This window comes from Pogoniulus pusillus, chromosome 15 (assembly GCF_015220805.1).
Source record: "Pogoniulus pusillus isolate bPogPus1 chromosome 15, bPogPus1.pri, whole genome shotgun sequence".
Taxonomy (NCBI): domain Eukaryota; kingdom Metazoa; phylum Chordata; class Aves; order Piciformes; family Lybiidae; genus Pogoniulus; species Pogoniulus pusillus.
This window is the reverse complement of record NC_087278.1, coordinates 25491611-25613506: the sequence shown is the minus strand read 5'-3', so window position 1 is coordinate 25613506 and position 121896 is coordinate 25491611. Positions and strand designations below refer to the sequence as shown.

At 49.3% G+C, this 121896-nt stretch overlaps 6 protein-coding genes across 8 annotated transcripts; 2 read left to right on the top strand and 4 right to left on the bottom strand.

The window, feature by feature from the left end:
* Window positions 1–7378: 7378 nt before the first annotated feature.
* LOC135182146 (C-type lectin domain family 2 member L-like) lies at window positions 7379–16598 on the bottom strand. The gene is made up of 5 exons (XM_064156012.1): window positions 16187–16598; window positions 14858–14941; window positions 13763–13947; window positions 11035–11135; window positions 7379–9488 (listed from the first exon to the last, which is right to left on the bottom strand). The coding sequence occupies exons 1-5, from the start codon at window positions 16596–16598 to the stop codon at window positions 9374–9376; spliced, it is 897 nt and encodes a 298-aa protein (XP_064012082.1). The 3' UTR covers window positions 7379–9373.
* A 6767-nt stretch (window positions 16599–23365) lies between these two features.
* LOC135181599 (C-type lectin domain family 5 member A-like) lies at window positions 23366–39880 on the bottom strand. Its single transcript, XM_064154838.1, has 7 exons — window positions 39779–39880; window positions 37362–37430; window positions 31813–31902; window positions 28780–28845; window positions 26674–26816; window positions 25857–25966; window positions 23366–23938 (listed from the first exon to the last, which is right to left on the bottom strand). The coding sequence occupies exons 1-7, from the start codon at window positions 39855–39857 to the stop codon at window positions 23794–23796; spliced, it is 702 nt and encodes a 233-aa protein (XP_064010908.1). The 5' UTR covers window positions 39858–39880; the 3' UTR covers window positions 23366–23793.
* A 10499-nt stretch (window positions 39881–50379) lies between these two features.
* On the top strand, window positions 50380–71402 carry YBX3 (Y-box binding protein 3). The gene is made up of 9 exons (XM_064155919.1): window positions 50380–50693; window positions 55337–55400; window positions 57070–57103; window positions 62521–62610; window positions 63247–63369; window positions 65802–65893; window positions 69307–69478; window positions 70058–70158; window positions 70809–71402. Exons 1-8 carry the CDS (start codon window positions 50453–50455, stop codon window positions 70121–70123), a joined length of 882 nt encoding a protein of 293 aa, XP_064011989.1. The 5' UTR covers window positions 50380–50452; the 3' UTR covers window positions 70124–70158; window positions 70809–71402.
* A 2407-nt stretch (window positions 71403–73809) lies between these two features.
* Window positions 73810–75731, bottom strand: SYCE3 (synaptonemal complex central element protein 3). 3 transcript variants are annotated; one of them, XM_064154835.1, is made up of 3 exons: window positions 75386–75731; window positions 74751–74882; window positions 73810–74300 (listed from the first exon to the last, which is right to left on the bottom strand). In XM_064154835.1, exons 2-3 carry the CDS (start codon window positions 74857–74859, stop codon window positions 74179–74181), a joined length of 231 nt encoding a protein of 76 aa, XP_064010905.1. In that variant the 5' UTR covers window positions 74860–74882; window positions 75386–75731; the 3' UTR covers window positions 73810–74178. The 3 variants fall into 3 exon arrangements, with proteins under 3 accessions (XP_064010905.1, XP_064010907.1, XP_064010906.1); XM_064154837.1 differs by having other exon boundaries at window positions 74751–74859; XM_064154836.1 differs by having other exon boundaries at window positions 74751–74859; window positions 75356–75386.
* Window positions 75732–80341: 4610 nt separating this feature from the next.
* STYK1 (serine/threonine/tyrosine kinase 1) lies at window positions 80342–97440 on the top strand. Its single transcript, XM_064154834.1, has 10 exons — window positions 80342–80674; window positions 89899–90003; window positions 90581–90724; window positions 92474–92722; window positions 93399–93580; window positions 94010–94093; window positions 94394–94602; window positions 95686–95726; window positions 96000–96096; window positions 96862–97440. The coding sequence occupies exons 2-10, from the start codon at window positions 89937–89939 to the stop codon at window positions 97064–97066; spliced, it is 1278 nt and encodes a 425-aa protein (XP_064010904.1). The 5' UTR covers window positions 80342–80674; window positions 89899–89936; the 3' UTR covers window positions 97067–97440.
* Window positions 97441–100847: 3407 nt separating this feature from the next.
* On the bottom strand, window positions 100848–114453 carry GABARAPL1 (GABA type A receptor associated protein like 1). The gene is made up of 4 exons (XM_064155918.1): window positions 114297–114453; window positions 108065–108143; window positions 106404–106522; window positions 100848–103528 (listed from the first exon to the last, which is right to left on the bottom strand). Exons 1-4 carry the CDS (start codon window positions 114384–114386, stop codon window positions 103463–103465), a joined length of 354 nt encoding a protein of 117 aa, XP_064011988.1. The 5' UTR covers window positions 114387–114453; the 3' UTR covers window positions 100848–103462.
* Between the last annotated feature and the right edge of the window lie 7443 nt (window positions 114454–121896).

Genomic DNA, 121896 nt, shown 5'->3' with positions numbered 1-121896 from the left:
TGATCTGTGAGGATGAGCCCAGTGCACATGAACTGTGATGTGCAGACAAGATGCCATCTGCGGACACTGGAGAGCACATTGGTGCCTGATGCTGTCATACATGCTCTAGGCCCAGGGAAGTGTGGCTGGAAGCTGTCCAGCAGAAAAGGACCTCAGAGTTGTCACTGACAGTCAGCAGAAGATGGGGCAGCAGTGTGCCCAGGTGGCAAAGAAAGCCAGTGGCATTCTGCCTTGGATCAGCCACGGTGTGACCAGCAAAGAGAGGGAGGGGATTGTCCCCTTGTGCTCAGCATTGGGGAGGCCACACCTCGAGAACTGAGCTCAGTTTTGGGCACCTCAATACAAGAAAGGCATCGAGGGGCTGGAGGGGATGCAAAGAAGAGCAACTAAGCTGGTGAAGGGCCCAGAGAATGAGGCTGATGAAGCTGAGGGAACTGGGACTGGTTAGTGTGAGGAAGAGGAGGCTGAAGGGAGACCTCATTGCCCTCTACAACTACTTGAAGAGAACAATAGAGAGGTAGGTGCTGGCCTCTTCTCACAGGTAATGAGTGACAGAACAAGAGGGAGCAGGCTTAAGCTGCACCAAGGGAGGTTTAGGCTGGACACTAGGACATGTGTGGTCAAGCACTGGAACAGGCTGCCCAGGGAGGTGGTGGAGTCACCATCCCTGGAGGTGTTTAAAGGTCTTTAGATGTGGCACTCAGCAGTATGGTTTAGTGGTGAACTTGGTAAAGCAGGGTCGATGGTTGGATCTGATGATCTCCAGGGTCTTTTCCAACCTGAATGATTCTATGCTTCTACATCTCTTTTATTTATTTCTGTCTAGAATGAGCAAAGCAATCCTCTTCTCCACAGACACGGTGCACTGAGTTAGGAGGACTTTATTGTTTGATTAACATGACAATAGCAGTCTTCCAGATGAGACTTTAGCTGCTGATGCTGCATTATGCTGGGTAAATCTGCATCGTGGTTTAATTGAGAGGAAATCAGCTCCACAGGTTCACTTTTTAACCTGCAGCCCCCAAGTCCTTTTGAGGAACCACCATGCTTTGCCTCTGATGCACAACAGACCACATTATGTGCTTGCTGTCTCTTTCCACCAAAGATCTCTCTGCCTTTTCAGCTCTCACTTACACCACCCACAGCCTTCCTCACATCTCTGCCCGTGCAGAATGACGTGTTACCCAGCACTGTCAGTGACTGAGGGGTGTCAGTTTGAAGGTGTTACTGTGCTGCTCATAAGCACTTTGTTCCACAGCCAGCTAAGTCTGTGCCAAAGCTGTGATGCTTTACACCAAGAGCTCTCAGCTCCTCACCGTGAGTTGCTAGAACCTAAACCACAGCCCACCATAAAGGCACTAAACATCTACTGCAGGCATGAGACAACTGCAGCTGCCTTTAATTATGTGTAGCACGGGAAAGAAGAGCCAAAGGCTCTGCATTTCACAGTATCACAGTATCACCAAGGTTGGAAGAGACCTCACAGATCATCAAGTCCAACCCTTTACCACAGAGCTCAAGGCCAGACCATGGCACCAAGTGCCACGTCCAATCCTGCCTTGAACAGCTCCAGGGACGGCGACTCCACCATCTCCCCGGGCAGCCCATTCCAGTGCCCAATGACTCTCTCAGGGAAGAACTTTCTCCTCACCTCAAGCCTAAATTTCCCCTGGCACAGCCTGAGGCTGTGTCCTCTTGTTCTGGTGCTGGCCACCTGAGAGAAGAGAGCAACCTCCTCCTGGCCACAACCACCCCTCAGGTAGTTGTAGACAGCAATAAGGTCACCCCTGAGCCTCCTCTTCTCCAGGCTAACCAATCCCAGCTCCCTCAGCCTCTCCTCGTAGGGCTGTGCTCAAGGCCTCTCATCATCAACCAGGTTAGAAGAGAGCTCCAAGATCATCCAGTCCAACTTATCTCCCAGTCCTACCCAATCAACTAGACCATAGCACCAAGTGCCTCATCCAGTCTTTTCTTGAACACCTCCATGCTGGATTTGTTTCTCTCTCTCATTACTAATGAGTGTTTCAATGCCAGTCTGTACATCTTTATATTAGAACAGGTTTTGTCCAAGCAGGTCCCTTCCAACCCAAAATAACCTGTGATTCTATGACCCTATGATACTGTGATTTTACTAAAAAGGATGCTAATTGCACCTCTTAAGATTCAGATTCCAAAAGAGTTCATTACAAATACCATGTCCATAGTTTCTACAAAATTTCCCTCAAGAAGGTAAAATTTCTTAATTTTGGACTCTATCCATACATGACAGACACTGATGTGTTCAGTTTTGGGCTCCCCAGTTGAAGAGGGACAGGGATCTGCTGGAAAGAGTCCAGTGGAGGGCTAGGAGGATGATGAGGGGACAGGAGGGCATGGCTGATGAGGAGAGGCTGAGAGACTTGGGACTTTTTAGTCTGGAAAAGAGAGGACTTAGAGGGGATTTGATAAATGTTTATAAATATCTGAGGGCTGGCCGGGGTGGGGGGGGGTGGGGCTCTGCTCACTGCTCCCTGAGATAGGACAAGGAGCAATGGGTGTAAGTTGCAGCAAAAGAGGTTCTGCCTCAACACAAGGGGGAACTTCTTTACTGTGAGAGTCACAGAGCACTGGAACAGGCTCCCCAGAGAGGCTGTAGAGTCTCCTTCTCTGGAGACTTTCAAGGTCTGTCTGGATGTGTTCCTCTGTGATCTGTGCTAGATTGTGTGGCCCTGCTCTGGCAGGGGGGTTGGACTCGATGATCTCCTTGGGTCTCTTCCAACAACTAACATCCTGTGATCCTGTGAAAAAATCAGAGCAATGTCATTGTGTAACTCAAGGAAATATTCAGGTAAATTAGTTCATTAAGAAAAGCTAAGACCCAACATTGGAGGTGAATAATTCTCAGCCCTTATAAGTTCTACCAAATATATTTGCTCCTAATGCAAATATTTGGAACCCTTTGCAAAGGTGAACTGCACAAAACTGCACATTTCCCTCCACAGTTCCCTTACTGTGTGTGTTTCACTACAGACAGTTCTGCATTCCCACAGTACTGTGGAAATTTAATTAGAATTAAGTGCTTTTGCTAAAATGCTGACACATTTTTAACAGTGAAAATGTGTTAAAAGTGTTGGAAAGTTAAATGCTTTCCTTTTCTTTTTTGTTTTGGGGGGGTGTGTGTGGAGTGTAGAATGTCATGTCTGCTGTGAGGACAGGCTGAGGCACCTGGCATTGTTCAGCCTAGAAAAGACTCTGGGAGAGCCCTAGAACTGCCTTCCACGACCTGAAGGGATCCTACAGAAAGGCTGGAGAGAGACTTTTCATGAGGGTATCCAGCAACAGGACAAGGGGGAATGGTTTGAAGCTGAGGGAGAGGATATTTAGACTGGATGTTTGGAAGAAGTTCTCCAGTACTAGGGTGGTGAGATTCTGAAACAGATTTCCCAAGGAGGTTGTGGCTGCCTCCTCCCTGGGGGTGTTCAAGGACAGGTTGAATGAGGCCTTGAGCAGCAAAGTCTGTTTGAGAGGTGTCCCTGTCCATGATGAGGAGGCTGGAGTAGGTGGTCGCTGAGGTCACTTCCAACCTGAGTTGTTCCATGATTCCATGGCTGTTCCATGTCATTCACAGAGTTACAGAATGTTAGGAGCTGGAAGAAACCTCAAAAGCTCATTGAGTCCAACCCCCCTGCCAGAGCACAATCTCCTGCACCAGATCACACAGCAACATGTCCAGGAGGGTTTTGAATATCTCCAGAGAGGGAGACTCCACAACCCCCCTGGACAGCCTGTTCCAGTGTTCTGTCACCCTCACAGTGAAAAACTTGCTCCTCGTGTTTACATGGAACTTCCTATGCCTCGACTCCCACCCACTGCCCCTTGTCCTGTCACTGGGCATCACCCAGCAGAGCCTGGCTCCAGCCTCCTGGCACTCACCCTTCATATCTTTATAAACATTCATGAGGTCACCTCTCAGTCTCCTCCTCTCCAAGCTAAAGAGCCTCAGCTGCCTCAGTCTCTCTTCGTAAGAAAGATGTTCCATTCCCTTAAGACCACACCTTGAGTGCTGTGTTCAGTTCTGGGCCCCCCAGTTTAGGAGGGACATTGAGATGCTTGAGCATGTCCAGAGAAGGGCGACGAGGCTGGGGAGAGGCCTTGAGCACAGCCCTACGAGGAGAGGCTGAGGGAGCTGGGATTGGTTAGCCTGGAGAAGAGGAGGCTCAGGGCAGACCTTATTGCTGTCTACAACTACCTGAGGGGTGGTTGTGGCCAGGAGGAGGTTGCTCTCTTCTCTCAGGTGGCCAGCACCAGAACAAGAGGACACAGCCTCAGGCTGCACCAGGGGAGATTTAGGCTGGAGGTGAGGAGAAAGTTCTTCCCTGAGAGAGTCATTGGACACTGGAATGGGCTGCCCGGGGAGGTGGTGGAGTCGCCGTCCCTGGAGCTGTTCAAGGCAGGACTGGACGTGGCACTTGGTGCCATGGTCTGGCCTTGAGCTCTGTGGTAAAGGGTTGGACTTGATGATCTGTGAGGTCTCTTCCAACCCTGATGATACTGGGATACTGTGACACTGTGACACTGTGATCTTTGTGGCTCTGCGCCGGAACTTCTCAAGCAGCTCTGTTAAGGAGGGGTTTGAATCTGGGTTAGGAGTGAATTGTAATGAAGCCAATATAAAAATCATTAAATCGTTTATTAAATATACAAAGACAATTTCCCCAAACTCCTTTACAACTGAGACAGATTCTATGGTGCAGTTGGTAAAACTACGTTTGCAGAATGTACCTGCACAGTCAGATTAAATGATCGAGGAAAGGTTTTTAGCAAGTGTTTCTAACTGGAGAGCCTTGCAGCACAAACTGCTGCTGAAAGGGTAAGCATGCCATAAATAACAGGCATAAGCTTGTGTTCATGCAAATAAGGCTTCAGTAGAGTTGCAGGAACCAAGCAATGTAGAGGCCTGGGTGCGGGGGAGGCTCTGCTCTGCCCTAACGCACAGCCTTTGCCTTCAGTTGTCTCTTTTCATATCCTATTCTATTACATATTCATTGCTAATTCTAAGATAAGGTTGGGCTTTCCTTACCAGATTTAGGAATGGGAGGTGTCTCTTCCACGCATGTCTCTTTTTGTCCAGTGGTCCCTCTGGTGGTCTTCAGGGATGAAGTAAGGGGACTGCCTCAAGTGTCCTCTCCGTGAGCTCCAAATTAGTCCTCTGTTTGCTCATGCCAAAGGCTGTCTCTTCCACCTGCCTCCCTCCTCCACCAACCTTTCTAGCTTCTAACTACTTATTGCTGTTATCTTAAGCCAAGTGCATGCTTCTGTGATGGCTGTGCAGGGAGGAGTGCAGCTCCATCCAAACCCCCCTCCCTCCCTGGCTGTGGCCCCTTGCCATGGACTGATGGGATCGAACATGTATTTCTCACAGTGATAAACTTTCACAAACTTGAGTAAAGAGAGTTAGGGTACTCACTGGTTAAGAGTCTCAATATTTGCCATCCAAAAGCTCAAACGGGGCAAACGCAGCCGCCGCCAGGTGGGGCACTTGCATGCGGTGGTGGTGCGATGGGGCTGCGCTGCTTGTTCAGTCCCCATCGAGAAGGCCCACGGACACGGATGGAGGCTGCCGTGGCTCTCGGGAAGCCATGGGGTGGTCAGCAGGCACCTGAGCAAAGCGGGGTGCGGGTGTGCGGGCCGGAGCAGCCCGGCTGAGCGCTGTGTGGTGAGGAGGCGGCCGCGGGCGGGAGCGGTGCGCTGGCGCGGCGGGGCCGCAGGTCCTGCTCCACGACCCCTTGCGAGGTCGCTGCTACGGCGGCACCTATACTCGGGCTCGGGGAGCTCAGGCGGGCAGCTGTATCCCAGCCCAAGCGCCTCGGCTCCATCAGGCAGGGTCAGGCTGCCGGCCGTAGGCAAGTCCCCAGCTACGTGCCATGCAAAGTGTGGTGGCAGAGGGAGGCAGCACAGCAAGCGGGCAGCGAACAAAACAAAGCAGCAGCGGCAAGCAAGCAGACTGCTAGGGCTCAAAGCGTTTTGACAAGCACCTCTGACCAACAGCGGCAGATAAAACCACCTCTGGAACCAATCCTGAGTTACCTCTCCAAAAAAGGAGGACGCACAGGCCTAGGATCCTGACCTGTGTTTATCACTCTGAGAAATACACATTTGATCCGTTTAATTTGTGTCAAGAGGGCACAGCCAGGGAGGGAGGGGGGTTTGGATGGAGCTGCACTCCTCCCTGCACAGCCATCACAGAAGCATGCACTTGGCTTAAGATAACAGCAATAAGTAGTTAGAAGCTAGAAAGGTTGGTGGAGGAGGGAGGCAGGTGGAAGAGACAGCCTTTGGCATGAGCAAACAGAGGACTAGTTTGGAGTTCACAGAGAGGACACTTGAGGCAGTCCCCTTACTTCATCCCTGAAGACCACCAGAGGGACCACTGGACAAAAAGAGACATGCGTGGAAGAGACACCTCCCATTCCTAAATCTGGTAAGGAAAGCCCAACCTTGTCTTAGAATTAGCAATGAATATGTAATAGAATAGGATATAAAAAGAGACAACTGAAGGCAAAGGCTGTGCATTAGGGCAGAGCAGAGCCTCCCCCGCACCCAGGCCTCTACATTGCTTGGTTCCTGCGACTCTACTGAAGCCTTATTTTGCATGAACACAAGCTTATGCCTGTTATTTATGGCATCACAAACAAAGCAAGCTGCAAAACAAGGCCAAATATGGGGCCTGTGATAGACTGAGAGGCGCCAGAGCTTTTGTCTGCTTTCCTGCTTCTTCCATCCAGGAGGAAGAAGCAGGAGGGGGGGGCCAAGGTGGGCATTCATGCAGGTGTTTTGGGCATGCAATGGATATGTGCTCTAGGCATAATTTGGACCTTCCACCACACCCTCTTGAACTGGGAGGCCCAACACTGCACACAGTACTCCAGGTGTGGCCTCACCAGGGCAGGGTAGAGGGGCAGGAGAATCTCTCTCCTAACATTACTTGCTGTCTACAACTACCTGAGGGGTGGCTGTGGCCAGGAGGAGGTTGCTCTCTTCTCTCAGGTGGCCAGCACCAGAACAAGAGGACACAGCCTCAGGCTGTGCCAGGGGAGATTTAGGCTGGAGGTGAGGAGAAAGTTCTTCCCTGAGAGAGTCATTGGACACTGGAATGGGCTGCCCGGGGAGGTGGTGGAGTCGCCGTCCCTGGAGCTGTTCAAGGCAAGATTGGACGTGGCACTTGGTGCCATGGTCTGGCCTTGAGCTCTGTGCTAAAGGGTTGGACTTGATGATCTGTGAGGTCTCTTCCAATCCTGATGATACTGTGATTATGACTTAAAGGTCACCTTGCATTCAAAACCTGGAAATGATGCCTAGGCTGACAAATACTTTTAATATTAGCACAGAAAGCAGAGGCTCTGATAAAATATTTATTTGGTATCTCTTCAGAACTATTGCACAGAGCACATCCTTCAGGGCTAGTTAAATTAAAAGCACTGCAGAATAATACACCCACCCCCCCTAACTAGTCACATATAAATAACACACAGGTCGTTAGGTTATTCCTTCTGTAGAGTCCTGTTGCTGTGCCTAGAAAGAATACAAGTGACTAAAAAATGTGCAGTTGGATAAAATTAGTGATCACCTTAAATGAACAAGCTGTTACCAACATCCATGCCACATGGTCCTGGTTACAGTGAAGTCCTCTTGTCACAAGAAATGCAGACTGAGGCAACCTCAGCAAGTGTGCAGATGATACCAAGCTGAGTGATGTGCTTAGTAAGACTGAAGGATAGGATGGTGCCAGTCAGAGGGACCGGGACAGGCTGCAGAGGCAGGCTAAGGAGAATCTCATGAGCTTCAATCAGACAAAGTGCAAGGTCCTGCACCTAGGTTTGGGCAATCCTAGGTATCAATCCAGGCTGGGAGATGATGAGATTGAGAGCAGCCCTGCAGAAAAGTACTTGGGGGTTGCTGCTGGGTGAGAAGCTGGGCATGAGCCAGCAATAGGCACATGGAGTCCAGAAGGCCAATGGCAGCCTGGGCTGCATCAAAAGCAGCATGGCCAGAGATGGAGAGAGCTGATTCTGCCTCTCTGCTCTGCTCTGGGGAGACCTCACCTGCAGTGCTGTGTCCAGCTCTGGAACCCTCAACACAGTACATGGACCCAATGGAGCAGGTCCAGAGGAAGATGATGAGGGGACTGGAGCAGCTCTGCTCTGAGGACAGGCTGAGGGAGCTGGGGTTGCTCTGCCTGCAGGAGAGAAGGCTCCAGGCAGACCTAATAGCAGCCTGCCAGGACCTGAAGGGGGCTATAAGGCGGCTGCAGAGGGACTGTTTGCAAAGGCCTGCAGGGATAGGATGAGGGACAATGGTTTGAAATGAGAGAAGAGCAGATTTAGATTGGATGTTAGAACAAGTTCTGCACCGTGAGGGTGCTGCAACACTGCAACAGGTGGCCCAGGGAGGTTGTTGAGACTCCATCCCTGGAGATATTCAAGATGAGTCTGGAGAAGGCTGTGAGCAAGCTGATCTAGTGGAGGACATCCCTGCTGACTGCAGTGGTGGTGGACTGGATGACCTTTGGAGGTCCCTTCCAGCCCAAACCACTCTACGATTCTATGAAAATAATAAAGGTATAAACAAGAGGGTGAATAAGAGTAGGCAGCAATGAAATTCGCCTGAAAACACAGTGAAGGCAAAAAACATTACAAATAGGCCAAAAAATTCCAACAAATCAGCAGCAGTCCAATCTGCCTGTCAAACACGGTGCAGTTGTACAGCCTCTACCCTCCTCTGAAACCACAGTGCGCTCTAGTGGCTACCTTCACAGAAGCACACAGACATTAAGGTCGGAAAAGACCTCTAAGAACAAGTCCAAACCTCTGCCCAACACCACCATGCCCACTGAACCATGTCCCCAAGTGCCTTTGAAAGGAGAGAGTGAGATCTGCAATGATCTTCTCAACACCAGTGCTCATTTCTGCCTCACCTCCTATCTGACAGGCACTGGCAGACTTTTAGGCAGACGCAGCTCACAGCCCATCTCTGCACAGGGCTTGGCTAAGGGAAAGCAGAACTAATGCCTCCAAGGGAAAGAAAGAGCAGCTGTTTAGTGTCCTACAAGAGAAGAAATTATGGAAGAAATACTGATGTCAGAAGAAGGAAGCACAGGCTGAGCAGTATCTAGGAAAATGGGGCAAGGCAATGACTTACCCAAGATGCTAAAGCAAGCTCTTTAAATGGCACCTTTGAGAAATGGAGGCTGCCTCCATGGGTGGAGAATTCTGGCTACCAGAAAAGTCATCCACCTCCAGGCAGGAGCTGAGACATGTTCCCATGTCCCAGAGTATAGACATGGCCTGTCTATCAGAGTGCTAAGTGTCCAGGGTAGTGGTTTTGTTCACCTCTATCATGCTAAGCTGACATTGAAGCTACAGACCCACTTCCTAGTTAAGTAACAGCCAGAGGCCGAGACTCCTTTTGACTCAAGATAGGCACAGTTCCCAGAGCCTTTTACTTCAATCCTGTAAGAGAGAATGAAAGACAAAATTACTTTGACACTCACAACCAATTAATGCAGCAGGGAACTCTGGAGATCTCAGGTTCTGTTTGTACAAGGCTTCATTTACCACAGGCATTGCAGGACAAGAGCTTGTGCTTTGAAGAGAACATCACCAAAACTGCCTGGTTTTAATGGCCTCCAGAATACAAAATCCAGCACCAGCAGTACTCCTGTCTCTTGACTAGTGGCTGCTCAACGTGAAATACCCTTAGCGTGCAGACTGGAATTCAGGTTTGCCCTTCTCAAGAATGCTGTGCTATCAAGACTGTCTCCACTCTTGATTTCCACATCCTTCTAAGCAGCTAAAAGGTTCTATCAGAAGCTGTGAAACATGCCTCTCTCATTTCCCTCTTCCTCAGAAATGATCACAGCACTATGTCTTAAGGAGGTGGTGGAAAACATGAAGTGAACCTCATTTTCCACACTATAGGGGTCCCTACATAAGAGGAAAGGGTCTCCTTTGCCAACTGCATTTTCAAAGTGTTGGAGTGTTCTGTTGAATGGTCCAACCAAAGCTGTATCATCTCCAGAAAAGGCACTGGACAGATCCCCTTCAGTATTAATAGGACTCCACTAGCAACTGAGCTTAGCAAGGTGTTCATCCTTTTGAAGGAAGGAGGAGTTTAAAGCAAGCAAAGAAGTCTGAGACCGAGAAGAACTTCATCCCTAAAAATGAGAGCATCAGTGGAGGTTTGTATCACAGGCAGAGGATAAGCAAGGGAAGGACTGCAAACTTAAACCTCAGATGACTACATGCTGTTCACATCTTACCTTAAGTGTCTAAGATCTCTACTGGATCAAGCCCTCATGTCTTGGGATGAAGTGAATATAGTCACACACCACTAGTAAAGTCATACACTTAAGAACGTTTACATTTCAGTTCATTTCAGACTTGTGAAATCTCAATCCTTATTACTGGCACTGGTAATTTTGCCAACTGCTGCCAGCAGCTGCCCCAGGACAAGAAGCAGGAGTCTCTGAGATGACAGGATAGCCATCAGGAGGAGGAACAAACTGCCCTACACTGATTCATGATATAGCAATCTTCCATTGCCTTGGTACCTTGGGGGGGTCTCTTGGTCTAGCTTTCACTGCAGCATGCTGCCTGCTACCGTGAGCTCATGTCTCCTGAAACTGGCATCACAGAACGCTAGGGTTTGGAAGGGACCTCCAAGGATGCAGTCCAACCCCCTCTGCCAGAGCAGGATCACCTAAAGCAGATCACACAGTTCAACTGATATTCAAAACCCGCCTGGACGCATTCCTGTGTGATCTGGTATAGGTGATCCTGCTCTGGCTGGGGGGTTGGACTGGGTGAGCTTTCAAGATCCTTTCAAACCTCTGACATTCTATGATTCTATGAACTGTGATATCTTCTGTATTCCATGCTCAACATCTTCAACATCTTTACAGATGTTTCTTTCAAGCCACTGTCTACATCTGTACTAGTTATCCTTCCTCACTTGTCCATAATCTAGTTACACCAGCAAAAACCAACATTAACTTACAGTTTGTTGTCTAAAGCGTTTCCATTTACCCAAAAGAACTCTTTATTTCTTTTATAAAGTCCAATCCATGGGTCTTCCTTTGTTATCTTCACCATAAAACTCTGTAGGAATAGAATCATAGAATCAACCAGGTTGGAAGAGACCTCCAAGATCATCCAGTCCAACCTGTCCCCCAGCCCTGTCCAGTCAACTAGACCATGGCATTAAGTGCCTCAGCCAGGCTTTTCTTGAACACCTCCAGGGACAGTGACTCCACCACCTCCCTGGGCAGCCCATTCCAATGGCAAATCACTCTCTCTGTGAAGAACTTCCTCCTAATAAAACCAGTATGAGAAGAGTCTTGCATGTCCACTCCAGTTACAAAAACACCAAGTTTTGCTCTGTGATGGTTTGGGCTCTTACCCGCCCCCCCCCCACACTTTTGAATTTGCCCCAGCTAACTCAGACGGCCTCTGGGAATATAAATGAAGCTATTTATTTAAAAGCAGCAAATATACAAGCAGCTATTTACAATATATACAGTTATATGCAGAAATATACAAAGGATAAACATTACAGAAGCACAACTCCCCTCCCAGAAACCTGAGTCCCCAGGAGGGGCTCTCAAACCACCCCAACACCTCCCCCGGCCCTCTCAACCTTACCCCAGTTCTCAGGAAGAAAAGAGGTGCAGCCAAGAGGTTAGGGAGCAAGGTTAGTGGGAGCAAGGTTAATGAGATGTGACCAGGTCTGAAGGCAAAGGCAGAATGAAAGACAAAATGGAGAATGTTTTACTTCTTCTTCCCAGAGTTCTCAGTGTGACTGTGAGAGAAGTTGACATCAATTGTTTTCATTTCACTGCCTGTTATCTAGTTCTTTTATCAAAACATTCCAGCTTGCTTCAAACTAGCACATGCTCAAGGGCTAGAAAGCAAAGTAAAAATAGTTTTGGGTTGGAATGAACTTTTAAAGGTCATCTACCCAACTGGCCTGCAGTGACCAGGGACATCTTTAACTTGCCTTTCTCTCAGAATATGAAAACTCAAATCTATGGAGTATTGCAGTGTCTGGATCTCATGTAACCCACAGCAATCAAACTTTGCACTCAGAGATTAAACATCAAATGGGTTAATTCTGAGGCAGGATCCCTACAGCACACAGATGCTGGTGTGACACAGTGCCAGCTTTGAGAACACAAGGATATGAGTGAATACTCCAAACTGCTATAGAACTGCAATGCCTCATTTCGCTGCCTCTCCACAAGAAAGCCTTCAAAGAACAAGGAGCACCTTTGCAGCTAACACATTTCTCTGTGGCTGATGTCTTCATCATTTATTGAGTTTTTATGATCAGATAGGAAGAGTTTGCAGAAGGCATTTTAGAGATCATTTAAGGAAAGTCCTTGCCTTAGTGTGTGCAACAAAACTGCCATCTGCACCCAGTATGCCCCTTATACTGGTGCCTGTGACAAGAGTGGGCTGACTTTAGAGAGGCTGGTTTAAAGTATTATGGTCTGCTATCAAGATTTGTAACAGATATGGGAGAATGTGTTCTTCTGATTCTTCATGCTGGGTGGAATCTTTCCTTATATTGTAGTAATGCAGAGAAGGATACCCCAGGCTGTGGTTAGGATAACTATCTCCTAGATCCAGAAGTCAAGACTAACACATCCACCAACTTGGCTGCCATTAGCCTACCTTGCTGAAAGAATAACTGCCTACTTGATAAGGGGCTTTAAATTAAGAGGTTGGAGCTTTGCTCTTTGCAACTGCATATGACAACTTCCAGCTTCCTTTATTTTCAGTGTGCATGTAAGGGGCTTGGCTTCTGGGCCATACCTGTGCTGTATAATTTACAGTGTGCTTCTCTGATTAATTCACACTAATAAGCCAAAATCCTTGTGGTGGTGGTCAGCATCACTCCCTGCCGGTAAGGCGGTGAGACTTGGGTGGAAAGCAAACACATCTTTGAGCTGTTGTGTGGAAAATGCTGTGTCTTTAGGCAGAGATCACAAAAGATCAGATTACTCTTTCTCATGTTCTTGAAATGAGGCTTTTTGGTGATAAAGGTCCTGTGTATTCCTACAAGAGCTTCTGTAAGGATACCCACATACAGTGGGAAGATATAATCTGTCATGAACTGTGGAGAAAATGAAACTGGGAAGGTCTTTATGACCTCCAACTCCCATAAATCCCAGAGATTTAAGTGTTGTGACCTGGTCATTTTTTGTGTTACATGTTCCTAGTTTGTTTCCCAAAAGCATCACTGAAAACAGACTTGCAGAAACAGATGCGATCAGGACAGACTCAGCGATCTTTCCAGTAAGGGTGATGAGACACTGGAACAGGTTGTGAATGCTCCCTCCACAGAGTGTACAAGGCTTGGTTGGATGGGGCCTTGAGTGTCCTGGTCTAGTGGAAAGTATTCCTGCCCATGGCAGGGGGTTGGAATTAGCTGGTCTTCAAAGTCTCTTCCAACCCAAACCACTCTATGCATCTATGAGTCAATCAGTGAGATGCAGCAATGCTGATTAGCTGCCTTCCATGTGAGCAGCAGCTTCATGCAGACAAGCCTGGGGTCTCCTGTAAAACATCAGCTGTTAAAACTGATGCTTAGTGCAGGAGAGCAGGCATGCAGCTTTCTGCAGGCTGGGACTTGCCACAGGCATTGCATCAGCTTTCAAACCATTCAGCTTAGGAAACAGGAGGAACACAGTGGTGAAACTAGGACCTTCATTTTTTCCCCTTACCAGTTCCTCCTGATTTCCAATCACCAGGAGGGAAGCGTTGTGCAAAGAGCAGAGGCTCTGACTGGAGTTCCAGCTGGCTTCACTCTCTGAGAGGTAGTAACATTTCCTCTGGAAATACAGCCAGCCTGATGGACAGAGTTCCAGGGAAGGACAGACAGGAAAAGCTTTGGCCGAAGAACGGTTTACTGCAAAAAGACAAAAACCAATCTACCTCTTGATTCCAAGTGGAAAAGGTTTCTGGGGCTTTTCAGCTTGCTTTCTGACTGTCTCATCTAAAATCACCAAAGTCTAACCACAGCGTTATGAATTCTCCCTGGCAGAAGTAATTATTGTAAATTCATTATATACTCTGGCTTCTGCATCCTTGTGGCTGCTGAGATAATTTGAAAGTGATGACTTGGGGCAGGTTGGTAAAAGTAGCAGAGAACAGCAACAGGGAACTGCTTGAAAGAGTCTAGTGCAGAGCCACAAGGATGCTGGAGGGAGTGGAATATCTCCCTGCTGAAGAAAGGCCTCATGAGGGAATTGGGACTCTAGCTGGGAACAGAGCAGCCTGAGGGGTGACCTCATTCGTGTTTATCAAGATGTGCAGGGCAGTGTCAGGAGGACAGAGCCAGGCTCTGCTCAGGGATGTGCAATGACAGGACAAGGGGCAATGGCTGCAAGTTGGGGCAGAGGAGGTTCCATGTGAACATAAGGAGAAACTTTTTCACTGTGAGGATGGCAGAGCCATTGGACAGGCTATCCAGAGAGGCTGTGGAGTCTCCTTCTCTGGAGACATTCCAAACCTACCTGAATGCATTTCTGTGTGACCTACTCTAGATGCTCTGGCAGGGGAGTTGAACTGGATGATATTTGGAAGTCCCTTCCAACCTCTAACACTCACCCTTCACGTCTCTATAAACATGAATGAGGTCACCCACCCAGTCTCCTCCAAGCTAGAGACCTTGCTCTCTCAGACACCTGTTTAATTTTGACATAAGGTTAAGTTCTGAATAAACCTTTTGAGGTTTGGAGGGACTTCTGACAACCTAAAACTCTGCTGATTTCTAAGGCTATTTATATTTTGGTTTAAAATGATTTTTACATCCTTACCAAACTGAATATACAAAGTCAGAACGACAGCAGCAGTAAGGACTCCAGCCACACCTCGCCATAACCAGACATTTGAGAGCAGACCTGCAAAAAGAAACATCAGCAATTAAACTAAACCAAAACAACCAACCAAAACACAACCAGCTGACAGGGGAGCAAAGCCCAGGATCCACGAAGCTGTTCCAAGAAAAGTTCCTCTCTGTGGAGAGCAGGCTGGGGACAGAGATGAAGACTAGGAAGTGTGGGACCTGCAGCTTGCCTCGTTACAAAGCTACTTAGCCAGTAACAACTCTGAATTACTATGAATTTTAATGACATCATCCAGGACTAATACTGAGGTAGTTCCCAACATTCCAAAGTGACTGAAAATAGAAGAAAATGAGCGTGGAACAAATGAGGGTGGGCAAGAAGTTTCAGGCTGATGCAATGCCTTAGCATGGATAAAAGAAATGGGAGAAGTTATCAGTTCTGGAGCCCGAAACGTCTAAGGAATATCCAGCCTTATCCCGCAGTGACAGCTTTACAGAGGCTCATTTTATTCCCATCTCCTTGCCAGGATCCAGAAGTAAGCTGAGTTTGGAGGTGCCGTGTTTTGTGTCCAACTTCGCAGGCAGTACAGAGGACCAGATACCCTGAAAGGCTGCCAAGGGAACGTCCCAAGGCACTGGTGGTCACTACTGCCGTCTCGGGCACTCTCAGCTCCTGGGGGAGCAGAGCACGCAGTGGGGGTACCTAGCCAAGCTCCACGCACCATGCCCGGCACCTCCTGGCACTTCTCTGCTGAGTCTCCTTCTCTGGAGACTCAAGGCCTGTCTGGGTGTGTTCCTCTGTGATCTGTGCTAGATTGCGTGGTCCTGCTCTGGCAGGGGCTTGGACTCGATGATCTCCTTGGATCCCTCCCAACCTCCAATATCCTGCGACCCTGTGATCCTGCGGTCCTGCAGCACGGAGCCGGGCGCCGGGCGCCGTCCGCCTCCCCATCGCAGCGCAGGGCTGGCCGGCCCGGCCGGCGATCCCGCACGGCGGGACTGCTGCCCGCTCCTCCCCGGGCGGCTACCCGCAGGCGTGCTCCAGCCCTGGGATGGTCTGCAGCAGCCCGGCGGCTCCAGAGTCGCCTCAGGACAGCAGCCGCCTCTCCCGGCGCCACGGCTCCGCTGCCGGGCCGGGCTGCCCGGGGCTGGGGGCTACACGGCCCAGGACCTCCCGCGCAGCTCCTGCTCTCACCCCTGCCGCCGGCGGCGTCTCCCGGCTCCGCGCCCGACCGCGGCCGCGGGAGTGCCCGCGGCGTGTCCCCCCTTCACCCTGGCCGCTCCCGCTTTGTCCCATCACCTTTGCGAGATGCTGTCCCCCTCTCCGGGAAGCCGCCGCGTCCCATGGGTGCGGAGCCGCTGCCCAGCCGGGCGGGGAAATCACGAGGCCGGAACCGATGGAGAACCGTGCCGCGGGACGGGGGTGGGGAGCCACCTGCGCCGGGATCCGCTGCCTGCGCCGGGATCCGCTGCCTGCGCCGGGATCCGCTGCCCACGCCGCGCGGCGAGGGGCCGGGGCCAGCCGAGTGATCGTCCCCCTGAGTGTGCTTGGTGCCAAGCGTCAGCTTTGCTAGGAGAAAGGGCATTTGGAAGCGAAGGTGTAGCAGAAGTTGCAGCACTGCTGGTAAGAGAGGGCCGTAGGTGTCTGGTGGACCAGCGCTCAGTACTGACATTCCATCTGCTGTCTCGGCTCGTCCTGGCTGTGTCCTCATGTTCATAGAGGCTCCCTTCCACCCAGTGTGCGCACTACAGGGCTGGCAAGGACTTCTGCATCCGTCTGTACCCCTGGAGACAGTCTTTATAAAGAGAAGGCATGAGGGTGCAGGGTTACACCTTAGGCTCTGATTGCAGGTCCCACTCACTTTGATCGTTAAGGATTTTGAGCAGAAATCAGTTGCTGAAAATCATAGAATAGGTGGGGTTGGAAGGACCTCCGAAAGGTCATCCTGGCAGTCAGCAGGGACACCCTCCACTGGATCAGCTTGTGCTGCAGGGCTGGGGCCTCGACTCCTTCCCTGGGCAACCTGTTGCAGTGTTGCAGCACCCTCATGGTGCCAAACTTGTTCCTAACATCCAATCTAAATCTGCTCTTCTCTCATTTGAAACCTTTGTTCCTCATCCTGTCCCTGCAGGCCTTTGCAAACAGTCCCTCTGCAGTCTCCTTGTAGGTACTGGAAGGCTGCTACTAGACATCCCTGGACAACCTTCTCTTCTCCAGGCTGAGCAACCCCAGCTCCCTCAGCCTATCCTCATAGCAGAGGTGCCTCAGCTCCCCAGCCATTTTTGTGGTCCTCCTCTGGATCATCAGGTCCATGTCCTTCCCGTGCTGAGGAATGGACACAGTGATCCAGGTGAGATCTCACCAGAATAAGGTGGCAGAATCATCTCTCTACAGAACTTGATGGTCTGACCACAATGATCAGTAGCTACACTTCCTGTAAATGTTCTCTTCAGGGACAGTGCAGAATCTCTTTACAGGGATTTCATAGTTGACCACAGAGCAAACATCTCCTTTAACACATTGAGAAGTCACTCACCACTTGTGCTAGTTTGAAGCAAGATGGAATGTTTTGGTAAAAGAACTAGATAACAGGCAGTGAAATGACAAACAATTGTGTCTCTTCGCTCACAGTCACACTGAGAACTCTGGGAAGAAGAAGTAAAACATTCTCCATTTTGTCTTTCATTCTGCCTTTGCCTTCAGACCTGGTCACATCTCATTAACCTTGCTCCCACTAACCTTGCTCCCTAACCTCTTGGCTGCACCTCTCTTCTTTCTGAGAACTGGGGTAAGGTTGAGAGGGCAAGGGGAGGTGTTGGGGTGTTTTGAGAGCCCCTCTTGGGGACTCAGGTTTCTGGGAGGGGAGTTGTGCTTCTGTATTGTTTATCCTTTGTATATTTCTGTATATAACTGTATATATTGTAAATAGCTGCTTGTATATTTGCTGCTTTTAAATAAATAGCTTCATTTATATTCCCAGAGGCCGTCTGAGTTAGCTGGGGCAATTCCAAAAGTGTAGGGGGGTGGGTAAGAGCCCAAACCATCACACCACTGGAAGCCTTCTCAGACACAAAGCAGAAAACATTCTAAAACAATCCAGCTGTAGATGTTGCCAGTTGAGTTTGGTGTCCTCATGGTCCCTGTACAGCCATCAGGAGTTTCCCCCCAACATGTCTGCAGGCTGTGTGTCTGCACCAGGAAGCTCTTGGAGGCCAGAGCTGAAATGAGACCTCTGTACCTTCTACTGATAGGACCACTCTCTTCTAAAGACAAGAAGAAAGAAGTGTGAGCAGCAATCACTTTTGAAGTGGTCAGTCACCCTGGCATGGGCTCGGCAGAGCTACTTGATGCAGTTTCCTGTTCAGCATCTTGTGCAGTTCTCTGGTGTCTGCACTTGGTGGAGCTGCTCAAAAAGGTTTCCTGATCTGTATTAGGTTAACATCTGTAGAACTGAAGGTACTGACCTCTCTTGTGGACCGAAGCAAGGGAAGGATGTTGTGCGAGAAGCTCAGTAAGAGATCTACACAGGGTAACAGATGCACAGAGAGGTCAGACCATTTCACTGTATGACAAGTGTGGGCCAAAAAGGAAAACAGTGCCATTCATTTGCATGGGCAGTGTCTTGTTGGTATCAATTCAGGCTGAAGGGTGATGACAGTGAGAGCAGCCCTGCAGAAAAAGACTTGGGACTTCTGGTGGATGAGAAGCTGGACATGAGCCAGCAATGGGCACCTGCAGCCCAGAAGGCAAATGGCAGCCTGGCCTGTATCAAAAGAAATGTGGCTAGCAGGTTGAGAGAGGTGGTTCTGTCCCTCTGCTCTGCTCTGATCATAGAATCATAGAATCAACCAGGTTGGAAGAGACCTCCAAGATCATCCAGTCCAACCTAGCACCCAGCCCTATCCAGTCAACTAGACCATGGCACTAAGTGCCTCATCCAGGCTTTTCTTGAAGACCTCCAGGGACGGTGAAACCCCCAGGGACGGTGATGAGACCTTGCCTGGGGTACTGTGTGCAGCTTTGGGGCTGCCAACACAGGAGAGAAATGGACCTACTGGAATGGTCCAGAGAGCCACAAAGATAATCAGAGAACTCAGAACCTCTCCTATGAACACAGGCTGAAAGAATTGGGGCTGTTCAGCCTGGAGAAGAGAACACTATGGGGAGACCTTAGAGCTACATTTGAGTATCTGAAGGGGTCCTACAGGAAGGCTGGAGAGGAACTTTTAGTAAGGGTGTCCAGAGACGGGACAAGGGGGAATGGTTTTAAGGTGAGGGAGAAAGAGTTTGGCTGGATCTTAGGAAGAAGTTCTTGAGTAGGAAAGTAGTAAGTCTCTGGAATAGGCTGCCCAAGGAGGCTGTAGATGCCTCTTCCCTGAGGGTCTTCAAGGACAGGTTGGATGAGGCCTTGAGCAGCCAAGTCTGGTTGAGAGGTGGCCCTGACCGTGGTGAGGAGGTTGGAGTGGATGATCTCTGAACTCCCTTCCAACATGAGGCATTCTAGGATTCTAGGAAATAGTCAGTCTGCATGGCACTGCCTGACCTGCCTGACTGTGGGCAACACTGCACTTGTGTTGCATGAGAATGGCTGATGAGGTAGGGAAAAGTGATGCTGGTAGGTTGGAAACCCACCCAGGCATAGGTACAAAACTAGAATACCTGTTTGTTTCATGCTGAGGTCATAGGCAAGGTTCTGTATGATAAATACAACAGCAAGGTGCCTCTGCCAGGAAGAGCTTGCAGTCCTAACAGGATAGGTCTGCTTGAGGTCAAGGTAATAAATCAGTGTTACCCACATCTTACAGGGGAGAATCACTGTGCAGAGGGCTACAGCCCTCATATCTCCATCGGAGATCTGTAGGCAGAAGGAAGAAAAGAGAAGACTCAGCCTTGTGTCATCCTTCCTGTCATGAGATGAAGTTCAACAAACAGATGTCTGAATGAAAAGCAAACTGTAGGACAAGTTGCTGAAAGCAGATTCATTACTGCAGGACTGCTGTGTCACAGGCTGCAAGTACTTGGAAGGCTTTTTTCCTTTCAGTATTAAAATACAGGTGTGTGTGATACTTAAAATTTTTGGCTTGGCATGCTAAAGAAACACTTCAATTGTTTTTATTTCTTGCCCTTAACTAAATCCTTGTCCTTATTTCTTCTGAGTATCCTAAAACAATCCAAGAGATCCTGTCAGACAGTGTGTGTGAAATGTAACTAAAGGATCACAAACTCCTTCCATCTCTTTCTCACCTGCTGACCTAGACCCAAAGAGAATGCAATGGAAAGCAAACCACAGCAGAACATGGATGGCTTTGTTAAGTGTGCCACTTCTCATAGGCATAAGAATAGGAGCACAAATATTGGCTGGGCAAGGAGTGGCTCAAGAGCAGCCTTGAGGAGAAGGACTTGGGAGTGTCAGTTGATGAAAAACTTGCCATGAGCCAACACTGGTCACTGGCAGCCCAGAAGGCAGCTGTGTGCTGGGCTGCATCCAAAGCAGGGAGAGCAGCAGCACAGGGAGGGGATTCTGACCCTCTGCTCTGCTGAGACCCCACCTGCAGCACTGCCCCCAGTTCTGGTGCCCCCAGCATAAGAGGGACATGGAGCTGATGAAATGGGTCCAATCTAAATCTCTCATTTCAAACCATTGTCCCTCATCCTATCACTGCAGGCCTTTGCAAACAGTTCTTCTGCAGCCTTCTTATAGCTTCTTTCAGGTACTGGAATGCTGCTCCAAAGTCAACCTGGACCCTTTTCTTCTGCAGGCTGAACAAGCCCAACTCTCCCACCCTGTTCCTGTAGCAGGGGTTCTTTAGCTCCCTGGCCCTCCTCCATACCTCCTTTGTCAGGTCCATGTCCTTCCTGCATTGAGGGCTCCAGAGCTGGATGCTAGAAGCTAGAATGGTCCTTCTCTTAACAAAGCTATAGATGAGAGAGCAAACTGGCCTCTTGAGAGCAAGCCAGGATCAACAGGCACTTCTACACACAATTGTGGTGCTTACTTTTATAGACAGCACAAAGAGTTTAATTCTCAGCTCAATATTTCTGTCATTTCTAATACTGGGACTAAGAAACCCCACGTTTTTTATCAGGTTAAAAGTGCAAATACAGCCATTGCACTAGAACTTTGCAGCACTTCCACCAACAGAGGTTAGAGGTTTGCTAAGGAAATTGCCCTCTGCCCTGAATACAGCCTCTCTGCCCCAGTTTGTTCATCCTACGTAGAGACTCAACACAGTGCAGTAACTTCCTCTCCAAAGATTTGTTATGTACTCAATAGGCTCAAGTTACCAGGTTAAGAAAGAGAAAGAAAAAGCTAAATTAAATTAAAAAAACCAAATAACAAACAAAAAAACCCAAACAAATCAACCAACCAAAAAGCCCAAACCTAAAACTCTGTCTTACTGACACTTGTATTTGCTTTACTGGAAATGATCCTTCTCTCCTGCCATGATCACAGTCTCACAGTATCACAGTATCACACACAGTATCATCAGGGTTGGAAGAGACCTCACAGATCATCAAGTCCAACCCTTTAGCACAGAGCTCAAGGCCAGACCATGGCACCAAGTGCCACGTCCAGTCCTGCCTTGAACAGCTCCAGGGACGGCGACTCCACCACCTCCCCGGGCAGCCCATTCCAGTGTCCAATGACTCTCTCAGTGAAGAACTTTCTCCTCACCTCCAGCCTAAATCTCCCCTGGCACAGCCTGAGGCTGTGTCCTCTTGTTCTGGTGCTGGCCACCTGAGAGAAGAGAGCAACCTCCTCCTGGCCACAACCTCCCCTCAGGTAGTTGTAGACAGCAATAAGGTCTGCCCTGAGCCTCCTCTTCTCCAGGCTAACCAATCCCAGCTCCCTCAGCCTCTCCTCGTAGGGCTGTGCTCAAGGCCTCTCCCCAGCCTCGTCGCCCTTCTCTGGACACACTCAAGCATCTCAATGTCCCTCCTAAACTGGGGGGCCCAGAACTGGACACAGGACTCAAGGTGTGGTCTAACCAGTGCAGAGTACAGGGGCAGAATGACCTCCCTGCTCCTGCTGGCCACACCTCATCTTGTAGCTGATCCAGCAGAAGAGTAAACATTGACTTTTTCTTCTTTTCAGAATGCCAGGTCCTTCATTTGGGATGTTTGTTAGCTCTGTTTGTTGGTACTTTCATGAGGAGATCAGGAGTACTGGAGTACTGCGTCCAGTTCTGGTGCCCCCCAGCATAAGAGGGACATGGAGCTGCTGCAGTGAGTCCAGAGGAGGCCACCAAGATGATCAGAGGGCTGGAGAACCTCCCCTGTGGGGACAGGCTGAGAGAGTTGGGACTGTTCAGCCTGGAGAAGAGAAGGCTCTGGGGAGACTTTAGAGCAACCTTCCAGTACCTGAAGGGGGCTACAGGAGAGCTGAGGAGGGACTTTTGACAAAGGCTTGTAGTGACAGGATGAGAGGGAATGGATTGAAGCTTGAAGAGGGCAGATTGAGACTGGAAATCAGGAAGAAATCGTTTCCAGTGAGGGTGGTGAGACACTGGCACAGGTTGCCCAGGGAGGTTATGGATGCCCCCTCTCTGGAAGTGTTCAAGGCCAGGTTGGATGAGGCCTTGAGCAACCTGTTCTAGTGGGAGGTGTCCCTGCTTATGGCAAGGAGGTTGGAACAGGATGATTTTTAAGGCCCCTTCCAACCTAAACCATTTTGTGAATCTGTGAATCATCTGGTTAACTAAAAGCAAACTACAAGGGGAGAACTTCAGGGATCATTGAGTCCAACCCAACTGCAAAGCAGGGCCACTTTGGGCAGGTCACACAAGGACATATCCAGGTGGGTTTTGAAGATCTCTAGAGGTGACTTCACAACCTCTCTGAGCAGCCTGTTCCAATGCTCCATCACCCTCATAGTAAAACTATTTTCTCCTGATGGAATATCCTGTGGTTGAGTTTGCATCCATTGCCCCTAGTCCTATCATTGTGTGTCCCTGAAAATTCACTACAGACCACGTTTTGCTTGAAACCCACTGGAATTTCTATGAAGGTCTCTGAAATTCTATGGAGGAGCCTCCTGGTGGTGTCCCTTAGTCCCGGGTTCTTCCTGGTAATGGTCACCAGGCTAGGCTCTGTGAAGCTGACACTGTAAGCCTGACCTAGTCAAATGAGTCAGCCTCTTGCTGAAATGCATCAGGAGTCAAAATCAGCCTCACCATTTTCTGCAGGCACCAACCACAGAAGTTCTGACAGGTTAGGTCTCTATGGGTCTGGGATTCCCTGTCCTTGACATCAGGGTGAGACCCTGACTAGGTTAGGTCTCTATGGGTCTGGGATTCCCTGTCCTTGACATCAGGGTGAGACCCTGACTAGGTTAGGTCTCTATGGGTCTGGGATTCCCTGTCCTTGACATCAGGGTGAGACCCTGACTACGGCAGTGTGAAACGTTTTACCTATTTCCTTGTGGTGGTCCTGCCAGAGGATAACAAAAGAATCCTGAACTGTAAACTTGAGGTTTATTTTCAGACAGAGATGACAAAACCAGAAGAAGACAACTCTGTGAGCAAAGAAAGCCCAGAAGCAGGGGTAAGGAAGCCACTTTCAAGCAAACTTCCTCATTAGAGATTTCCTTGTGCAGTTTTGTTGCTGAGTCCTGACTTTCTGCAGCTCTCTGGGTATGATGGACCTGTGCAGTTCCACAGTGGCCCCAGGGCAGCTTCCCCTTTTCTGTCAGGCAGACTCCTGATGTATGAAGATGAAGTCTTCTTCAGAGCAGATCCACTCAGCCTCAGATACCCATCCTGGGAACCAATGTGCTAGGTTCGGCAAGGCGTCTCAGGGAGCCTGTAAGAGTCCCTTTGACTAGATATTCAGACAGCTAAAGATAAATAAGGCAAATCCCATCTCCAGGAAGCAGCAGATGACATTCCTGCTTGGACCTCTTGCTTTCAGCTCTGCCTCTGCCTTTCTGAAGTACCTGCAGCTTTTTCACACATGTTCTGTGTGCTTGAGGCTCCTGTGCAGGCTGCACTTTCGACTTTGCCGCTTCTGATGACAGCACAGAAGTAGTCAGGCTCTTTTTTTATTTCAAACCTGAGCAGGGAGAGAAGGTCAGATTTAGTTGCATTGCTGACCCAGCTGGATGCAGTGGTTGGTATCACTTCCAGGATGGCAGCTGGTCTTTACAGAATCACAGACGATTAGGGGTTGGAAGGGACCTTGAAAGATCATCCAGTCCAACCCCCCTGCCCGAGCAGCATCACCTAGGGCAGGTCACACAGGAATACATCCAGAGAAGGAGACTCCACAACCCCCCTGGGCAGCCTGCTCAAGTGTTCTGTCACCCTCACAGTGAAAAAAGTCTCTCATGTTTACATGGAACTTCCTATGCTTCAACCTGCACCCATTGCCCCTCGTCCTGCCTTCGAGCATCAGCAAGCAGAGCCTGGCTCCATGCTCTTGGCACTCGTCCTTTACATCTTTATAAACATTCATAAGGTCACCCCTCAATCTCCTCTTCTCCAAGCTAGGGAGCCCCAGCTGCCCCAGTCTCTCCTCATGAGGAAGAGGTTCCACTCCCTTAATCATTTTCATGTCTCTGCACTGGGCTCTCTTAAGCAATTCCCTGTCCCTGAACTGAGGGGCCCAGGTCTTGCTGTTAAGATGTATTATTGTCAGTGTAATTAAGAGCTACCTTGTTGGAGTCTCCCTCTCATTCCTTCATTTTCTTCCCTAGACATAAACAAAAGCATCTGGACCAGGCTTTTCCACCCAGAGATATTTCTCTGCTTTGGCAGCCTTCATCCAATGGTGCTGACATCACACTTTTCTCTTGACCCTGCCTAATAGATCCTTTCTTTCTCCACTCAACACCATCTACTTTGATTCCTCCTGCCCTACCAGAACTACAGGTGTGTCATTTCTTGCCCTGCTGATCACAGAACATGTCTGGTTGGAAGAGACTTCTAAGATCATCCAGTTCAACCTTTGACCCAACACTGAACAGTCAACACTAAACCACGTCCCTAAGCACCAGGTCCACACACTGCTTGAATGCCTCCAGGGGTGGTGACTCCAGCACTGCCCTGGGCAGACCATTCCAATGTTTGAGAACCCTTTCAGTGAAGAAATATTTCCTAACATCCAGCCTGAACCTCCCCTAGTGCAGCTTGGAACCATTTCCTCTGGTCCTGTTGCTTGACACCAAGGAGAAGAGGCTGCCCCCTCCTCACTCCAGCCTCCCTTCAGGCAGCTGTCGAGAGCAGTGAAGTCTCCTCTCAGCCTCCTCTGCTCCAGACTGAACAACCTCAGCTCCCTCAGATGCTCCTCACAGGCCATGTGCTCCAGGCCCTTCACCAGCCTCGTTGCCTTCTCTGGACACACTCCAGCCTCTCAATGTCCTTTCTGTGGTGAAGGGCCCAGAACTGAACACAGCACTCGAGGTGTGGCCTCACCAGTGCTGAGCACAGGGGGTGACCCCTTCCCTGTCCCTGCTGCCCACCTTGTTTCTAATACAAGCCAGGATGCCCTTGGCCTTCTTGGCCACCTGGGCACTGCTGACTCATGTCAACTGGCAACCAATACCCCCAGGTCCCTTTCCAAGTTGTAGCTTTCCACCCACGCATCCCCAGGTCTGTAGCTTGCCATGGGGTTGATGTCACCCAAGTGACAACCTGGCACTTGGCCTTGTAGAATTTTGTACAGTGAGCCTTGGCCCATTGGTCTCACCTGTCCAGATCCCACTGTAGAGCTTCCCTGCCCTCTAGCAGATGGAGACAACCACCCAGCTTGATGTCATCTGCAAACTCACTGAGGTGTCTTCTACAAACATACTGAGGTGATAATGCCTGCGTTTTCACGTCACTTACAGCCTCCCTTAGACTTGTCAACCAGATTGCTGCAAATTGCAGCCCCTGCTCTTGCTTGTACTCCCTGTTGTTGGCTCTGAGTTGGGTTTTCTTGGCACTGTTGCCAGGTGTTGCAACACAGCAACTCGCTGGAATACGCTTACATGTCTTTGCTGTGTTCCACACCGTTAATCCACTTCCACTTCTTCTCACTCTCAGAGTATCTGAGACCAAGAAGGTAGTAACAACATTTTGACCGTGAAGAAAGGTAATCCTGGAGCAGAAACAAGCAATGATAATGCATTAAAATTACATTCTCTTCATTAGAGGCACACAGAAATCTTAGTCTTAAACAGCCAACGCAGAAAGTAGAGTCTGTGTCCAGCCAGATCAACTCTTCCCACGGCTTCAGAGGCTGAATTTTTCCCTTTTTCCTTAATCTCATCTCCCTTCCTGGGGCTTCATTGGAACAGACTAAACAGAATAATACATTTTTGCTCCCATTAAAGCCGTACATTGTAGTTAGCCAGGTGTGACTTGATACCTGGAGATGCTTATAAGCATCTGTGTGACTTGCATGGTCTTGGTTTGTGTGTTAAATCTCTGTAAAACATATGTCATCTGGGCAGAGAGTTTGCTCCATCCTTAGAGACATTCAGGCTTGACAGGGCTCTGGGCAACCTGATCTAATGGAGGCTGTCCCTGCTCACTGCATGTGGCTTGGACTAGATGATGTTTGGAGGTGCCTTTTGAGCAAAACCATTCTATGGTTCTTCCCATGGGAGCATGCTTGGGGTGAGAACCTTCCAGATACAATACTTCAAGCACCAAGATGCATGAAGGTGTTTGCTGCCATATAGAGGTGCTTGGTGTATGTGACTAGCAGCAGGCTACATACTCCCAAAGACACCTGACATGAGAGGACCACATCAGCCCTTTGGAACACAGGTCAAGCAACCCCAGAATGGATTTAGATCTCACCAGTTCTTCCTTGTTGTCAATGACCACCAGTTCTGCACCCTTTTTAGTGCACTCCTCACGGGAGACATTCCAGCCAGCTGATCCATTTGTTTTAGAAAAGAAGTAGCATTTTCCCCCATTTCTTTCCCAGTTTTTGGGGCAGGCTACAGAAAGCAAGAACAGATATGGAAAAATCCCTGTCCATCCTAATAAGAGGATCCCATTACAAAAGAAAAGTGGGAGAGTAAGTTACAGCCAGAGAAGTACCTCTCTAGTCCTGCTTATCAATTTCATCAGACCACTGTTGATCCCTGCCAGTATCTGTGTCTGCAGTCACAAGGCATGGGAAAGTGAATTAGAATCACAGCTAACATCATCCAGGCTTTTAAATCTTTGCTCAGACCATAAAGAGAAATGGTCAGGGCAAAAAGCAGAGTTCAGTGCTCAGATCTCTTATTTGCCTGCTGCAAAATGCAGCAATAGTGATGCCACTTTAAAGAACAAAAGAACTTCTCTCTCCATTGCCAGGCGAGGTAGTAGGAGGAGCAGGGAATGGCACTTGGAAAGGGTGATGTGATTCAGGGAGACAGGGACTTGTTTTGTTGGTTATCCAGCAGTTACAGCAAAAGGGAATTGCTCTTAGTTAAGATGCTAAGAAAGGAGCAGTATTTGAGAAGCAGCACACACACACATCCATCACACTCACTACAGCACTGTCACATCAAAGGCATTGTTACAGTCGTGTCTGTGCACCTGGGCATGGGCTCCTCTGCACTGCCACAGGAGAACAGACAGTTTTGCCCACTGAGCAGCAAGGCAGGTGCTGACCAAGCACTGCTTTTGAAGGTCAAAATGCAAAACATCTCTGATCTGGAGAGTTCATCCCACATGATAAGGTTGTTTATTCATACATTCATAGAATGGTTTAGGTTGGGAGGGACCTTAAAGATCATCCCGTTCCAACCTCCCTGCCATGGGCAGGGACACCTCCCACTAGAACAAGTGGCTCAAGATCCCATCCAGCCTGGCCCTGAACACCTCCGGGGAGGGGACATCTACAGCCTCCCTGGGCAACCTGTGCCAGTGTCTCACTGGAACTGAAAAGAATTTCTCACCCTCACTGAACAGAATTTCTTCCTGATTTCCAGTCTCAATCTGCCCTCCTTAACCTTCAATCCATTCCACCTCATCCTATCACTACAAGCCCTTGCCAAAAATCTCTTCTTAGATTTCTTGTAGCAAATTTCAGGTGCTGGAAGGCTGCCCTGAGCTCTCCCTGGAGCCTTCTCTTCTCCAGGCTGAACAGCCACAACTCTCAGCCTGCCCTCACAGGGGAGGTTCTCCAGCCCTCTAAACCATCTTGGTGGCCTCCTTTGGAGCTGCTCAAACAGCTCCATGTCCCTCTTATGCTGGGGCACCAGAACTGGAGACAGTGCTGCAGGTGGGGTCTCAGCAGAGCAGAGCACAGGACAGAATCTCTTCACTTGTCCAGAGAGGTGTGATGGTTTGGGTGTTTCCTGCCCTCCCACATGTTAGAAATCACCCAGACTAGCCTCAGCCAGCTCTGGAAATATGAATGAAGCTTATCTTTACAGCTGGCACAAGATACAAGCAGATATTTACAGTATATACAGTTATAGACAGAAATAGACAAGGTAAAAGGGAATACAGAAACACAACAGCCCTCCCAGAAACCTGAGTCCCCAGGAGGGACTCTCAACCACCCCTACACCTTCCCCCTGCCCCTCTCAACCTTACCCCAGTCCCAAGGAAGAACAGAGGTTTGGCCAGAGGTTAAGAAGCAAAGTGGGTTAGCCCCAGATGGAGGGTGAGGTTAGAGAGATGCAGCTCAGGCAGCAGCCCCAGCGAGAGTGATGCCAGTAGTGGTTATCTATGTTTTTATTTCTTGGTCCTGTACTTCTCAGCAAGCCTGTGAGTGAAGCAGACATCACCATTGTTTTCCTTTCACAGTCTGTGATCCAGTTCTTCCCACCAAAACATTCCAGCCTGCTTCACACTAGCACAAGAGGTCAGATTTCTCTGTTTTTCTGCTGAGCAAGCTGCAGACATACACACACACTGCTAAAGAGGCTTCGAAACACTCTTGGTTAACTGTGGATTACCTACCTAGTGTTTCTTCATAGGTGGTAGGGAGTGTTCTGATGTCAGGTGAGCTGCTTGCAGTTGGATGGTCTGGAAACAAGAATAGAATTTCTGCTGATCATTTTGCAATGCACTGTTGGATTCATAGAATCATAGAATCATAGAATCAACCAGGTTGGAAGAGACCTCCAAGATCATCCAGGCCAACCTAGCACCCAGCCCTATCCAATCAACCAGACCATGGCACTAAGTGCCTCATCCAGGCTTTTCTTGAAGACCCCCAGGGACGGTGCCTCCACCACCTCTCTGGGCAGCCCATTCCAATGCCAATCACTCTCTCTGACAACAACTTCCTCCTAACATCCAGCCTAGACCTACCCTGGCACAACTTGAGACTGTGTCCCCTTGTTCTATTGCTGGTTACCTGGGAGAAGAGGCCACCCCCCACCTGGCTACAATGCCCCTTCAGGTAGTTGTAGACAGTAATAAGATCACCTCTGAGCCTCCTCTTCTCCAGGCTAAACACCCCCAGCTCCCTCAGCCTCTCCTCACAGGGTTTGTGTTCCAGGCCCCTCACCAGCTTTGTTGCCCTTCTCTGGACATGTTCCAGCACCTCAACATCTTTCTTGAATTGAGGAGCCCAGAACTGGACACAGCACTCAAGGTGTGGCCTGACCAGTGCTGAGTACAGGGGAAGAATACCCTCCCTTGTCCTACTGGCCACACTGGACCTCAGTCTCCTGGCTGAGTAGCCCCAACTCTCATACTGTCTTTATAAAAGAAGTTCTCCAGCCCCCTGATCATCTTTGTGACCTTCCTCTGGACTTGCTTCAGCAGCTCCATCTCTCTCCTATGCTGGAGTTGACAGCTGGACACAGTATTCCAGGTGAGGTCCCATCTGGACTTGTTCCAGCTGGCTTTATGTAGCAATAAGGAAGTCTTTCTATTCTCCTATCTCCTCTGCTTAGGAAGCCTCCAGCTTTAGAGACATAAGTGCCCATGCTGTGAGTAAGTATTATGAGTTCAACTGCCCAGGAGTTACTAAATTGTCTACAAGAAAGGTTGAAGAGGCATTTTTGAAGTTAGTTGCAGGTGGACAATTAATAACAACACTGAAGAAATATTAAACAGAAAATTGCATTGGAAAAGTTCTTACATCTGAAACCAAAACTGGCAAATTCTTTGTACAAAGGCAGAGGTGAGTAAAAGCATTGAATTAAAGGAAGTTCTAAGAAGTATGCATGAGAATGGCATAGAGCTTGGAAGAACAGGCTGGAGAAGAGAAGGCTCCAGGGAGACCTTAGAGCAACATTTCAATATCACAGTATCACAGTATCTGAAGAGGAGAGACCATTTAGATGGACTTGGAGTGATAGGATAAGGGGAAAAGGTTTGAAACTGGAGCAGGGGAGATGTAGGCTGGATATCAGGAGGAAGTTCTTCACAAAGTGGTGAATTACTGAAACAGGCTGCCCAGGGAGGTGGTTGAGGCCCCATCTGTGGAGACATTCCAAGATCAGACTTGACATGGCCCTGGGCAGCCCAATTTAGTTGGAAATGTCCCTGCTGTGGGCAGGAAGGTTGGACAAGATGACATTTGAGGGTCCCTTCCAACTCAATGCAATCTGTGTCTGTGAGTCTGCAAACTGACATTTCTCCAGAGTTCATACTAGGAGCATGACAGAAGGTCTCTAGGGAGCAGCCTTCCAGTACCTGAAGAGGGCCTGCAAGAAAGCTGGAGAGGGAGTTTTTACAAAGGGCCTCTGGTGATAGGACGAGGGGCAATGGCTTGAAGGTTCCCAGCATCTGAAGAGAACTAAGACCTCTGTGCTGTTGTCTTTCTATACAGCCTTAGCTCTCATAAGTAACATTCTAATTTACACCTCACAAAGTCTGAATGCCTTTTTCTGTTGTTTTTTACTGAGATGACGATGAGTTGGCATCTTTGGATGCCAAATAATTGCCAAACTACACTTTCACAAGTTGCTGAGGTGTTAATTGTAAGACTCCTTAGGCTTCAGAAACACATTGCCCAGGGTAACAAAGTCCTGCTGATCTACATTTCATTCCTGATGGCAAGCAAGAATCACAGAATGTTGGGGGTTGGAAGGGACCTTCAAAGATCATCCAGTTCAACCTCCCTGCCAGAGCAGCATCACCTAGGGCAGGTCACACAGGAGCACATCCAAGCAGGTTTGGAATGTCTCCAGAGAAGGAGACTCTGCAACCTTTATGGGCAGCCTGATCCAGGGCTCTGACACCCTCACAGTGAAAAAATGTGGGAATGCAAAGTGAAGAAGGATAATATCAGGCAGATGCTGACCTTGGTTCCCCCCAGCTGCTGGCTGACTTATCTCAGAAGGGACAGATAACGGACACCTCGTTAATGAGGAGAACAAGGCATGGTTTATGCTGATGGAGTGGGCTGTCCTTGGCTAATTATGCTAATGTGTAGGTGTGTGCTTTATGCCCTGAGGGTATTTATTGAGAGCCAAAATGATCAATAAACATCTCTGGCATAATTCACATTCAATCATCTGGAGTCCATGTGGCATTGCCTTGATCACATTGATCTGTGGGGCCCTGACCACCTTCCTGCAGCAAGCTAAACAGATTTCTGCAACAAAAAAACTTCTCCTTATGTTCCCATGGAGCCTCCTCTGCTCCAGCTTGCACCCATTGCCCCTTGTCCTGTCATTGGACATCCCTGAGCAGAGCCTGGCTCTGTCCTCCCGAGATAGCAACTGCAGTACTGATAGTCATTGTCTAATCTTGCCTGGTTGCTTCCCAGCATTGGTGTAACACATTCTTTATTGCTTGGACTTTGCCAGTTCTTTAGTTGGGTTTTGGTTCTATTTTGGTTTGGAATTCTAAACTTTCAGCCCATATTTGACTCTTTTATGGATCTCCTCATACAGGCACAGTTGGCTAAAAACTACTGTCCCCTGCCTTCAGACCAGCCCTCTTTTGCTCCTTGTTTCGAGTGTCCTGTGTTGAAGGTCAGGCAGTGAGTTAAGATCTCCAGCCACTTGCAGTTACACTTCTAGCAGGACTTACAGGTGAGCATCAGACACAGCACTACGACCAGCAGGAGGAGTGTCACAGCAACCGCTCCAGCCACCCGCGTTCTGGAGCAACATCTTTTACCTGCAGATAGACAGAACAAAACTTAGGGCAGCCACTGGGAAAGGAACCCTTCATCTCCATTCAAAGATACCCTTTTCAAGCTGCCACTAAGACAGCTCTTCCAAATTATACAAAGCCCTCTGGTGCTTGTTCTTTGTGTGATAGATAAGCCATGGATGTATCTTTCTCCATCACAGGTACTCAGCTTGAACCCTTCTGCTGCTGCCTAGAATACTTTGTCCAGTTCTGCTGCACTAGATATTGAAGCTAAGTGCTCACTGTGCTGGTGAAACCCAATCAACCTATTGGTTAAAGGTCCTGCCATGGCTTACATTCCTCAGCAAAGCAATTTTTACAGAGGAGCTGAACTGTCTCCTCTTTCTGTTTTAACTTTGGTTTAGATACTTTTGTTCAGCATTTATTGCCTCCAGTTCTGGTGCCCCCAGCATATGAGGGCCATGGAGCTGCCAGAGCGGGTGCAGAGGAGGCCACCAAGATGATCAGAGGGCTGGAGAACCTCCCTTATGGGGACAGGCTGAGAGAGTTGGGGCTGTTCAGTCTGGAGAAGAGAAGGCTCCTGGGAGACCTTAGAGCAACCTTCCAGTACTTGAAGGGGGCCTACAAGAAAGCCTGAAAGAAACTTTTGACAAGGGCTTGTGGTGACAGGATGAGAGGGAATAGACTGAAGCTTGAGGAGAGCAGATTTAGACTGGAGATTAGTAAGAGATTCTTTCTAGTGAGGGTGGTGAGACACTGGCACAGGTTGCCCAGGGAGGCTGTGGATGCCCCCTCCCTGAAGGTGTTCAAGGCCAGGCTGGATGAGGGCTTGAGTGACCTGTTTTAGTGGGAGATGTCCCTGCCCATGGCAGGGGGTTGGAACTGGATGATTTTCAAGATTCCTTCCAAGCTGAACCATGCCACAAATCTATGAATTTACTTGAGGGGGATCCCTGCAATACTCATTAGTCTGCCAGCTCAGTGGATACTGTCAGGTGCTCTAGAGGGCCAAGAGAGGACTAATAATATGTTCAGTGGCCAACTGGGATCATGAGACAGAATTAAAAGGCAAAGGACAGCTTCTCATCTCTTCCTCCTGATATTTGCTGGAGTATTTACTTAGCCCTTCTGCTGTCTTTGAACTGTGTGGGCTGTGTGACTACTAGGAACTGAAAACCAAAGTGAGGCTTTTGCTGCTATTGCTCCTGCAGTTTCAAGATAAATAAGGGTTCATGTTCATCCTTACTGCAGGCACTATCTGCTCTGTTCTGTCTCCTGACCTCATTTTCACACCTACTTGTGCGTTTCTGCTTGAACTATCAAGATGCTAAGAAGCTGTCATGCATAGTACAATAGGAAACCAAGCTGAGTTTAAAGCAGCTCTTGAAAGGAGGAGGAGGTGCTCATGTGGCACTCAGGAAGAACTCTGTGTGGTCATCATTTCTGCCTGAGGAGGTTTGGTCAGGAAATGGTTGTACCCTGAAGCACATTGATTGCACAAACCAACAACTATGTTTGGTAGATGCAAACTATCTGCTGATACTCTGGGCCATGTGGTTACCCAAAAGACTGAGCGGGTGGAGAGAAGCTTTAGTGGCAAAATGGAAGCTCATCAAATGCAGGTTGGTGGCCAGCAATGCAAGGGTGGCAATTACAAGGACTGGTTCTACTACTCTGTGCAGAACTGGAGTGGGGAAGTGAAAACACAGCATTGTAACACCTGGCTGAAAAGATGGAGTAAGGACCCAGATTTCTGATTCTTCAGGAATCTGGTACAGAGTGTCCAAATCTTCTGGAGGAATAGATTTCATCTTAACTGCAAGGGAGTTGAGCTGCTGGATATGACATCCAGAAGGTTTTAAGTCACTTCTAAAATTGCTAAGAGCAAGCTGTCAGGGGCTGGAGGTTGCAAAATGAGGAAGAAGAAGCTGCTGTGGACTGAAGAGCAGTTTAGGGTGGTGTCACTTCAAAAGCACACTGTGCTTGGGAAAAGGAAAGGCAAGAGTGTCAGAAGAGTCAAGCAGAAATGCAGAGCTGACTGTCATTTAAATCAAGTGTTATTGTTTATTTGATTCACTTCTTCTGTTTATTGATTCCTTGTATGTATTAGCATTTCTCAAGTAGTTTCAAAGATACCAACCATGGGCTTGGTAATATGACTTTTCCTGAATCCCCAAAGTAGCAAAGAAATCTCTAAATCTGACTGTCCTTTAGTCACCAGTCAGTATTTAGTAAACCAAGTGTTTGTTAACACTGTCACTGGTGTTAGATTTGTATTTCTTCAGTTTGCAGAAGGGTGGCAAATTAACTCCTTCAGCTACACACTGGAAGATAGCTGAACTTGATTTCTAACAAGGTTAGCATGTGTGTGTTAAGTAAATGGTATCTAATCCCAAGAAAGTATTGTCAATGGCCACTTACACTCTCAATGGCTAGGTGCATTTCCCCTCAGATTGAAACCAGCTTCAGATTTATTCATCAATATCTTCATGCACTCATCCCTAGAATTAGGTATACTGGAATACTGCTCTGTGTGGCAAGGCTTCCTAGAAGTTTGCCCATGATTTAGGAATACAAGACACTTTGCAAGCTGGTGAGAAGACTGATTAGTGCTCTGGGAAAAGGATGTATGCTTGAAGAAAAAGCCTCTGTCACAAGCTCTATTTATACTGGTACCATTTCACCCAACTAGAACATCCAGTGGCAGGGAAGTCCGCAGAGAGCTGGTATCTGGACAGCTGTCTCTAAGCAATGTAAAAGCTGATATCTCTGGATGCTTCTGTCTAGTCAGATGCTGATGTTGCACCTTTTAATGAGTCTGACAAAGGACTCTCCAGTTCTTCATAGGTGGGAAATGTGTAAAAAAAAACCAAAAAATTAGCCTGCAGAAGAGGAGGCTCAGGGGTGAGCTTATTGCTGTCTACAACTACCTGAAGGGAGGCTGTAGCCAGGTGGGGGGTGGCCTCTTCTCCCAGGTAACCAGCAACAGAACAAGGGGACACAGTCTCAAGTTGTGCCAGGGTAGGTCTAGGCTGGATGTTAGGAGGAAGTTCTTCACCGAGAGAGTGATTGGCATTGGAATGGGCTGCCCAGGGAGGTGGTGGAGGCACCGTCCCTGGGGGTCTTCAAGAAAAGACTGGATGAGGCACTTAGTGCCATGGTCTGGTTGATTGGATAGGGCTGGGTGCTAGGTTGGACTGGATGATCTTGGAGGTCTCTTCCAACCTGGTTGATTCTATGATTCTATTCTATGAAGCAAACAAAAGCTGTGGCACACCTGCTTCTACACAGATACTAGGAGGCTGAAAGGTAAGATGGGAAGGTCTGGAATGGCCTGTCCTAGTCTGAAATACTCAAATGCCACGTACCAGAAATGGGTGGCTTCTGCCATTTGAGATACCCTCAGCTATCAGGTAGCTGCACAGACCTGGAAAGTTTACACAGAGCTGACCAGAATCTGTCTTCTTCCAGATTTGCATTCTAAAGCCAGGCCAAATGTCCCAGAGCTTCCCAGGTGGGGACCTGTGGTTAGGTAACTGAATAGCATCTGAATCTGTGGGACATGATAGCAGGAAGTGGTAAAAAGGAAGAGAATCACCATGGTCCTAGAGTGCATGAGGGAAGAATAGAATCATAGAATCATAGAATCAACCAGGTTGGAAGAGACCTCCAAGATCATCCACTCAAACCTAGCACCCAGCCCTAGCCAGTCAACCAGACCATGGCACTAAGTGCCTCAGCCAGTCCTTTCTTGAACACTTCCAGGGACAGTGCCTCCACCATCTCCCTGGGCAGCCCATTCCAATGCCAATCACTCTCTCTGACAACAACTTCCTCCTAACATCCAGCCTAGACCTCCCCTGGCACAACTTGAGACTGTGTCCCCTTGTTCTGTTGCTGGTTGCCTGGCAGAAGAGACCAACCCCCACCTGGCTACAGCCTCCCTTCAGGTAGCTGCAGACAGCAATGAGGTCACCCCTGAGCCTCCTCTTCTGCAGGCTAAACACCCCCAGCTCACTCAGTCTCTCCTCATAGGGTTTGTGTTCCAGGCCTCTCAGCATCTTTGTCACCCTTCTCTGGACACATTCCAGCACCTCAACATCTCTCTTGAATTGAGGGGCCCAGAACTGGACACAGCACTCAAGGTGTGGCCTGACCAGTGCTGAGTACAGGGACAGAATAACCTCCCTTGTCCTGCTGGCCACACTGTTCCTGATGCAGGCCAGGATGCCATTGGCTCTCTTGGCCACCTGGGCACACTGCTGGCTCATCTTCAGCTAGTATCTACCAGTGCCCCCAGGTCCCTTTCTTCCTGGCTGCTCTCAGCCACTCTGTCCCCAGCCTGTAGCACTGCTTGGGGTTGGTTGGAAGGGACCTCCAAAGGTCATCTAGTCCATCTTTCTTGTAGGCAGCCTTCAGGTACTGGAAGGCTGCTCTAAGCTCACCCTGGAGCCTCCTCTTCTCCAAGCTGAGCAGCCCCAGCCTGTCCTCATAGGGGAGGTTCTGCAGCCCTCTGATCATCTTGGTGACCCCCTCTGGACCCACTCCAGCAGCTCCATGGTCCTCTCACACTGGGGGCAACAGAACTGGGCACAGTGCTGCAGGTGAGGTCTCAGCAGAGCAGAGGGGCAGAATCCCCTGCCTCAGTTATCACAGTATCACAGTATCACCAAGGTTGGAAGAGACCTCACAGATCATCAAGTCCAACCCTTTACCACAGAGCTCAAGGCCAGACCATGGCACCAAGTGCCACGTCCAATCCTGCCTTGAACAGCTCCAGGGACGGCGACTCCACCACCTCCCCGGGCAGCCCATTCCAGTGTCCAATGACTCTCTCAGTGAAGAACTTTCTCCTCACCTCCAGCCTAAATCTCCCCTGGCACAGCCTGAGGCTGTGTCCTCTTGTTCTGGTGCTGGCCACCTGAGAGAAGAGAGCAACCTCCTCCTGGCCACAACCTCCCCTCAGGTAGTTGCAGACAGCAATAAGGTCTGCCCTGAGCCTCCTCTTCTCCAGGCTAACCAATCCCAGCTCCCTCAGCCTCTCCTCGTAGGGCTGTGCTCAAGGCCTCTCCCCAGCCTCGTTGCCCTTCTCTGGACACGCTCAAGCATCTCAATGTCCCTCCTAAACTGGGGGGCCCAGAACTGAACACAGCACTCAAGGTGTGGTCTGACCAGTGCAGAGTACAGGGGCAGAATGACCTCCCTGCTCCTGCTGACCACACCATTCCTGATGCAGGCCAGGATGCCACTGGCTCTCTTGGCCACCTGGGCACACTGCTGGCTCATCTTCAGGCGGGTATCAATCAGCACCCCCAGGTCCCTCTCTGTCTGGCTGCTCTCCAGTTATGCTCTGCTCTGGATCTGTAAAGCAGACAGCTCTTCCCGTCTCCCAGGTGGCTTCGTGTCACTGCATGCTGGGCAAATAAGGAGCCTCCTTCTCTCCTCTAACTGTTTCAATTGACATCAATTTAGTAAAAACTCACCAGTTGATGTGTAGCTAGCATCAGCATTTGTGTCTAGGGACTGCACCTTCACTTCTGCATATGTACAATCTAAAAACAACAAAAATAACAGAAACCAGAAAATTCTGAGGGGAAAAAAAAAACTTAAATGGAACAAAAAATATTACAGTAGTGAGACATGCTAAGCACCACAGGAACTGATGTGGAGAAAAATGTCCAGGGTTGTCTGATTGTTTTATTCAATGCACATCTTTCTGGAAGTGGTGAGAATGGCTACAACATCCTAAACCCACAGAATCATTCAGGTTGGAAAAGACCCTGGAGATCATCAGATCCAACCATCGACCCTGCTTTACCAAGTTCACCACTAAACCATACCGCTGAGTGCCACATCTAAAGACCTTTAAACTCCTCCAGGGATGGTGACTCCACCTCCTTGGGCAGCCTGTTCCAGTGCTTGACCACACATGTCCTAGTGTCCAGCCTAAACCTCCCCTGGTGCAGCTTAAGGCTGCTCCCTCTTGTTCTGTCACTCATTACCTGTGAGAAGAGGCCAGCACCTACCTCTCTATTGTTCTCTTCAAGTAGTTGTAGAGGGCAATGAGGTCTCCCTTCAGCCTCCTCTTCCTCACACTAACCAGTCCCAGTTCCCTCAGCTTCATCAGCCTCATTCTCTGGGCCCTTCACCAGCTTAGTTGCTCTTCTTTGCACCCCCTCCAGCCCCTCGATGTCTTTCTTGTATTGAGGTGCCCAAAACTGAGCTCAGTTCTCGAGGTGTGGCCTCCCCAATGCTGAGTACAGGGGGACAATCCCCTCCCTCTCTTTGCTGGTCACACCATGGCTGATCCAAGGCAGAATGCCACTGGCTTGCTTTGCCACCTGGGCACACTGCTGCCTCATCTTCAGCATATTCATTGAAGCAAACCTGAAAAGTGCAGATCATGCTGAATTTGAAAGGGTGATGAGGGAACTATAAGATGGGGAGCAAAGTGGAAACTGATTTCAGCAGCCAATCAAGAGAAACAAGTACAGAAGTAAGCACGTGGGAAAGGAAGGAAGGGCAGTGACACGTGAAAAGGGGGTGGACAGTAAGAAATCTGATGTTGCAATTCCATGAAATGTTGAAAGCCATCCTAGCTTACAGGGCTGAGCCACTGAGTTTCTCTCATTAGAGACAGAGTGAATGTCTTCTCTGAGTTTGAAATGCATTCCTCTGCCTTAGGGAATTGATTTCATTGTTTTGTGAACACTGCATTTGGATCCACTCTCTGTGAGAGAATAGCAGACTGGAGGAGATGCTCTTGGGGGAGGCAATGCTGGAGGTCTTCTCTCTAAAATCCTTGTAGTTCCTGGGAAATTGTGATGGTTTGGGTGTTCCTCAGTGGCTCTCTTCAAACTAGCACAGAAATACTGTGCATAACTGAAGGGAGCACATGGGGAAAAGAGCTGATAGAGATTTGCCAGAAAGCAGAGAGGCATCAAAGTGCTGTGGCACCTGCAGACAAGCTGTAATTAGGAGCACATGGATTAAATGATAACCCAACTTGAATTTTTAATCAAGTGGCATATTTTGTGGGTGCCTGAACATTTAGCTGTGATGTAACCTGTTGAAAGACACGATAGAAACACTGGATTTGGGGCATTAGATGCTGCAGCCATCTCCAAAGAGGTGCTAAGGGATCTCACTTCATGCAAAAGATAAGTACGGGATAGCAAGGAGCAGAATCTGTTGTTTCTGTCAAAGAGGCACTAAGGTTAAAAAGGAAAAGAAAAGAAAATCAAAAGGAAAAAAATGAAGTTAAAAAAGAAAAACAGAGAGAAAGAAAAAGAGAAAATGAAATGCTGAGATAAAGTGTTTGAAGGCTGTTCTTGCAGGATGTAATTTTATGCAGATGTAGCAAAGCAGTGCAAAAGTTTATGCACCAATTCTTAGGTTGGGCTGTTGCAATGGCATGCAGCACTCGTGGACTAAATCTGGCCATGAAACAATTCATGCTTGATTTATTAAAGTGCTTTGTACAGACAGAACCAGGAGGAAAAACCCTGAAGTTTCACCTGCTATGGTCAGCAAGCAAGAACAAGCTACAGGAGACTGCTCTGAACACCAGAAACAGGAGATGCTCAGTGCTGCTGTGTGAGAACACTCCTGCTCCAGGATCAGTTGACACTCAGCTGTGGAATCATCTCCTGCATTGCTGGAAACTACTTTTAATATCAGACAAGAAGCTCTTCCTTGCAAGGTTCCTTGCACCTTAACAAACGAAAAGCAGACCTTAAGCAATCCCCTTCTTTGTGGTAAAAAATCAATGCATCACTCCTGGACCTTCCCCTTTCCTTTGTCTGTGTTGTGGCTTTGGTGCTCCACGACACTCTTTCAAAATAGGTAGGAAGAAGGCTGAAGAGTACAAAGAAAGCTGAGTGCAGCCAGATTGACCTACCTGGGGTGTCAGTGGTCTGCTGCCTGGGGCTGGTTGGTTGGGTCAAGTTCAAGTCAGCGTAAATGACGTTTTCTGGCATTTTTGCTCTCCCTTCTTTTTTCTGCTCCCTGTTGCTTTCAAGTAGTGCTGCACATGACTCAGAGCTCTTTCCTCTCTCTCGTGTGGAAGCTTTCAGTGAGAAGGGAAGTGTACTTCTCACTGATCTGATAGCACCATGTTATCAGTAGGGTGGTGGCCTCGCTGTCATCTCCTGTGTTGGTAAGGCGTCCCGGCAGTAGCACTGCACCCTGCCAGCCCTTCACTTTGTGTTTTGGAAAAACAAACTTTCTGACGTGAAATTGGCAGCAGAAGGAAAGTCCAGAGAGTGAAAAGTTAGTCCCAGCAAGCAGAGCTCTCAGGATGAACTCTCAGCAGATCTCCATGGGCAACCTTGCAGAGTCCAGAAGGCAGTGCTCTCAGAAGCGGACGTTAAAGGCATGATGAGGTAGTTTGAGCCTAGCTGGAATGTTTTGGTGAGCAGGATTAGATCACAGGCTGTGAAAGACGAACAGTGCTGATGTCTACCTCACTCATAGGCTTGCTGAGAGGTATAAGAACAAGAATCCAAACATAGATAAGGCACTTCTCCTTGGGGCCTTGACTGAGCTGCATTCCTCTCTCACCTCTCTGCCATCTCTCTGATTAATCCACTTTGCTTCCTAACCCCCTGGCCAAACCTCCATCCTTCCTTGGGACTGGGGTAAGGTTGAGAGGGGTGGGAGAAGGTGTAAGGGTGGTTGGGAGCCCCTCCTGGGGACTCAGGTTTCTGGGAGGGCTGCTGTGTTTCTGTATTACCTTTTACCTTGTCTATCTCTGTCTATAACTGTATCTACTGTTATAGCTGTAAATAACAAGCTTCATTCAATTTCCAGAGCTGGCTGAGTCCAGTCTGGGTGATTTCCAAAGTGTGGGGGGGTGGGGAACACCCAAACCAATACACATAAGACTGCCTTGGTGAGACCACATCTGGGACACTGTGTCCAGCTCTGGGCCCCTCAGTTCAAGAAGGACAGCAACAGGGAAATGCTCGAAAGAGTCCAGCACAGAGCCACAAAGATGCTGAAGGCAGGGGAACATCTCCCTGCTGAGGACAGGCTGAGGGAGCTGGGAGCAGAGCAGCCTGAGGGGTGACCTCAGTCATGTTTATCAAGCTGTGCAGGGCAGTGTCAGGAGGACAGAGCCAGGCTCTGCTCAGGGATGCCCAATGACAAAGGGCAGTGGCTGCAAGCTGGAGCAGAGCAGCTTCCACGGGAAAATAAGGAGAAAGTTTGTGAGAGTGGCAGAGCCCTGGAGCAGGCTGCCCAAGAGAGGTTGTCTCCTTCTCTGGAGTCTCCTCTCTGGAGACACTGCAAACCCCCTGCCTGTGTTCCTGTGTGACCCACTGTAGGTGGTGCTGCTGTGGCACAGGGGCTTGGGCACGATGAAAAGTTCTACCTGCTGTAACTTGTTTAGATTTTGAAGAGCTCTGAATTAATCTTTCACTTGTCAGAGCCATTTCAGCTTCTTTCCAATGCAAACTGCAGATTTCAGTATCTCTGTCTGACTTTTTAATGTGTTTTGATGGCACTAATGATATCAATTATGTGGTCTAGGTAGTATATAATCATGGTTGTCTTTATGTTCACATATTCATAGATTTATAGAATGGTTTAGGTTGGAAGGGACCTTAAAGGTCATCTAGTTCCAGTCTCCTGCCATGGGCAGGGACACCTCCCACTAGGACAAGCTGCTCAAGGCCTCATCCAGCCTGGCCACGAACACCTCCAGGCAGGAGGCTTCCACAGCCTCCCTGGGCAACCTGTGCCAGTGTCTCACCACCCTCACTGGAAACAATTTCTTCCTAACCTCCAGTTTCAATCTGCCCTCCTCAAGCTTCAATCCATTCCCTCTCATCCTGTCACTGATAAGCCCTTGTCAAAAGTCCCTTCCTGGCTTTCTTGTATCCCCCTTCAGGTACTGGAAGGCTGCTTTAAGATTTCCCCTGAGCCATCTATTCTCCAGGCTGAACAGCCCCATCTCCCTCACCTTGTCCCCATATGGAAGGTTCTCCAGCCCTATGATTATCTTAGTGACCTCATCTGGACCTTCTCCAGCAGTTCCATGTCCCTCTTACGCTGGGGGCACCAGAACTGGAGGCAGTGCTGCAGGTGGGGGCTCAGCAGAGCAGAGCAGAGAGGCAGAATCCCCTCCCTGTGCTGCTGCTCTCCCTGCTTTGGATGCAGCCCAGCACACAGCTGCCTTCTGGGCTGCAGTGACCACTGCTGGCTCCTGGTGAGTTTCTCACCAGCTGACACCCCCAAGTCCATCTTTTCAAGGTTGCTCTTGAGTCACTCCTTGCCCATCTTGTATTTATGTTTGGGATTGCCCCAACCCAGGTGCAGGACCTTGCACCTGGCCTTGTTGAACTTGATGAAGCTGGCTTGGGCTCACCTCTCCAGCCTGTCCAAGTCCCTCTGGATGGATGCCTTCCCACCACCATCTCAACTGGACCACACAGCTTGGCGTCATCCGCAAACTTCCAGTGGGTGCCTGAATTTCACTGGGTTCAGAGCTCGGTGAGTGTAGAGCTCTGCCATGTACAGAATTATGGTCTGTGCCACAGCTGCAGCAAAGTGCAGCCCGTGGGGTGCTGCAGGTGATGGCAGTCGTGGGAGGGAAGATGGGAGGGAAGTAATGAGCTTGGGGATGGAGCTTAAGGCACTGTGAATGGACACCTCCTGATGACAACGCGTGCAAAGCCAGGGCCCAGGACTCCCTGCAGACCTGCTCTCTCGTGTTTCCTACCTCTCAGTGTGGCAGATGTGAGTCGTGCCCCTTAACACACAGGTGGGAAGTGCTCAGTTGTGGCAGGGTGGCATCAGGACCAGCGTGGCACACAATGCCAGGCACTTGATTCAGCTCACACAATGCAGGACTATGCAGCATTCTGCTGCACAAGGTTTTGCTTTGTATCAAAGCCCACAGTCAGGGCTTTGGACACTGCACTCGCTCAAGGTCCCAGGATGGCTTTTTCTTTGCCATTTTCAGTTTGCTAATTCCAATGCTGACCAGACATTACTGTGGACAAATGGCATCTCAGTTACTTCAGCTGGCTATCTGCATGCCAGATGGCTGCAGCCTTCTCTTGCTCCATGAGCTGTTGTGCTGCTGTTGTGCTGCTGCTGGCTATTACCCACCAGTTACTGGACCTTCAGTGAAGGAGAGCTGACTTTCACAGCATCACAGAATGGTAGAGGATGGAAGGGTCCTCCAAAGATCATCCAGTCCAAACATCCCTGCTAGAGTAGGACCATCTAGAGTCAATCACACAGGAACACATGCATGCAGGTTCAGAATTCCTCAAGATGGAGACTTTTTAACCTCTCCAGGCAGCCTGTTCCAATGCTCTGACACCCTCAGAGGGAAGATTTTTTCCCTTTATGTTTACATAGAACTTCCTGAGTCCCAGTTTGTGTCCATTGTCCCTCTGGACACCACTGAAAAGGGTCCAGCTCCATCCCCTTGACACACATCCTTTAGATTTTGATCAGCATGAATAAGATTCCCCCCTCAGTCTCCTCCACTAGCTTTTGTGTGATCCCACCTATGAATGAGGCATTGTCCTTGCAACTTGTGATGGTTTGGGTGTTCCCCCCTGCCCCCCCTTTGGAAATCACCCAGCCTAGACTCAGCCAGCTCTGGAAATTGTATGAAGCTTATATTTACAGCTTAGCACAAGATACAAGCAGATAGTTACAGTACATACAGTTATAGACAGAAATAGACAAGGTAAAAGGCAATACAGAAACACAACAGCCCTCCCAGAAACCTGAGTCCCCAGCAGGGGCTCCCAACTGCCCTTCCACCTTCCCCCTGCCCCTCTCAACCTTACCCCAGTCCCAAGGAAGAATGGAGGTTCGGCCAGGGGGTTAGGAAGCAAAGTGGATTAATCAGAGAGACAGCAGAGAAGCTAGAGAGAAATGCAGCTCAGGCAATGCTCCAAGGAGAAGTGTCTTATCTATGTTTGGATTCTTGTTCTTGTATCTCTCAGCAAGCCTATGAGTGAGGTAGGCATCGTTCTGTTTTCCTTTTCACAGCCTGTGATCTAGTTCTTTTCACCAAAACATTCTAGCTAGCTTCAAACTAGCACACACTTCTTTAGGGAATATTATTTGTGGTGTTCAGTTGTGAAACTGAATCTACTGCACAGGTCCATGGAGTTTCCTGTGTGTCCAGAGAACCTCAGGAGAAATGCACGAGGCATAAGAATGAAATGTCCCTCCAAGAATCAGCTGCCAGCAGTCCATGGCCCTAGGTTAGTGGAAGTCTTTGCACTGAACTGAGAACTCAGCTGCTCCTTCTCAACTACAGGCTGAAGCTTTGTTATTCCCCATCTTTTAGTGCCATCTACAGGCTCTGACTGAGTGGACTCAGTGTTGGACCTTGAGTAACTAAGGATGACAACTGTTGATAAGCCTATTACTGCTGCTGGCCTTGGAAGGTTGGTCTGCCTCGCACTTCTTTGCCTCTCCCTTAGCTTTTCAGCACAGATGTATCAGATTAGTTTACTGGGAGAAAAAAAAAGGGGGGGGGGGGGTGGGCTTTGGGGCTTAAAAGGGAGGTGGAGTAGCTTTCTGCATATGATGATGCTTCTCAAGCTGGGAGTAAGAAAAAAGCATTCCCTGGTGTAGAGCAGGGGAATAGAATCTACTGTAATAGGAACTGGCTTGGGTTTCATGGCCTCAGACAATGCCATATGCATCGTGTTGCATCATGCTGCATCAAAAGCAGCGTGGCCAGCTGATGGAGAGAGGTGATTCTGCCACTTTAGTCTGTTCTGGTGAGACTTCACCTGCAGTGCTGCACCTTGCTCTGGAGCCCTCAACACAGGAAGGACATGGACCTGATGGAGCTGGTCCAGAGGAGGGCAGGGAGGTAGTGCACCTCTGCTATGCAAACAGGCTGAGGGAGTTGGGGTTGTTCAGCCTGGAGAAAAGGTGGCTCCAGGCAGACTAATAGCAGCCTTCTATTACTTTAAGGGTGCAAGAAGGCTGCAGAGGGACTGTTTGCAAAGGCCTGCAGTGACAGGAAGAGGGACAATGGTTTGAAATGAGAGAGGAGCAGATTTAGATTGGATGTTAGGAACATGCAGTGTTCTGCACCATGAGGGTGCTGGAACACTGCAACAGGTTGCCCAGGAAGGGAGCTGAGGCCTCATCCCTGGAGTGTTCAAGGTTAGGCTGGACAAGGCTGTGAGCAAGCTGATCTAGGGGAGGATGTCCCTGCTGACTGCAGGGGGGTTGGCATGGATGATGTTTGGAGGTGCCTTCCAACCCAAACCATTCTCTGAAAGCCACTGTCTCCTTGGACAGCAGCATCCTGCAGCATGCCTCTCTCTGTGTGTGCTCAGGTACTGGCTGATTTCATTGCTTTAGGAAGCTGGCTAAAGGTAATGTTCTAACTCTTTCAGTAGTGTCAGATGGACATTAAGCAGGCAGAAATCATTCAAAAAAGGCTTTGATTATTGTTGTTGATAAAGGGAGGCAAGACTAGATGGGGTTTTACTATGACTGGCCCTTGAGGAATTTCTTCTCTTGTCTTACATGGAGCCACCAGAGAAGCACATCTGAATGGACTGTCAATTCTGGTGTCAGAATAGAATGGGAAAGCAAGCTCCTAATCCTTCCTCATCCATCTTGGTGCAACACAACCTCCCAGGAGAACAGCCTTGCTGCCTTGGGTTGCCAGTTCACTGGGAGCTGTTGTTGGTTCAACAGTACTTAGCTTTTGGTGCAACACAGAGAAGAACCACAGCCTCCTTTAAAGGCATCAATCAGACCTGTGCTAGTTTGAAGCAGGGTAGAATGTTTTGGTGACAAGAACTGGATCATAGGCTGTGAAAGGAAAACAATGGTGATGTCTGCTCCCCTCAGAGTCTTGCTTAGGAAGAAACAAAACCACTAGATAAGACTCTTGCCATTTTGTCGCACTCTGCCTCGGGCTGCTGGCTGAGCTGCATCTCTCTGACACACCTGCCACTCACCTTTGCTTCTTAACCTCTTGGCTGAACCTCTATTCTTCTTTAGGACTGGGGTAAGGTTGAGAGGGGCAGGGGGAAGGTGCAGGGGTGGTTGAGAGCCCCTGCTGGGGACTCAGGTTTCTGGGAGGGCTGTTGTGTTTCTGTATTCCCTTTTACCTTGTCTATTTCTGCATGTAACTGTATATATATATTGTAAATATCTGCTTGTATCTTGTGCTAGCTGTAAATAAATAGCTTCATTCATATTCCCAGAGCCAGCTGAGACTAGTCTGGGTGATTTCTAAAGTGGGGGGGGCAGGAAACACCCAAACCATCACAAGACCTTAAGACACTTTTTGCTTCACGGAGGTGGGTTCCTCTCTGCAGTCTACTCTTCAGAGTTCTGGTTTGCTTTGATGCATTTGTGATGGTTTGGGCTCTTATCCACCCCCCTCACACTTTGTATTTGCCCCAGCTAACTCAGAGGGACCCTGGGAATATAGATGAAGCAATTTATTTACAGCTAGCAGAATTTACAAGCAGCTATTTACAATCTATACAGTTATATACAATTATATACAGAAATATACAAAGGATAAACAATACAGAAGCACAACTCCCCTCCCAGAAACCTGAGTCCCCAGGAGGGGCTCTCAAACCACCCCAACACCTCCCCTGGCCCTCTCAACCTTACCCCAGTTCTCAGGAAGAAGAGAGGTGCAGCCAAGAGGTTAGGGAGCAGGGTTAGTAGGAGCAGGGTTAATGAGATGTGACCAGGTCTGAAGGCAAAGGCAGAAGAAGAGACAAAATGGAGAAAAAGTCTTTCTTCTTCCCAGAGCTCTCAGCGAGACTGTGAGAGAAGTTGACATCAATTGTTTTCATTTCACTGCCTGTTATCTAGTTCTTTTACCAAAACATTCCAGCTTGCTTCTAACTAGCACAGCATCTTGCAGCCACCAGTGTGCTCAGGTAGCCAAGAATGCCAACAGCATCCTGCCCTGGACCAGCAATAGTGTGACCAGGGCAGGGACTGTCACCCTGTACTCAGCACTTGGGAGGCCATGACTCATGAGATCCTCCTCAGCCCACCTCTCCAGCCTGTCCTGCTTCCTCTGGATGGCAGCCATCCCATCCTTCAGTCTTATCAACCACACCACTCTTGGGTCAGTGTATCCTGTTACAAACAGGTGAATGCAGCCATCTTCCATGCCATCCACTGTGAAAAGCCTTCAGCAATCCTGGCTTTCCTTCATGTTTCTCAGTAGAGCCTGAGGCCCCTAAGGAGCTACTTTATAAGTAGCAAACTTTATTCATATCCATAAATCATCACAAATGTTCTACCTACCTACTCTAAAATTCTTACTGCATACTCTTGCCAATCCCCATCACTCAGAATTCACTGGGATTGATTTAAAATCGTTACATTTTCAGAACAATGATGAATTTTAGCTCTTCCAATCTATCATTTGACACCTAAGCCTTAAAAGGTGCATTTCAAGATCTTTTCTACAGCCAGCAGGGAGTAAGCAGGTTCTGCACAAAGAAACAAAAGCACAGATTTCATGCAGATTTCCCCACAGATGTAGGGACCCTCAGTAAGTTTCCAGGTGACACTGAGCTGGAAGGGAGTGTTGATCTGCTGGAGGGTAGAAGGGCTCTGCACAGGGACCTAGCCAGGCTGGATCTATGGGCTGAGACCCCTATGATGTTTAAAAAGATGAAGTGCTGGGTCCTGCACTTTGGTCACAACCCCAAGTGATGCTACAGGCTTGGGGCAGAGTGGCTGGAATGCACCCTGGTAGAAAAGGATCTGGGGGTGCTGGTGGACAGCTGAACATGAGCCAGCAGTGTGCCCAGGTGGCCAAGAAGGCCAACAGCATCCTGGCTTGGATCAGAACCAGTGTGCCCAGCAGGAGTAGGGCAGTGATGGTGCCCCTGCACTCATCCCTGGTGAGGCCACAGCTTGAGTGCTGGGTTCAGTTCTGGGTGCTGCAGGATAGGAAAGACATTGAGGGGCTGGAGGGTGTCCAGAGATGAGCAACAAGGCTGATGAGTGGTTTGGAAGGCATCATACAAGGAGTAACTGAGGGAGCTGGGGTTGTTCAGTCTGGAGAAGGCTGACAGGAGACCTTATTGCTCTCTACAGCTACCTGAAAGGAGGGTGGAGTGAGGCTGGTGTTGGTCTCTTCTCCCAAGTAACCAGAGACAGGATGAGAGAAAATGGGTTTGAGTTGTGCCAGGGGAGGTTTAGATTGGACATTAGGAGAAAGTTCTTTACTGAGAGAGTGGTGAGGGCTTGGAACAGGCTGCCCAGGGAGGTGGTGGAGTCACCATCCCTGGAGGTGTTCAAGAAGCTGTGGATGTGGTGCTTCAGGATACACTTTAGCAGTCATGGTAGTTAGGTTATGGTTGGATTTGAAAGGTCTTTTCCAACCTTAATGATTCTGTGAAATGCATGTGTGTTCAAGGCACCTACCCAGAATCAGCAGGGACTTGAAAACAGGAGCATTAATCTCCTTCAGCCTCTGTTCCACATCACCAGGATGGAGAGGATAATCCCAGTGGTTCTCACGTGATGCTGGATGAAACAGTTATTGATGCTTGTGATCCATGAGTACCTAACAGTAAAGGCCTCTCAGAATCCAAAAGAAAGAAGGGAATGTATAATTCTGTACCTATGCATTAAGTAATAGTCTGAGCTGCCCATTGAGTAAGGAAGACAAAAGGACTATCAAAAAGCAGCTGATTGGGGGGGGGGGGGGAAGGCAGTTTATTGTGGGAAGAGGAATATGTGGTCACCTAGTTAAGAAATACACAGTTATGCCTACACTTTAAGGGGGCTGAACTCCAAGCTTACAAGGAACCCCCATTCTTGGTATTTCTTAACTTCTGTTTGCTGAACTGCATCTTTACTGATGTTTGCCAGCTGGGTTCAGTTCTGTTCCAAAAGTCAAACAGCAACAAACTCCATGCTTTTATCCTACATAAGCCACTCTGACTAACACAGGTGAGAAGCAAGTCTGGTTCTCCATGGCTTCAGCTCAGACACCTTCTACCTGGGGAGCTGCAGCAGGCAAAGCACACAACCCAGAGGAATACAAACCACCCATTGCTAGGCCTTCTTAGCCACTGTTTTCTCTTGGCTTTTGCTCAGAATATTCCGTCCCTTTCTGGCAGGTGTCTTCACCTCAGATATTTCAGTCCCTGGTCTAGCATTCAGCAGAGCACCATACTCCCCAGCCAGCCTCTGCTTCCTGCCTTTCACAGAATCATAGAATCAACCAGGTTGGAAGAGACCTCCAAGATCATCCAGTCCAACCTAGCACCCAGCCCTAGCCAGTCAACTAGACCATGGCACTAAGTGCCTCAGCCAGTCTCTTCTTAAACACCTCCAGGGACAGTGACTCCACCACCTCCCTGGGCAGCCCATTCCAATGCCAATCACTCTCTCTGCCAACAACTTCCTCCTGACATCCAGCCTAGATCTCCCCTGGCACAACTTGAGACTGTGTCCCCTTGTTCTGTTGCTGGTTGCCTGGCAGAAGAGACCAACCCCACCTGGCTACAGCCTCCCTTCAGGTAGTTGTAGAGAGCAATGAGGTCTGCCCTGAGCCTCCTCTTCTGCAGGCTGCACACCCCCAGCTCCCTCAGCATCTCCTCATAGGGTTTGTGTTCCAGGCCCCTCACCAGCTTTGTTGCCCTTCTCTGGACACATTCCAGCACCTCAACAGCTCTCTTGAATTGAGAGGCCCAGAACTGGACACAGCACTCAAGGTGTGGCCTGACCAGTGCCCACTTGGGCAGCAGGAGGCACATGAAGAGCACTGAGGGGATGGACTCCTCTCTCCAGACGCCTTTGACTGGTGCCACAGTGCCCGAGGCACTGCAATTGCAAGGGTGATGAACTGGGCTGCCCCAAGCTGCTCCGTAGGAGTGGCAGACTCTGCAGGAGGGACAGAGGGGACTCAAGCAGCAGGCAAGAGGTGCAGCACGCTTAGCACACCACCTCCGGATGGTTTCTCTTCTTTTTCAGTTCTTTACTTGGTGAAATTTGCTTGTTAGTCGTTCTGAGGGGTGCGTTGTGTTCTGGAGATGCTCACAACCCGCCTGGACGCGTTCCGTGTGGTCTGGTGTGGGTGCTCCTGCTCTGGCACGGCGCTGGCACAGGATGATCTTTCGAGGTCCCCTCCAGCCCGAGTCTGTGATTCCCAGCAAAGAGGAACTGCAAAACACAGACCTCTGTCAGCTAATCACAGCGACTTCTTAAACCAGTTCCTAAAGCAAGTTAGCAAGAGGGAACACGAAGCATTTCTCCTTGTTTCGCTGTGAGGAGCGAGCATCTTTTGCTGGACTATTGGAACACGTACGAGCTCCAAGCTGAAACACAGCTCGGCCAAGTCATGAACAACTTCAGCCCCGGGTTAAAGCAGCATTTGCCCACCTGCGCCGCCAGCCGAGCCGCTACGCACGCCCCGGCTCGGCGCGGCCCCTTTAAACGCTGCCGAGGCGGCGCCAGTGCCGCCGCCGGCCCCCGCTGACTGCGTTAAAAACTTCGGCGGGGCCATTTTGGGGGCAGTAAGACCCAGCGCGGGCCCGCGGGACACCGGCGCCGCGCACTCACGTCCCTGCCAGGCACCATGAGCGAGGCGGCGGAGACCAGCACCCCCGGCTCGGCGCCCACCGCCGCCACCGCCTCCCCGGCCGGAGCCCCTGCGTCGCCGTCTCCCGCCGGCCCGGACGCCAAGCCCAAGAGCCCTGTCAGCGCCGCCGCGCCGAGCGCGGCTGTTGGTGAGGCGGCCCCTGCCGCCGCCGCTGCCGCCTCCGCAACCACCCCGACAGCCACAACCGCCGCGGCCGAAACGGAGAAGAAAGTGCTGGGTGAGTGCTGGGCTGCGCTCCTAACTTCCCAGGCACCTGCGGAGGGGAAGCGGTGGGGGTCGGGACGGGACGGGACAGCGCAGAGCCGCCGCCCAGGGCGCAGCCCGGCTCCCCGCCCCGCGGCTGTCACTCACGCTGCGGTTCGGGGGGGCTCTGCCGCCGCTCTTTCCGCCTTCTCCGGCGGCTGCGAAAGCCAACGTGGAGTTGAGCAGGAGCACCTGTGGTGGTGCAGCAGCCTCGTTCTCTGCCCCGCCTGCCCCAGGGGTCTTCTCCAGGGGCCGGCCGGGAATCGTGCGGGGCGTGCAGCCGTGTTGCTGTGCTTCCCGGCACCTGCCGGGGCGGCCCCTCTTGGACAGGGGCTGCTGCTGAAGCCGGTGCCGGCCCCCCTCTCTTTAGCTTAAGGCCTCTGCTTAGCTTCTCTGTCTATAAAGAATACCGCTTTAATAATACTTCTGTGTTCAGGGCTTTGGGGCTCTTTCGCTGTTTTTCGTTTTGACAGAACAAGCAGAGTGCCCAGCTGCCACGGCTGAGCCCAGAGCCAGTGCATAGCTGGGCTTGCTTCGGTTTGAGGGGGGCATCGTTATCATTAAATAGCATCAACCTGTTGAAAACGGCAAGGGAAATAGAGAGCTGCTGCTTATAGCTTTAAGAGGGTATTAAAGGCAAAGTTGAGGCTGGCTACTACTGCGAGCTCCAGGACTTCCCTAAGGAAAGGCAGTGTCCTCCCTTCTGAAGAGAGGGTGCTGAAAGCAGATAGAGGAGCCAGCTATGGGATGTCTGCAGCTGAGATAGGAAGGAGTCCAGCAGAGCAGAGATCGGAGGGGCAGTTGGTGGGGGGATGTTTTTCCCCGTGTTCTGTTATCAGATTTGGCAGTAATCGGTCAAGGCATGCTCACATCTGTTGCTGTGCCTGCTGCTTCTTCCCTTCACATGGCTTGTTTCATTCTTGGTCATGTTTTTATCTTGTCACCTATTGCTGGTTGGCTTTTTTTGGAAGGGAGACAAGGTGGGGAAGAAGTGAAGACACAAGTGGCTTTTCTGGTCTAGGAGGAGAGAGAAAAGTGCTGTGGTGACAGCTTTGCACTCTGGTAAGGCTTTTAGCAGGAGTTGTAAGGAAAATGATCGCTGATAATGTGAACTGGAAAGGGACTTATGTTCAAATCCACCTCAGATGTCTCTGTTAATGGCTCTGGTGGGGCACTTGGACTCAGTCTTTTGAGGTCACTTCCAACCCCTAACACTGAGTCTGTGATGTTGTCATTATGTTTGGTTCAGTGTCATCTTGGATCCTATTAGAAGCAAGGTCTGATGCTTGTTCAGGGCATCTCCATGTCTGACTCTTAGGAATAAAGATAAAGTTTAGTCAGCTTTTTCTTCTCTTTTGGTTACAGGCAGCTTGGACTTTTCACGTTAAAACTAACAAAGGCTGTGCCTTCGTGGGCAGGGGTGGCTGTTGTTTGTTTATTCTAATAGCATTGGTGTATTGTAGAAATACAGAAAGCTTTCACTTGCTGATGGGATCTACATCATGTCAACTGCCTCTTCTGACTGGTTGGTAGAACTGATTACAGTTTGCTCTGGACTTGTCCTCCTTGCCTGATCTCCCAGCGCAGACTTAGCAGTGTCTCTAGCATGGCCACGTGGATGTTTGGAATCACGTTAATGTGTTGCAGGTTCTTCACCCACCTAAGGGAGGCTGCAAGACTTGGTGTGGGCACTGCTGTTTGAGGGAATCCATGGGAGACTCGGCCCTGGCCTCTGGCAGCTTATGCAAAAGGAACAAAGGGGGATGGGGAAGGAATCTCAATGCTTAACAATATCCAAAAGGCAAGTGTCAGGAGGATGAGGCCAAACTCTTCTCAGTGCTGTCTGGGTACAGGGCAAGTGGCAGTGGGCACTAACTGGAACACAGCAGGCTTCCTATAAACATGAAGGGGGGGAAAAAAATCTCCTTTTGAAGGTAGCAGTGCACTGCAACAGGCTGCCCAGAGAGATTGTGGAGTCTTCATCTCCAGAAGCATTTTAAACACATCTGAGTGTATTCCTGTGATTTGACTCTAGGTGATCCTGTTTTAGCAGGGGGGGTTGAACTAGGTGATCTTCAGAGATCCCATCCAGTCCCTGTCACAGGGCTCTGAAGCTCTGTGTGTGTGAACATCCACTTAGAGCAGCCAGCTGGCCAGAGTGAATTTTAACTACCTCCTTTTACCAGCTTTCTGACTTCTCCGTGGGGTTTTTGTCAGGCTTCCTGGACTTCTCACCCTCTTCCTATACTGAAGCAGGCTGACAGCTTCAATAGTTATTTTACAGGGGAAGGAAAGGATGTTGGTGGGAATCAGTGGTATTAGCCTTGTCTTAAAGTAGGCTAAAACCTGCATGTGCCATTGGCCACTGCTTCTGTATTTACCTCCTCCTTCCTCTCCTGACTTGTCTCAGTACAGTGAGGTGCCTTTGCAGGTGTAGCAGGAACCATCTGCACCGAGTGATGTCTGCATGCAAGTGAGTTAAAAAAAGAGCTACATATGTTGATGCTAAAGCCTCCTTACTGAATCAGTGCTTGACAGTGAAACTTGAGGGGTTTACCTCTCAACAAAACAGCTTGGGAATGAATGCTGTTCTAAATAGAGCCCTTTGCTCTAGCCACTGTCTCAGGCTTAAGATGGTTTTGGTTCTTCTGAATAGGAACATTTTCTGATGGAAGAGGATTCAAGGAGACCAAAACCTCCCCTTCTAAAAGTGCAGTGACATAAGGCCTGTTACTGCTTTCTAGAAAATCATTTCAATTGGAGAAGACTTCCATGGCTGTTGTTTAGCACTGGATTCTGAGTTAGAGAGTGATGTCCCTCAGCACATTCTACCTCTCTTGAACACCTCTGGGCATGAGGATTCAGCCACCTCCCTGGGCAGCATGTTCAAAGTCTCAAGAACCCCAGTGGAGCAGTGTCTTCTAATATCATATCTAAACTTTCCCTGGTGTAGCTTGAGGTCATTTCCTCTCATTGTATCAATTTTTACTACAGAAAAGAGATTGACTCTCACCTTGCTCCAGCCTCCTTTCAGGGAGTTGTAGAGAGCCAGAAGGTCTCCCCTCAGCCTCCTTTTCTCCAGGCTAAACAACCCAAATCCCCTCAGCTGCTCTGCTCCAGACCTTTCACCAGCTGTTTTGCCCTTCTCTGGACCCCACTCCAGCCCTTCAATGTCTTTCTTGCAGCGAGGGCCCACAAACTGAACCCAGTCCTCAAGGTGTGGCCTCCCCAGTGCTCAGTCCAGGGGGACACTTGCTTCCCTGATCCTGCTGGTGACACTATTCCTAATACAGACCAGGATGCTGTTGGTTTTCTTGGCCCCCTCAGCATGGTGCTGGCTCAGCTCCAGACAGCTGTTGATGAAGAACAGCAGCAGAAATGCAGTGGACTCCTGTCAACAAACATTCCTACTTCGGCTTTGTGTTCACAGGAGGAGTCAGAATTGCTCTGTTAGGGGCTGTGGAAGGATGGCAAGGCTTTGTGGCACCAAAGTTCTATGTAGCTCTGTCCTGATGGATGTATAGTGGAAAATGCAGGTGTAGAGCAGACAAAGGTTATGATTTGCAGTGTTGTCTCTTTGCCTCTAGCAGACCAGCTTGGACTTTTGAACTTGAGATTGTCTCTTGAATATTTCCCTTTTAACTGCATCTTGGGTTCCTCCAACCTCTCAAATGTGTAAGGCAGTAGGTGACAGATGCTTTTAACATCTGCAGTGGAGCCTGCTTAGGTATTTGTGTTCATGCTATGTAATAAGTAAAATCTGGAAGTCTAGAGCTCAAAATTCTCCTGTCCCTACTGGTTTGAAAAGTACAAATCTGTGGCAGCCACCACCCAGTTGCTGAGAGGGGAGGAGAGGCTGAGCTGCCTCCATTGCTGTTGAGTGGCTCCCACACGTTTCTGTGAGTTGGAGGAACAGGTTTCACCAGATCCTGTAAGACACTGCAGTATATCTTGTGAGTGAGATGCCATTGTGAGGTTGAGACAGGAGCTTGTCTTCATCTCAGAAGCCTTGAAATAGGAAGTTGGTCAGTTTAGAGAGCTGCTGTGATCTACCAATTAGAGGAAGGAACTGAAAACCCAAACATTGTTAGGTTAGGGTTATGTTGAAAGAGCTTGTCCCAAATAAGAGTTTGCTGCCTTTCCACTTGAGAGTTGTGTGGTGCTTGGTACTGGTCCTCCTGGCCACTTCTGCCTTCAGAAGAAAGGAAGGGTAAGTCTGAGTGGAAGTGGGGACTTTGAAGCAGGTGGTGTTGTTTTTCAGCTGTGTTTCATGTCAAACTGTGAAGCTAAAGAGACGTTGTGGAAGGCAGTGGGATTTTCAGCTTCACTACCTGTTTCTGGGCTGAGAAAGAGAAGGGATGGATGGGCACACTTGAAAATGAAGTTGGACTTCGTTTTACATGCTGCATAGGAAACTCTCGGCTGAAGAACAGCAATGAAGCACTGCTTCCTGCAACTGCATTAGTGTAAGCTAAAGTTGGAGATGAAGGTACACACCAAGTGTTAAGGGAACAGAATAGGTCTGTTTGACTTCATATGCAGGTATAAAAGTGGCTTTGTTACCTTCTTGTACTTCCCTGTGTTTTAGAGTAACTCCTTGAACTTTTTTGTTTCCAGCCACTAAAGTTCTTGGCACAGTCAAGTGGTTCAATGTCAGAAATGGATATGGCTTTATCAACAGGTATGTTTAAACTACAGTGCTCATGTTTATACTGCACTAAGACTCATGGTACAGCTAATATGCCATGTGTTAGTAACTACAACAGAGCCCATGGACCTGACTACAAGTTCATGAAGTTGATAGCCAGATTTGGCCAGGCATTCAACAGACTGTCATCTTGGGGGACTGCTTCCCTTCCCCACACACACCTTCTGTATCTGGAGAGAAAAAAGAGGTCAAGCTTGTTGCAAAAGTGGTCTTTTACTTGTTACTCAGACTTACTCATTCTGTGCCTTTACTGAGCTGCATGTTCTCTCATGGCTGCCTGGCTTTTTTTCAAAGGTGTGAGTAAGTTTGGGGTAGGAAGGGAAGTACTTTTGCTTAAAAATTTGAAGTCTTAACTGATTGGTCAAAATACCTCCCCTATATCTATAGAGAGATGTTGTGGTATCATCTAACTGAGAGTATCCCGGGCCTGGGTTCATAGGAATTCTCTTTTTCTTTCTTTTCTGAATACAAATCTGAGTGGTATTGACACACATAGCTGTAAGATATATTGATCACACTCCAGCCTTAACTGCACAAGACCAAGTTGCTGGAGGAAACTGGCTTTTGAGGCTGAAATAAGTCATGGGCTCAAAGGGCTCAGATGTTTTTGTGTGCTTTATGAAACATGAAGCTTTTGCATGGTGTGAATGCTTGTCTTAAGAAGCTGTTTTGTGCTATTAGTCCTTGATACACAGCAGGTAGATTTGGGTAAGTGGAGCAGTGTAGAAAGGGACAGAGCCCCTGCTGCATGGATCTGAAGCTAATTCTGGTCCAGTTTTAATCCCACTCTCTGGAGGCTGTCCAGTGATGTGTAAGATTAGAAGAAAAAACAGAATTAGGAAGTACTCCAATGTTTCAGAGCAGACCATGTGAGAGCCTTCAGATCTGGTGTAACAACCTGTTAGCCTTCTGCCTGATCTGAGGTATTGCTTCAGTCTAGCCCCAAACCTTTTGTTTTCTGCCTTACCTTCACAAACTGACCCAACTCCTCCCTCTGCAGAGAAGGAACTGAGTGAACAGATAGCAGAGGGTGGGCTCTTTCTGGTCTGTGAGAACACAGAATCAAGGTCTTGGAGCTGTCTTCACAGTTTCATGTGGAAGCCTTAACTGTCTGGTCCAATCCAGACAAGCTCGTGTTTATGTCCAGATTCCTGCTCCAGTGGACTCTCCTAGCACATCCTGTGCATGGTTGCTTTGAGTTTCACTGAAAGGAGAGCTCTGTTAACAGCTGTGGCTGGTCCTGTTGATAGTCTTGCTTGACCTCTGGAATAACAGCTCAGGTTGCAGCCCCTGTGGAAGTTGTATTTGGTGGGGTTTTTTTGGGGGGGGGGGGGGGGAGGTGCAATAGTGAAAGGCAAGCAATCTAGTCATTAACTGTTCAGTGTCAAAACAAAATACTGTGTCTACCAGACGATTAGAGAGAACCTTCACTTCCCTATCCCCTCACCCTTCTGAAGGCTGAGGAGTCCTGTCTGCTGTCAGGCATATCATCCTAGGGATTGAGGGCAGGCTTGGTAGCCTAAACTTGCACAGAATGATTGGAATCCAGGCTGGGGGAAGGAGGGCTTCTCTCGTGAAGTCAGACCTTTCTATTTAAGTCTCTTAGCCTCAACTCTTCTGACTTCTCACTTTCTTTTCGCAGAAATGATACCAAAGAAGATGTGTTTGTCCATCAGGTAAGACAGCGTGCGGCGCTCAGCACGGTCACTGCTGTGACAGGGCTCTAAGGCAGCTCTGAAACAGCCACCTGGCCTTGGCTTGGCTTCTCAGAATATTGCCTGCAAGTCCCTTGAATAGGCATGGGTGCTGGATTTTTCAGGCAGGAATCTTAAGATGTTTTCCTGATCTCTGGACTTGAGACTGAAGGAGTAGGTATTGGAACCTTTCATGGTTTCTTCTGTCTACTCTCTTACTACAGATTTATCTCTCTTGTGGTGTTTTGGTTTGATTGTTCTTCCCTTCAGGATGTGACCCCTGGTTTGTAAATATTTTGCTACTTTTCTGTATTTCCTCAGGCTTATTGTCTTCTGTTTCTTTCTCTCCTCTGCATTTGAATGTCTGTTCTGTCTGCCCTCCCTGGTATTAGAGAGAAAGTGATCTAGCCTGGCTCTTGACCAGCCTGGATTGCCATCAGCTGTTGCTGCATGAGACAGCTGCTCCTAGGAAGAAAAGGAGGGAAGCTGTGTGCCCAAGCACAGAGGTTACCCCAGCAGCTTGTCACTGGTTAACTTTTCCCCTGAGCTGTCAGTCTGTTCTAAGTTTATGCTGCAACTTTCAGGTCACAGGCAACTAGTGAGAAGACAGAGGATGCTGTCTCTATGCAGATGTAAATTGATTAGTTGGCCTAGGCCCAGTTTTGCACCATTTGAGACTTCTTTTAACCAGGAAAATTAAATCCTGCCCATGGAGCTTGTCCCATATGAAATGTCTGCATGCCCATGTATTTAAAAGTTGCACTTCAAGCCATGCTTTTAATCAGGAGCTTGGTTTGTGGAGTGAGTGGCAGCATTTCCATCAAATGTGACCAGGAAACTTGGAGTTGGTCACAGGGGACAAGGATTTGTCTGGAGTTGTTAAACATAAAATTGTAGAATTGCTTTGGCTGGAAAAGACACTTAAGATCAATTCCAACCATTTCCAAACTCTACCAAGTCTGGTGTTGAGCCTTGTCCCTCAGCACCACATTTCTGCCTCTTAAACACCTCCAGGAACAGGGATTTGACAACATCCCTCAGGCACTTATTCCAATGTTTGACAACTCCAGTGGAGCAGTTTGTTTCTAATACCAAATCTAAACTTCCTCTGGTGTAACTTGAGGCCATTTTCTTTCATCCTGTTACTTGCTACCAGGAAGAGACTGACTCCCACCTTGCTCCAACCTCCTGCCAGGGAGACCTTTCTAGCTCTCCAGACTCCTTTTCTCCAGGCTAAACCACCCCAGTCCCCTTCAGCTGCTTCTCACCAGACCCACTTTCCACACTCTTCATCTTTGTTGGCTTTCTGGCCCCACTCCAGCCCCTCAGTGTCTTTTTTGCAATGAGGGCCCCCAAACTGAACCCAGTCCTCAGGGTGTGGCTGAGCCCAGAGGGATGCTTGCTTCCCTGGTCCTGCTGGTCAGCACAGTTAGTTCCTGTGGCTTCATGACTCAATAGTGAAACTAGGATAACTGCTTTACTGGGTCAAGGTGTACAGACCCATTACCTGAAAAATGAGTCATTCTAATACCTGTAGTGAGTGAAGATGATGTTGGGAAGGGTATGCAGCATACATTCCCTCTTCAGCTGGTGGACTTGGAGCAAGAGCTCTCAGTACTGATTTCTGAGGGTTACTCCCCTTCCTTAGTGACAGTGTGCTGTTTGCATGCTGATAGAGATGCTGCATCTGCAGCCCAACTGGGAGTGTGTCCAGGGAAGGATGGGAAGAGTTGTAGGAAGAGAAACATGCACTGGGCAGGCAACTCTGTAAAACTACCTAGAAGACAAATGTAGTCTCCTTGAGTTTTGTGATAAGATATCCTAGGAAATGGTTGTTGTGCTCCCAGTGACAAAGCTGACATGGATCAGTGTTGTTCTGTGTGGGAAAGCTGCACGTAGAGCCAAACAGTGAAGGCCATCAGCAAGCCAGTGTTAGTTATCAGTGCTATTTTGCCTTCACTTGCAGACAAGATGAGTCATCTAAATGCAAACTGTGTGTGGGAATTTATTGCCCATCTCCTGTGTTTGAAATCCTCTGAGTGAGCACACAGCACAAGTGGCTTGTTGCTTTGGAAATAACAGACATGCAAGGCTGCATCTGATTCACCTTTCTGGTGGGGTGTGGATGGCAGAGTAGATGCTTCCAGTTCTGGCCTGGGCTGGCTGCAATTTGGTGTTCCTCAGCTCTTCCATCTCAAGCTGTTCCTGTAGGCGAATGTGCTGGCTACCAGCGTCTGAGGCTTTCTGGCTGGAGCTCCCGATGGGGCCACCCTGCGAGGGAGGGAAATCCATGGCGTAAGCAAAAACCTCGCTGCAAGCTTCCCTGTCTGATTAGTGCCAGTTCTGCCCCTCCTCCCTCCCTGCCTCCCGGGGAGGGGCTGGATTACATGCCTAATCCCTTCAGAATAAGGGTGACCTAGTTGAATAGATCCAACCTCCTCCCTGCCTGCCCTGCACACATCCGTAGTGGGGAGGGAGCAGGCTGGTCTCATGATTGGAGTGGGGGTTAATGCTGGGTGTTTGGCTGTTGGGTGCTATTTATAAACCTGTCACAGATTAAAATGCTTTTCTCTTTAGGCCATGCATGGTTTGCTTTGAATTCCTTGTCTTGTGGGGGCTTCAAGCCCTTCTTCACTTGCTTTGCCTTGTGTGTGTTCTTGTCTGGCTAGGTGCTGCAAGGTGCTGGCTGGGGCCGCTGTTAGTTGGAGCTGGTGTGAAAAATAACTGATTGGTTGTGGAGGGTGCCTGTGGGGGGAGGAGGGTCCTGCAAGCTAGCACCATTCAGAGTGGTGCTAGGCAGAGAAGCCCGGTTTAATTGGGTGGGTTTTGTATCAAGGAGCAGTGAGGAGCTGTCAGTCCCTTCTGCACAGGTCTTTCCGTTCTCACTGCATTGTACTTGCCACTCAGCTTGGTCCACCTGCACCATTAACTGGCACAGTGACTTTTGGCACTTGCTGTGACCATGCTGGATGTGCAGATGATGTGGTGATAGGACATGGGAAGAACTCTTCCAAACAAAACACTGAGCTAGCTTTGAGGAGTCTTACAGGTGTGTGGTCATTAGTTCTCCCTTGGGAAGGGAGAGACGTTGTCTAAACTAGGTGCTGTCTGTGAACACAGAATACTTGCTTTTGAATCAAAGGAGCTGGAGTCTGCAGGATGCTGGTGAAGAGTATCAGGGAGAAGAGTGCTCTCTTGCCTCTGGATATAGAGAGTAAAAGTCTGTTCTTCAAGACAAGAGCTTAGGCTTGTTAGAGGCTTACTTCAGCAGTGTTTCCCTGCAGCTGAAGCAGTAAGCAGTAAAGCCATACTTTGAATTCTAGGAGTTGTGCTGGGTTGCCTGTACAAAACAAGTCCTAGCCCACATGCAGCAGCCTCTATCTCCTGTTGGCAGGTTAGTCAGCTGCAGATCTGAGTTTAGGCTTCTGTCTAAAATTGGAAAAGAACAAATGGAATCCTGTTGAATTTATCTTCCATTACCCATCTTGAGGATGTCTGAAGAGCCTTATTACTCCCAAGTCCACCCTCTACTGAAAAGAAGTCTGGTAGGCCCTTCTGTTGGAGGTTAGGATGGCCACTAGACAAGACAGATGCTCTTTAACTCTTCTCCCTTCCTAAAGGGAATAAGGGGGAGAGATTTATGGTTTGGGAAACAAAACTAAACAAGCTTTTTAATTTTCATAAATGTCACTGTTATTGTGAGCAGGCACTGGGCAAGTCCCAGGCTGGACTCAGTGGCAGGTGGGAACAGGATTTGAATTGAAGGCAGAATGGAGAGTCCCCCTTCAACACCAATCATTGAGGAAGAAATCTTAACCTTTGTGATCCTTTAGATTTAGACTGTGAGTGATGTACATGGAGTGGAAAACCTTGTTAGCCAATTTTGGGTTGCTTGCCCTGTCTGCTTCTCCACATGGGTGCTACCTCTTACAGCTGAGGTGCTGTAGATCTAGCAGCAACTTTGGTTTCTGTGGGAGCAAGTATAAGCAAGAGCCTTTCTATATGCAAACCCTTAGTAGTTACTACAAACATCAAACTTCATTGCTTCTAGAAGCAGATGTTGTCTGCAGAAATTAGCTGCTGCCTTCAGAAAGTGCAGTTACTTTGAGCTGAAAACAAACCTGCTGAACAGAATTAGTTGTACTCTAGCTCAAAGCAGGCCACTTGGAAGGAGTTTGAAATGCAGCTTTTTGGCACCTGTCATGTGCAGAGCACAAGGTCTCAGAGTTTGAGTCAGTTGTTTTGGTAGTGAAAGAATTTAACTTCATGGCAGATTAAAGGTTTATGATTGGTGTATAGCACCTATGGAGAAGCTGCCACTTCTAGCAGAGTTTGAGGAACAGGGCAGTCACAGAAAGGGAGCACAGCTGCCTCAGCTCACCGTGGGAGTCTTTGCTTACTAAAGTAATTCCCAAAAGAATTCACTTGAGCAGCTCATTTTCTGCTCCTATCAAAAAACCAACAACCCTCCTGGGTTTTGGTAGCAATACTATGTGTGCTTCAGCATTCTTCTCTGAGCTGTGCAGAGACACTGCAGGGTAAGGAGAGGTGTGGCTAGGTGGAATGCTGGAAGGCTGTTGTGGCCTGGTGCTTGGAACACTTGTACTCAGCAGCACTCAGAACACTTTTCCTGAACTGGTCAAGCTCAGCTTCAGACTGCTCAGAACTCTTACACTAGTGGGAGATATTTTGGGAGCTGTTCATAGATTCATTGAAATGTTCAGGTTGGAAGGGATCTTAAGGAGCATCCAGTTCCAACCCCCTGCTGTGGGCAGGGACACCTCCCACTAGCACAGGTTGCTCAAGGCCTTCTATAGCATGGTCTTGAACACCTTCAGGCAGGGGGCATCCACAACCTCCCTGGGCAACATGTTCCAGTGTTTTACCACCCTCACTGCAAAGAATTTCTTCCTCATCTCCAGTCTTAATCTGCCCTCCTCCAAGTTTCAATCTATTGACTCTTGTTCTGTCACTCCAAGCCCTTGTCAGAAGTCTCTTCCTGGCTTTCTAGTAGCCCATTTTGTGTACTGGAAGGTTGCTCTGTCTCCCCAGAGCCTTCTCTTCTCCAGGCTGAACAGCCCCAATTCTCCCTCACTCTCTCCACATAGGGGAGGTTCTCCAGCCCTCTGATCACCTTGGTGGCCTTCTGTGGGTATGCTCCAGCAGCTCCATGTCCCTCTTAGGCTGGGAGCACCAGAACTGGAGGTAGTGCTGCGGGTGGCGTCTCAGCAGAGGGGCAGAATTTGCTCCCTGTGCTGCTGGTCACATTTGATGTCACATCTGTGATTCCTTGGTGAATAGTTGGGATGGCAGCAGCAGCAGATGTCCTTCCCTGCTCTGCAGGGCCCCCAGTGTGTAAGACCACGCTACAGCAATGGCTTTCTTTTCTTTCCTTAAAGACGGCGATCAAGAAAAACAACCCCCGCAAATACCTGCGCAGTGTTGGTGATGGAGAGACTGTAGAGTTTGATGTGGTCGAGGGAGAGAAGGTGAGAGACAGTGGAGACTGATCAGTGTGATCCCAGAGTATAAATATCACTGGTGGGGAGTACCCAAACTGTAGCTGAAACTGCTGGGTTTGTCCAACGTGGTATTCCCTGTGGTGGGTGGTACTTGCACAGCTTTGCTGTGGGAGGTCTGTTTTTTAAAGGCTTCATTAAGAAGTAATTTTATATCTGGACCAAAACTCTAACTACATCTTGGAGCTTCTTAGCAGCTGGAAATTTCACTGAAGCTTGTAACGTGCTCAGTAATCATGAACTGAGTCATATACTGCCCTGAAGAACTTGGCTCGAAGTTTAGTAGCTTAATAACTATGAGAACCTTAATTTCTTTGTGCTTCTGCTTTTTCCCAAGCATTTTTTATTTGAGCTTTTCTTGATGCTGTTTGCAGGGGTTTTGTCTTTTTACTTACTACTTTTTCCTCTGAAATCAGCCTGACTGCCAGTGTCTGAATTTTATGATCAGCATTCTCGGTTATGGAGTTGAGAGGCACAAACATGAGAGAACCTCTGTAGCTTGGAACTAATGCAGAAAAGCCCTGCTCTGTTCTGTTGGTAGCCTCTCCCTGTAGCTAGTTGTTCTCTTCTTGCACTGCTCTGACTAACTTCTTTTGAACTTTTCAGGGTGCAGAAGCAGCTAACGTCACTGGTCCAGATGGAGTCCCTGTAGAAGGCAGCCGCTACGCTGCAGACCGGCGCCGCTATCGACGTGGCTATTTCGGCCGACGCCGTGCACCACCTCGAAGTGTAAGTTCAGTTTCTTCAGTGGTGGTCATCCTGCCTCCTCAGCAACCTTCTGATCCTTCTCCTGAACAGTTCAGCAGGACCTTAAAGTGACCTGGCAATGCTTAATTAACTTGGAAGTCTTCAGTATTCTGGATTCCTCCAACGTCTGTCATTGCTGTTGATACTGGGTTTTTCCATGACAGGGTGTCCTGTAGGCCTGCCCTTGGTAGTGTTTCTAGACTGTGGTAAAAGCATCTCTTTAGGTGTTGAAAGGGTTTGTTTGAAGAGTAAACACTCGAGTGAGACATCTAAGTGGTTCACCATATCCTTTACCTGAAGCAGAGGGAAGTCTTAGTAGAATAACCATAACTTTGGAAGGTTTCTTGGAAAATGGATTTTATTGGGAAGTTCATTACTTTCAGTGTCTCAGGACTAGTTTGATTAGGTGCTGCAGACCAGGCTGGGTGAGGCCTTGAGCACCCTGGTCTAGTGGAAGATGTTGCTGCCCATGGCAGAGGGGATGGAACTAGATGATCTTCAAGGCTGATTTAAACCTGTGCCTTTCTATGACTCTCTGAACCTTCATGTATTGTCCTTTCATAGGCCTCTGTCTACAGTGGCTCAGTGTAAAGGAAAACTATGATACCCAAACATTTTCTTTAAATTAGCTACCTACCACTGTACATAACACCTGAAAGCCTCCTAAGCACCCTACCTGCAGGGTTTTGCAGAGGGAGAGGTATCACAGAATAGCAAGGGTTGGAAAGTACCTCTGGAGACCTAGTCCAGTCCCACGGCTAGAGCAGGTTCTCCTCAATAGGTGCACAGGAATGCAATATTCAGGTGGGTTTTGAGTCACCAGAGAAGGTGACTCTACAATCTCTGGGCAGCCTGGTCCAGTGCTACAGCACCCTCAAAGTAAAAAAAAAAAACCCAATCCTTAGGTTTGTGTGCAGCCTCCTGTGTTCTAGATTTTGCTTGTTGCCCCTTGTCCTGTCACTGGACATCACTAAAAAGAGTTCAGCCTCATGTTCTTGACCTTCACCCTTCAGAGACTGATCAAGCATTAAGATGATCCTCTGTCTGCTCTTCCCCAGGCTAGACTGGTGAAATTGCCTCTCTTGACTTGCTGAGCACTCCTCTGTTGATGCAGCCTAGGGTATGGTTGGCCTTCTGGGCTGTGAGTGTATTGTTGGGTCATGCTCAGCTTCTCATCCACCAGTTCTCCCAAATCCTTCTCTGCTGGCCTGCTTTCAAGCCCTTCATCCTCCTGTACTGATACCAGGCATAGCTCCAACTCAGGTGCAGGACCCTGCACTGGGCCTTGCTGAGCCTCATGAAGTTCACACAAGGCCTCCTTCTCAAGCTTGTCTCTGCTTTTCTGGATGATATCCTTCTCTCTGGCATGTTGACAACAACATTCAGATTGGTGTCATCTGTCATCTTGCTGTGGGGGTGCCTCACTCCCAGGGTCTGTATCATTGAAGAAGATATTAAATAGCACTGATCCCATATGGACCCCCCAAGGGATGTCACTTGTCACCTTTCTCCATGTGGACATCAAGCCATTGACCACTACCCTTTGGATGTGACTATCCAGCCAATTCCTTAACCACCAAACAGTCCACTCATTGAATCCAGGTCTCCAGTTCAGAAGGACATTGTGGGAGATTGTGTCCAAGGCCTTGCAGAGTTCCAGATAGATGACATCTGTTATGCTTCCCCTGTTCTCTGTAATCACTTCACTGTAGAAAGCCACCAGCTTGGTCAGGTAGGACTTGCCCTTGGAGCTCTACTGGCTGTCTCAAATCCTATCCCTCTTCTCCATGTGTTCCAGTAGAGCTTCCAGGAGAATCTGTTCCAGGCACAGAGGTGAGGTTGACAGGTTGGTAATTTCCAGGGTCCTTGTTTTTTACTGTCTTTAAAAATGGGTGCAATGTTTCCCTTCTTCCAGTCTCCAGGGACCTCACCTGACTGCCAGACAAATATCAGAGTGGCTTTGACTACATCAGCTAATTCCCTCAGGACTCTGGGATGCATCTCATCAGGTCCCATAGACTTGTGCATGTTAAAATTCCTCAGATGGTGACAAACCTCATCTTTGCTTACAGTGAGAGGAATTTTGTCTCTGTGGATCCCATCTTGTGATCCATTCCATGCAGGATGTGTGAGGAGAGAGGGTGTCAGTGGAAACAGCCCAAAATGTAGTTGTGGTCTTCAACCTTCTCAGGCATCACCAGGTAGCTTCATAGTCTGTTAGTCAGAGGAACGAAGGCAGCATTCTGGCTTTTGTTCTCTTCCTGTCATCTTTGCCCAATTAGTCTGCTGCTGACCTGATGTGCTGCTGTCCCTTGAGCAACGCAGTAGATTTGAGTTTGTTTGGATCATTGGGCTTTATAGTTCTTATACTGCCTGTGACATCTTTAACTCTGGCTGTGGTCTTTTGGTTGCAGGGTGTTGAAGGAGACATGAAGGATGGAGTCACAGAAGGAGGACAGCTTCAACAAGTCCATAGGAATCCCATGTACCGTCCCCGCTACCGCAGGTTTGTGCTGTTTCCTTTGCTCCTTGTCACATTGGGATGCTGTTCTCACCCCCAAATGTGTTGAGGACACAGTCTGAAGCTGTGCCAGGGCAGGCTTATGCTAGATGTTAGGAAGTTCTTTGCAGAAAGAGTGATTGGCGTTGGAATGGGCTGCCCAGGGAGGTGGTGGAGTCATTGTCCCTGGAAGTCTCTAAAAAGAGACTGGATGTGTCACTTAGTGCCATGGTTTAGTTGATTAGATGGTGTTGAGTGATAGGTTGGACTTGATGATCTTGAGGGCCTTTTCTAACCTGATTAATTCTGTAATCTGTGCAGGCTTCACAGAGTAGGAAGCTGTGCTCCCTACTATTAGTGCCTATGCAATGGTAGAGACATGGAGAACCACACATTACAAGGAGAAAGATGAGCCACAGGAGTAAGGAACCAATTGCAGAACTTCTTTAGCATGCTGATGTTTAGAGGCAGGAATAAATCAAAGGGTAAAAGTTTGCATCCTCTTGCCACTTGAGCAACACATTGAAGTGAGTTGCAGGGTCCATGTCTTCCCAGCTTCCCTCCTTTGTTTTCCTCAACAAGTAATGAATCCAAATCCCACTCAATCTGGAACATCTGTGGGGATAGACCGTGCTTTAGAACTCTTCTTGCGGCCTGCAGACTGGAGTTTGTGGTTCAGCACTGCACTAGTGTGCTCAACCAGCTCAGTCCTGTATGTGTTACAGAGGAGGCCACCAAGATGATCAGAGGGCTGGAGAACCTCCCCTATGGGGACAGGCTGAGAGGTGGAGCTGTTCAGCCTGGAGAAGAGAAGCCTCTGGGAAGACTTTAAAGGGGCCTTCATCAGGATGCAGTCCAGCATCCATCTCTCCCATGTTCTGCAGTGGTGCACTGCTGAATCATGCTGAGGATGCTGACATCAGCTGTCTGCATACAGCAGATTGCTGGACACGGCAGTAAAAGCCTGCATGAGTGTGGGGGAGACTAAGCAGACAGACAGAAGACAACACAGTTGTCCTGTTCCTAAACAAGCAAAATCTATCTGGCTCAAGAAACCTCTAGCAAGAATACCAGTTGGAAGCTGGGAGGCAATTTGGGAAGTAGGTTTCCTTGTCCTTATTTTTGCCTAATCAAAAACTGGGATAAATGGACACTTGAAGACTCATCAGCCCATTCTTAAAGATGTGAGACTCCACTTGCAGCAGCAGTGCCTCCAGTTCTGGTGCCCCCAGCATAAGAGGGACATGGAGCTGCTGGAGAGATTTCAGAGGAATCCACTAAGATCAGGGCTGGAGAACCTCCTCTGTAGGGACAGGCTGAGAATTGGGGCTCTTCAGCCTGGAGAAGAGAAAGCTACAGGAAGAGCTTAGAGCAGCCTTCCAGTACCTGAACAGGGTCTACAAGAAAGCTGGGAAGGGACTTTTAACAAGAGCTTGGAGTGACCGCATGAGAGGGAATGGACTGAAGCTTGATGAGGGCAGATTGACTGGAGATTAGGAAGAAATTATTTGCAGTGAGGGTGGTGAGACACTGGAACAGGTTGGCCAGGGAGGTTGTGGATGCCCCCTGCCTGGAGGTATTTGAGGCCATGCTGGATGAGGCCTTGAGCAACCTGTTCTGGTGGTCCCATGGCAGGGACGTTGTAACTGCATGGTCTGTAAGGTCCTTTCCAACCTAAACATTTCTATGATCTGTGTGTTCCAGTAGGATATGTGGAGTAAGTCACCAAGTCATCTGTGTTCATACCTTAAACTGGCCTGTTCAGGATTGTTGTCTCAATTTTCCAGCGTCCAGTCTGTGTGCTGAGGAGAAAATTCTGTATGTGAGGAATTTGGTGCACTTAGAGGGAACGTTAAATAAAAGTGAGGAAACACCTCCAAAGGTGTGACAGTCAGTGGCTGTTTCCTACAGATATCTAAGTAGGAAAAGCTCAGCCTGATTCTTGACTTTTTGTGGCCCTATTTTACCTTGGAGGGACAAGTTAAAGAAAACCCTGAGTTCCCTTACTGTTGCTCTTCATAAAGCATTGTGGTACTGTGCCCCCATGACATCCTGCTCTCAGCTGAGCAGATGTGGGTTTGATGGGTGGACTGCTTGGTGCATGTGGGATCTGTTGGATGGTTGCACCCAGAGTAGTAGGTCAGTGGCTCAGTGGCCTAGATGAAGATCAGTGAGGAGTTCTGTCAGGCTGTGCTCCCATTCAGCCAGACCCCGACAGGATGGAGAGCTGTGTGGGGAGAAATTGACTGAAGGCCGACAAGGGTAGAGTCTGACATCTGAGAAAACAACTCCGCAGACCAGCAGAGGTTGTGGACTGACCTGTTGGAGTGCAGCTCTGGGAAAGGGGACCTAGGCATCCTGATGGATGGAAGGATGCCCATGAGTCAGCAATGCACCCTGGTGGATAAAAAGGCCAAGGGCATCCTGACGTGGATGAAAAGTGGTGTGGTGAGCAGGTCACCTACTCTACCCTGGTGAGGCCACATCTGCAATATTGTGTCCAGTTCTGGGCCCCTCAGATTAAGAAGAATATCAGGGAACTACTGGAAAAAAGCTAGAGCAGGGCCACAAAGATAGAATGGAACATCTCCCTGTGAGGAAAGGCTGAGGGAGCTGGGACTTTTTACCTTGGAGCAGAGGAGCCTGACCTCAGTCATGTTTATCAAGATGTGCAGGGCAGTGTCAGGAGGACAGAGCCAGGCTCTGCTCAGGGATGTCCAATGACAGGACAAGGGACAATGGGTGCAAGCTGGAGCAGAGGAAGTTCCACAGGAATAGAAGAAGAAACTTTTTTCACTGTGAGGGTGCCAGAGCTCTGGAGCAGGCTGCCCAGAGAGGTTGTGGAGTCTCCTCCTCTGGAGACACTCCTAACCTTGAATATCTTCAGGGATGAGACCTTAACCACCTCCTCAGACAACTCGTTCCAGCATTGTAATAACCTCATGGTGCAGAACTTGTTCCCAACATCCAGTCTAAGTCTGCTCTCATTTCAGTCCATTTTTCCTTGTCCTGTTAACTGCAGGTCTTTGCAAACAGTCCCTCTGCTGCCTTCTTGTAGCCTCTTTCAGGTACAGGCAGGTCTGCTTAGAGCCTTCTCTCCTCCACGATGAACAACCCCAGCTCTCTAAGCCTGTTCTCCTAGCAGAGGTGCTCCAGCCCCCTGATCGTCTTCATGGCCTTCCTCTCCATCAGGTTCAGGTCCATGTCCTTTCTGTGTTGAGGGCTCCAGAGCTGGACACAGCACTGCAGGTGAGGTGCCCCCAGAGCAGAGAGGCAGAATCCCCTATTTCCATCTCTGATGCTGATTTTATTGCAGCCCAGGCTGCCATTGGCAGCAGATGCTCATTGCTGGCTTATGTGCTGCATGAACCTTCTTCAAGCTTCTCTCCAACTTACCACCAGTTTCCCCTCCTGTTCAGGGGGCCCCCACGTCCTCGGCCTGTCCCAGTGCCTGGAGAGGCTGAAAACAAGGAGAACCATCACGAGGCCAGCGCCATGAGCCAGCAGCCACCTCGCCGTGGGTACCGGCGCCCTTACAACTACCGCCACCGCCCTCGTCCACCCAGCACTTCAGCTCAGGATGGGAAAGAGGTAAGCAGGCCTCTGGCAAAGCCGTGTGGAGACCAGATCTGGGTAGGGTGGCCACTGAAGACTGCATTTTCTGTGGGAGTTTGAACAAATAATTGTTGGTGTGCTGGAGGAATGGCTAAGTCCAAAGTGCTAATGGTTAGAGGTAGTCGGTTTCATTGCCTGTTCCTTGCGACCTTCTTTGAGTGTGGATGGGCAGTGGGACAGGGACTGCATCTGCACTGTTCAGTGGGGTTAGGCTAACAATTGTGTTTGAAGTGGGGACCAGTTTTGGTTTCCAGCTTCCTCGGATCTTACTTGTGAGTGAGATGCTCTAGAGAAGACTAACCAGGTGGGTTCAGGGAGCTGTGTGTAAACACAAGCTTGAGCTTGATGAGGCAAGGCTTCTTCATCCTGTATCTGCTTGAGATGGTCCCCTGACAGAACCTGCTGGGCAGGTCTTAAACTCCTGGAGTTTGGTGTTTTCTCACAACACATCTTCCTTAGTTATTTTAACACCTGAGTTATGCTGGCCCCACCACTGGGCAGAGGAAGGGTCTGGAGCTCAGCCTTTAACTATAATGAAGGTTTCTTGTGTCTCAGACAAAGGTGACTGAAACACCTGCAGAAAATCCTGCTCCGGCAACTGAGCAGAGTGGTGCTGAGTAATGCCCAGCTCCTCAGGCACCTTTACCATCCCTCAGGTAAGGAACAGATACTTCCTGTTCTCCAGATGAATCACAGAGTGGTGGGGGCTGGAAGGGACCTCCTGAGATCAAGTCCAATCACCCTGCCAGAGCAAGATCTCCCAGAGTAAATCACACAGGGACAAGTCCAGGCAGGTTTGGAATGCTTCCAGGGATGGAGATTCTGCAACCTCTCTGGGCTGTCCGCTTCAGCACCCTGCCACCCTCAAAGGGGAGGATTTCCTTTTATGTTTAGAAACTCCTGTGTTCCAGTTTGTGTGCACTACCCCTTGTCCTGTCACTGGACACCGCTCTGCCACATGCCCTTATGTGTGGCTAAGTATTTGTGGTGGCACCAGGGAGTGCCCTATGGGCAAACCGAGGGGAGTCTGCTGCTTTCCTCTTCTTTCTCTTTGCCTCTGCACCTGTCACAAAGTAAATTTTGCTTTAGAAATCTGAATTTTGAGGAAGATTTCTCTGGTCTCTCCAGCAACAGCATCTGTTAAACTTTGCTGTGCTGTTCTCAGCTTGTGCACACACTAACCCTGTCATGCTTATCCTGGCCTTAAGGTAACTTCTCCAGCTCACATCTCACCTCTTCTTGGCAAAAAAAAATGAAACTCACAATAGTTTTTTAACCTTTTTTTCTTAATTTGGCTCTTCAACAGGTGTCCTAAAACACAACTCAAAAGTAACACCAAAGAAATACAGAAGCAATAAATTGTCAGCAGTGATGAAAGCAAAGGGTTTTTTTTTCTTCTTTTTGGAACATGGAAACTTAAAAATGAAAAACTGACCAGCAGCTGAGATCCAGGGAACGCCTGCAGGAGAGGAGATGCATGGAGAGGGGAAAAAGAGAGCGAGGTTCAGAAAGAGCAACCTCCCTTGTGTCAACAGCAACTCTGGGGGGGCTTGGGTTTGGTTGTTTTGGTTTTTTTTTTAGAATTTCACTTTTTTTCACTAGTATTGAATTTTTTCAATTTCTTTTTTTTTCTTTTTGGTATCAAACTGAAAAGGGAAAACAAACCCAACCAAAGAACTGAAAATGAAATCAAATGCTCTTTTTTTTTTTCTTAATTATTGGATGCTGGTGCTAAACCTCCCAGGTGTGATGAGTTTTGGGGTTGTTTTTTTTGTGCCAGTCCTGTCCACTGCAGGACAGAGGGAGGAGAAACTTCTGCTTTCCTTGGTAAGATCTCTTTGAAAGTGTGCAGCATGGGTGACGTTCCTCACAAATAAAAGTGATTTCAACCACCCAAAAAGATCTGCTTTAGTATTGGGGGGAGGGGGTTAAAACAATTCATAGTTTTAATCTTGCTGCTTGAGCATTTCAGTATGAAAACTGCCTCTTCAGTATGCATATTGCAGTAGCTTGTCTAAACCAGTGCTGGTTGGATGGTACCTGTGTGCATGGCTAGGTTAGGTGGGTCTGCTATGAAACAGCTTCTGCAAACAAGTTCTACAACACAGCTGTCACCTGCACTGTGTCCTCTGCTCTTCTGGCTCACATGGCCTTAATGGTAGGTGGTGGTTTTCTGTTTTGTTGTTTGTGTGGGTTAGGAACCAACCACAGTTTGTTTTGGTTTTTTTCCTGTTACCATATTAACAGCCAGGTGAAGATGAGCCAGTGTGTGAGCAGCAGGACCGAGGCAGGGATTGCACCCCTGTACTCAGCAGCATTGCTGAGGCCGTGCCTTGAGCACTGGGTTCAATTTTGGAGACCTCACTACAAGAAGGACTTTGAGGGGCTGCAGGTGGTCAAGAGAAGGGCAACGAAGCTGGAGAAGGGTCTGGAGAACAGGACTGATAAGCAGCAGCTGGGGAACTGGGGTCATGTAGTCTGGAGAACAGGCAGCTGAGGAATGACCTTACTGCTCTCTACAACTAGAGTGCAATGTTGGTCTCTTCTCCCTAGTAATAAGTGGTAGGAGGAGAGGTAATGACCTCAAGTTGTCCAGGGGAGATTTTGGTTGGATTTTAGATGAAACTTCTTCAGCAAAAGGGTTCTCAGACTGGAACAGGCTCCCCAAGGAGGTATCTTTATCCCTAGAGGTGCTTAAGAGGCAGAACTGAAGTACTGAGGGACATGGTTTAGCACCAGCTTTGGCAGAGTTAGAGAACGGTTGGACTCGGTGATCTTAACGGCTTTTCCAACCAAAAACGGCAGAGATGGGGGCCGGTGGGGGGTTTTGAGATGTCCCAGCTCGAAGCTGCATGAGCACTAGATGGGGCTCTCGCCTCCTTTTTCTATTTACGTGACAGGAAACAAAAAGGATTTTGTGTTACAAGCCTGGAGCATTCAGCTGGGCTGCGGACGTGCTGGATGGTGAGATGGGTGAAGCAAAGCTCTCCATCCCCACAAACTTACTTTTAGTGTAAAAAATTTTAAAGGAAAAAACCACAACAGTGGGAAAGGCACACTCCAGTTTTGCTGTATGGTCTTCCCAAGGACTACACACTTGGCTACCTCAGCTCTGGCTGTCATCACAGGAGGAAGAATCTCCTGAGGTGCAAGGAGCCTCCTCAGCCAGCCAGGTTCCCCAGACAGAGTTCTGTTTTCCCAGCCCTCTGGTCTCCCTTCCCAGCATATTTTCCTAATCCTTACCACTGTTAAACACTCATGGAATTGTTCTGGGTCTTCTTAGCTGGGAGCAGAGCAGCTTGAGGAGTGACCATGTCTATCAAGATGTGAAGGCCACTGTCAGGAGGATGGAGCCAGGCTCTGCTCGGAGATGTCTGATGACAGGACAAGGGCTGAGTGGAAGCTGGAGCAGAGGAGGTTCCACAGGAACAGAAGGAGAAACTTTCTCACTGTGAGGGTGCCAGAGCCCTGGAACAGGCTCTCCAGAGAGGTTGTGGAGTCTCCTCTGGAGACATTCTAAACCCAGCTGCCTCTGTTCCTGTGTGACCTACTCTAAGTGATCCTGCTCTGATCAGGGTGGGTTGGACTGGATGATCTTTGGAGATCACTTCTAGCCTCTAGCATTGTATGATAATTTTCACCTTGGTGGGATAAACATTCTGCTGTGAATTGAGACCAGCTGGTTTGAAGTAAGATGTAGCCTGAAAAACAGAAAACTTTTGACAGGTATGATTAAAATCATTAAATGTATCTCTAGAGATCACAGAATCAACCAGGTTGGAAGAGACCTCTGAGATCATCCAGTCCAACCTATTCTCCAGCCCTATCCAGTCAACTAGACCATGATACTAAGTGTCCCTTACTAGCTACATGGTGCTTGTTCAGTCTTTTCACTAGAAAGCAACAGGGGAAGATCCTTCTCAGAACTTGCACTGACTTCCACCTCACCTGAAGCACTCAGTGATGCTCTTAATCCACATCTTGACTACAAAAGTGGGGGGGGGCTTCAATATTGTGCAGTAGAAGCATACAGAGGATAAAAGTAGGTTTGCTAGGTTAATCTGAGTTCTACAGCTACCCCACAGCCTACAGCACAGGTAAACAGCTCTTCAAAGAGCCATGCTGCCCTGACAGTGTGTGAGAAGAACAATCTGGGAAAAGCAGGCCAAAGGAACTGTTACAAAGCCAAGTAAACAAAATGAAACAACTCTAGCTGAGCTACCTCAGTAATACAGTTCTGTAACTGAACACCTACAGTGGCAATCTCATGTCAAATTAACTTGGAGTTGCACTTGGTTTTCATTTGGGAAAACAGGGTCGTTCTTTGGTTTTCCTTGGAAGGCAGGTGCTGGTGCAACTCTCCACTACCTCCCCCTTGCTCCCTCCTTCTCTTTCTTCAAGTGTCAGAGAACTCCATGTCTATTGACAGTGAAGTGAGTGTGATTTTCCAGAAGGCATGTAAACTCTGCATGCACAGAGACCACAATAAACAGAACCACGTGTCTAATATCATTAGTAATACTCCCAGAGATGTACCCACATCATTACTTCTTAGCGAGATGAAACTCCCACAGGTGAACCAAACAAAAAGACTGGAGTGGTTTTCCCAAGGGATGTAAGTATCCAATTTATTCCTCCTTTTGCTCTTCTCCTTTAGCTTAATTTAGCACCTCTTCCTATTTCTTCTCCATCTCTTCCTTGCAACTCAGGAAGGCATCTTCCAAACACCTCATGGAGCTGGCCAGGTCTGGGTTGGTACGTATGACCACCATCTCATACGCCATCCAGGTTGCCTGCACTACAAAACCCAGTGAATAATTTAGCCAACATTTCTGCCTTAGAAGAAACTCACTCAGTAAAGGACAGGAATCATTAGTTCAGAACTTATGTCAGAGAAGGTTTGCTGTAAACTAAGGTGGAAACTGCCCACAGTAACATAATAATGTAAAAGACTGCTCAGTATTCTCTGTAAAGGATTCAAATCACCTGAGCCTGGAAGTATGCTGATGTGTAAACTACAAAAGCAAGATAAACACAACCTAAAGAAGTACAGTAAAAAAGGTCATCAAACAGAAAGGTTCCACAGGCTGTTTAAAATATAAATGAAACAACACATCCTCTCTTTGGAGCAGTCAGGAGGCTTGTGTTAGGTGAGGAAGAGTAAGACCAAGGTGGTTGCAGCATAGATCTGTGGAAGTTTACAGCAACTCTAGGAGCCAAATCTATTGTGACTAAAAAAGGGAAGTACCTGTTAGGTTTTCCATTTCCTCCAGAAGTTGTTCTAAGTCCCTGTTCAGATCCTCCATGATCTTTACCATGTTATCATAGTTTCCTTCCTGAAGTTCTGACTCAGCCATCTACAAGGAAACCAGGATTCTTCCTTGGAAGAGAGTTAATCACAGCTGGGATAAATTAGCATTGCAATAAATGCCAACCCCCCCCACACACACACACACTCCCTGCCAACCCCAGCATTTGCATAAACATGCAATTTACATGTGAACTCGTTAAGAGTATCACCTTGCAGCTCCTGGTCATCATCACCTGAGGGGATGCTGCAATTTCAATTTCAATCCATTTTGAAATAGGTTTAAGCAAAAGGAATTACACTCCCAAATGGTGTGTTTGTGTCAAGTAGAGATCACAGCTTATTAGGGGTTGGAAGGGACCCAAGGAGATTGAGTCCAACCCCCCTGCCAGAGCAGGACAGTACTATCGAACACAGATCACAGAGGAACACATCCAGACAGGCCTTGAAAGGCTCCAGAGAAGGAGACTCCACAACCACAGCTCCTGTTTGTTACTACTGTGCGAGATTTTTGCGCAGTAGTAAGAAGGATGAGTGTCAAACACCTCACTAGATAATGCTGCTGTCCTGCTCACTTTTCTCCCAGATGCTGCGGCCTGGGGCAGGTCCTGTGTGAGCTCTAAAGGACCCACTCGCGTCTGGTGTTTCCCACTTGCCACAGCTGGCTGACGACCTGCGCTGGAGTTCTGTCACCGGCTCCGTAGCTTAATGCTATGCCTTAGGAACTTTGGCTTAAGCTGCAGGCAGTTACATCTGCTCGGGGCAACAAGAGAGATCTGGAGGCCAAACTGATGCAACGAGCGAAATTCAGGCCCCCAATACCGACTGGCCCTGCCGGGAGCCCAGGGCCCGCCTGCGCGGGAGGCCGCTTGAGGAGCCGCTCGCTGGGTATGGAACCACCCCCGGCCCGCTGCCTGCCGAGGGCAGGGCTCTCTCCACGCTCCCGCCGCTCCCTCCCGACGGCAGGGCTCTCTTCACGCCCCCGCCCGCCGCGGGCAGCGCTCTCTTCACGCTCCCTCCCGACAGCAGCGCTCTCTCCACGCTCCGGCCCGCTCCCTCCCGACGGCAGGGCTCTCTCCACGCTCCGGCCCGCTCCCTCCCGACGGCAGGGCTCTCTCCACGCTCCCTCCCGCTCCCTCCCGACGGCAGGGCTCTCTCCACGCTCCCTCCCGCTCCCTCCCGACGGCAGGGCTCTCTCCACGCTCCCTCCCGCTCCCTCCCGACGGCAGGGCTCTCTCCACGCTCCCTCCCGCTCCCTCCCGACGGCAGGGCTCTCTCCACGCTCCCGCCCGCTCCCTCCCGACGGCAGGGCTCTCTTCACGCCCCTGCCCGCTCCCTCCCGACGGCAGGGCTCTCTCCACGCTCCTGCCCGCTCTCTCCCGACGGCAGGGCTCTCTTCACGCCCCTGCCCGCTCCCTCCCGACGGCAGGGCTCTCTTCACACTCCCGCCCGCTCCCTCCCGACGGCAGGGCTCTCTTCACGCTCCCGCCCGCTCCCTCCCGACGGCAGGGCTCTCTTCACGCCCCTGCCCGCTCCCTCCCGACGGCAGGGCTCTCTTCACACTCCCGCCCGCTCCCTCCCGACGGCAGGGCTCTCTTCACGCTCCGGGCCCGCTCCCTCCCGACGGCAGGGCTCTCTCCACACTCCCGCCCGCTCCCTCCCGACGGCAGGGCTCTCTTCACGCTCCGGGCCCGCTCCCTCCCGACGGCAGGGCTCTCTTCACGTTCCCGCCCGCTGCCACCCGACGGCAGGGCTCTCTTCACGCTCCCGCCCGCTCCCTCCCGACAGCAGGGTCCCCTTCACGTTCCCGCCCGCTGCCTGCCGAGGGCGAAGCCCCTTGCCCGGTGCCGCCCAGCAGGGCTGTGTCCGACGGCCCACGCCCACTCCCGGGTCTCCACAGCCCCGCTCGCTTCCCGCCTGCCGGGCCCGGGGCAGTGCCGCGGGCGGCCCCGGGACGCGGCCCAAGGCTACCGTGCGGGGCTCTGGGTCCTGACTTGCCCGCTCCGCCCGCAGGGGCAGCGCCTGGGGTTAATCCTGTGTTTCGCGAAGACCAGCGCTCGGGTGCGGAGTTAGGCGGCCGAATGAGCGGAGGAGGCACCGGCTGGCCCCCAGCACGGCCCTGCGGCTCAGGGTCCTTGCTGCGCCACGGCTCCCTGCTGCCGAGGCACCGGCAGTCGGCCCTGGGCCGCAGCCAGCCGGGCCGCAGCCAGCCGGGCCGCCGGTCCTCGGGCTGGGGGCAGGCCGGGCCTGGTGGGCAGTAGCTGCTCCTCTGCCTTCTCCGGAGCCTGAGCAACAGGAGGTAACTCCTTCCCCTGCCTGTGTCCCCTGCTGGGATGTTTGGCGAGAGTTTGCTGCTAGTGGGAATTACCTGCTGGTAATAACAGTGAGGATCGGGTCCTTTCTCTGACCTGCTCACACGCCAGTAGCATCAATATCCAAACAGTGGATCGATATCCAAGCGTTAAAAGGTTTGTGCTGTCTCTTTTCCTCCTTTCTCAACCACACAGAGTCTTGTTTGCAAGTGCTTGAGTGCGTTAGTATTTTCATAGAATCACAGAATCATTTCGGTCGGGGAAGGCTTTTAAGGTCTTTACCAAGGCTGATGCTAAACCATGTCCCTCAGCACCACATCTTTGCCACTTTTAAATAGCTTCAGGCATGGGGATTCAACCTGCCACCCCGGGGGGGGCATTGCTGTGGCTGAGAACCCTTCCAGTGAAGATGGGGAGCCACTTCCAAACAAACAAACTGAAGTAGTTACTCACCCATGACTGCTGTGGAATTTAGCACAGAGCATCATGTTGCTTACTGGTCAGACCACACCTCGAGTACTGTGTTCAGTTCTGGGCCCCCCAGTTTAGGAGGGACATTGAGATGCTTGAGCGTGTCCAGAGAAGGGCGACGAGGCTGGGGAGAGGCCTTGAGCACAGCCCTACGAGGAGAGGCTGAGGGAGCTGGGATTGGTTAGCCTGGAGAAGAGGAGGCTCAGGGGTGACCTTATTGCTGTCTACAACTACCTGAGGGGTGGTTGTGGCCAGGAGGAGGTTGCTCTCTTCTCTCAGGTGGCCAGCACCAGAACGAGAGGGCACAGCCTCAGGCTGTGCCAGGGGAGATTTAGGCTGGAGGTGAGGAGAAAGTTCTTCCCTGAGAGAGTCATTGGACACTGGAATGGGCTGCCCGGGGAGGTGGTGGAGTCGCCGTCCCTGGAGCTGTTCAAGGCAGGATTGGACGTGGCACTTGGTGCCATGGTCTGGCCTTGAGCTCTGTGGTAAAGGGTTGGACTTGATGATCGATGATCTGTGAGGTCTCTTCCAACCTTGATGATACTGTGAGTTGAACAAAATCCTTCAAGGCATAGGAAATTAAAAGTTCTCTTTAGCTTATTAAATCCTTGACCCCACAGGAGGTGGGTGAAGTGCTAAGGGAAGTGCTGATTAATGTTGTTAGAGTCTTTCATTTCCCTAGACACTTGCACCACCGGCCCTGAGGTGTAGAAATAAGCTGATGGCTTGAGGTGGCACCACCATTTCTTAGGTAACGCCAACTGCTAAATTCTGTGCCTCTAAGCTGTCTCCTGGATGCTGCCTCCCTGCTGTCCCCGTGTGCATATGTGGCTAGGAGGTGGATCTTTGCTTTGGTGGTGTTGCTTCATTGCTCTGTAATGAAACCTGGGCAGCAAATGCCCTCTGTTTGTGGATGGAATGCCAATAGCTTAGTGGCCACCTTGCTGCTGCGTGATAATAAATGTGCCACTGCCAGTGACACTGGCAGGCAGGAGCATGTCTTGTTTCAACGTGTCTTGGTTCATTTTTGCGTTACTCTCTGCTGTAAGTAGGACACAGCTAAGTGTTAGAGGGTAAACTGCAGGTGTACAGGTCTTTGGCAGCAACATGGACAGTGGGATTGAGGCACTGTCAGCAAGTTTGTGGGTGACACCAAGCTGTGTGTCCCAGTTGGCATGCTGGAGGGAACAGATCCATAGGAGGGGGACTTGAACAGGCTGAGGACTTGGGCCCAAGCCAACCTCTTGAAGTTCAACAAGGCCAAGTGCAAGGTCCTGCACTTGGGTCAGGGCAATCAGAAGCACAAAGCAGGGCTGGGTGAGGAGTGAGTTGAGAGCAATATGAAGGAGAGGAGGCTTGGAGCACTGGAGCAGGCTGCCCAGAATGGTCACGGAGTCTTCTTCTCTGGACACTTTTACAACACACCTGAAAACATTCCTGTGCAGCCTGCTCTGGATGAATTTGCTCTGGCAGGGAGATTGGACTGGATAGATCTCCAGAGGTCCCTTCCAACCCCTAACAGTCTGTGTCCTGTCTCTCCTGGCTTTCTCAGGGGATGAAAGTCCACATCAGAGAGCGGTTTCACCAGTGCTATTCCACTCACTTCTGCCAGTCTCTGTGGAGAGATCATGCAGCGGAGGAAACCACTCCTGGCTTTCACCATTTTGAATACCCACACAGAAAATGCTACCTGAAAGAGTAATCCCAGAGAGAAGTTTAGGGTATAGATGCTGAGGTGCAGTCTTTCTTATAGAGAAATTAACTGCTGTGTTTCGGTATCTAGAGCCGTTGCCCCCACTGCAACTAACATTTTCTCACAGCAACATAATCTGTGCAGCACCAAAGCGTTCACTGGAGTGAGTAAGCTTCACTCACAGAGTTGGTAGAGGTCAGATCATCTTCCACATCTTCCCCATGTCACTTGCCCTGACTTGTTGACTGTGAAATGAACTTTGTCTCTCAAGGATAGGTCTGGTGTTGGCTTCCTCTTGTAACACAAGTGCCTCGCACCCACATGAAGTAGGTGCGTAAATAACCTTGTGTGACTCAGTTAACCAGGAGCCAGGAATCTGAAACTCTGTAACACAAGATTTTGCTGTGAGAGAGGAGGGCAGGCCAACAGCTGGGACTCACATAGGTGGCTTGGCTGTGAAGGAAGGCTCCAGAACTGAAAAGCTGGGAACCAAAGTGCCATGAAGATTATGCCGTGCAGCCTCCGAGGGTACCAGCAGTCACAATGGTGACCCCAGAGCCATTGTAGGGGGAACTGGTCAGAGAGCAACTTCAAGAACATTACCCAGACGGGTTGGGGAGCTCAGGGTGGATTTTGAAGGGGTTTTGTATGTGAAGGTCACTGGCCTGGCTTTGTGAGAGCTCCAAGCTGGGCTTGTGGTAGGAAAGGGCAGGGGAGAATTGATGGCAGGGCTGGGAAATGCTGGCAGAGTGCAAGGACAGCCCAAGCAGGAGGGGTACAAGTAAGCAAAGTGGAAGGTGAAAACAGCCTCTGCTGCTGCCTGTTGGTTTTATTAATCTTTTCCCTCTCTCTTCATTTCAGATCATGTTGGTGACAGGAAACTTACATAACCTCTAGGCTCTTGCAAGTTCGATACAGATTTTCTGCACCAAGAACTCGTTTTATCTGAGCATGACCCTGTAATCTGAAGTGTATGATCTCTGTTAGCCTATCCCTCTCCATCTGTGTTTGTCTGCCTTTCAAATTCCACTGCAGGTCCCCGCCCGAGGACTCTTTGCTCTTGCCTTGTCTCTGTCATCAGCAGGTGAGCAGCTGGTGTGTGGAAGCCAGGCGGACCCGTTTTACGAGTGTGTGCTGACCTGTCAGCTCACGTGTTGGGACCTGCACTCAAGTGATTGCCCGGAGGAGACAGCAGAGAAGACCTTGGGGAGTAAAGAATTGAAACCGGGCAGGTCCGGGGTTGGAAAATCAGCGAGGAGGAACTTAAGCATAAAAACTACAACCACACAAGACCTTATCAGAAGTGCCCTCAGACAAACTGGGAACCCGCAGCAGCAGGCAAGCTTCAGGAACAACTACCGCAGGGCAAGAGAAGTGGTGCAGCTCAGGTAAGTGAGCGAAAGCACTGCTGAAAGATTACCCTGTGAATATTCATTTTGTCAAAGACTTTATTAACACAAATGTGCCCCAAACTAGGATACTGCTGTGCTGTAAAGCCTGTGTGCCTGTGTGTGTACAGAGAAACGTCTGTGCCTGTGTTTGCTGTTTGCACTGAAGTTAGTGGTAGCCATAAATTTCCATGCTCGTAATGGGGAGAGGAAGGAGGGGGTTGAGAAGGGAAAAAAAAAGATGACCCCGGTGTGCAGATTGATTTAAATGAAATCACTTCTAGGCACATTTTAAACAGGAGGAAAAAACAAAAGGACCAAGTTTCTTATAAAGTTAGTCTCTGAAACAACGTGGGGGATGAGGTGCATATGTGTGCAAATACCTTCTCTGGGTGGTTAGGTAATACATGCCTAGGGCTGGATTCAGAACTAATTAGCATCTGGCTTCCATCACTGGTGCTTGATTTTAAGAAGGCTAACTGTGAAATGAAGTGGTGCAGCTGATTTTTGTCTGCATGGGTCTGTTTGCATGTGTCACTCTGTGTCTGTGTGTGCACATGAGCTGCTGGTTAAATTATAAACAAAATCTATGTGAAAATCAACAACAAACATCCAAAAGATTTGAAATTGTGACCCTACGGTTGTGTATAGAGCTTCAGAATCACACAGAACGTTAGAGGTTGGAAGGGACCTCCAAAGGTCATCCAGTCCAAGCCCCCTGCCAGAGCATCGCCTAGGGTAAGGGCAAGTCACACAGGAGTGCATCCAGGTGGGTTTGGAATGTCTCCAGAGAAGGAGACTCCCCAGTCTCTCTGGGCAGCCTGCTCCAGGGCTCTGAACTGACACCCTCACAGTGAAAAATGTTCCCATGGGTAGCTCCTCTGCTCCAGCTTGCACCCATTGCCCCTTGTCCTATCATTGGACATCCCTGAGCAGAGCCTGGCTCTGTCCTCCCGACCCTGCTCTGCACACCTCAATAAACTGACTGAGGTCACCCCTCAGGCTGCTCTGCTCCAAGCTAAAGAGCCCCAGCTCCCTCAGCCTGTGCTCAGCGGGGAGATGTTCCCCTGCCTTCAGCATCTTCAGCTCCTTTTCTTTGTGGCCATATATTTGTGCAAGCAGAGAAGGTTCCACATGAACAATGGGAGAAACTTTTTCATTCTGAGGTTGCCAGAGCCCTGAAGCAGGCTGCCCAGAGAGGTTGTGGAGTCTTCTGTTCTGGTGACATTTCAAACCCAGCTGGATGTGTTCTTGTGTGACCTGCTTTAGGTGGTGCTGCTCTGCCAGAGAAGTTGGACTGGATGATCTTTGGAGGTTCCTTTTAACCCCTAACATTCTGTGATGCTGTGATTTTGACTACACAAAAGGAAGTCATGGATGAAAATGTGCTGCTGTCCTCCAGACTTTTCAGATTGCAAGCAGCCTGCTCACTTAGGACTTCATGTTAATGTGTTCTTCACTTCCTGAAAATCATTTTAACTTGGGTTTTGCAGATTGCCTGTGAGGAATTCGTTGCATGGCCCTTAATTCAGAGGGTAGTTTGCTATAAATTCAGTAGGCCCTGTCTGCATCAGATAAAATCTTTTTCTCTCCCTCCCCATTTAGTTGCTGTACCAGTTCACAACACTGTGCTTCCTCACACTGCACAAATGAGTTATTTCATGTGAGATGAAGCAAAACTCAGCACCATGACAACCTGCATATCTCCACTGATATGGTGCCGGTTTGGACTAACCTTGTCAGAAGCAGTGCAGAGTCCTCCTGACTCTCATTTCTCAATGAAGTAGTAGCTGCTGACTTTGCCAGGTTCTTTTCTGCTCCTTTGAAAAGGATTTGAGTTTGCCCAAAGTAATTCACCTGCTGACATAGCAGAATGGGTCTCATTGTTTGCTAACTTCTCCATGGTCCAGCTTTTCAGAAGTAGTCAGACTAAATTGTCTTTTACACCCTTTAATATCCTTCAGTAGCAGCTAGCCCAGGTCACATAGAATCCCAGAATGGTTCAGGTTGAAAGGGACCTCCAGCCTTTCTGTAGGATCCTTTCAGATATTGGAAGACAGCTCTAAGGTCCCCCTGAAGTCTACTAAGATTTTTCTCTTGGTCCCAGAATCATAAAATAGTTTGGATTGGAAGGGACCCCCAAAGGTCATCCAGTCCAACCCCCTGCAGTCAGCAGGGACATCCTCCACTAGAGCAATTTGCACACAACTTTGTTCACTCCTGTCTTGAATATCTCCAGAGATGAGGCCTCAACTCCTTCCTTGTGCAACCTGTTGCAGTGTTGCAGCACCCTGATGGTGCAGAATTTGTTCCTAACATCCAATCTAAATCTGCTCTTCTCTCATTTCAAACCATTGTCCCTTGTCCTGTCCCTGCAGGCCTTTGCAAACAGTCCCTCTGCAGACTTCTTGTAGCCTTCTTCAGGTCCTGGCAGGCTGCTCTAAGGACTTCCTGGAGCCTTCTCCAGGCTGAAAACCTCAGCTCCCTCAGCCTGTCCTAGCAGAGGACTGTATGTGATTCTGGAAAACCTTTGTTTTCTTGGAGCTTCCAGTTGCAGAAACGAGTTGGAGTTTGAAATCTTTATAGGTGAGACATTGGTACAGCCAGGACAGAAAGCCTCAGGGTATTATCAGGAGTTCTTGGTCAGGACAGAGGTGAGGTGGCTCTGGTATGTTATAACCTGGGTTGACTGGTCAGAATTTCCCAGTCTGCAGTGTTGGAGTTGCTGCTTGGTAACACACAGGTGCAGTACCATGAGAGATGAGATGACTTGACTTGATGGGCCAGGAAAATCTTGCAAAGATGTCATGGTCTAACAGACTGTTGGAAGTAATCCCCAAGGCCTTCCGCAGACAGAAGAGGCAGAATATGGAGTCTAAGAAATATTTACCTTTTTGCAGATATCTGTGTTCTTATGGCATCAAGTCATTGGGCTCAAAACCTGTGGGACCTGTTCTTTGTTTGTTTTGGACACTGCTCCTGGTAAAACAGCAGGCATTGCAGGGGAAGAAATCTTTCCTTTGCCATTTGCCCTTCCGTGCTGCTTTTCTTCTTCTCTTACGTTTAGTGTCCACAAGTGCTTGTCTGTCCTGAGCTCTGCATCATTGTCCTTCTGGCTCCTGCAGTGCCCTGGAAGCTCTGCTCCCTTTCAGCTGCACAGCCAGAAGAGTTGTCTAAGCCTTGAGAGGTGGCCATGGTCAAGGAAGGAAAATAATAAAAGCAGTACAGAAAAGGTGACTGGAATAACTTGAGAGTGTGGTTCTGTCACTGTAAGATGTGATGGTTAAAGTATTTAGTTTGGGTTTTATCAGTGAGGCAGCATGCTGAAGTGAGACATTACTCAGCTGTTCTTTACATGCCCCTGGTCATATCATAGCTGGTCCTCACCAGTGCATGAAAGGCACCCAGAAGACTATTTTACTAGCAAGGCAGTGAGCAGTTAATGCAGACCAGGAAGTCTGGAGAAATAGCTGCATTAATGCTCATAGCACAGTTTAAAATGTCTGATGAACCTGAGCTTTTGCTTTCATCACATTGAACCCATTTCCTTGGCTTGCTCTCTAGACAGGATGGCTAATCAGTAGCCAAGGGTTTACACATTTGCACTGGTTGTGGGAACTATCAGACAGGGGGATTGGTCTGAGGGGATCCAGGCACCCTCAGAAAATTTGCAGTTGACACTGACCTGGGAGGGAGTGTGGATCTGCTCCAAAGTAGGAAGGCTCTGCAGAAGGACCTGGCCAGGCTGCGTCAATGGGATGAGACCAATTGTATGAGAACCAACAAGGCCAAGAGCTGGGTCCTGCACTTGGGTCACAACAACCCCAGGCAGTGCTACAGAGCGGCTGGAAGGCTGCTCAGCAGAGAAACATCTGGGTGTTGATCAGCAGCTGAAAATGAGCCAGCATGTGCCCAGGTGGCCAAGGAGGCCAACAGCATCCTGCCTTAGATCAGCAGTAGTAGTGTTACCAGCAAGGCAGGGATTGTGCCTTGTACTCAGCACTGGGGAGGCCACACCTTGAGGACTGGGTTCAATTTTGTGGCCTTCCAGTCCAGGAAGGGTACCTAGATGCTAGAGCAGGCCCAGAGAAGGGCAATAAAGCTGGTGAAGGGTCTGGAGAACCGGTCTGGTGAGGAGCAGCTGAGAGAACTGGGATTGTTTAGTCTGGAGAAGAGGAGGCTGAGGGCAGACCTCATTGCTACAACTCCCTGAAAGGAGGCTGGAGTCAGGTGGGTGTTGGTCTTTTATCTCTAGTAACAAGTGATAAGAGGAGAGGAAATGGCCTCATGGTCAGGTTTGTGCTGGCATACAGTACCTTGGGGTCTGTGCTGATACAGGCTTTAGAGAATTACTCACTCCCTGGATGGCAGGAGATCCTTTGTCACTGTCCCTGCTTCTAGATGTGCACTTCTGCCACTTTCCCTGAGCCTCTCTTGACCCTTGTTGCATTGCCTGGTGAACTGTGACCACTCACTAAAAGGGCAGGAAATCACCATGGCACAAGAACAGTGATTTTTTTCCCCTGGTAGGTTAGGAGTTTGAATCCCTTTACCATGTGATCAATTGCACAGGTGGGAGCAAAAGAGGGAGTGGGAAGAGAGCAGAGAGAATGGATTCTTTTGGCATTCATGAGCACTTCATTCAGCTCAGCTGCATTCACAAATCCATATTCACATCCAATATTGCAGCTTCCTGAGCTGATTTCATCAGCCTTCACAACTGCCATCTTGCAGCTGCTTACTCCTGTCTCTGTGCTCCCCTCTTTGCTCTGCCTAAACTGCCAGGGCAGCAGAACACTTTGGCAAACAAATGTGGCTGAAAACAAAGACCTGCAGTGATAGAATGAGGGGCAATTGTTTCAGACTAGAGAAGAGCAGATTTAGATTGGTTATTAGGAACAAGTTCTGCACCAGTAAGGTGCTGAAACACTGCAACAGGTTGCCCAGGGAGGTAGCTGAGGCCACATCCATGGAACTATTCAAGGTCAAGCTGGACGATGCTCTGAGTAAGCTGATCTAGTGAAGGATGTCCCTGCTGACTGCAAGGGGGTTGGACTGAATGACCTTTGGAGGTTCCTTCCAGCCCAACCCATTCTATGATTCTAAACCATTCTCATTTCCCAGCATTCATCCTGTTGGCAAATAGCCACAGAGGAGCAGTACAAGTATTGGTGCAGGGCAGATCTGGGGGGCTGCTGAAGCTGGGACTGTTGTCAGGCTGTGAAACTACTGGATAGCTGACCAGGAAATCTGCTAGTAGCAGTTTGCAAGTGCTGTTGACTGCAGGTTAGCTTCTGCTAAGATTTTTGCCTTCCATTTCTAGTTGGCTAGTGGCAGCCACTTCTGCTGTTTCTAAAGTTCATGGTCTTCTTTTTACATTCAGCATGGATGTGGGACTCTGGATTTGGGTACCAGTCAAAGAAAGGCTGGACTGTCATGAGTCTGCTTGGAACTAAGGAGTATCTGAGCATCCTGAGTGATGCACTGACCACTGCCTGCTCTAGGCACTCTAGCCACATTCGGTCAGGTTCATTTCCCTTGACCCGAGCTCAAGCTTTTACATCTCTGCTCAGCAGAGAAAGACCCAGGGCTGTTAATAAATAGCCAGCTGAAGATGAGTCAGCATGTGCCCAGGTGGCCAAAAAGACCAAGAGCATCCTGGCCTGGGTCAGCAGTGGCATGGCCAGCAGAACCAGGGCAGTGATTGTGCCCCTGTCCTCAGCTTTGGTCAGGCCACACCTTGAGGACAGGGTTCAGTTTTGAGGCTCACTACAAGAAGGACATTGAGGTGCTGGAGTGGGTCCACAGAAGGGCAAAGAAGCTGGTGGAGGGTCTGGAGGACAGGTCTGGTGAGGAGCAGCTGAAGGAACTGGAGTTGTTTAGCCTGGAGAAAAGGAGACTGAGGAGAGGCCTCGCTGCTCTCTACAACTCCCTGAAAAGAGCTTGGAGTGAGTTGGGGGTTGGTCTCTTCTCCCTAGTAGCAAGTGACAGGACAAGAGGAAATGATCTCAAGTTGCACCAGGGGACATTTAGATTTGATATTAGAAGAAACTTCTTGAAAGTTCAATAAAGGCTTCTCAAAGACTGGCACAGGCTGCCCTGGGAGGTGGTTGAATCCCTGTGCCTGGAGGTGTTTAAAAGAGGCAGGGATGTGGTGCTGAGGAGCAGGCTTTAGCACCAGACTTAAGCAAGTTAGAGAATGTTTGGACTCTTAAAGGACTGACTGAAATGATTCTGTGACTTTTTATGACATCTCAAAGTGCAGATACATCCCATTTTCCTCTTTCTGATGTCTCTGCTGTGCAGCTGATGCAGCATAATTTCACTGTTTAAAGTTTTATCATCCTTATCAATCAGAATTACATCACTTATTAACATTTGCCATTGGGGTTAATTGCCTTGAACTCATAGCTGAAAATAAAGGCAGAATTTACAAGATGGAAAACTCCATGCCTATAAAACCTTCTGAATGATACTGCATGGACCTAAGCTAGGGCAGGCCTAGATATCAATTCAGGCTGGGTGGTGAGACTGAGAGCAGCTCTGCAGAAAAGGACTTAGGGGTGCTGGTGGATGAGATGCTGGACATGAGCCAGCAATGGGCACTTGCAGCCCAGAAGGCCAATGGCAGCCTGGGCTGCATCAAAAGCAGCATGGCCAGAGATGGAGAGAGCTGATTCTGCCTCTCTGCTCTGCTCTGGGGAGACCTCACCTGCACTGCTGTGTCCAGCTCTGGAGCCCTCAGCACAGGAAGGACATGGACCTAATGGAGAGGGTCCAGGGAAGGGCTACAAAAATGATGAGGAGGCTGGAGCAGCTCTGCTGTGAGGACAGGCTGAGGGAGCTGGGGTGTTTAGCCTGGAGAAGAGAAGGCTCCAGGTAGACTTAGCAGCCTGCCAGGACCTGAAGGGGGCTGCAAGAAGGCTGCAGAGAGACTGTCTGCAAAGGCCTGCAGGGGCAGGACGAGGGACAATGGTTTGAAATGAGAGAAGAGCAGATTTAGGTTGGATGTTAGGAACAAGTTCTACACCATCAGGGTGCTGGAACATTGAAATAGGTTGCCCAGGGAAGTAGTTGAGGCTCTCATCCCTAGGGATCTTCAAGTTCAGGCTGAACAAAGCTGTAAGCAAGCTGCTCTAGTGAAGCATATCCCTGCTGACTGCAGGGGGTTGGACTGGATGACCTTTGGAGCTCTCTTCCAACACAAAGCATTCTATGATTCTATTCTAATATCATGAGAGAGACAAATATGAAGCTCAGCAGCTCTAAGGTAAGACCAAGAGATCTTCTGTGACAGGGAAATTTCTGTTACCAGAGTTAAGTAAAATGTTTACCTCAGAAGCAGAAAGCATTCCAGAGTGACCTGATCTCCAGTGAAAAGCCTTGGAAACCTGTGGAACCTCTGTGTTTGTGCAGGGGGGAAAAAAACACCAAACAAACAAACAAACAAAAAACCAACCTGCAGACAGGGTCCTCATGTCCCTCAACACCACAACTCTGCTCTTTTAAACACCTCCAGGCATGGGGATTCATCCACCTCCCCGGACAGCCTGTTCCAGTGGTTGAGAACTTTCTCAGTCAAGAAGCTTCTTTTAATGTCCAGCCTAAATCTCTGGTGCAACTTGAGCCCATTTACTCTTGTCCTATCACTTGTTGCTAGGGAGAAGAAACCTATGCACACCTGCCTCTAGGCTTCTTTCAAGGAGGTGTAGAGAGTGAGAAGGTCTCTTCTCAGCCTCCTTTTCTTCAGGCTAAACAACCCCAGTTCCCTCAGGTGCTATTCACCAGCCCTGTTCTCCAGACCCTGCTCTGGCTTTGTTGCCCTTCTCTGGGCCTGCTCCAGAACCTCAGTGTCCTTGTAGAGGAGGCTCCCAAAACATAACCCAGTCTTCAAGGCGTGGCCTCCCCAGTGCTGAGTGCAGTGGCACAATCACTTGTCTGATCTTGTTGGTCACACTATTGCTGATCCAGGACTGAATACTGTTGGCCTTCTTGGCCATCTGGGTACTCAGTGGCTCATCATCAGCTGGCTACCCATCAACACTGCAGCAGGCTCCACCCACGGAGGTGGTTGAATCCCAATGCCTGGAGGTGTTCAGAAAGAGCAGAGATGTGGTGCTGGTGGGGGTGGTTTAGCACCAGACTTGGTAGAGCCAGGGAATGGTTAGACAAGATGACATTCAAAGTCTTTCCCAACCAAAACAACTCAATGATTCTTTTATTCCAACACCCCCAGGTCTTTCACTGCTGGCCAGATTTCCAGTCACTCTTCCCCCAGCTTGCAGCATTGCCTAGGTTCATTTGCTATGGACTTGGAGAGAAGAGGCTGAGCCATTGTGGCCCCTCAGCAGTGTTAGCTGGACACGTGTGAGCTCTGTTAGCTGCTCTTTAAATAGCATTTGGTTCATGACTGAACTGTTGTGCACGTGCCAGCCTCAGGCCTGGGTTACCTGAGTGCTTGTGAGGCACAGTGCAACAAGCTTCAGCTTAACTGCCATCTGATGCTGCAGTCTGCCATTCATAGCATCACAGAATGTTAGGGGTTGGAAGGGACCTTCAAAGATCATCCAGTCCAGCCCCCTGGAGCAGGCTTCCCAGAGAGGTTATGGGATCTTCTTCAATGGAGACTTTCAAGGCCTGTCTGGATGTGTTCCTCTGTGATCTGTGTTAGATTGTATTGTCCTGCTCTGGCAGGGGGGTTGGACTCAATGATCTCCTTGGGTCCCTTCCAACCCCTAATATCCTGTGATCCCCCTGACAGAGCAGGACACCTAGGGCAGGTCACACTGGAGTGCATCTAGCCACAACCTCTCTGGGCAGCCTGCTCCAGGACTCTGGCAACCTCACTGTGAAAATCTTTCTCCTTCAGTTCCCCTGGAACCTCCTCTGCTCCAGCTTGCACCCATTGCCCCTTATCCTGTCCTTGGACATCCCTGAGCAGAGCCTGGCTCTGTCTTCTTGACAATGCCCTTCACATCTTGACAAACATGACTGAGGTCACCCTCAGGCTGCTCTGCTCCAGCTCAAGAGCCCCAGCTCCCTCAGCCTGTGCTCACAATGGAGATACCTTCAGCATCTTTGTGGCTGTGCACTGGACTATGTCAATGCTTCTTCACACAACCACTGATCCTAGGGGGTAGACAGCTCCATACTTAGCTACTTCTTGCTTCATATATGATCCATCTTCCTAATAAATGCCATCAATATTCTCCGTATTTGTGCAGAAGACAAAAGTTGGACACCCACCTGGCTGTAACTGAACATGGCAGGGGATGTGAAACGGTTCACACGCATGCTGCTGGAGTGCAGCAGCAATGACAAGCTCTGTGGTAAGATTCACAGGTTCCTTCACAGCTTCACAGATTTCTCTGGGTTGGAAGGGATCCTCAAAAATCATCTTGTCCAACACCCTGTAGTGAGCAGGGATACTTCCAACTCAATCAGGCTGCCCAGGGCCACATCGAGTCTGATCTTGAATGTCTCCAGGGATGGGGCCTCAACCACTTCCCTGGACAACCTCCTCCAGTATTTCACCACTGTTAAGAACTTCCTCCTGATGTCCAACCTACACTATGCCATTTGTGACAGCGGAGCAGTATTCAGCCTCTCCCATCTCCCTGCTGTCCCTTTGCCAGGGCTACAGTTCCTAGCCTCTCTATGAAAGCATCAAGACAAGTGACCCTAGGTGTGGAAGCCCCAGTGGTTCCATGCAGTGTAGACACTCAGCACCTTTGAAACAGCCCTAGCAGTGCTGAGTTGCTGTTGCAAAGAGCAGAGGGTGGACACACCTGCTTTTGGGGTGGGAAGCTGCTGAAATGGGTTATTACTGCTCTGTTAGTGAGGAGCACTGCGCAGCAGGCAGTGCTGTTAACCCCTTGGCTTTCCATTTTCTCTCCCTGTGGACAGTTGTGCGTGAGTATCAGACTGAAGTGATCGTTGTCCCAGTTCTCCTGGTGGGTTTTTTTGTCATCCTGCTGACTGTCATCCTTTGGCTCCACTGCCGAGGCTTGCGAGCAAAGCAGCAGCAGTCGGCGTCGCCTGGGCACCAAGGTAAAGGAAGTGATTTGCAGGCAGTTTCAGGTTCCAGTGACCAGAAGTCAGCCCCATTTGCCCATTGCTTGAGTAATAGCCATACAAGAGTATTTCTGCAGAGCCTGAGTGGTGTTCAGCAGTAGCACCCTAGAGAGACTGGGCACACTGGTTTAGCCAGCTTGCAGTAGTGGGAATGGAATCTCTGGTACTGATGGATCTGAGAAAGTTTGGAGTCATAGAATGGTTTAGACTGGAAAAGAACCTTGAAGCACATCTAGTTCCAAACCCCTGCCATGGGCAGGGACATCTCCCACTTGAACAGGTCGCTCTAGGCCTCATCCAACCTGGCCTTGAACACCTCCAAGGAGGGGGCATCCACAACTTCCCTGGGCAGCCCATTCCAGTGACTCACCACCCTCACTGCAAAGAATTTCTTCCTGATCTCCAGTCTCAGTCTGCCCTCCTCAAGCTTTAAGTCATTACATCTTTTCCTGTCAAGAGATACCCTTGTACAAAGTCTCTCCTCAGCTTTCTTGTAGGCCCCTTTCAGGCACTGGAGAGCTGCAAAGTGTATTTGTGTGACAACCCTTCAGAGGCTCCTGCAAAGGAGGGTTTCACAGGGGTGGTGGTGACTGCCAGGCGCTGTAATACAGATCATGCTCATTTAATCCATTTCCTTTGCTGCCATTTAAGACATTTCATTTCAAATTATTGTTTCCCACTTCGTGTGGAGACAACAGGAGACAGAACAGAGACTGACAGAATCATAGAACTATTTTACTTGGAAAAGACCCTTAAGGTCATCCAGTCCAACCATTCTCTAACTCCAGCAAGTCTGGTGCTAAATCGTGTCCCTTAGCACCGCATCTCAGCCTCTTTTAAATGCCTCCAGGCACAGGAGATTCCACCACCTCACTGGGAAACCTGTTCCAGTCTTTGAGAACCCTTTCACTGAACAAGTTTCTTATCGTATCCAACCTAAATCTCACCTGGTGCAACTTGAAACCTCTTCATCTTGTCCCCTCACTTGTAGAGAAGAGACCAACTGCTGTGTTGCTCCAACCTCCTTTCAGGGAGTCGTAGAAAGTGAGGAGGTCTTCCCTCAGCCTTCTCTTCTCCAGACTAAATAACCCCAGTTCCTTCAGCTCTTTCTCACAAGTCCTGCTCTTCAGACTCCACACATTGCTGCATGGAAGTGAAAATCCAGTTCTGAACCGATTTTGGTTTGGTAGAGGAAAGCATCTCTTCAGTTTGTGTTAGGAGAAATAATTGAGAATCAAGATGAGGCCTTTGTGGGAACATCCTGTCCATGGCACTTTCGTAACAACTGGTACCTTGTTACAAAAGGGTCATTGCTTTGGGACATGGGAATCAGGGACAAGTGCTTCTTAACCAGAAAGTTCCCAGAGTTACATGTTTTAGAGATCTCCAGGCTCATTTTGCCTTTTCATGAAATAGTGGTTGATAAATTTCTTCTCCTCTTCAAGAGTCAGAAGAAGTAAGATCTATTAAGAGTTCCTTACTTTGCCCTGGTTTCCAAACCAGTATGGATCAGTTATTTCCCTGGAGGTGTTTAAAAGAGGCAGAGATGTGGTGCTGAGGGATGTGATTTAGCACCAGACTGGTTGGAGTTGATGATCTTAAAGGTCTTTTCCAACAGAAAGGATTCTCTGGCTCTATGCCAATTTTAAGGGGACAGAAGGATGGATATTGTCACCTACTAAAAGAGGTCATCTGTCTGCTTTTCCGGGCAATTGCTTTTGTCAGTGAATGCCGTGAATCAGCGGGAATCCAGCTCCACAGAGAGCCACTACATTCAGCTGAGTGAGACCTCTGTGGAGGCCCTGCTGAATTCTGCCTCCTGGGCTTTGAAAGACCTGAAGATACCACGAGAGAAGCTCTCAGCAGGCAGCCTGCAGCTAATAAAAGACGGCCGCTACGGGAGCATCTACAGAGCACAGCTGGAAACGGGGAACCCTGGCAAGCCCAGAAGTGTGGTGCTGAAAACCTTACGAGGTAAGGCACATGGCCAGGCTCTGCTTTAGTACAGAGACAGGATGCTGGGCACAACTTTGGAGTCACTGCTGAGCAAGAACAAGCTGTGTTCAGTATCACCAGGTCTCGATGATGGCTACCAGGTCATGGTTTCTAGCTGCAGCACAGCTTCCAGCTTCTTATTTGTTGCCGATGCTGCATGTAGAGGCTCCAGCTGGGCAGTGGCTGCAGCACTTTCCTAGCAGGGCTCCCCTTGAGTCCCTTGAGGTGTTTTGTGGGAGTTTCCTAACTGGCTTCTACTGCCTGAGGAGCCCCCAGTGAGTCAATCTCCTGCTTGTCACAGGCAAGCCTGATTTCTTTCCCCTCCCTGATTCAGATGCCCATCCTCCTTCCAATCTAGTTTAAAGCTCTTGCCATAAACCCTGCTGATTCTTGCCCCAGGATCCTTTTCCCTCTTTGAGACAAGTTAGCCACAGCTGTTGCTAGCAGGCTTGGTGTCTTACAGACCAACCCATGATCAAAGAACCCAAAGTTCTGCCAGTGGTACTAGGCTTAAAGCCAAGAATTCATCTGAGTTCACATTCATTTTAAGGTGCTCACACAGCTCTTTGCTGTCTCCATTTGGGTTTTGTTGTTGTGGCTGTGGGTTTTTGTTTGGGTTGGTTTTGTTTGGCTTGGGGTTTTCTGTTTTTTTCAGGCCAGGCTTGTCCCCAGGAAGTAAAGGATTTCCTGGGAAGGATTAAATTCCATCAAAACCTTGGCCATCATGAAAACCTGGTTGAATTGGTTGGATGCTGTGTAGACCAGCTCCCACTTTATATGGTCTTGGAAGATGTGTCCCTTGGTGACCTGTTGACATTTCTGTGGACATGTCGGAGGGTGAGTCAAAAGATGTGGTGATGGATATCTTCTGAGCTCCCTTAGCTGCATACTATCCACGTCACACACTGCTCTTCTCATCTCCATGCAAGCCTCTCTGTCAGTCTGAACAGTTTGCATCTCCCAAAGAAGTTCTGGAAGAGGGCTGGAGAGAGGGTCTGAGGAGAATCTCAGGAGGTTCAATAAGGCAGATTGTCAAGTCCTGCACCTAGGGTGGGGTACCTAGGCCCCATCCCTGAGGTATTCAAGATTGGGCTTCACAAGGCTCTGAGCAAGCTGATCCAGTGGAGTATGTCCCTGCTGACTGGAGGGGGTTGGATGACCTTTGGAAGTCCCTTCCAACCTAAATCATTCTACAGTGCTATGATTTCTTCATCTTCTGGGTGCAGGTGGGGGTCTCACAACAGCAGTCTGCTCTCTTGTCTCTAGGATGTGATGACCATGGATGGTATCCCCTACGACCTCACTGAGAGGCAAGTGTATGAGGTTGGACAGCAGGTTGCAGCAGCCCTGGTAAGTCTGCTCCCATTCCCTGCTGGTTTGGTTACCACACAAGCCTGCATGGTGGCCTCTTGGCCTAGACACTGAGAATGTGCTTTGGTAAAACTGAGCTGAGGATGCTTGTGTCATTTTTGATGAGCCTGCATGCACCTCTGTTCCACAGCATGGACAGGCAGAGTCCAAGTGAAAGTTAAAATCAGCTACATTTCAATCACATCAACTTTAATTTAAACATTCCCTTTAAAATTCTCTCTTTGTCCCCTACTCCCCCTCCCTCCCCTCTCCCTTTCTCTTTCTTTTGCAACTCTCCAGACTTACCTTGAACAGAAGAAATTGTTCCATGGTGACGTTGCTGCCAGAAATGTCCTCCTCCATCACAACTTCACTGCCAAACTCTGTGGTTTGGGTCTGGCCTATGAAACTCACAAGTGTGGTGTGAACTTAGTCACACAGGGTGTGCCAGTCAAGTGGCAGGCACCTGAGCGGCTCCTGAAGAAACCTGCCAGCATCAAGGCAGACATGTATGACCTCATTACACTAGACTTTCATCTGTCTATCAGGCCCTGTCTCTTTCACTCATCCCCCAACCTGGTAGAAAGTAGCTCTGGAGAAGGACCTGGGAGTGCTGGTGGGCAGCAAGTTCACCAGGAGTCAGAAATGCGCCCTTATGGCCAAGAAAGCAAATGGTCTCCTGGGGTACATTGAGAAGAGTCAAGCAAGTCAAGGAAGGTTCTTCTCCCTCTCTACTCTACCCTGGTGAGGCCACACCTGGAATACTTTGTCTGGTTCTGGGCTCCCCAGTTTGAGAGAGGCAGGGATCTACTGGAGAGAGTCCAATGGAGGGCCACAGAGATGCTGAGAGGACTGGAGCATCTTTCCTATGGGGAGAGGCTGAGAGACCTGGGGCACATGAGCCTGAGGAACTGCTGAGAGGACATCTTCTCAATGCTGATCAGTATCTAAAGGGATCATGAGGATGGGGCTGGGATCTTTTCAGTGCTGCCCAGTGATAGGACAAGGAGCAACGGGCACAGACTAGAACACAGGAGGTTTCACTTGAAGATAAGGAAAAGCTTCTTTACTGTGGAGGTGCCAGAGCACTGGAGCAGGCTGCCCAGGGAAGTTGTGCAATCTCCTTCTCTGGAGACTTGGACACTGGAATGGGCTGCCCGGGGAGGTGGTGGAGTCGCCGTCCCTGGGGCTGTTCAAGGCAGGATTGGACGTGGCACTTGGTGCCATGGTCTGGCCTTGAGCTCTGTGGTAAAGGGTTGGACTTGATGATCTGTGAGGTCTCTTCCAACCCTGATAATACTGTGATACTGTGATACTGTGACTTCAGAACCCACTGGGGCACGTTCCTGTGCAGCCTGCTCTGAGTGGCCCTGCTTTAGCGGGGCACTTGCACTAGGTAATCTCCATGGGTCCCTTCCAACCCTGACCATTCTGGGATGTCACCTCCTGAGCTTATCTCAGCATAATTCTCCACTTCATAGCTCATCCCTCCTCTTCTCATTTCTGCAGTCGTGCTGAGCTCTTTGATGTACTGAAGCCAGCTAGGTACCTGGAATGGAAACTTCAGCTTGCTTTGTTTTCTTCTCTTGCAGATGGTCTTTTGGAATCCTGCTGTATGAAATGGTTACATTAGGTAAGAAGATTTCATGATAATGAAATAAATACATAAGGGAGCAGCAAATTAGGAAGACCCAACATCTCAAATTTGGAAGGCAATGCTGGGCCATGCAGATCAGTATCCTGTTTTTTTGCAACTAGCCAAGTGGTGACAATTCCTTTTAAGCTCTGTCAGTGTGAATTGTGTGTGGAAACAAATACATTTAGCTAAGGAAGTAAAGTGTTCTGACACAGACACTGCTGACTGCAATCACTGGGGTTTACACTATTATTCCTTTTGCTCTTCCAGGTGCTCCACCATATCCTGAGGTGCCACCTTCTGACATTTTGTCATACTTGCAGAGACAGAACATTATGAAGCAGCCTTCAAACTGCCAACAAACCATGTAAGCCACTTGAATTAGGGGACAGTTAACCTGAGATCTGCAGAGTTAAGTGGAAGAGACATGAAAACTGCATCTTGTAGATTCATAGATTGGTTTAGGTTGGAAAGGACCTTGAATATCATCCAATTCCAGCACCTCTGCCATGGGCAGGGACACCTCCCACCAGACCAGGTTGCTCAAGGTTTCATCCAACCTATCCTTAAACACTTTGAGGGAGGAGACATCCACAGCCTTCTTGGACAGACTGTTTCAGTCTCAGCACCCTCACTGCAAAGAATTTATTCCTAATCTCCAGCCTCAGTCTGTCCTCCTCAATCTTAAATCCATTCCCTCTCATCCTATATCACTCCAAGCCCTTTTAAAAATCCCTTCCCAGCTTTCTTGTAGCCCCTGTCAGGTACTGGAAGGCTGCTCCAAGATCTACCCTGAGCCTTCTCTTCTCCAGGCTGAGCAACCCCAATTCTTTCAGCCTGTCTTCACAAGAGAGGTGCTCCAGGTCATCTTGTCAGCCCAAAAGGTCTTTTATTTCCATAGTACTGTTCCAGAAGGGAATACCAAAGGGTCTTTTGCCATACTCAGCTTGTGCTAGCCCTGCACACCTTTCTCCCCACACGTTCTGATGTGGTTGCAGATTTCAAAGGGTCATTGGAGGAACATTGTATGAAGCTGAAACGGATGAGATCTCTTTAAATGTGAGATAACTGTTGTCAAATGTTTGCTTGATGCTTCTCATTGCCAGTGCTTCCCTACTTCCCCATCTTGCAGGTACAGCATCATGAAGTCGTGCTGGCAGTGGAGTGCAGCTAAGAGGCCTTCTCCAGCAGACCTGCTCCAGGCCCTGCAGACAGCTGTGAAAACCAGCAATGGCCACGCAGTGCTGCAGGTGCCCGAGCTGGTGGTGCCTGAGCTCTATGCTGATGCTGCTGGTGTGGACCTGCATGGTCTAATGACAGAGTACACAATTCTCTGAAGGACCTCAAGTCCAAGGACAGCCCATGGAGGGGACACACTGGAGCAGGTGAATGTGCCTGAAGGAGGCTGTGACCCTGTGGAAAGCCCACATTGGAGCAGGCTTATGGCAGGACTTATGGCCTTGGGGAGAGAGTGGAGTCCATGGTGGAGCAGGTGAAGAGCATGAGGAGACCTCCCCCTAAGGAGGAAGGAGGGGCAGAGCTGGCATGTGCTGAACTGACCATGACCCCCATTGCCCATTTCCCTTTGCTGCACAGGAGGAGGGGTGGAGAAAACAGGAGTGAAGCAGGAAAGTGGGTTCAGGATTTGGGTTTCTTTTTCCTCATCATACTTTTATTTTGATTGGCAATAAATAAAACTCATTTTCTGATACAGAGAGACTTGCTCATAAAATCATAGAATCAACCAGGTTGGAAGAGACCTCCAAGATCATCCAGCCCAACATAGTACCCAGCCCTAGCCAGTCAACCAGACCATGGCACTAAGTGGTGCCTCATCCAGGCTTTTCTTGAACACGGTGACTCCACCACCTCCCTGGGCAGCCCATTCCAATGCCAATCACTCTCTCTAGCAACAACTTCCTCCTAACATCCAGCCTAGACCTCCCCCAGCGCAGCTTGAGACTGTGTCCCCTTGTTCTATTGCTGGTTGCCTGGCAGAAGAGGCCAACCCCCACCTGGCTACAATCCCTTCAGGTAGTTGTAGACAGGAATGAGGTCCCCCCTGAGCCTCCTCTTCTCCAGGCTGCACACTCCCAGCTCCCTCAGCATCTCCTCACAGGGTTTGTGTTCCAGGCCCCTCACCAGCTTTGTTGCCCTTCTCTGGACACCTTCCAGCACCTCAGCATCTCTCTTGAATTGAGTGGCCCAGAACTGGACACAGGACTCAAGGTGTGGCCTGACCAGTGCTGAGTACAGGGGCAGAATAACCTCCCTTGTCCTGCTGGCCACACTGTTCCTGATGCAGGCCAGGATGCCATTGGCTCTCTTGGCCACCTGGGCACATTGCTACCTCATCTTCAGCTACTCTCTATCAGTACCCCCAGGTCCCTTTCTTCCTGGCTGCTCTCCAGCCACTCTGTCCCCAGCCTGTAGTGCTGCTTGGGGTTGTTGTGGCCAAAGTGCAGAACCCTGCACTTGGCTGTGTTAAATCTCATCCCATTGGCCTCTGCCCACCCATCCAGCCTGTCTAGGTCCCTGTGCAGGGCTCTTGTGACAGTAAATGGAGAGTGATCTTGAGCTTATCTTGACCCATGAACCTTTTGTTTTATTTTTTGTTCCCTGTCCAGTTGAGGAGGGGAGAGATAGTGTGGTTTGGTGGACATTGGTTTCTGGAAATCTTCTCTTGAATTACTGATTGCTGGGTTAATTATTTGGGGTTTGGGGAGACACCAATCCATGGTTCTCACAGCTACTCTGAACACTGTATGGAAATGTTAAGAGAACACCAAGTAAGGAAGGTGTACAGGAAAGACAATGCATGAGGAGCAGAGGCATGCCCAGTGATATTGTCAGAGGGTTATAGTAAGAATGTAGCACCAACCAGATTGATCTCTGTGGTCACTCCTTTGTTATAGGACTTGAGCAGTGAAGATCATCTGAAGATGAGTCAATGTGTGCTCAGGTGGCCAAGAAGGCCAACAGCAGCCTGGCCTGGATTATCAATGGTGTGGCCAGCAGGACCAGAGAAGTGATTGTTCACTTGACTCAGCACTGGTGAGGTCAAGGGTTCGGTTTTGGGACCTTTCTCTACAAGAATGACATTGAGGGGCTGGAGCAATCTAGAGAAGGGCAGTAAAGCTGGTGAAGGGTCTGGAGAACAGGTCTGGTGAGGAGCTGCTGAGGGAACTGGGCTTGTCTAGTCTGGGGAAAAGGAGGCTGAGGGGACACCTTCTGGCTCTCTACAGCTCCCTGAAAGGAGATTTGAGCCAGGTGGAGGTTGGTCTCTTCTCCTTCCTAATAAGCGATGGGATGAAAGTAAGTGGTCTTGACTTTCCCCAGGGGAGGTTCAGGTTGGATATTAGAGAAACTTCTTGTCTGAAAGAGTTCTCAAAGATGGGAACAGACTCCCAGAGAGGTGGTTGAATTTCCATGCCTGGAGGTGTTTAGAAGAGGCAGAGTTGTGGTCCTGAGGGGGTGTACAAAAAACCCAGGAAGGGACTTTTTACAAGAGCTTGTAGTGCTAGGGTGAGAGATTGGAATGATTTGAAGCTTCAGGAGGTGAGATTTAGACTGGAGATCAGGAAGAACATTCAAAGCTACCTGTTAAACTCAGGTCAAATGCAGAGTTACCAGGCAGCCAATACAATAAACTCTTTATTAAAAGGCCCCATTTGCTTCCATCAAACCTCCACCGAGAGGAATGGGATGTTCTCAAAGGTCTGGCCTGTCCAAGGTGGGTGTGTTTCAGATGTACAATGCGCCCTCAGAGCTGTGAACAGCATCCATGGTGCTGCTGCACTCGATGAGTAATGCAGAGTGGTTCACAGGGAGCATTGTTAAGCAGGGAGCTGGCTGTGGAGAATGCCTCACTGTTCTCTCAGCTCCCTATCTTGTTACACTGCAGAGAGCAATCTTCTGCCTTCTCCTATTTTCTTTCCCTTATCAAAGCTCTGAGCAAGGGAGCGCGTGGGAATTCAGGATGCTGAGCACCTCACAAACTCTTCACAAAAGATCTGCTTCAGTTTCCTCTGAGAGCAAATCTGTGCCAAGACCCTGCCTATGAATTTCCCACAAAAAGCCATTTTCCTGCTGAGTGATAAGGGCTGCAGCATTTGCTTTCCTCTCAGTAATGTGGCTCAGTGTGAGCATTCTTGTTCTGGCTCGCCTGCCTTGTCCCCAGGTTAGCTTAGGAAGGGTTGGGAGTAACCAAATCCAACTGACAGTAGGTTTTATAGTGGCATAAAAGGAAATGGACATAGCATCAGAGAATGGTTTTGGTTGGAAGGGATCTCCAAAGGTCATCTAGTTCAAGCCCCCTGCAGTCAGCAGGGACATACTTCACTAGATCAGCTTGCTCACAGCCTTCTTGAGCCTGACCTTGAATATCTCCAGGGATGGGGCCTCAACTCCCTCCCTGGGCAACATGTTGCAGGGTTCCAGCACCCTCACGGTGTAGAACTCATTCCCAACATCCAATCTGAATCTGCTCTTCTCTCATTTCAAACCATTGTCCCTTGTCCTGCCTCTGCAGGCCTTTGCAAACAGTCTCTCTGCAGCCTTCTTATATCCCACTTCAGCTCCTGGCAGGCTGCTGTTAGGTCTGCCTGGAGCCTTCTCTTCTCCAGGCTGAACAACCCCAGCTCCCTCAGCCAGTCCTCAGAGCAGAGGTCCTCCAGCACCCTGATCATCTTCATGGACCTCCTCTGGACCTGCTCCATCAGGTCCATGCCCTTCCTGGGCTGAGGGCTCCAGAGCTGGACAAAGCACTGAGGGTGAAGTCTCTCCAGAGCAGAGTGACAGAATCTGGACCTGCTGGCCCTGTTGCTTTGGATGCTGCCCAGGCTGCAAGCTCATTTTGGCTCATGTCCAGCTTCTCATGCACCTATTATATTTTTAAGACCTTCTCATGTCTTCCAGGCCTAAATAAAGTTCACACTGGTGGCAGAGCAAGACACAGCTAGGTGTGTGTGTGACAACACGACCAAACAAAGGAGAGAAGTGACTTGTTCTGGTAGGACAGGTAAAACACAGCAGCAGGAAGTTCTGACAGAGCTGTCCCTTCACTGAGAAGTTCCCATTGGAAAGAAATTGTAAGTCACCCATCTTGGACCAAAGCAGTGGTTTTCAAATGCATCTTTATTGATTGGTTGATTTAGCTCAAGTAGTATTACCTTTATTTGACAAGAACCTGCAGCTAACCAACACAAAAAGAATGACCATCATTACCTTGTACAAGACTGGACTAGTGCAGAAATAGAGCTAAGGGCCACGATCCAGTTAAAGGAAACAGAAAATAACTAAATGAAACTAACTTCTACAGATAACAAACAGCTGAGATTAGTCCCACACACGTCACTGATCAGCCCAGCAGCAGAAGGGAAGGGGAGGTCTGAACACAAAACCAAGCACCCCAGCTGCCACCTCCTTCTGCCCTGAGTGTGCCTCAGCACAGGCTCATTCGAGACACCACGCAGTCAGATCTTGGCAGCACACAAGTGAGCAAGTGGGACAGCAGCAGGGAGGTGCACACCACCTGCTCATGGCTTCTCTTCTACACTGGAAAGCCTCCTGGGTTTGTTCTCTGTTTCAGAACATTCAGAGCTTCCTCTGACAAGACTGATGCACATTTGCATCAGAGGATGCACAAAGAGCCTGATAACTGGAACAGAGTGGGCCAAAAGAGAGGACTGTGCACTGCAGGTCGAAGCTGAGGTGATCTGAGTTGGCAGTAGGTACAACTCACCCAAACACATTTATTCCAGATGAAAATGTGATGGAAGAGCAAACCTGAAGTTCAGGCTGCAAAGTCTGGGGTTACTAACTCACACACTTCTTTTTTTTCTCCCCCATTTTCCAGCTGCCTGTTACAACTACCCTGTCTCCATCCTTCGTGGGCCCTTCCCTTCTCTTCCATTCCTCTGTCACTCCCCATACTCAGTGGGCAGCAACCCTCCTGCTCTACTACACCACCTTCCCTGACCTTCACATAGCTCTGCTTGTGGCCCCCACTTCACACTCCTAGCCTGCTCTTTTGCCCCAGGTACCTCTGTGGAACAACTGTCAGAGAAGGCTGAAACCTGATTTCCTGTCTTCCCTAGTGAGAGGAACACTCAATTTCTCCTTCCTGAAGAATACAAAGAACTGGGTTCTAACTTCATGTAAACAGAGCAAACATCTTTCAAGTTAGTTTGGAATCTGCCTGTCTTCTTCCAGCCTTGTCTTTTCCTCCCTTTGGTCCCCCCTCTTAAAGGTAGGAATGATTACAGTAATTCAGGTCCAGTTCTCTGATTTGTGGATTGAACCCCCAGCATTCTCCTGAAAGCCAGTTCACTTCCTATCCTTTCAGCAGTTGTAGCAGTTATGGGAAAATCTGCTCTTTGTCACTGGGAAGAAACTGCTTTGGCATGACAGCATAAGGCCTGCACAGGACAGCATCTGTATGGCATCTAAGAACAACACTGTCTTAAAGTAAAATCATTTTTCAAGTCTACAGAGTATCTATTCCCCTCCCCATTCCAGTCTAGAAGCAGCTGTCTTGTGGCCAAGAGCTGCACTGCTGTACACACATGGGAGCAACTGATTTCTTTTACTTGTGCATGTGGTGCAAGGGCTGTACAGGGGTAAGATGTGGAAGGAAGGGCCAAACTCACAGGACTTCTGCCACATCCAAATCTGCAGGACAATGCTGACAGATCATTTCCTGGGTTCTCTGACAGCAAGACCATTAGTAGCTAGCTGTCTTTTTACACAGCAAGGGAGACTAAAGTTAGGTAGCCAGAAAAGCTCTCTGAGTTGTAGGCTAGCTAGGAACCAACCAGACAATCTCAGCAGCCTCCAGGATCTGCCTGGGTGAAGCTCACTAATACCAAGTTTGCAGAGCAGCCACAGTGGACATGCTTTGTATACTCAGTCCTGCCTCAAAGCTGCAGTGGGTTAGTCGCTCTCCTGAGGGCCTCAAACCCATTGCTCAGAAGTATCACTTAGCTTCACCAGAAAGAACTAAGGGTCACCTCTGATTTTTCTGTCCAGCACTTGCAGTTAAAGCAACAAAGGAAAACAAAATAAATACCTCCTTCTTTACTCCAACCTTCACATCTCACAGCTGAGGAGTTCCCAGCCCTCTGAGTCAGCCCTTCTAATACTGATGGAAGTGATGGGAAACACAAAACTCTTGGAACGCTTCACAGGTGGCAGTTGGGAGTGAGGACTGTCAGCAGAGGACAGCCTCGTGTGACAGCCGAAGTGAAGTATTTCACAGCTCACTGAATGCTCACAGGAGTGCAGCCCGCGCCATGGGCAGGATGTGACAAGGAGAGTGTACAACATGTGGCATGCCTTCATCAGCCAATGAAAGTGTCACACAGAAAGGCCCATCCTGCAGTGACTCTCCTGGAGCTCCACCGTACTGGTTTCTCTAGCAGCCTCCAAGACTGGCTTACTTCCAGCTGTGGCAACAGAGGAACTCTTAAGAGTGGAGTCTCCCCATCCCTCAGCACTGAACCCCTCCTTAGCCTTTCAGTTCACCCTTTCACACACTGACCCCCACCCCCCCACCCCTCAATTGAAAAAAGAATGGTTACAATTAATGCATGGAAGGTGATGGCATTGTGCATGTGGTTCACTTCCAGTTCTCTTCCCCTCGTCTCAGGCATCTTTCCTCCTCCTCTCCAACACTTCCCCCCCAAAATCCATTCCAACAGTCCATCTCACACGTCTGCCTGAGGGGCTGCTGCTCACTTGCCATAGACGCTCTCATCGCTGTAGGCCACGTAGAGAAAATAGTCCTCCTCATGGTTGTCCTGCAAGGGCAGAGAGGCAGGAAGTAACAAACCACTACAAGTGAAAAAGCTCAGATGTCCTGGGTTAAACCCAGTCTGCTCTAACAAGCAAGCCCTCACCCACACCCCTCCATCCCCTCCGTCGTGGCACAAGAAGAGGGTCCAGGAGGCAGGCAGAGCAACAGAAAAACTTCAGGAGTTGAGGTAGGGGAAAAATCCCAAATTTATTGCAATAGTACAAAATAATACCAAGGCAAGCACCAGTGTGTGTAGCAGGCAGGGGAACTGCCTGTTGCAAAGACTTGTAGTGACAAGATGAGAGAGGATGGGTTGAAGCTTGAGGAGGGCAGATTGAGACTGGAGATTGGGAAGAAATCCTTGGCAGTGAGGGTGATGAGACACTGGCACAGGTTGCCCAGAAAGGTTGTGGATGCCCCCTCCTTGGAGGTATTCATGGCCAGGCCGGATGAGGCCTTGAGCAGCCTGGTCTAATGGAAGGTGTCCTTGCCCATGGCAGGGAGGTTTTGAACTGAATGACTTTTGAGGTCCCTTCCAACCCAAACCATTCTGTGAATTTACGTGTGCAAGCTGTGCACACGAACGAACCAAAGACAAAAGGGAAGCACCTCCCGGCCCAGAAGCAGGGAAAAAGCCACGAAAAGCAGGAGTGTGAAACCCTCCAAGCTACAGGGTGAGTGCCAAGTCCCATAAATCCCTTTTAGCCAGTTTTGCAGGCAGTAAGACATCAGCACAGTATTGAGCAGCTCATTAACACTCCTCAGCTCGCTCAGGGCTGCACCAGTCCCAGCTTCCACTGCAAGCTGTGCAGCAGAATCTCAAGCACTGGTATGGCAGCAAGATCAAGAGGAGAGACCTGGAAGGCTTTAATGAGTCAAAACTCGCCTCTAAATACTTCAGTATTGGTAAATATGGTTAATATTTGCTGTTTTTCAGAACACTCTGACAGATGGCTGTGTCCTAACCCTGGTTTGCATACGGGCAGATGTTGAGTGATTACACTGATAGAGAAAGGCTGCAGACTGCAAGGAACCGCATCTTGACCTTAGCTTCGGACATTGCCTAACTTTGGACAGTTGTCACCCCTTCCTCCTACAGGTAGAGAAGTGGAAAATTCCTTCTGTGTGCTGATTTTAGGTCACTTTCATCAGTCCACTCAACAGTTGTCCATTTATTGTCAACTACTTGCAGGTCAAACAAGGCTCAGAGCACCATACTGCAACTTTCTAATTGAAACAGCCTAACATAAGAGAAGGAGAATTTAAAGGATCATAGAATGGTTTGGGTTGGAAGGGACCTCCAAAGGTCATCCAGTCCAACCCCCCTGCATTCAGAAGGGATATTCTCCACTAGAGCAGCTTGCTTACAGCTTTCTTCATCCTGACCTTGAAGATCCCCAGGAATGAGGCCTCAACTACTTCCTTAGGCAACCTGTTGCAGTGTTCCAGCACCCTATGGTGCAGAATTTGTTCCTAACATCCAATCTGAATCTGCTCTTTTCTCATTTCAAACTATTGTCTCTTGTCCTGTGCCTGCAGGCCTTTGCAAACAGTCCCTCTGCAGCCTTCTTGTAGTCCCCCTCAGGTCCTGCTGGGCTGCTGTTAGGTCTGCCTGGAGCCTTCTCTTTTGCAGGCTGAACAACCCCAGCTCCCTCAGCCTATCCTCAGACCAGAGGTGCTCCAGCCCCTGATCATCTTTGTGGCCTCCTCTGGATGCTATCAAGTCCATGTCCTTCCTGTGTTGAGGGCTCCAGAGCTGGACACAGCACTGCAGGTGAGGTCACCCCAGAATAGAGAGGCAGAATCACCTCTCTCCATCTCCTGCCATGCTGCTTTTGATGCAGCCCAGGCTGCCATTGTCCTTCTGGGCTGCAAGTGCCCATTGCTGGCTCATGTCCAGCTTCTCATCCACCAGCACCCCTAAGTCCTTTTCTGCAGGGCTGCTCTCAATCTCATCATCCCTCAGCCCAGATTGATACCTAGGATTGCCACAGTCTAGGTGCAGGACCTCGCACTTTGCCTTACTGAGCCTCCTAAGAATCTCCTCAGACCACCTCTGCAGCCTGTCCAGATCCTCCCTCTGGATTCCATCCCATCCTTCAGTCTTATCAACCACACTAATTAGCTTGGTGTTATCTGCGAACTTGCTGAAGGCGCCCTCAACCTCACTGTCTGTATCACTGATGAAGATATTGAACAAATCAAGGAGAAATCAATTCAGGCTGCAAATCAGCCATGATGTCACAGCTGTGCAATTGAGCAGCACTCCTCTGGTAGGCACAAAATATGCCTTTAAGGTTAATCAAATGACACTGCCTACCAGAAATGCTGGGAAGAAATATTCACAGTGTCCTATGAGGTCCTCATATACAGTACAAGTGATGACAAAGTAATTCTGCACAAAGAGTAAATGTTGCTTGACAATATATTGACAACTGGCTGCCCAGTGACACTGTGTTCTTCTAATGGCTCAAAGAAATCTCCTCTGTGTGAACAGGAAAGCTAGTGTCAATGTTCTGCTCCACCCTAACCTTTCCTCTGGAATCGAATGGATAAAGTGGTTTATTTCAACAGTTTGTTCAAGTACTAGGAGCAACCTCTCAGCACTTAGGCAACTACTCACTGCCTGACTTGACAACCCTTCCAACTAGCAACTAGTTAAGAGATGAGGCTCCCCCCAGGCTCCTCTTTTTAAGTACAGCATACAATATCCCTGAACAGCCTGATGGGATGCAGCCCAGGCCAAGGGGATCACTCTTCAAGCATCCATGACCAAGCTGCATTCAATGCCAGCTGAGTAGCGCTCAGTTGTCCTTCAGGGAGGATATGCATTCTTCTGGACACTGCAAGAAGAGGTGGAAGAGATGGGCCAGGCTTACCTCATACAGCTGGCCCATAGTGGCACTGGTGGGAGGGATGGTGTTATTGACAAAGAAGAAGAGGGCATCTTCTGGCCTCAAGTGGATCCGTTTTCGGATTAGGAAGTAGAATTGGCCAACTGAAGAGGAACAGAAAAGAACATCTTAGATAAAGAAGGAACATTTGGGGTTGGGTTTTTTTGTGTTTCGTGGTTTGTTTGGGTTTATAACCTAACCATAAAATCACAGACATCTTTTGGCTGGCAGAGATCATCAAGTCCAACCACGCTCTAACTCTGACAAGGCTGGTGCCAACCCGTGACCTTCAGCACCACATCTCTGTCTCTTCTCAACACCTAAGACCTCCACGGCTGGGGATTCAGCCACCACCCCAGGGAGCCTGTTCCAGTGTTTGAGAACCATGGCTGTTTTCTTTTAGTGGTGAAAGTCACATGCTTTACATAAAAGTAAGGAAAAACAAACAAAGCAGAGGAGCAAGCAGCAGCTTCCTGACTGCCCACACCAGCAGCCAGTCCACTCAGAGCCTGCAGTTTCTCAGGTACATGTCTCAGGCCAGGGACTCTTTAAATCCACACTTTACCTATCACAGTCTGAAATGCTCAATGGTGGAGGTTAGTGGGAAGACCTCCTAAGTTAACCTTTAAATGCTAGACCAGAGGCATCTTGGAGAATTTGACCTTGGTGTAAGTGATCCTACCACTCCTGAAAATGAATTCCTTACTACTTGCTTGAGCTATGTTGCCTAAGAAAGTTTTCACAACCCACTGTACACCAGAAGAAAAAGAACTGCCATTCCTGTAACTCAGCCACTTTCTCAAATGAAAACAAATGCCATCACACACAAAATGGCCATGGCCACTTGCAAAAGGCACTTTGAAACCAGGACTCTAACCACGGAGGTGGAAAATTATGGGATTTGTCTTTTCCAGCATGGAGGACAAAGCTTCTGGCAAGTCTGCAGGTAGGTCATCACTGACTGATGATTATGACACACAATTTAGTTATTTTCATCATGGCTAGCAGTCAGCTGTGACACACAGATTAGCCAAATCAGTGGGATACCTGAGAAGACCTCAAGGAATGTTGTAACCCAGGCTGCAAGGTACATAAATATAACGAGGCCAGGCTGGGGCAGTGATCACAGGAATCCCAGAATGGCTCCGGTTGGAAGGGACCTCAGAGACCATCTACTCCAACCTCCTTGCCATGGGCAAAGTCACCTCTCAACTAGACTCATTTGCTCAAGGCCTCATCCAACCCAGCCTCAGACACCCCCAGAGAGGAGGCAGCCACAGCCTCCCTGGGCAGCCTGTTCCAGAGTCTCACCACTCTCATAATGAAGAATTTCTTCCCAAGACCCAGTCTAACCCTGCTCTCCCTCAGCTTCAAACCATTCCCCCTCATCCTATCTCTAGGCACCCTCAAGAGAAGTCTCTCTCCCAGCCTTCCCCTAGGATCAAATCGGGTATTAGAAGACAGCTCTAAGATTCCCCCACTGGAGTCTTCTCTCCTCTAGGCTGAACAAGCCCAGCTCCCTCCTCAGGCTATCCTGAAAACCTCATGAGTAGATGTTGAGTCTGAGTGGGTATCTTCTTGCTGCTGAACACAAGAGCAAAAGCATTTCTGAGACGTGACTGAAAATCAGGAAGGACTTTTGTTACCTGTGAGGTCAGAAGGCACAAGATACTTCCTTTTGTCTAGGTCAGGTACTCTGGCTTTTGGTGCTTTTTCCACAATTACCTGGAGAGACAGAATGAGACAGAGCACAAACATTCCATGAGTACCACAGAATGAAATGGAGCAGAAAAAAGGATCAGTGGGAAAAAAAAAAGACAGAGGTGGTGCTACCAGGCCTTGAGGAATTTATTTAACCTACAACAAATATGCAACATTAAAGCACAGATAGGTGAGACTTAAAATCACTGGCTGAGAGCCCAAGACTGCAGCAGTAAGCACTGGAACAGACATAAGAATAAACCATAATGGCCAAGAAAAAAAAGAAACCAGGTCACCTTGCTGGGACCAACGCAGGTTAATTTAGTAGGAAGGAGCTGCCACGAGGCTAAGAGATGAACACCATATCTAGCTGAACTGTTTCCAGGTTACAGTTCCCAACTGCCTGGCATACTTCAGCCCTACTCCCAGTAGTCTCCACATCCTAATTTCTGCCTTCACTAACACCAAGTGCTCTAGAATGAAGCAAAAAAATCAAGGGCTACAGCTCATAGGGGAATATTATGAGCTGAGGTTTTTTTAATCCTTAGTTCTTCAGCAGTTATCTTCTGCTCGTAAAATCTTACCCTTTAAGGTTGCTTTCCCTGCTTCATATAATTATGGACATTTCCTTATTCATATAATCTAATAATTGAAACTCACAGGGCACCATCTGGCTAAGCTGACCCACAGACAGCTTTGCCATAAACTACAAACTCTTATTATAGTCCAGCAAGTCTGCAGATGATAGCAAGCTGTGTAGTGCAGGTGGTATGTCTGAAGGACAAGATGCCATCCAGAGGGACTTGGAAAACTTGAAGAGGTGAGCTGAGGAGAATCTTAGGAGATTCTGTAAAGCAAAATGCAAGGTCCTGCACCTAGGTTGGGGCAATCCTAGATATGAATCCAGGCTGAGGGATGATGAGATTGAGAGCAGCTCTGCAGAAAAGGACTTGGGAGATGAGAAGCTGGACATGAGCCAGCAATGGGCACTTGCAGCTCAGAAGGCCAATGGCAGCCTGGGCTGCATCAAAAGCAGCATGGCCAGAGATGGAGAGAGCTGATTCTGCCTCCCTGGCAAGACCTCATCTGGAGGACATGCACCTGATGGAGCAGGTCCAGAGGAGGGCCATGAAGATGATCAGGCTAATGGAGCACTTCTAATATGAGGCCAGACTCAGGGAGCTGGAATTGCTCAGCTTTGAGAAGGCTCCAGGGAGACCTAATAGCAGCCTTCTTGTATATAGCCCACTTGAGCTCCTGGCAGGCTGCTCTTAGGTCTGCCTGGAGCCTTTTCTTCTCCAGGTTGAACAACTCCAGCTCCCTCAGCCTGTCCTCATAGCAGAGGTGACACACACCCCTGATAATCTTCATGGCCCTCCTCTGGACCTGCTGCATCAGGTCCGTGTCCTTCCTGTGATGAGGGCTCAAAAATGTGCCTGGAGATATTCAAGGTCAAGCTAGACAAGACTCTTAGCAAGTTGATCTAGTGGAGGATGCAGGTGGTTGGATTAGATGACCTTTGGAGGTCCCTTCCAACCCAAAGCATTCTATGATTCTACTCTAATGTCATTATGAGAGAGGCAAACACGAAGCTCAGCAGCTCCAAGGTAAGACCAAGAGATCTCCTGCGACAGGGAAATTTCTGTTACTGGAGCTGAGTAAAATGTTTACCTCAGAAGCAGAAAGCATTCCAAAGTGACCTGATCTCCAGTGAAAAGCCTTGGAAACCTTTGGAACCTCTGTGTTTGTGCAGGGGGGAAAAAAACACCAAACAAACAAAAACCCAAACCAAACTGCAGGCAGGGTTGGGTTTTATTTGTTGTTGTTCCTTGGGGATTTTGTTATTTTTCACCTGGCAGGAGATACATTCCATGAGTCAATCTCTGTGGCCTGCTGTTCAGCAGAAGCCATTTTGACCACCTACACAGTAAGGTGAATCTGCTTCACATCCTCAACTTCTCAGTTCCATTAGACCCTGTTAACTGTAAATGCTTCATCTGAGCCACTGTGGGATTCATTTCTATGGGCTCCACGTTCCCGTAGCTATCTGGCAAACTGAATCAGCAACTTGATTTGTTGTGTAACAGAAAAGGCAGAGCTGCTGTGGACTAAGCCCTCTTCAAATACAAAATGGTGGTGTTAAGGCTGTGAGACACTACACAGAGAAAGCTGCTGTGAAGATGAGCCTGCTGTATTTAGCCTGGACAAAATGCCATGCTACCTCCTTTCTCTCTAGATCCAGCTGAAGATGTGTGAAGCACGTCACACCACAGAGATGCCACCTTGGACATCTCATCCTGTGCTCCATTGGGATGCTGGCAACATAGCCAAACCCCCTGGAAGTTGTGAGCTTGTTTTTAAAACAGAATCACAGCAGTCTCTGCTGCTTGAAGAGTTTGAAGCACCTCAATGAGTACAAGGAATTCAAGCTGTTTCAGGCAGCTTGTGGCAGGATAAGATGCTGAAGGGAGTGGAACATCTCCCTGCTGAGGATAGGCTCAGGGAGCTGGAGCTCTCAGTTTGGAGCAGAGGAGCCTGAGGGGTCACTTCATTCATCAAGTCGTGCAGGGCAGTGTCAGGAGGACAGAGCCAGGCTCTGCTCAGGGATGTCCAATGACAGGACAAGGGGCAATGGGTGCAAGCTGGAGCAGAGGAGGTTCCATGGGAACAGGAGGAGAAACTTTTTCACTGTGATTGTGGCAGAGCCCTGGAGCAGGCTGCCCAGAGAGGCTGTGGAGTCTCCTTTGGAGACATTCCAAACCCACCTGGCTGCACTCCTGTGTGACCTGCCCTAAGTGATCCTGCTCTGTCAGGGGGGTTGGATGGGATGATCTTTGGAGGTCCCTCCCAACTGCTACCACTCTGTGGATGCTGTGAAGGAAGGACAGTCCCACAGTCTCAGTGAACAGGTGCAGGCTGAATAACAACACTTTGCACATATTTTCACCCTCACATCCAACAAGCAATATCTACCACAACAAAGTTCACTGGAGAAAAACCTTTAGTTCTTGCCTCCCATTTCCAAAAGGACTGTCAATGAGTCAATCTCTGCTAGCTAGAGACACAGATGTGGCCACTCTGTGGCTTTTTCACTAGATAATGAAGAAAAGAAACCATGTCTATAAGAAAGAGGTGAGTGCTGAGGCCTCTAAGCCCCTAGGGGAGATTTTAAAAGGATGAATCATAGAATGGTTTGGGTTGGAAGGGACCTCAAAGATCATTTAGTCCTACTTCCCCTGCCACTAGAACAGGTTGCTCAAGGCCTCATCCAACCTGGCCTTGAACTCCTCTAGGAGGGGGCATCCACAACCTCCCTGGGCAACCTGTTCCAGTGTCTCACCACTCTTACTACAAAGAATTTCTTCCTCATCTCCAACCTCAACCTGCCCTCCTTAAGCTTCAATCCATTCCCTCTCATCCCATCACTACAGGCCCTTGGAAAAAGTCCCTTCCCATTTTTCTTGTAGGCCTCTTTCAGTTACTGTATCATCACCAATCTCAAAATAGATCTTCTTGCAATGAGAAGGAATGAAGGTGCCCTGCTAATCTGAGTTATCAGTTGTAGTCAGTTTGCCTAATGACACAGGTATCTCCTCTTCTGAAGCACTAAACCCTTCACACATACACACAAACCAACCCACACAGGGCAGGCACAGACTCTCTGTATGTCTGGAGCTGCTGGATGGTGATTGTGGCAATGTGGGACCATGCTAACAGTATTATCTCAGCAAAATGGTGAGATGTATCAGGGCACTGCAGTGTAGGCAGCCAAAAGGACGTCATCTTCAAAGATCCTGCTGCCAGGAAGTGTAGAAACAGCAGTGATTTAAAGAACAGCTGTCTGCTGCAGCTCTGACGATAGTCTCACCCTGACATTTCACATCTGAGCCTCACCACACCTTGTTTCCATCTGCCCTTAACTACAGCACTCCTGGTTATTCTGGTCCTGCCTCTCTCCCTGACGACATGCTGATGCTCTCCTACCTTGACCCTTTATACCTCTTGCTAAGTATCTCCTAGGCTTCCCACACAGCTCTTCCAGACACATCTATCATGATTTCTGCAGAGTCTGCCCTGTTAATCCTCAATTTACAGCTTGTTCTACTCCTGACCTACAGATCCCCCTGCGATCCTCATCAGCCACCACAGACCCAGAAACACTTAACCACTGCGCGCTCAACCTGCTACACTATGCCAGGCAGTCCTGAAAGCAAACCCAAACGCTGACTTCCCAAAACTTCCCCACCATAAAAAAACAGTGTTAGCCTGTCAGGAAGGAAAGTGGCCTGACTGTTCCCCCTTGTCCTGAAGATCTACAAGGAAATCTCCAGTTATTTTGCGTGCAGTATCCCTGGGCAGTAAATCTAGGCCATATCTCTCCAGTGGAGATGGAAAGGACATTAGCAAAACCTTTATTAAAACGGCACAAATATACAAGGGGACACAGTCTCAAGTTGTGCCAGGGTAGGTATAGGCTGGATATTAGGAAGAAGTTCTTCACAGAGAGAGTGATTGGCATAGGAATGGGCTGCCCAGGGAGGTGGTGGAGGCACCGTCCCTGGGGGTCTTCAAGAAAAGCCTGCATGAGGCACTTAGTGCCATGGTCTGGTTGACTGGATAGGGCTGGGTGCTAGGTTGGACTGGATGATCTTGGAGGTCTCTTCCAACCTGGTTGATTCTATGATTCTATATATATAAATCACAATTAATTCGATTTTTCATGCCTATTTCTTAACTGTTACCACTAATTATGAAGCTGCACGTTTTCCACGGGCACCCCCCCAAAGGGACCTAAGGATGAGGCAGCGAAGTTTAGCTAGAAGATGACCTTGTTTGTCAAGCGGCAGGGTTTGTTTCCTTTTGCACAGGAGGCCAGCAGGACAAGGGAGGTTCTTCTGCCCCTGTACTCAGCACTGGTCAGGCCACACCTTGAGTACTGTGTCCAGTTCTGGGCCCCTCAATTCAAGAAAGATGTTGAGGTGCTGGAACATGTCCAGAGAAGGGCAACAAAGCTGGTGAGGGGCCTGGAGCACAAATCCTATGAGGAGAGGCTGAGGGAGCTGGGGATGTGCAGCCTGCAGAAGAGGAGGCTCAGGGGTGATCTTATTACTGTCTACAACTACCTGAAGGGGCATTGCAGCCAGGTGGGGGGTGGCCTCTTCTCCCAGGCAACCAGCAATAGAACAAGGGGACACAGTCTCAAGTTGTGCCAGGGTAGGTATAGGCTGGATATTATTAGGAAGAAGTTCTTCCCAGAGAGAGTGATTGGCATTGGAATGGGCTGCCCAGGGAGGTGGTGGAGGCACCGTCCCTGGGGGTCTTCAAGAAAAGCCTGGATGAGGCACTTAGTGCCATGGTCTGGTTGACTGGCTAGGGCTGGGTGCTAGGTTGGACTGGATGATCTTGGAGGTCTCTTCCAACCTGGTTGATTCTATGATTCTATATATATAAATCACAATTAATTCGATTTTTCATGCCTATTTCTTAACTGTTACCACTAATTATGAAGCTGCACGTTTTCCACGGGCACCCCCCAAAGGGACCTAAGGATGAGGCAGCGAAGTTTAGCTAGAAGATGACCTTGTTTATCAAGCGGCAGGGTTTGTTTCCTTTTGCACAGGACGATTAAGCGGGAGGGCAGAAAGGCTGGGACGAGCCATTTTGCTTTCACGCAACGGAAAAGCACAGGGCGAGATTACAGCTGGAAGAGGCCAGGAGAAACTGAAGTAAGAGCGAAGGGAGAGCAGAGCACAGCCCCTGGCTTAGCCCACTCATTGTTCTCCGTTTTCACACGTCTGATGGGGAGCTCCTTCCCCATCCCCCGTCCCCACGCATGCAGGCCACCGGGAAAAATCAATCAGCGGCACTGCCGCTCTCGAATCGCTGCGGATTCCTCCCCCACCCCCCGGAAAAAGGGATTTTACACCCCACTGCCCCCCTCCGTTCCTGAACAGCCACGGCCTTGCTCTCAAGGGCAAAAGGAAGAAAAAAGCCACCAGCCTGCAATCTGAATCAGACCAAACAGCACGATCCTCTCTACTAACGCCTTGCTGCGGGGAGTGGGGTGCGGGTGTTAGCCTTGAAGAAACGAGGAGCAGAGAAGAGCCGAGAAGGACAACAAAAGGCGTCAGAGCGCGGCGGCCCGGCCAGGCAAACCCGCAGCCGCCCCGCACTCACCGGCACTCTGTCGGGGTACTTCTTCCTGATCTTCTCCCCTTCTTTTTTCCTGTACTCGAACGGGTGGTCTTCCTTGTACTGGAACTTCATGCTGCCGGACTGCCCGCGCCCCTCCGCGAATGCTGCTGCGGCTCCCCCCGCGGCCGGATCCCGGAGCCAGCCCCCGCCCGCCCCCGCCCGCCCCCACCGGCGCAGCGCCAACCGCGGCGCGAGCGCCTGACGTCACGGGCAGCCGGCAGCGCTCCCGCGGCAGCGCTCCCCGCCGCGGCCTGCCGCCGGCGCTGAGGGCAGCCGCTGCTAGCTGCAGCCAGCCTGCTGCCAAACCACGGCCCCCAGCAGCACGGCTCTGCCTCTGCACACACCCAGGGGGGTGGGGATTCAACCACCTCCCTGGGCAGCCTGTGGAGAGCCCCTGGAGTCAGTAGGTTTCGTCTGACAGCCAACCTATACTCTCCTGGCGGAACCTGAGGCCGTTTCTTCTCATCCTCTCACTTGTTCCTAGGGAGCAGAGACCAACTCACACCTCCCTCCAGCCTCCTTCAGGCTAGGCGACCACAGTGCCCTCAGCTGCTCTCCAGGCCCTCCTCTGGACCCACTCTAGCACCGTTCTGGGAGTGAGGGCCTGTAGGTTGAACCCAGTCCTCAAGGCATGGCCTCACCAGAGCTGCATACTGGGGGACAGTCCCTGCCCTGCTCCGGCTGGTCACACCATTGCTGAGCCAGGCCAGCATGTGGTGGCCTTGGCCGCTTGGACACACCCTGGCTCACCTTCAGCTGGCTGTCGGCCAGCACCCCCAGGGCTTTCTCTGCTGGGCAGTTTCCACCCACTCTGCCCCAAGCCTGGAGCGTTCATGGAGCTGTTGTGACCGAGGTGCAGGACTCAGCCTTGTTGTAGCTCACACGCTGGGCCTCGGTCCATGGAGCCAGCCTGGCCAGCATGTCCCCACCTCCCAGCCCGCATGTGAGGGTGAGTAATAAACAATTCTTTTAATACCTTTTCTTTTCAGCGAGGCAGGACAATAAACAGCCGATTGAGCAACGCCAGCGCTCCTCCCCCAGCGTGACTCAGGGCTTACACACACGGCCGGAGCCGGCTGCGGCGGTTGGCTGCCCTGCTCCTCCCTCTCTCCCGGCCCCGCTGCCGCATGGGGCACCTGACATCGTCTTTCAGGGGGTGTGCGATGCAAGGCCGAAAACATGGTAGTTTTCATGACCATCCCTGTTTGAGCTGGATTATTGCCCGGTTAGAACAGCTCAGTTTAACAACAAAGGGCAGAAATCGTGACACATCATGTACCAGAGCAGATGCACATTACAAACAGCAGACAGTTAAAGGGAACAGTCTGCAAACAAGCCAAAAGAGCCAGCCAGGTTTTGCCCAGTTGTTCAGCTGATACATACTTGGAATGTCTCTGTGGTTTTGTTTTTTTTAAGAGTTGTTGAGCTCACATTTATTTACTGACCAACTGTAAAGGAGGTATTCATGACCTTCAGAGGTCCCTTCCAACTTAAACTATCCTGTGATTCTATTCATTAATTGATTGGCATGCTCAAATCAGAATGAAAATTAGTTGCTGATACCCTGGGGACATGAATGGGAGCATGTCACAGAATTACAGAATATATTTGGTTGGAAGAGATCTTCCAGTTCAACCTCTGACCTAGCACTGAAGGATCAACACTAAACCCTCAGTACCAGGTTCACATACATGCCACTTGAACACCTCCAGGGGTGGTGACTTCAGCACTGCCCTGGGCAGACCATTCCAATATTTGAGAACGCTGTCAGTGAATAAATATTTCCTAACATCCAGCCTGAACCTCCCCTAGTGCAGCTTGGAACCATTTCCTCTGGTCCTGTTGCTTGACACCAAGGAGAAGAGGCTGCCCCCTCCTCACTCTAGCCTCCCTTCAGGCAGCTGTTGAGAGCAGTGAGGTTTCCTCTCAGCCTCCTCTGCTCCAGACTGAACAACCTCAGCTCCCTCAGATGCTCCTCACAGGCCATGTGCTCCAGGCCCTTCACCAGCCTCGTTGCCTTCTCTGGACACACTCCAGCCTCTCAATGTCCTTTCTGTGGTGAAGGGCCCAGAACTGAACACAGCACTTGAGGTGTGGCCTCACCAGTGCTGAGCACAGGGGGTGATCCCCTCCCTGTCCCTGCTGCCCACCTTGTTTCTAATACAAACCAGGATGCCCTTGGCCTTCTTGGCCACCTGGGCGCTGCTGACTCATGTGCAGTCAACTGGCAACCAATACCCCCAGGTGCCTCTCCAAGCTGAAGCTTTCCAACCACACACCCCCAGGTCTGTAGCTTACCACAGGGTTGTTGTGACCCAAGTGCAGGACCTGGCACTTGGCCTTGTAGAACTTCATACCATGAGCCTTGGCCCATTGGTCTCACCTGCCCAGATCCCACTGTAGAGCTATCTGCAAACTCACTCAGGGTGCCTCAATCTCCTCATCCAGATCACTGATAAAGACGTTAAAGAGGACAGCCCCCAGCACTGAGCCCTGGGAGACACCACTGCTGACTGGGTGCCAGCCAGACTTAACTCCCTTCCCCACTACTCTTTGGTCCCAGCCATCAGCCACTTCTTTATGCAGTGCACAGGGCACTGATCCAAGCCTTGTGCCAGGAGTTTCTGAAGGAGGATGCTGTGGGAGACAGTGTCAAAGGCTTTACTGAAGTTCAGGTAGACAGTGCCCACTGGGTGGGTCCCTTTGTTGTAGAAGCTCAGATCAGGCAGGCAGGACCTGCCTTCCATAAACCTGTGGTGACTAGGCCTGATCTCCTGGTTTCTTGTGTGTGCTGTGTGATGGCACTCAGGATGCCCTGCTCCATGACCTTCTGAAGTTGTTCTCAGTGTAGGCTGAAGTAGATTTTTCCCCTCTTGTTAATGGTGCTGGACTAGATTTTTTTTTTCTCTCGGAGTATTTCTTCTTTAGGTAGAGATTAGTGTGAAATAAGGGCAAAGAAGAAGGAAGTTACAAGAGACTGCAGCAGCCACCGCTGTAATCCTCAAACTCTCCCAACTAGTTGGTGGTTACTTGTTGGACATAAACAGCTGAATGAAAGATGGGACTTGTTCTGCCAGCAGAGGCTAACATCCTGTCTTTGTGTTAGTGGAGCTGTAAGGTTTGTTAGCAAACTTACAAGCCTAACAAACAGCAGCCTCAAAATATTACTTCTAAACAACAAAATACAGTTGGGATGAATTATTGTCTATAGTAACTAAGACAATAGTAGTAACTAACTAAGTAACTAACTTAGTGACTAACTAAGCCTGTAGTTCCCTGATCATCCTTCCAGCCTTTCTTGTTGAAAGGTGCCACAGTTGCTGGCCTCCAGTCAACTGGGGCCTCCAAATATCAAGTAATTGTCCCTTTGCATGCCTCACCCTGGGAAGCAGAACTTCTCCAAGGATGCTTTTTATTTGTGTATTAGCTGCAGGTGTGGTAGAGCCTGAGTGGGGTAACAGACTGCATTGGATGTGTAAGGTGACTCCAAGGCCACACCTGCAGTGGAGGTGAACAGACCCAAGTTTCCCATATCCTATTTAACCCTGTTCCAGTGTGTTGGCTCAGGATGAACAATGATAGGAAAGGACATTACTGCTCTTTTGCTGGAAGTCTCCTCCTACAGCATGGTTAGAATGGGGAAAAAATGTATTATAGCACAGAGTCAGCTTGACTCTTCATAAAATTGAAGAACAAGCTAGATGCTCTTTAATGATAAAAAGAGGATCAGGGAAACTTAAAGCACTGGTCTTTTTATGGAATTATTCATATAAATCCTTTAGGCTGTCCCAGGAAGCTCATAGGAGAGGTCTCTTTATCCTTGTATATTGACATGCACTCTTGAGTTGCTGCAGAGTGGGACTCCAGTGGTACAAATGGCTTCTTCCAAATCCTCGTGGAAGATCCGGGGTAGTAGCTTGTGCCCTCTGCTTTGTAAAGGGCTATTTCATGTACTGGCCACCCCCCCTCCCCCTCCATGCACTCAATAGCATGCTGTTGCTTATCCCCAGAGGCCTTTTGTCAGTGTTTCCTCTCCAAGCCCTAGTGCACTGTAATCTCTCCTCTTGACTGTGAGGAGAAGAGATATGAACAACATTTACTTAGCTACAGATGTGCTCAGATGGTGTCAGCTCCCAGATAGTCTTCTCTGGCACAGGACTGGAGTATAAAAGGTTACAGGATAGAAATCTCACCTGCACTTAATAATGTCAGCCCAGACAGCTGAGCCCACCACTTTAAACTGCCTCTGTGGTAATAAATAGATATATTGAGGTGGGATCATTCTCGCTCAAATCATGGCATCTGCTTTTGGATGGCTGAAGTGTGTCCTCAGAAAGTTTGGTCTCAGGTTTTACTACTCAGTGCAGTGTAGTGTGACCTGCTGTACAGCTCAGTACCTGCTCCAGCAGGTCCATGCCCAAATCTCTAAAGGAGAGGGGAGCCTACAGTGGGAATGGCGTAGACCAATGTGTCCCAGTCTTCACTAGTTCATGTGCATAAGGTTTGTACTGGAGCATCAATTTGTTTCTGTCTGTCCTAGGAGATGTCAGCACTTCCACATAGTTGCAGGGAGTGTCAGAGGATCTTGGGAAGGGTGAGTCAGAAGAAGGCTTTGTTTTTGTGCAGTGCCGTAGCAAACAGCCTAGAGGCTGAAGGGATCCCAGTGCTCAGACCTGGGAAAAACTCTGTGTTTGTGACATTTGTGCACTTCTGTAATACTCATCTTTGGCCTCCTCGCTTCCTAACTGCCTGCAGCATAGCAGCTGCTGAGTGTGTTGAAGCTCTGTAGTGATGTGGATGCCTCTTCCTCAAGGACAAAAGAGAGGACACTTTCTAGCCTGTTTCACCCTGGCAGCTAACATGTTCTGGCAGTTTTAATGGACTGATGTCAGACTGCTCTTGTCCTGTAAATGGCTGTTTCCCTCCCCAGGACTATACACAGGGCATATGAGATAGCTTCTAGTTTGAATTCTGTTGATAAATCAGACAGGAGTTTCTTCCCTGGTCTGATGCAAAGCCATGGCCTGCAAGCATGTTGTTAGGTGAGTCATTCTCCCCCAACAAATCCCATGTGAGGATCACAGATCACAGTATCACAGTATCACAGTATCACCAAGGTTGGAAGAGACCTCACAGATCATCAAGTCCAACCCTTTACCACAGTGCCCAAGGCTAGACCATGGCACCAAGTGCCACATCCAACCTTGCCTTGAACTGCCCCAGGGACGACGACTCCACCACCTCCCCAGGCAGCCCATTCCAGTGCCTAATGACTCTCTCAGTGAAGAACTTTCTCCTCACCTCGAGCCGAAATTTCCCCTGGCGCAGCCTGAGGCTGTGTCCTCTTGTTCTGGAGCTGGCCACCTGAGAGAAGAGAGCAACCTCCTCCTGGCCACAACCGCCCCTCAGGTAGTTGTAGACAGCAATAAGGTCACCCCTGAGCCTCCTCTTCTCCAGGCTAAACAACCCCAGCTCCCTAAGCCTCTCCTCGTAGGGCTTGTGCTCAAGGCCTCTCACCAGCCTCGTCGCCCTTCTCTGGACACGCTCAAGCATCTCAGTGTCCTTCCTAAACTGGGGGGCCCAGAACTGAACGCAGTACTCGAGGTGTGGTCTGACCAGTGCAGAGTACAGGGGCAGAATGACCTCCCTGCTCCTGCTGACCACACCACTCCTGATACAAGCCAGGATGCCACTGGCTCTCTTGGCCACCTGGGCACACTGCTGGCTCATGTTCAGGCGGGTATCAATCAGTACCCCCAGATCCCTCTCTGTCTGGCTGCTCTCCAGCCACTCCGACCCCAGCAGTTCAGATCTCTCTGAACTCTTCTTGCCCTGAGGATGCAGCCCTGGATGGGCAGCCGCAAGTCTCACTCCTCCCTCTCCCTGCTTCCTTCCCAGCAAGCCCTGGATTCCCAGCACTCTTCTCTCAGCTCCATAATAATAATGGCAGTGGCACAACACCAGGCAGGAAAATGATACATGCAGAGGCAGTGACAAACAGCTAATCATCTGACTTAGAGTTCTCATTAAAATGTCAGCCCATGAGCATGTGACAAACCCCACATCCTGGGTCCATGTGCTAGAAGGAAGAGCTGGACCTGGGGCTGGCAAGTTTTCCTGCCCTGGGCTGCCAGCACAGAGTGGTCCAGCACAGGGTGTCAAAGCAATAAGCTCTTTTTTTAACCTAGGGTGTCAGCACAGCTCTGAGCACCCAGTGTGTCAGTGTGTCTTCAGCTCACGTAGGCAGATGCACTTTAAAAGGGATTCCCAAGCCTTGCCAATGCTGTGGCCATAAAAATAGGAGGTAAAAATAGCTGCAGAGAATTTGAGGGCAGGGTTTGCAGCCCTGGCTGTGCCACACAGTGCCTCAGGGCACTGCTAGAAGCTCTGCAGTGCATGGCTGGGAAGCTGCCTTAGGTCTGTCTGCAGAGCTGGCTGAAATACTGTGAATTAAGGAGAAAATATCCATTATTTGCCAGCGTTTCTTGGAGATGTCATTTCTGTGGCTGTCTCTTGGCAACTCCCTGCAGCTACTGTTCAACTACCTACAACTCTGGAGTGCCTGGGTAGTTCTTTCATGGAATCATAGAATTGTTCTGGATGGAAAAGCCCTTTGAGATCATCAAGTCCAACCGTTCTCGTAACTCCTCTTGTGCTGAACCATGTCCCTCAGATCCACATCTCTGTCTCTTTTAAACACCTCCACGCATGGGGATTCAACCACCTTCCAGGGCAGCCTGTGCCAGTGGCTGAGAACCCTTTGAGTGAAGCAGTTTCTTCTAACACCAAATCTAAACCTTCCCTGGTGCAACTTGAGGCCATTTCCTTGTTGCTAGGGAGAAAAGACCAACCCCCACCCGACACCAACCTTCTTTTAGGGAATTGTGGCGAGCAAGAAGGTCTCCCCCAGCCTCCTTTTCTCCACACTAAACAATCCCAGTCCCCTCAGCTGCTCCTCACCAGACCTGTTCTCCAGACAATTCACCAGCTTTGTTGCCCTTCTCTGGACCCACTCCAGCACCTCAATGCCTTTGTAGTGAGGGCCCCAAAACTGAACCCATTCCTCAAGGTGTGACATCACCAGTGCTGAATGCTGAGGGACAATCACTGGCCTGGTCTTTCTGGCCATGCTATTGCTGATCCAGGCCAGGATGCTGGTGGCCTTCTTTGTCACCTGGGCACACCCTGGCTCATCTTCATCTGCCTGTCAGCCAACACCCTCAGGTCTTTCTCTGATGGGCAGTTTCCAGTCACTCTGCCCCAAAGCCTGGAACATTCATGGGGTTGTTGTGACCCAGATGCAGGACTCAGCACTTGGCCTTGTTGCATCTCATACATTTGGCCTTAGCCCATTGATTCAGCCTGGCCAGGTCCCTCTGTAGAGCTCTCCTACCTTTGACCAGATGAACACTCCCTTCCAGTTTAGCATCATCTGCAAACTTACTGAGGATGCACTCAATCCCTTGTACAGATCATTGACAAAGACATTAAAGAGAACTGGGCCCAGTATAAGCCCTGGGGAACACCACTGGTGCCCAACCACCAACTGCATTTAAGTCCTTTCACTACCACCCATTTGACC

Excerpts from the sequence above, each read along its gene's own strand:
- YBX3 (XM_064155919.1), top strand. The coding sequence starts at position 50,453 with ATGAGCGAGGCGGCGGAGACCAGCACCCCCGGCTCGGCGCCCACCGCC. Across the intron at positions 50,694-55,336 it reads AACGGAGAAGAAAGTGCTGG|CCACTAAAGTTCTTGGCACA; the intron begins GTGAGTGCTGGG and ends TTTTGTTTCCAG. Across the intron at positions 65,894-69,306 it reads TACCGTCCCCGCTACCGCAG|GGGGCCCCCACGTCCTCGGC; the intron begins GTTTGTGCTGTT and ends CCTCCTGTTCAG.
- STYK1 (XM_064154834.1), top strand. The coding sequence starts at position 89,937 with ATGGCAGGGGATGTGAAACGGTTCACACGCATGCTGCTGGAGTGCAGC. Across the intron at positions 94,094-94,393 it reads AGCAGGTTGCAGCAGCCCTG|ACTTACCTTGAACAGAAGAA; the intron begins GTAAGTCTGCTC and ends GCAACTCTCCAG. Across the intron at positions 94,603-95,685 it reads GCCAGCATCAAGGCAGACAT|ATGGTCTTTTGGAATCCTGC; the intron begins GTATGACCTCAT and ends CTTCTCTTGCAG.
- GABARAPL1 (XM_064155918.1), bottom strand. The coding sequence starts at position 114,386 with ATGAAGTTCCAGTACAAGGAAGACCACCCGTTCGAGTACAGGAAAAAA. Across the intron at positions 108,144-114,296 it reads AGTACCCCGACAGAGTGCCG|GTAATTGTGGAAAAAGCACC; the intron begins GTGAGTGCGGGG and ends CTGTCTCTCCAG. Across the intron at positions 106,523-108,064 it reads TGTGCCTTCTGACCTCACAG|TTGGCCAATTCTACTTCCTA; the intron begins GTAACAAAAGTC and ends GTTCCTCTTCAG.
- LOC135181599 (XM_064154838.1), bottom strand. The coding sequence starts at position 39,857 with ATGCCAGAAAACGTCATTTACGCTGACTTGAACTTGACCCAACCAACC. Across the intron at positions 26,817-28,779 it reads CACCTATGAAGAAACACTAG|CCTGCCCCAAAAACTGGGAA; the intron begins GTAGGTAATCCA and ends TGCTTTCTGTAG. Across the intron at positions 23,939-25,856 it reads GTGGAACACAGCAAAGACAT|GTTTGAAATAAAAAAAGAGC; the intron begins GTAAGCGTATTC and ends CTCCCTGCTCAG.
- SYCE3 (XM_064154835.1), bottom strand. The coding sequence starts at position 74,859 with ATGGCTGAGTCAGAACTTCAGGAAGGAAACTATGATAACATGGTAAAG. Across the intron at positions 74,301-74,750 it reads GGAAATGGAAAACCTAACAG|TGCAGGCAACCTGGATGGCG; the intron begins GTACTTCCCTTT and ends TGGGTTTTGTAG.
- LOC135182146 (XM_064156012.1), bottom strand. The coding sequence starts at position 16,598 with ATGAGGACACAGCCAGGACGAGCCGAGACAGCAGATGGAATGTCAGTA. Across the intron at positions 14,942-16,186 it reads GGGGACAGCATCTCGCAAAG|GTCTGCTCTCAAATGTCTGG; the intron begins GTGATGGGACAA and ends TTCTTTTTGCAG. Across the intron at positions 11,136-13,762 it reads TTGGAAATCAGGAGGAACTG|AGTTTTATGGTGAAGATAAC; the intron begins GTAAGGGGAAAA and ends CTATTCCTACAG.